General features: G+C 46.2%; 1 long non-coding RNA gene across 3 annotated transcripts; it reads right to left on the reverse strand.

The window, feature by feature from the left end:
* Window positions 1–51,904: 51,904 nt before the first annotated feature.
* Window positions 51,905–115,397, reverse strand: LOC124109651 (uncharacterized). 3 transcript variants are annotated; one of them, XR_006857053.2, is made up of 8 exons: window positions 115,304–115,397; window positions 110,708–110,834; window positions 103,692–103,770; window positions 63,693–63,838; window positions 62,920–62,997; window positions 61,245–61,411; window positions 57,204–57,390; window positions 51,905–56,556 (listed from the first exon to the last, which is right to left on the reverse strand). It is a non-coding gene; the product is annotated as an uncharacterized LOC124109651 (long non-coding RNA). The 3 variants fall into 3 exon arrangements; XR_006857050.2 differs by having other exon boundaries at window positions 51,905–57,390; XR_006857051.2 differs by lacking the exon at window positions 103,692–103,770 and having other exon boundaries at window positions 51,905–57,390.
* Between the last annotated feature and the right edge of the window lie 9,184 nt (window positions 115,398–124,581).

The following is a 124,581-nucleotide window of genomic DNA, read 5'->3' on the forward strand; positions in this document are numbered from 1 at the left end:
CTGCCTGGTGGCTGGATGCTCAGAAGCATCAGGAGCTCTGTGAGCCCTGGCTGATGGCCCATGCAGGAACCCCACTGGAAGAGCTGGGAGGGTGGCTGATGGGTCCTTGTGTTGGGCCATGTGGGTGACTGAGAGCCCCCAGCTGAGCAGAGACCAGCTGATTTGTATCCACTTGGAATGTCATTATTTCCAATCAGGGACATTTTTAAAGGTTCACTCACAACAGATCCAAAAACAATTTTGTCTCCAGACTTTTAGTCGTGTTTACTCTTGGATGTGACATTCTGTCAAAGAAGCTTTCAGTGTCACTGAAGTGCCCCCTGCTGTTTGCAAAGGCACAGTGAGGGGTGGCCCCTGGATTTTCCCAGTGCTATCTCCAGTCTCTCAGGGATTCCCTGATGGAGGCCCTGAAGGGACATAGTCAAGTATAAGCATTTGACAAAGGTCAAGGCAGACACATCCCAAATCCACAAATAACTCAGAGACAGACAAAGTGCCTGGAGGAGCCGAGATGCCCTCCTCACATCAGGCCCAGGACGGTGGAGTGGCCAACCATGGACTGAACACTGAAACCATGAGCACCAAGTAAGTGTCCCTCCCTGAATCTTTTCTTCTCAGGTCTTTTGGTCACAGTGTGAAAAGTTCACCACCACCCTGGGCCACCAGCTGTCGAACCCATTCATCAGTGTCATTCCTGAAGGGCATCTGCCATTAACACTGCCCAGTCCTTTTTTTCCTTGAAGGTTGCTCAGAAGGGACCAAGGAGAGAGAATCCTGTGAAGCCCCAGAACCTGTGCTAAGACCTGTGCCCACAGGGGGGCAGAGGGGCCACTGGGAGGGGTGAGCACTGAGGGCATCTCCACCCTCACCCTGGGGTCCCAGAGAGTCAAAGGCCTCATGGGTAGAGGTTCCCACCTTCTGTGGCAGATGACACTGATGGCTGGGGAGGACTCCAGCACCTCCATGTCTAGAATCTGTGCCTTCTCTTGCCAAATGTCCAGGGCTTTGAAAGACTCACCAGAAATAAATGGTGAATGCATAAGGTGAGGAGTGTGAGAATTAGAAAATTTTATGACTCTTAGAGCTTCCAGGGGCTCTCAGGCCCAGGCAAGCACTCATCAGTTTGGTGGGGTCACCCAGAACCCCAGGGGAGTGGCAGGAATGGTCCCCCAGAGGTGTTGCATCTCCAAGTGCCACCAGACACTGGGCCTCTCTCCTTAGCCTCTGCAGGTGCTGAGCAAGGGAGGGACTTGAGGACCCTGCTCAGACCCCCACCTTCCCTGTAGGAGTCCTGGACTCCAGGGTGATGTATGACTGGGGTGTCCTCTGCCCCGGTGAGAGCAGCTTTGATTTTCTTTTCTAATCAAGTTTTCTTATATTATTTTTATATCAATAATAGATCCACTTGGAGGTGGGCCAGGAGGATGGTGACCCTGGGGCTCTGCAGGTGAGGATGTGTCAGGAGCTTGGTCCCTGGCTGAGGTCTGGAGTCTGCTGTGCAAGGGAGGTTCAGCACATCACAGCTGTGACACATCCCAGCCACTAACATGGTGACAGAGGACATGGAAACAGGAGGGGAAGTGAAGGTGTTCAAGGTCACCTACACAGTAACCTTCTTAGGACAGCAGACACTGTAGAGATCATGTTGAAAGAGAAAACAGTTTGTTTCTCAGCCCTGGAGACAGATCAGAAAGTCCCATGTGAGGGGGAAGAAGAGGATGGGAAGTAAGAAAATAATGTACAGTTATGTCTTCACAGCACTGTTGAAAGTCGGCTCATCCAGGCTGTAGACTGTGATCAATTTACTAGTGATTTTTATTTGAATTATTTTAAAAAGGTTATCAATCACTGTAGGCCTGGCTGATTTTTCACACTGCAGAAGTTAAAAAAAAATAGAAAAAGAAAAGAAAAGAAAAAAAAAAAAAAAAAAAATATATATATATATATATATATATATATATATATATATATATATATATATATTCTTTTTTTCATGAACCACATTCTTTTGAGATCTTGAGGTTCCTTTTCTTCCCAAGTTCCCCTCCTGGTCTTGTTGTTGCTGTCCCCCATCGGCCATGGGGCTCCTTCCTCCCTTCTCAGATGCATCTACAGATGCCCCTATGCCTTCCCTGATTCACATAGAGGAACAGCCACACACTGCACACACCACACATCACAGCACACTCCACACAGAATTCAACAGGGATTGAAATGATTTTGCTCCCTTTCCCTCCTGCAGTCACTCTTTCCTGCATGCCTTGGTCCCCATGACCATGAGGACATCAGTGCCTGGGTCACACACTGGCTCAGGTGCACCTTCCTGTGTAAGGGTTGTTACTTATTCCAGTAAACTCTGCCATGCAGCTGAAAACCCTCTAGCACAAGAGTATGTCCTGGCTTTTATATTGCACAAAAATATGGTGATCTCAACTAAACTCCAGGTACAACTTTCACAATTGAAAAAGAACAATTGGGCAATGAAAAGGAAAGTTACAAGAGCAACAAAGTTCTTTTGAAATGATACAAAGACTGCTTGCATGTAAAATGTCAGATAAGGTTTATTATTCCCCACAAAGGAGGACAGAGAGACCCTAGGAGGGTGGTTCTTGATGGGAGGGTCCATCCTGGGAAGGAGGTTGGGGGCTGAGGACTGACTCATGCAGCCATCTGACATCAGGACAAGATGGCTAGTTACAAATGTCTCTTCAGCTTTGACCCTAGGAGGAGAGGGGAAGGTCTGGGAATGTTCCTAGAGTAAGTGGAGCAGAAGTTGAAAACAACATCTTCACATCCAGTGCATAGAGATAGGTATGCCTAGAGTAGCCCAGAGTGCCCTACAGAAGGTCCCCTCTCACTCAGGCTATTATAACATTTGGTCTCAACAATCATGGCACACAATTCCAGAGTATAACATATGATGATCTTCAGTATGAAATTTTTCTGTAGACATAATTTGCGAGTGTGTCTGGCAGGAGGCACACTGCAGAAATATCATGGTCAATGATATGTTTTTACTATGTTTGGGATCAAATCTGTGCTATACTGAAAAGTGATTGTTCAAAAAGTGATTTTCACATAAAGTAACTAGTGAAAATCATTAATGAAATGTCATTAACTGAGACCTGTATCTGAATTTTTGATGCTGATATTTTTATGCCAAAAATCATTGTTAGAAGAGTGAACAAGTAGAAAGATTACTTTATGTTAAGATGCAGATAATACTGTCAGTAATCAGCAGATGCATGTCCAAGTTATAATTCATGGACATTATCCTGATGTCCACTACCAAGTTTCTGTCTTACCCTGGCACCTCTGCATGATCTTGCTCCAGGAATCACAGGGATTTTCTCAATTAGATAATGTCAAGGGGGAAAAAACAACTAGATTTTTGCCTTGAATGAATGGATTAGCATCATAAAATGGCACAGATAAGGTGTAAGGAGAATGCTCCCAGAGTGTAGCCAGAATAATGGGTTCACAGGGGTCACACCCAGCATCTCACTAGGGGGGGGGGTTCTTCTTGCTGCCAAGGAGGGTGTAAGCCACCTGAAAACTTAAAGTCTAAAATAATTGGGGAAAAACAAAAGACAAACAGAAAGATATTACAAAAACTAAGCCCCTGATACATCCGATCTGCACAAAAGCTGGAATTAGACAAAGGAAAGATGGCACAGGTGGTTTATTTAAGGGGGTACATCAATGGAAGGGATAAGGTCTCAAGGGGGAGCCTTGCTTCCTGTTGTCTTGCAGTCAGCAGGTTGATTGGCACCTTGGCAGGTCACATCCATCTCAGGTGCTCTGTGGGCCATGGCAGATTGGGATAGAAATTCACAATGTCTCTGGGCAATTGACCTGAGAAAATGTCCACTGGTCATTCCCAGACACCAGATGTTCCTATTCACCAGACTTCCATGCACAGTGACCCCCACACCACCCATGGACAGCTGGTGACAATGGGCGAATCTCGTATAGCACATTAACCTAGTAGATATTTAGGAAAAGCATATGGCATGTGGACAGGGGGTGCCCTGGCCAAAGATCTGTGCCTGGACTCCTGGATGGTTGCTTGGCTGAGGGCCTGGAGAAGACAGGAAATCAGACACAAGTGATCCTGAGAAGGTGCAGCAGATGGGCTCGTGGAGTGGGTTCTGCATGTGCAGACTTTATGGATTCTGTGGAACAGCAGAGAAAGCACCACAGAGGAGAGCTAAGTGGCATGTGAGCTAGAAGTCTCTCTCCTCTGGGAAGACTGCCTGGTCTCTGTGTCCCCCTCACTACCACCATATTTGCACAATAGATCTTTGATCAACTGGAAGCAGGGATGGGGGTCATGACAAGTGCCACATCTCTCCACCACCTCTACTGGTGATGTTGGTACTACAGCCACCTTAGTGCATCTGATTGCTCTACAGCAGAACCAAATGTCACCTGTCACCATGGAGTGCTGGAGTTTCAGATCCCTGTCCCCTGTAGGGCTGTGGTGCCTTCCTCCTGGAATACACCTGTGCTGTGGGTTGTTAGCCTTCCTGCCCACAGCACTCTGATGAGCATCTGCTTCCAGACACTGGAGACTGTGTGGTTAACTGAGATAGGAATCTTCTCATCAGGACCTACTGTGTGCTGCAGGACCAGAAACAATACGTTCCTGATCCTGGCTCCCACTGGTCCTCCAATCACAGCGTCACCCACGCCCACATGGATTTGACCTCCTGCAGACTGTAGGAGTCTCCCTCAAGATGCACTTCATCTTTAATATCATGACCCTGATGGCAGGAATGAATGTCTTAGAAAGTAAGGGGCATGTGACTTCCTAATCTTGCAACTCTAGACCCTGCAGGGTAGCAGGTCCTGATCCCAGCTGTATAATGTCTCCCTAAGTCTACTACAGAATACTTTCTAGTATATACTAAAGCTTTATTAACTCGGGCCCATCAGACAGTACACAATTAGAAGTCACAATTCTTGATGGTTTGTTCCAAGTTGTGTAATTGAACTATATTAAATACTTTTCTTATTTTCATTTGGTTGTTGAGAAGAGGGTGCCCTGGAGGACATAAGGCCTGAGGAACAGTAATGCACACTTGTCAAAAGAAGGTGAGAGCTGTCTTCACATGAGCATGACATAAAATCAGGAACAGTCAGAAGAAAGCACAAGACACACTATTTTAAGCCCTGACCCTGGGAACACAGGCTCAGCAGAGGCTGCATCTTTCCTCTGCTGGTTCAAGATAGAGAAGAGTAAGGGAGCAGGAAAGGGGAGGGCTTCTTAGATTTCTGCTCCAGGACAAGCTTCCTTCAGGATCATGTGTCATGTGGTGTATTTGATTTCAGACCTGTCAGCCAAAACTCACTGTTTTAAGACAAATGAACTGCAAGTGAAAAAGAAGACAGTTATTTTACAGTGATTGTTTGTGTTCTTCTTTAGGCTTTGTTATGGTGTGGACATGAGAATGTCCCTGTAAAGCTCCTGTATTAATGCAGGAATATTCAGAGGTGAAATGACAAGATTTTGAGAGCTGAGCCTGATCATTCCTTCCTGCCTTAGTGGACTAACTGGGTGGTGACTGAGGGCAGGTGTGAATGGCTGGAGGAGGTGGTCACTAGGGGTGAGCCCTGAAAGGTGCATCCCCCCTGAGTCCCCTTCCCCTCTCTCTTTGCACTTCCTGGCCACCAAGGGTGAAGCATGTCTCCTCCCCCAAACCCTTCTGAACTGATGTTCTGCCCACATGGGCCCAGAGCAATGGGATCAGCTGACCATGGACAGAAATTCTGAACCCACAAACCCAAATAAACTTTTCCTGCACTATATTAGATTTGTGCTGAGTTTTTACAACAACAAAGTAAAACTGACCAACACAGACTGGTGATTAGAAGGATTTGCCTTGAATTCAGGCATCTGTGGCTCCTAAGTGCTTCCAAGGAGATTTCTAGGCCTAGAGGAAAAAAATAAATAAATAAAAATAAACCTTTTACCTGGGTGGGTCCTGCCCTTCTGTAGGCCATAAATCACAGCCCTGGCCTGTACTAGGGTCTGGTCAGTCATTCAGAATTTCCAGCCCTGTGATGTCATCCAATTCCCAAAATGTCCAGGTAGTACAGAAAATACTCATCTTCCTAAAACATGAATAACCTCCAGTGAATAAGAAAGTTCAGTCAGTTCACATTAACCTTAGTTAAAATGTCCCTAAGGACCAACTGAACAGAATTTTAAATAAGCCACATCAACCAACAATTGCAAATGTGTTTGAAACAAATGAAGAACAAACAGAAATCATCAGCCAGGAAACAGAAACTGTTCAAGGACAGAAAAAGGAAACTTCCAGAACTGAAAACTGAATTCACCATAATAAGAGCCCAGTGGGGGAGCTGAGCAGGTGAGTGGAGCAGACAGAGGACAGAGGCAGCAGTTAGGACAATCCTGGTCACACCCAGCTAGAGAACCCTGGAGACAGCCTAGTGGGCCAGGGAACAGGGACTCAGATGACCAGGATGTGCCTCCCAGCCCACCCCACAGCCACACTGCCAGCTTCTGAAGACAGAGACAGAGAGCTTAAAAACTGGGAGGGAAAAGAGACTCCTTAGCTTTATTGGAGAAGCAACTGGAATGAACAGAGAATTTCTCCCCTGAAACAGGGAGGAAAAAGGAAAGGACACACTTTCAAGTGTTGAAGGAAAAGACTATGGACCCAGAATTCTAGATGCTGGGAACTGTTTCTCAAGAATCACGGTAAACTCAAGAGCCCTCAGTTGTAGAAACATAAAGAGAGTGTGTAGCTGACCCCAAAGTGGCTGCAAGGGCTGTATAGAGAATAGAGACATGACAGGAGCAGGGACCTTGGAAAACAGGATGGGGAAGGACCATAAAGGATGGACAAGTGACAAGCATTTGAGAGCTGGATCTGACCACTGCACATTGTGGACATCTGTCCAAACATCACTGTGACATCTCAGGTCACCAAGGAAATGCAAATTAAAACACATGAGAAAAAAACCCCATGAGGGATGGCCAATACCAGGAGGGAGTACCCCACAGGCAGCAGGAGGGGAGCCCAGGCCCCATCCTGGCTGCAGTCACAAGCCACTCCCAGCAGCTGAGTGTTCTGGGGAGTGTCCACAAGATATCTCCAAGATGAAGACAGGACGTGCAAGACAGTGTGACAGATTCTTATAACACTAGGCGTTCTGATATGAAACTAAAGATTGTGAATGTACACATCTAAAAATAAATAAAATTCTGTGGCCTAAAAACTTACAGGACCTGTGTTCAGTACTGAAAATTTGGAGGACACAGCCTGCCCTTCAGTAGGGGAATGGATCAATACTGTTATAGAGCCAGTAAATAGAATGTTACTCAGCACTGAAGAGAACACAGTGACCAAGCTAGGTGCAATGATGCTCACATGTAACTCCAGCAACAAGGAGGCTAAGAAAGGACAATGACAAGTTTAAGGCCAGGTTAGGCAATTTAGCAAGGACCTAAAAATTCACAGAGATCCTATTTCAAAATTAAAACTAGGACTGTGAATGTAGCTAAGTGATAGCACATGACTGGATTCAGTTCCAAGTTTGAAGAAAAATTTAAAATGATAAAAGAAAGAAAGAAAATACCTACCTATCACCTCATAGAAACCCCTGGAGGAGGTTTGTGTGCACAGCACTCAGGGTGACAGGCCAGGCTGAACATCCTCATGCTGTGAGGGCCAGGCAGGCATCACTCAGCCCAGGTGAAACTACAGGATGGGAAATCATGAAGGTCTGCAGCAGAGAGGGGGGTGAGGAGCAGCTGGAGCTCATACAGTGTGAAGGCGGGACCTGCACTACGCCAGGCCACACTGTTGGACACACGTCACTGTCCACTTGTCTAGTTCTGCAGAATGCACAACGTGACCTGGTGTGACCTGTAGACTTGGGCAGAGGTTGACAAATTATAACAGAGTCTGGGGGTGGTGACAGAGGGGCTGTGGGAGTAGGGGGGATACAGGAGAACTCTGTACTTCACCCCAATTTTGCTGGGGACTTAAACTATACTCAAAAATAAAGTCTAAAATATTCCCATGTTGTGTACATGGAGGGACCTATCTTTTCTGCACAACCACTGATACTGCCTAATTCAGTCTCTTCAGGTCTTAAATTACTTTCTTTATCATACAGTGAGCTCATTGCCTGCTGGGGCTGAGCTGAAGGGTCAGGGTGCAGAGGAGCCCCCCCCACCCTGGATCCTCTGACTGACCCTCCTTGTAGTGCTCAGGGCCTGGCTGCCTCTGAGCAGTGCCCTCAGCAGGTGGAGGCAGCAGGAGGAGCAGCTGTGGCAGCCCAGCCTCACACTTCTGCTCCCTGGGAGGTTTTTGTCATGGCCTGTGTCACTGTGGGAGGGTAACTGTTACTTTGTTGACAGTAATAATTGGCAACATCTTCAGGCTCTAGGCTGCTGATAGTGAGAGTGAAATCTGTCCCAGATCCACTGCCACTGAACCTTGAGGGGACCCCAGATTCCAAAGTGTTTGCATATCTGATGAGGAGTGTAGGAGCTTGGCCTTGTTTCTGCTGATACTAGTGTAAATAATTGCTAATGCCCTGCTTGGCCCTGCAGGTGATGGTGACTCTGTCTCCATGAGACACAGACAAGGAGGATGAAGACTGGGTCATCGTGATGTCACATCGGACACCTGCCATTGGAAACATAAAAAGAAATATTCTTGAAGTAGTGATGTTCCAAGAGGACTTTCCTGAGTAGCCAGGCAGCACTGACCACACTGTGATTAGTACATCCTAAGTGCTGTCCCTCCTTACCTGGGAGGCAGAGCAGCAGCAGCCCCAGGAGCTGAGCAGGGGCCCTCATGGCCATGCTGTGTCCTGACTGGGACTGACTCCTGCACAGGGTGTAAGCAGCCTCTTAAGAAGTCCTCAGGGTAGTGGGCTGTGCTGTGGGGACATGCAAATCAGCAGGGCTTAGCAGGCTGGGCACAGCTGCAGGGCTGACTTCTCTCAGTCCCTCAACACTTACCAAGTGTCCCCATGTGTTCCAGGTCAGACCAGGGCAGCTCAGATTTGCATTTTAGAGAGTCTGTTTCTCTCTGGTGACATTTTATTACTAAGGATATTTTCAAGACAATTGTCCAATTTTGAAGAAGACTTAAGGTCTGGATTAAGCAAAGTATTTCATACCTAAAATGAGGATTATGTAGAAGAAGGTTCTTGTAGAGAATATGTAGTGAAGTGTTACAGAGGAGAACATCAGGCCATTAATATGCTCTCACATGTTCCTGGTGGGATGATACCTTGGGTTTCATTTGAAATTCTGTAATCATGAAATAAAGTTTTAAAAGAAAAAAATGAATTAGAAGAACTTGGATTTATTCAAAAGCATTTGGAAGGGCTCTAGAGAAGAACTACATTTGTATCAGGCAAGGTCCTGCAGAAGCACAAAGATAATACCAAGTTTACTTGGTGAATGTGCCTCTTGGAGATCCCCCTGGATGTCTTCATACCAGGGACTCAGTGGTCCTGACTTGGTTTGGGGACCCCCATATCAGCCCCCTTTTGTTGCCACTTCATCACATTCTCATGGCCCATCAGCATGGGGGCTGACTAGTGGCGTCAACCTGATGTCTTTGCAATCCTCTGATTCTTCCTCCAGCTCCAGCATCTGCCTTAGCATAGCCTGAGCCCTGGAGGAGTCCAGCTCACAAGGAAGCAGACAGAGCACATGGCCTGGGCCTGCTGGGAGCTGTGCCCCTGACACTGGCTCCTGCAGGGGCTCTAAGCTTCATTTGTCCCCAGCCACTCCAGGGAGGAATGCAGAGTGAATCCCTCCACATTCCCTCATCCCAAGGGTCAAGATTGAGCCCAGAGCTGCCAATTCCTTTACCCTCTTGTGTCTCATCTGTGAGCTGGTGGCAGGTGCCCTCTAACCCCTGCTCCTGTCCTGGACTGGAAGAGGCTCTCCTGTTCTTACCACACATAGCAGGACAGAGCAGGTGCTCAATAAATCAGACCTGAGGATAACAGTGACTGCAGACCCTGGTTTCAGGGAGAATCTTGGGTTACCATGGTGGGAATTGGGCCCTGCATTTACACGCAGAGCAGACTCAGGCCCTGGACTAACTGGAAGCGGCTAGAACAGGGGCTCCCACAGGTCTAGCTCAGTCTGGCACTGCCTGAAGCCTGGGCTGTGGCCCTGGGCTGGATAAGCAGCTCTCCTGGGCAGTGGGGCTGAGGGCCTAAGCTGCCAGGCAGGGGAGCCACAAGGGACATCCCTCCACAGCTCTAGAAGCTAATAGGAGCTCTTAGCCCACAGCCAAGGTGAGAGTCCAAGACCAGGAGCTCAGCCCTGGGCTTGGTTCTGTGGGGCAGCTGAGCTCAGCACATGCTCCATGTTTCTGGGGACTGACACCAAGAGGAAGGTGAACAAACCTTCTATCTCAGTCTTGTCAGAGCCAGATCCATGATGGTAAGAAAGATAAGGCGCATGTGTCATACACACGGATAAATTGTCTGTTTGCATGTAAGATACAATTACTAAATCAACATATTATTAACTTATTCTTTTATTTGGAATCCATATAATGAAGTAAAATGTATATTACGTTAACTGTAGATAATAACAACATAACCAGTTTAGAAAATACAGATCATACATGCTGGTGTTGTGGCTAAGTGGCAGAGCACTTTCCTAGCATCCATGAGCACTGGGTTTGATTCTCAGCATCATATAAAAATAAAATAAAGGTATTGTGTCCACCTACAACTAAAGATATCAATGAAAAAATACAGATAATAAGCCAAGTGCAGTGGTGTACACCTGTCATCCTAGCAACATGTAAGCCTGAGGCAGGAGGATCAGAAGTTTAAGATCGGCCTCCACAATTTAGCAAAGCCCTGTCTCAAAATAAAAAAATAAAAATAAAAAGGTCTGCAGATGTTGCTCTGTAGTTAAGCATAAGGTTCAATACTCAGTACCAAAAACAAAAAAAAATACAGATAACAGAGTATATTAAAAGATTAAATTTTAGCATTTTAAGATTCACTAAAAAAAGTTAAACACAAGTAGTGCCGTAACAGGACATAGTTCATTATATACAAAAAGAACTGTATCAATAGTTCACAAAGAGCACCTCAAATCAATAATAAAAATAAACAAGTCAAAGATAAGGGGTCATGACCAGGAATGCATAAATCACAGATGGAAAATGAAAATATATGACAAATAAATGAAAATCCATTGTAAATTATAAAAATAAAAAAAATAAGATAAAATGTTATTTTTGACATGAAATGGAGGGAAGATTTTTAAGAAGAATTTGGTGTAGATCAGGGTTGGTGAGAGTGACCCTCTACTGGTGGTGACAGTTGTTCCTGGTGGAATGGCCTTTGTCTTGCATGATCTGCTGATGGGATTCAAATGGGAGTTTTTCTGGATCCAGGGGTTATTTGCACACAAACTCACCCTCCAGAGGTGTCCAGGGCTGACATCTGTATGCTCAACACTGACCACTGTGGCATGTTTGAGTGGTTGCATACTTGGGAACACTCCAAATGTCCCCTAGAAGACAGACACTGGGGTGGGTTATCAGCTCCAAGGTGGAGGCCCTGCCCAGCAGAAACAGCCCTGGGTTCAGCCCACACAGAGGGTGAAGAGAGTGGGGTCCCCATCTCCTTCACGTTTGCCTTTCCTGGAACTCCAACCTTACTGGTGAGGATCTCTGTTCCTGCCCATCTTCCAGGACCTGGAACAACTCTGCAGGGCTGTGGGCCTGGAGCGCTGGAGTGAAGGCCTGTTCACCAGAGTCCAGGCTCAGAGCCGGTGTTCCCATTTCTGGAGCAGCTGGTCCTCCTCAGATGGGCTCCCTCTCTAGCAGTGTTGCCTCCCGTGGGGGCTCCTGGTGTACTCAGGTCACCTGAGCCCCTGTGGAGTGAGCAGTGACCACACATAGCTTAGCACCCTGGGGACAGCCTGAGGGCAGCCCTGACATTGCAGCTTCTCCTCCCCTCCCCTCCCTTCCCCTCCTCCATGTGATGTCCCCAGTGTCTGCTCCATACTACAGTGGAGCCTGTAGTGGGCTTTGTCCCCTCAAGGTGATTCATGAGGACAACTCACCCACTGCACACATGGCTGCATCGTCTTCAGAGCTGTGGCCCTGTCCTCTCTCTCATCCAGGCCCAGTGCTGACCCTTAGTTCTGACCCCACTCCATGAGTCCTCAGAGGAGGGACATTCTTCTCAGGTTGTGATGATCACAGGGTATAAAGCAAAATAGAAAACATTCAGGAACTTGCCTGTGAGGAGACTTAGTCCACTGTGCACAGAGCCCCAGCAGCCATGAGCCTGGGCACTGGGCACAGTTTCCAAGCCTTAGGGCTCCTCATGGGAAGGATCTCTGCTGCTTTCCCAGGGCCTCTGAGGTCAGGACCCTAGGCTGGGTTCTTAGTGGGGTTTGTTTGCCATCTAGTGGCAGAGTTGAGGCATAGCAACTTGGTAGTTTTTGGGTGTGGATTCCAGATTCATAAAACTGATCCTCCTCCATCCATCACTAGGGCAGATTCTGTAGGAAACTCAAATGGTCCCTCTCCTCAGTAAATTGTTCAAATCCATAAGTACAGAAGATCAACACTGCACCAGGGATTCAGAAAACATACTCGTCTCGAGGGAGCAGGCCTCTAGGTGAGTAACTCTCAGGATATGCAAAATCTGGGGTTTTGCCAGACAAGAGAAGGGGCCTGAGTGACCCTGACGGGGGTCAGTTTTAAAGGTGAAGGAGGCTGAGGGCTCCTGGTCTAGAGAGGCCAACCCAGCCTCATGCTTCCCATGCAAAACCCTTCCAAAGCTGCTGAGGGTCTCCCAGGGCTCCCAGGAAGAGTTTCCATGCTCAGAAGTTGGGCCAGGGCAGCTGAGGCAGCTGAAGAACAGTGCAGAGTGTCCCAGAGGTGCCCAGGCTCCAGCCCCCACTGCCACACATGGTCCTTCCTTTCAGCCTCTGCAGGGTGCTGAGGAAGGGAAGGGACCTGCCCCAGCATGTCCAGCTTCCCACACTGCATCTGCCCTTAAAGGAGTCCCAGATCACCACATGCACACAGGATATCTGACACCCTCTCAGAGAGCAAGTGGGGTGACTTTTGATCTAAAATCATGAACTTGGACAAGTGCAGGAGGATGGTGCTGGTGGAACTTGGTTCCTGGCTCAGGTCTTGGCTCTGCACAGCAGGGTTCTCAGCACAGGAGATGACAAGTGCTGTGCCCATGAACAATGGAAAAACTGGCTTGGGGACATCTCAGGAATTGACAGGACTGCACCAATGTCACCATTAAAGATGCAAAAGTAAAATTTCCTTTGAGAAGAGTACATGGGGCACCCTGCTTTCATGGGGGCTCCTAGGAAGTAGTTTCCTGTGCTCCTCCACACAGACACTCAGAGGAAGGTATATCTGTGGTAGCAGGAGGCTTGATGGCAACTAAAGATGGTGGCAGACATGGGCCTCACCCACGTGGAGATGGTTCTGCAGGAATGCAGGATGCAGGAGTTGGGGTTCAGAGGTTCCACTGGGATTTCAAAAGAGGCCCTGAAGGCCAGGTGGGGTGCATCAGGGCTGAATCCCTGCAGCAGCCCCTGAGAAGACAAGGTGTGGAGATGTGAGAATGGATGTGGCATTGCAGTGGAAGCCCTGAGACTGAGAGATGCCCACAGCATGGGACATCTGCTGAGGGAAACTCTGAATCCACAGAGGCAAGTGGGAAGGGAGGCCATGTGGGCTGTAGCCAGCATGTCCATAGGGGTGGAGCCCTGTGTCAACCCTTTGGATATAACTTCATGGTGCCACAAGCCCAGGTGCTGGATAGGAGCTGCAGGGTGGGTTTGCCCAACTGGATTTTACAGTCCAGCCTTGGCACCATCCCTTCTTGCTGTGCTCATATTCCTCCCCTTTGAAATGGGAATGATGACATTCAGCCACTGGACGATGGACATATGTAACTTGCTTTAGACTTTTACAGGGGTTCACCACCCTGAGTTTTCCTTGGGTCTCAGAGACATTGAACTTGGACTTTAAGGTAATGCTGAATTGTGAAGACTGTGGGATTCTCGAAAATGGACTAAATGCACTTCGCATTGTGATTTGGACATGAGGTTTTTTGAGGTCAGGAGTGGATTTTTAGGATTTGAATGTAAAATGTGTCCCCAAAGCCTCTCTTAACCTGGTCGTCTTCAGGTGTTAACCATTCAGATTAGGAAAGTGTGACATCATCATTCCATCTTAGTCTGAATGGACAGTGTCAGGGATAACTGTGAGCAGGTGGAGCATGGCTAGAGGGGGTAGGCCACTGGGGGCATGCCCTGGATGAGTTGACCTTCCTGTGTCCCTTCCTCTTTCTCCCCATCCCTCTCCTGTTGACATGACCTGAGCTGCTTCTCTCTTCCACTTACCCTCCTGTGATGTTCTGCCTCACCTTGGCCCCAGGACTATAGAGCCAGTTGACCATGGACTGAATCTCCAAAACCATGAGCCAAAATAAACGTGTCCTTCTCTCAGTGTTCATGTCTGGTCTTTGGGTCCCAGAAATGAAGAGCTCACTAAAACATTTCATTTGAGCCAGTTCTTATATGAGTGCATTATCTTTCCTCATATTTGTGAATTTTCCTGTTCACTTTCTGTTGTTAACTTGTAACTTCATACCATCATCATCAGAGGATATAATATGCATATTCTATGTTCTATGTCTTTATAATGTCATTGAGATTTGTTTTGTGGCTTAACACATGCAGGATCTTGGAGAACATTCCATGTGCACTTGAGCAATCATGCAGCAAGCCATTGTGGGTAGAATCCGCCTACATGTCTGTTAGGTGGGTGGCATTGATGCAGGTCTTTGTTTCCTGACTTATCCTCTGTCTAGTTGTTGCAGGGACTATTGAAAGTACAATAATTCTGTCCCCTCTGTTACTATATTGTTGTCTATTTGTCCCTGAAATCTGTCCTTGCTTTTAGATGTGTTTTGGAGCCTTGATTTTTGGTGCATGTATGTTTGTAACATTTATCACCTTGGAGAATAGACCCCATTATCACTGTATAATTTTTTTTTTTATCTCTCCAATCAAATTTGAAAAAAAATCTATATTTCTGATAATAGCATGACTACTTTTTATGATGTTTTTTCATGTTTTTACCAGCAACCTCTGCTTTTTCTAAGACCTAACATGAGATTACCAAATGAACATGTACATACACAATTTCAACCCATTTTGCCAATCTACACATTTTGATTGGATGTTCACCTATTTACATTCAGCAAAGTTACAGACAGGGAGGAGCTTCTCTTTGCCATTCTTCTGTGCTTTCTCTCTTCCCCCTGCCTTTTTAATCCCCGAATCTCCTCCACTACAACCACCTTTCTCTTTAGTTTATTTTGGGAGTATAATGTTTCAATTCTCTTCCCATATTTTTCTGTTTATATGATAGCTTTTTCCCCCTATTTTTGTTAATTTGGGGTAAATTATAACATACTCAATTTCTAACACCTTAACAAAAGCTGGTGACAATTTGACTTCAATCTCATTAAAATAGAACCCTCCCTTTCCCCTCAGCACCCCTGGGTGTTACTAATGTCATCATTTGCATCTTTTTTGTTGTACAGGCATTAACACAACAGGATGAGTTCTTTCAAGACCTATTTCTTAAAAATACTGTGGAAAATAAAGATTAGATTTATAATGAAAATATTCCCCATCTTTGTTTTGACAGAAAAACTCTGTGTTTTTCCATGGCTCTTAGGGCCTCTTCAGCACACTTAATTTCAACATGGAGCATTCCAACTCTATTCCTCAGGGTCTCCCTTCTGCTGGTGCCACACCAGGGCTTCTGCAGTTGGTAGGATCTTAACAGGAGGTGACTGAGCTGTGGCCATGGCACTCAAGGTCCAGAGCCCTCAGCTGCAGCTTCTTCCTCTCACACAATCTGCTGAGCTGCTGCCCAGACTAGCACCACAGTTGGCAGCTGGGCCACCCAGGCAGGGAGGTTTTTGTTTGGGGTTGTACCACTGTGGAAGGGTACCATGTACTCTGCATGTAGTAATACACCCCAGCATCCTCAGCCTCCACACTACTGATTCTCAGTTTGAAATCTGTCCCTGACCCACTGCCACTGAACCTGTCTGGGACCCCAGTGTTTCAGTTGGAAACAAGATATATTAGACTCTGTGGAGCCTGGCCTGGCTTGTGCACAACCCAACGCAAATAGTTGTTTCCATCACTGTGTAGGAGGCTCTGACTGGACCTGCAAGAGATGGAGGCTGACTCTCCAGAAGTGACAGAGAGAGAGGACTCTGGGTCATCACAGTGTCCCCACTGGATCCTGAAATAATGTCAAAAATGAAAGTTTATTCATAATATTATGAAACATTTTATTTTTTTGTTCCTTTCTCAACTAAATGATTTGTACATTCTTGAGTATATAGTTGGGTTTCTATCCAGAAATACCCAATGTCATATAAGATAGAGTTTTACATGTACAATGCCTGTCTAGATGTTGACCACACGACTCTCATCTTTCTATGTCCCTGTCTTCATCAGGAGATGACTTGTTTTTCCTCTAGAAACTTCCTCCTTTCAGGGATCTGAACATCAAATGCCACATCCTATGTGTGAAACCCACACAACTGACATGTACAGAGATCACATGTAGGAAGCACTGAGCTTACCCCCTCCCTCTTCTCCCTCTTCATCCCCTATGTCCTCACCAGGGATCCAGAGCAACAGCAGCCCCAGGAGCTGAGCAGGGAGCCTCATTTTGAGAAGCTGAGATGAGGAGTCCTGGGGAGTCAAGGCTCAGGTTAGAGCTGAGCTTTTATGTCAGTCTTGCAGGAAGGCCCTCCACAGGGAGCAGCATGCAAATGCCCTGGTGGGTGCAGCTGGGTGGAAAGAACCAATGGGGGAGGTGGGTATGGACTTACTTTGAATAAATAAAATGTCCTCTGTGACTATAGGGAAACCAAGAAGATGAAGTCCATGCTGCCTGCAGTTGTGAGCAGAGGATCTGATGGTGAAAGTGAAAATCTTTTCCAAAGTCTCATTGAGTTCAGTAGGAAGCACCAATACAGCACCCAACATGAGAAAGTGAACAGTATGTCCAGGGAAATGTCGGGAGTGAATGGCCAGGTTGTTTGACTCCCTCCCCCAAAACCTGAAGAAGAAAAACCCCCCACACCCACTAGAACTGACAGAGGAAGGTTCCTCCCTGCAAACCCACCTGCTTTAGCTCTTTTAAGACTTCTGTGGTGGCTCATGTTACCATGTTAACAAGTGCTGGAAATGGTGTCTCCCTGGGTCCTTGCAAAAGTCAAAAGAACCTGACAGGAAGAAAGAAATCTTTCTCTCACCTTCAAAATCAATCATTAACTCTTAATTTCCAACGGTTCTTTGGAAAAAGATCTCCCCACAGGAGTCTTCTCACTGTGTAGAATCATGTCCTCTCAGGGGTCCTGTTCCTTGCCTTGGGTGAGAAACTGTCTCTTTCTCCTGGCCTGTGTGTGGGGTGGCCAGAGCCATGAGTCCCCAGCTCAGAAGGACACACAGTACATGAGTGACACGATGCCACTGTCTGGCTGGGCACAATTCACAAGCCACTTGTTAAGCAGAAACGAAGTTTATTTTTAGAACACACACACCGCACCACATGAGCTCTTCAGGAATTCCCTCAGAGCCTAACTGCCACCACCGGCTTCCTGTGAGCCTCTCAACCCCCACTCCTCCTGCTCTTGAGGCTGATTGGCTGGGTAGAGGAGCCAATCAGCTGGAAGTTTGCTGGGTCCACGGTGAGCCAATCAGCTGGAAGTTTGCTGGGGTGCTTCGTCTGTGGCTCTCAACATCTCCCCCTCTCTGTTTAATTAAACAACAATCATGTGGTTTAGGGACCGTGCCTGCCTTAGGTTGTCCAATACTACATATGGTCCTTACCTGTCATCTGATGGCCTGACCTCAAGGCGTCAGCCTCCTTTCTTAGGTTGGTAGCATTGCAATTGTATCTTATCCATCATTGACTACCAGTCCAGCATATAGCCACACCTGTGGATAGGCCTTTGTACTAGTGGGGGGGTGAGGTTCTTTGCCTCACCTTTGTTGGCCCCCAAATTTTAGCTGAACGACCATCACAAGCAGAAGGGAGGAGGATACACTGGCTCCTTTTGGAAAAATTGTACGACCAATGACACCATCAGGAAAAATACCCTGGCACTACCACAAGTCGCTGCACCAACAGATAGTTCACAATGCAAACAATTGATACATAGTCGACGCAAGTTCTGCAAGCAGTTCAGTGATAGCTATTGCAGAAGCTGTAGTTAGGTTTTATCTTTGTATTCACTGGCACTGGGATGAAGATAGGAATTCTGGCAATAATGGCTAAAGAAAAAATTATGTAACATTCCAGCAGGCACTAAAAGAAAATAATTTTCTGAACAATTTACATTATCCTGAACAGAATTATTAAATATAATGAAAAGGAAAGGTGAAAGTAAACAAACAGATCTGTTAATCTCCCTTTCTGTTAACATATTAAAACAATCCTGGACAGCTGTTTACCCAATTTAAATTAAACCATTTAAATCACTTGAATAAGAAAAAAAAATTGGATCCATTTTTTTTTTAATTTTTTATTGTTGGTTGTTCAAAACATTACATAGTTCTTGATATATCATATTTCACACTTTGATTCAAGTGGGTTATGAACTCCCATTTTTACCTCATATACAGATTGCAGAATCACATCAGTTACACATCCATTGATTTACATATTGCCATACTAGTGTCTGTTGTGTTCTGCTGCCTTTCCTATCCTCTACTATCCCCCTCCCCTCCCCTCCCCTCCCCTCTTCTCTCTCTACCCCCTCTACTGTCATTCATTTCTCCCCCTTGTATTATTTTTCCCTTTCCCCTCACTTCCTCTTGTATGTACTTTTGTATAACCCTGAGGGTCTCCTTCCATTTACATGCAATTTCCCTTCTCTCTCCCTTTCCCTCCCACCTCTCATCCCTGTTTCATGTTAATCTTCTTCTCATGCTCTTCGTCCCTACTCTGTTCTTAGTTACTCTCCTTATATCAAAGAAGACATTTGGCCTTTGTTTTTTAGGGATTGGCTAGCTTCACTTAGCATAATCTGCTCTAATGCCATCCATTTCCCTGAAAATTCTATGATTTTGTCATTTTTTAATGCAGGAAATCCATATGCAACAAAATGAAACGGAATCCCTTTCTCTTGCCATGCACAAAAGTTAATTCAAAATGGATCAAGGAGCTTGATATCAAATCAGAGACACGCCGTCTGATAGAAGAAAAAGTTGGCTACGATCTACATACTGTGGGGTCGGGCTCCAAATTCCTCAATAGGACACCCATAGCACAAAAGTTAATAACTAGAATCAACAAATGGGACTTACTCAAACTAAAAATTTTTTCTCAGCAAAAGAAACAATAAGAGAGGTAAATAGGGAGCCTACATCCTGGGAAAAAAATCTTTACTCCTCACACTTCAAATAGAGCCCTAATATCCAGAGTATACAAAGAACTCAAAAAATTAGACAATAAGATAACAAACAACCCAATCAACAAATGGGCCAAGGACCTGGATCCATTTTTTCATGAGTGCTCATCATATATGATATATGGACATTCGCACATAGAAACATACAACACAAAACACAAGTGTGCACACATAATATAATACATACAACACATAACATAATAGTAAAGGCCTTGTAATATTTACAGGTGAAATCTCCATTGCAATGTTTAAAAACTCCATAGTCAAAAAACAGAACTGATCAGCAAAACATTAACCTAGGTCTGTATGAGCTCAAAAAACAAAATAGAAGTTCATGATGTGGGAAAGGGCAATAATAAAATAGATATTTAAAAAAGCATCCTGGTTTCATTAGCCTCCAGGTGTGGGAGGACCACTGTCGCAGATGTAAGGATAGCCAAACTGGAGTTCTGGATATCAGCTGTTATGGATTTGAGCCAAATAATCGTCTTTTTGGTCTGTAGAAATCGCTTTAGTTAATCTCTCTGGAATCCAAATCGGCTGCTGTTCTCCCTGTGGAAACACACAAACAAACCCCCGACTCCAGACAATCCCTGGGTCAGGACCTTAGTTAGTCTCTCTGGAATCCAAATCGGCTGCTGTTCTCCCTGTGGAAACACATAAACAGACCCCCGACTCCAGACAATCACTGGGTCAGGACCTTTCCATTTTCCTGTTAGAATATCCTTCCAAAGTACCTTGGATTTAAGTATATTTTTTGGACACATATGCCTTTCCGCAGCACTAAGCCCTGATGAATCCAAATTTTAAAAAGTTTAGAGTAAAAAGGGTTATTTTAAGTTTATCTTTGGGGGATATATACCCCTTCCCAATTCCCTCTTTTTGCTTTAATAAGTACATTTTAATAGTTTGATGAGCTCTTTCAACTATGCCTTGTCCCTGTGGATTGTATGGGATTCCTGTAATATGAGTACTGCCACATGATGAGCAAAATTGTTTAAAAGAGGTAAAAGTATAGCCAGGACCATTACATTATCTGTTTTTTTTTGTTTGTTTGTTTGTTTGTTTGTTTGTTTTTTTCTGTTTTGGAATGCCTACAGTGGCAAAATTTTGTAAGCAATGAGCTATAATATCTTTAATTTTTTCTCTAGTATGAAGGGAGCCCATCAAAAATCTGGAAGAAGTATCAACTGTAACATGCAAATATTTTAATTTTCCAAATTCTGGCAAGTGTGTGATGTCCATCTGCCAAATATGGTTAGGTATCAGTCCTCTAGGATGGACTCCAAGATTAACTTGTGGTAAAAAGGTCACACAATTTTGACATTGTCTTTTTATTTGTCTAGCTTGTTCCTTAGTTATTTTTAAATGCTTTTGTAAAGTATTAGCATTGACAGGAACTTTTTATGAAAATTTGTAGCTTCTTCTAGTGTAGAGAAAATATGTATGCTTCACTGTTTTGAAATCTAAAACATGGTGAATTTGCTGCCCTCCTGCCTGTTCAAATACAGGGCATGCTAATCTTTGAGGTCCTGTCTCAGGATCCCATCTATCAACTACGGGGATTGGGGGCCTCCCAGCATATGGAGGTGGAGCTGTTTGTTGGACACTTACGCCCTCTGGTGATAGAAAGGTGTTAGTAACAGCCTCCTGTTGTAACTTCTCCCTTGATGGCTTTTCCTCCTTCAAATTTTCTTCCTCTGTCTGACTAGCTCGAGAGACCTTCTCTTTTACTTGATCTAACATGTCTTCTACCATAGTCTGAACTGAAGGCTTTGGACTAGGCAAACAAAATCATATCATCATCCACAATGACAAGATGCCAACTGGCAGAGTTCCTGGGTTTTTCTTTTCCCTCTCCCTTAAATCTTCACCATGATGGTCCCATTGTGATATATTCAACAACTCCTCCTTAAAAAGCCATGGGCTACATTTATGTATTGCATCGAACTATGCCCTAACTGTTCTTGGTTTTAGTGGGCTCCTCCTTCCTCTAACAATTAACACTCCTTTGGTTTGTTTTTTTACTAATTTCTGATCCCATATTTCTACTATAAAGATAACACAACCCAACAAGATAACACCAAACAAGACTGAAACAGAATGAAACAAAAATGGAACAAATATTCATTATATCAGCCTTTCTATCCTCCTGAAATGTCCATCCATCCTTTCTCCCTATCTGTTCCTCAGACGCAAATAGTTTTTCCTCAGATGTGAGCAGTTTTTCTTCCATCTCACCCATCTCTAGGTACAGGCAAGTTAAAACAAAAGAGAAACAAAATGAAAGAAGAATCTTAAAATGGCTACCCATCCTCTCTCCCTGCCCTCAGGGGTGAGCAGTTTACCTTATAACTTACCCTCAGTCATTCCCCGTGCGGGCCACCAAATGCCGCAGTCTGGCTGGGCACAATTCATGAGCCACTTGTCAAGCAAAAACAAACTTTATTTTTAAAACACACATGCTGCACTACACGAGCTCTTCAGGAATTCCCTCAGAGCCCAACTGCCACCTCCGGCTTCCAATGAGCCTCTCAACCCCCACTCCTCCCGCTCTTGAGGTTGATTGGCTGGGTCGAGGAGCCAATCAGCTGGAAGTTTGCTGGGGCAGCTTCGGCTGTGGCTCTCAACACATGAGTGACAAAAACAGCACCCTTGGCTGTCAGGTCACCTGGAGTTTCACACCTCCTGCAGATTGGTGCCAGTGTCAAATTGCTTTTGTCCTGAACTCAGAATCCTGCAGCTATTGAAAAAATAAGTCACACTGTTCCACAAAATTTGGCATTATATGCACTCAATTTCAAGTAATCTAATAGTATATAGATTATAGAGAAAGTTTAACCTGGAGCTTGATCTGTATAAGCTCTGGGAAACCCCAATAGGACCTGTTAGACAGGTTGGAGGAGAAAGTGAAGTGACCTTGACCTTCAGCCTGATTTCCACTGCAGCAATAAGATTGGCTGACAAACATCTGGGGGAGATTGTGAATCTAACATGTTACCTTTACCTGGCTGACATTTCATTCACCCTCATGGTTTGCCCCATTCTTTAAATTTGTTGTTGTTCCATCTGTTATGTGATCTGAGACCATGTCATTCTGGGTCCTCCTCCCAACTATGGGCCTCCTAATCAGCCACGCTGGTGACATATGGAAAATAAAGGAGAAGAGAACCAACAACAAGGAGAGTGTGCACAATTATCAATGTCATGGCTCTTTTTATGGAACTGTCCTAATGGGTGTCAAATGAGAAATTGACTCCACTTCATGGTTTCATTGTGTTGTCCCCAAAACATGGTGACATCTATCACTCAGTAGCTCACAATGTGACATGACATGGTGTAGGGCTGCTGGAGTAGGTGGTTAAGGAAAGGTCCCCCTAGAGCACAGGGGACAACTGAAGGCCACTGCTGACATGAAAGGAGGACACAGGGCACAAGCAACAGCCCACAGGCAGAAGGAGAGCACAGGGACCCTGGGCAGACCCTGGGGTCCAGCTGCTACCAGGCAAGCAGGCCCTGGACCAGCAGAGCCTGGAAGGGACAGGGAAGAGGCCCATCTTCAACTACAGAGAGAGCTTGGCCTGCTGCCACTGGACTCCAGACTTGAGCGTCCAGACCTGGGAGTGAACTCCTCTGAGTCAGGCCAGGTGTGTGGTGCCTATTGAACAGCCATGGGAAACTCATGTGCCCATTCCCACTGTGGAAATCTGGATTGTGGGAAAACCAGGAGCAGAAAGAAATCTGTAGCATCTGATTAGTAATAAATCAGGTTTAGAAAAAGTTGTCTTCACAAAATATTCTTTAAAAGAACAAAGTTTCAGGAAATGCTGCCATTTCTTAAATGAACATAAAATATTTAAAAGCCTCCATTCTGATCATTTTTTTATTTCAGAAATTGATGACAATATTTTAGAAGTTCCTTGTTGATCAGAAAAGTTTTCCTAAATTGGCCATAGAAATAAAAGAACAGGAAGCATTTCTAAGTCCAAGGCAGACTCTCAAGGTCCTGTGGTCAGCTCTGTGTGGACATGAAACCTGAGCAGTGGACACAGCTTATCCCTCTCCCCTGGACACACATTACCAGGGCTTATCAGAGTGGGTGAGACTAATTTTCCTGGATCCCAGTGGGGAGGGGCCTGTGGGTCTCTAGGGTGACCAGGCTCAACTGAAAGACAAGGGACTTAGGCATGTGGGTTCCTTGTGGTTTTGACTCTGATGCCAGAGTCTGTCAGTTGTGTCCATGAAGCTGCAAGTCCATGTGTGACCCCTGGAGCTGGGAGGCTGTTGGGCACTGGACCTATATGAGTGTGATGAGGTCAGAGTACTGAGTGCAGAGTTGGCACTGTCACTCCAGCCCCAGGCTGTGTTCTGAGGACCCAGCAGCCCAGTGGCACACACACCCCTGTGTGACCAGGAGGAGAGACACAACCCTCTGCTCCTGCCTGTGCCCAAAGGGATGTCTCTTCAGTGTGAGCTGAGAGTGGGTCCCTGTTGAGACTAGAGACCCATCCTCCCAGAGGGGCTTCTCCAAACCCAGGTGTCAGGGTGGATCCTGAGCCCAGAGGCCCCTGAGGGCAGCAAGCCACCATCTCTACATCACAGCCTGTCACCACTCAATGGAGGATCAATTCATGGACATGCCAGGTACAGGGATTCAGGGAAAGCTGTGCCCCAAACACTCTGAGACACTTGCCTGTTTATACTCTTAGTTCTCAGGATTCTCAAGATTGATTGCACCAAATTGATATTATGAGCATACAGGGAAATTTCCAGAACTTTTAAGTTTTGTACAATTTTATTCAGTTATTTCTTACTTTAAATTTTTCTTAACTCCTTAATGACTTGATCACTGTTTATATAAAACTGAATATTTAAATAAATATTTTTCGTTCTATGGGGAAAGAATACTTTTATTTTATTTATTTATTTTTATGTGGTGATAAGGATAGAACTCAGTGCCTCATGTAGGCAAGGCAAGCCCTCTACCACTGAGCCACAACCCCAGTCCCTAAAACTGAATTTAATACTATTTTAATTAAATAGGTAGGTTAAAATATTATATAATCTAGCATTCCCACTATAAGGGACTTGAACTTTTCTGGTGCCTAGTGCGTTCTGAGCACACACAGCAGTGAAGTGTTGGATGTCACAAGCACAGCACATGCTGTGCCCAGTCTCCAGCCCAGTTCTTTCCCACCCTCTCCCTCCCTCCCCTGACCCAGGTGCTCTGCCTCCCTGCTCTCCCCCTGTGGTTATTTCAATGTGTGCTTTACCATGATGTGTAATGTGACATTCATTATGGCACAAGAATGATGCAGGACATCCACAGCATTCTCATGAAGGAGTGTAGGAGCACACCAAGGGCCCAAACCAGCAGGACAGGTGAGTAGAGGATGGAGGTGATGAGAAACACCTGTCCCCTTGATGCTCTGCTAAAGGGCAATAATGCTAACATGTTTCAAGTTCATTACATCATAATGGAAAGGTAAAATGGGGATTGCTCAGGTTCCTATTTGGTTTCCCGTAAGTGCTCAGGTGTTGAAGGTTTTGTTCCAGTGGGGCCAAATGAGGGATGATTGATCCTTGAAGAGGATGGGCCTGGTAGGAAGGGGTGAGGTCTGGAGCTGTGGCCCCTGGAAGGACAGCGCTGCTCTCACACACTGAGGGCATCCTCAGCAGAGTAGGTTGTCATGAGGCCACACCAGAGGCCTGGCCACTGCAATGTGCAACTGGTTCCTTGTCCACTTTCACACCACTGTGACACAGGCTAGGGGCCTCACCAGAGGACAGTGGGACTGCCCAGCCTTGGACCCTCAGCCTTGAACACTGTCAGTTAAACTCACCTCTTTACACAGTGTTTGCTTAACTCAGATGTTTTGCTGTAGCAACACATAAAGGACCAATATGTGCTTCTGGTTATTATGGTTTTAAGTGAGAATTTCCATAGAGCTGCATTGGAAATTAAGAAAATCTATCTGAAATAATTGTGTCCCAAAGTTAGACTCTCAGATCTCATGGATGTGAACTACTCAACAGTGTAAGATGCCGATTCTCATCCAGCAGGTGGTTCTGGAATTCTGCACTGGGAACAGCTCTTAATGAAGCTGATGATGCTGTTCAGCCTGAATCTTTTGAATAGGATGTGGTTCTCACTGATTTGCTTAGTGCCTCACTTTTGCTGAGGCTGGCTTTGAACTCGTGATCCTCCTGTCTCAGCCTCACTAGCTGCTGTAATTACAGGCCACTGTGCCAGACCAAGGAGCCTCATTTTATGAATTTGAGTAGAAGACTCCTCATCAGTCAAGGCCAGGTTTAAATGAGCTCTTATCTCAGAAGCCACAGTGAGCAGGGCACCAAGAGGACATGGGTTCTGTCCTTTGAACAAAGTCACTTAAAATATCTTGTATGTTTGGAGAAAAACCAGTGAGAAAAAGTCCATGCCGCTGCCTGCAGTAGAGGGCGAGATCTGACTTTGGAAGTTTAAATCCATGTGGAAGACATGTTGAGATGAGGGGACCCCCTAAAAAGATTCAGGGAACTGACACTGTGTTGCAGGAACTCCCTGTTTTTCCATTTCCCTTACCTGACATGTGGGGGACCAGGAGGGTTTCATATTTCAGTGGTTTTCATATTTTAGAAACTTGTAGTCACTTTACCAGCTGAGCATCCCCATCTCCAATTCCAACCCCCCTGGAACCATCCAATGTCTCATATTGTGGAGCACTTTGGATTCTGGATGTTAGGAGAGGGGGTGCTCAGCTTGCCCTAGAGTAGAGTGACACAGACTGAAAAGCACAGGGAGTATCCTGTAAAGGAAGGTGTCATTAACTGTGTTGTGTGTGAATGTGAGTGTGTGTGAGTGTGTGTGTGTGTGGTGTGTGTGTATGTGTGTGAATGTGTGTGTGTGTGTGTGTGGTGTGTGTGTATGTGTGCGTATATCTGTGTGTCTGTGTGAGTATGTGTGTGTGTGTGCGTATGTGTAAGTATGTGTGAGTGTGTGTGTGTGTCTGTGACTGTATGTGTGAGTGTGTGTGTCTCTGTGAATGTGTGAGTGTTTGTGAGTGTGTGTCTGTTTCTGTCTCTGTGTGTCTGTGGGTGTGTGTGTGTGTGTATGTCTGTGTCTGTGTGTGTCTGTGTGTGAATGTGTGTGTGTCTGCGTGTGTGTGTTAGTGTGTGTGACTGTGTGAATGTGAGTGTGTGTGTGCCCAACAGTGGTGATCAACAATTAAGGGTCCCACCCCCAGCACGTCTGCTCTCCCTGGAGCCCACCTGCTCTCACCTGATGGGCAGGGGATGCTCTTTCACTGCTGGGCTCCCCTAACCCCACCTGACTGAGATCCATGCAGGAGGATCCTGAGGTGAAGGCCTCAGAGCCCACCCCTGACTGGGCTGTGCTGCTGGGAGGAGAGCAGGTGGGCAGAGCAGCTTGGAGCTTCACAGACACACCTGCCACACACATGGCTGTGTCTCCTGACCTCAGCACACACAGGCCCAGGGTGAGGGGGTTAGGGCTGTGAGTAGCCTGAACCTGCTCCTCCTGCCTCCGGATCCTAGTCAACAGCCATGATCAGACCTTGGCTAAGCAGCCAGGATGGCTTCTGTCATATCCAGGTGACACTATGACATCACAGTGAGGAAGGAAGAGACTGGATCCCACCCATGATTCTCAGCCTCAGACTGACCAGGAGGCTGTGGCTGGAGGTCACATTTCCCTGTCTCTCTGTGCAGGTCACATTCCCTGAGTCTCAGGAGACTGCCTGGACCTGTGCTGGTCACCTCCTGCATCACTGAAGCTTCATGCTGACACCTGCTCAACTGTTCTACCAGCTGTCACCAGTGGCAATGTCATCAGGAGGACCATTCCTGAAGCTCTTCCAGAATTGACTCATTTTCCAGTCACTTTCTTAAATTGCGTAGATGGATTCCTATTAGCCATTGATTACCAGGATCTATAGTCCTAGCCTCAAAAATGGAACCCTTTCTTCACAATTAGTCCCTTGTCCTGTGGGATCTGATGACAATGTATTCATCCTACCACTCAGTTTATTGGAAGAGTGCCCATGACAAATCTTTAGGTCAAGAACTTTGACCAGAAAACCAAAGTGAGCAGACAGAAATTTCCAAGCTGCTCCGTGGGCACAATAGAGAGGGTGAAGATGACCCCGTGATTCTGAAGTGTGAATATTCTATGTCACACAAGACAGTGTGACAAAGGACACTGTGACAGATTCTGATAACACTAGACATTCTGCTATGAAACTAAAGATGATGAAAATACACATCTAACAAAATCTACAGGAATTCAAGCTCCCGTTCGCCTGCTTCTCACAGAAAAACTGCTGTGACTCAGCACTAAACGATCCCACTGAAACAACTGGTCAGCCCTTCTGAACCTGCGGAGGTAAATGCCAACCGAACCTTCATAGGCAGTGGCCACAGGATTGAAACGGGGGGCTTGGGAGAGCCAGTCAGGACACACCCGTTGCATTGGTCACCCGGCAAAGGGAAACGAACTGTCGCCATTTGCATGGGATACCACCATGGCAGAGAACTGATGTCACCAGAATGCAGCAGAGGAGATAACTTTATTGAAACCAGCAGCGACAGGTATGTAACCCCCTAGCCTTCCCTGTCCACACAGCAGGGAAACCTTAAGGGCCCGTCCCAGCTCTCCCGTGAGTGCAATAGCCAGACCGAGGGAATCAGGAGTGGTGGGGACCCGCGACGCGGAACTCCCGGCTACCGCTCCCACCAGTGCTGACAACTGAGGTCTCTTGCACCAGCTACCGGGGTCGTGGCTACCAGAGGGCAAGTAAAATTCGCTGAGGGTTCTCAGCCCCAAGCTCTACAAACTTAGGGTCTGAGGTAATGGCAAACAGGGAGAGTGTGCCCAGTCATTCATGAAAACAGGGCTCCCGGGAGCAACAGAACTGGCATGTAGCCAGTATTGTAGTGAGCATCACCAGTGAGCGGGGCCTGGCTTGAGGAAAAGTGGGGAAGTGACTAGACACAAGAGAAGGCCCTAGGCACTCAGGATTGGAGACCCGCCCAGTCTGGGAGGAGGACCTGCTGCACAGTGATTGGTTCCCGCGTATTGAGAGGAGAAGCTTGGCCTGGTGGGCACAGCTCAACCTACTGGAAGAGAAGTTAATCAAACTCTAAGACTGCATTTATTATTTTTTTTAATTTGCTTTTTTTTTCATTTTCATTTTTTGTTGTTTTTTAAATTTTTTAAAAATTTTTTTAAATTTTTTTAAATTTAAATTTTTATTTTTTTTATTATTTTTTTAATTTTTTTCTTTTTTTATTTTCTATTTTTTTCTTTTGTCTTTTCATTTCTTTTCAATTTTCTTATTCCCCCTTCCTTGAATTCTACCTGCTTACTCTCATTCTCTTTAGTGACTTCTTCCCTTCCCTTCTAATACCTTTCCTCCCAAGCATCAAATAAATTTATAGGAGTAAACAGTAACTCAGCAGTCAAACAGAACAAGAAGTAACATGAGCAGCATGAAAAAGCAAGGAAGAAAAGGAGTACAAACAATGCAGGACAGCCTAAATATTCAGGAGGACCTAGAGTCATCAGAAAAATGGTCAAATAAAGAACTCAAGGAATACCTTAGACAGATGAATTGGAAATTTAAAGAGGATATGAGACAGCAAATTCAAACAGTGAAAGAACACATTGAAAATGAATTACATAAACAGATAAAAGAAGAAGTTAAGCATCTTTATCAGGAGATAGAGATTATTAAAAAAATCAAACAATAATTCTAGAAATGAAGGAAACTATAAACCAAATTAAAAACTCAAATGAGAGTATCACTAACAGAGTGGAGCAAGTAGAAGCCAGAACGTCAGATAATGAAGACAAAATATATCATCTTGAAAAGAGTCTAGCCAACTCAGAAAGGCTGGTAAAATATCACGAGGAAAACATCCAACAGATATGGGATAACATAAAAAAAAAAAAAACTTAAGAGTCATTGGGATAGAGGAAGGTAAAGAGATTCAAACCAAGGGAATGAGTAACCTGCTGAATGAAATAATTACAGAAAACTTTCCAGAAATAAAAAAGGAAACAGATATACAAATTGTAGATGCATACAGGACACAGAGCATACAAAATCACAGTAGACCAAGGCCAAGACACATTGTTATGAAGATATCCAATATACAGAACAAAGAGAAAATATTAGCTACAAGAGAAAGGAGGCAGATTACATTCAGGGGTAAACCAATAAGGTTAACAACGGATTTTTCATCACAGACGCTGAAAGCGAGAAGATCCTGGAACAACGTATTTCAAACACTGAAAGACAATGGATGCCAACCAAGAATTCTGTATCCAGCAAAATTAAGCTTCAGGTACGACAACGAAATAAAAATCTTTCATGATAAACAAAAGTTAAAAGAATTTGCAGCCAGAAAACCAGCATTGCAAAGCATCTTGAGCAAAACACTACATGAGGAAGAAATGAAAAACAATAACAAAAACCATCAGTGGGAAGTGCCTCAGTAAAGATAGAGGGTGGGGGGAAAGCTAATCATGGAGAAACAAACTAAATTTAAAAAAAAGATAAATAATCAAACATGGTTGGAAGTACAAACCATATATCAATAGTAACTCTAAACGTTAATGGCTTAAACTCTCCAATAAAGCGACATAGGCTGGTAACATGGATTAAAACAAACAAACAACAAAAAAAACAAATCCAACAATATGCTGCCTCCAGGAGACACATCTGATTGGAAAAGACATACACAGGCTGAAGGTGAAAGGTTGGGAAAAAATATACCATGCACACGGTCCTCATAAGGAAGCAGGGGTGGCCATCCTCTTCTCGAATAAAATTGACTTCAAGACTAAGTTAATCAAAAGGGATAAGGAAGGACATTATATACTGTTAAAAGGAACCATTCAACAACAAGACATAACAATTATCAATATGTATGCACCAAATAATGGTGCTGCGACGTTCATAAAACAAATTCTCCTCAAGTTCAAGAATCAAATATACCACAACACAATAATTATGGGTGACTTCAACACACCTCCCTCACCATTGGACAGATCCTCCAAACAAAAGTTGAATAAAGAAACCATAGAACTCAATATCACAATCAATAACCTAGACTTAACTGACATATATAGAATATATCAACCATCATCAAGTGGATATACTTTTTTCTCAGCAGCACATGGATCCTTCTCAAAAATAGACCATATATTATGCCATAGGGCAACCCTCAGTAAATATAAATGGGTGGAGATAATACCATGCATTTTATCTGATTGTAATAGAATGAAACTGGAAATCAATGATAAAAGAAGGAAGGAAAAATCCTACATCACATGGAAAATGAACAATATGTTACTGAATGATCAATGGGTTACAGAAGACATAAAGGAGGAAATCAAAAAATTCTTAGAGATAAATGAAAATACAGACACAACATATCGGAATCTATGGGACACAATGAAAGCATTTTTAAGAGGAAAATTCATGGCATGGAGGTCATTCCTCAAAAAAAGAAAAAACAACAAATAAATGAGCTCACACTTCATCTCAAAGCCCTAGAAAAGGAAGAGCAAAACAACAGCAAATGTAGCAGAAGGCAAGAAATAACTAAAATCAGAGCGGAAAGCAATGAAATTGAAACAAAAGAAACTATTGAAAAATTTGACAAAACTAAAAGTTGGTTCTTCGAAAAAATAAATATGATTGACAGAAACTTAGCCATGCTAATGAAGAGAAGAAGAGAGAGAACTCAAATTACTAACATATGGGATGAAAAAGGCAATATTACAACAGATGCTACAGAAATACAGAAGACAATTAGAAATTATATTGAAAACCTATATTCCAATAAAATAGAAGATAGTGAAGACATTGATAAATTTCTTAAGTCATATGATTTGCCCAGACTGAGTCAGGAGGATACACACAATTTGAACAGACCAATATAAATGGATGAAATAGAAGAAGCAATCAAAAGACTACCCACCAAGAAAAGCCCTGACCGGATGGGTATACAGCGGAGTTTTACAAAACCTTTAAAGAAGAATTAATCCCAATACTTTTCAAGTTATTTCAGGAAAGAGAAAAAGAGGGAGCTCTTCCAGATTCATTCTATGATGCCAACACCACCCTGATTCCGAAACCAGACAAAGACACCTCAAAGAAAGAAAACTGTAGACCAATATCTCTAATGAACCTAGATGCAAAAATCCTCAATAAAATTCTGGCGAATCAGATACAAAAACACATCAAAAAAATTGTGCACCATGATCAAGTAGGATTAATCCCTGGGATGCAAGGATGGTTCAATATACGGAAATCAATAAATGTTATTCACCACATCAATAGACTTAAAGATCATCTCGATAGACGCAGAAAAAGCATTCGACAAAGTACAGCATCCCTTTATGTTCAAAACATTAGAAAAACTAGGGATAAGAGGAACTTACCTCAGCATTGTAAAAACTATCTATGCTAAGCCTCAGGCTAGCATCATTCTGAATGGAGAAAAATTGAAGGCATTCCCTCTAAAATCTGGAACAAGACAGGGATGCCCTCTATCACCACTTCTATTCAATATAGTTCTCGAAACACTGGCCAGAGCAATTAGACAGACGAAAGAAATTAAAGGCATAAAAATAGGAAAAGAAGAACTTAAATTATCGCTATTTGAGGATGACATGATAATATATTTAACAGACCCAAAAGGGTCTACAAAGAAACTGCTAGAGTTAATAAATGAATTCAGCAAAGTGGCAGCATATAAAATCAACACGCATAAATCAAAGGCATTCCTGTATATCAGCAACAAAACTTCTGAAATGGAAATGAGGAAAACCACTTCATTCACAATATCCTCAAAGAAAATAAGATACTTGGGAATCAACCTAACAAAAGAGGTGAAAGATTTATATAATGAAAACTACAGAACCCTAAAGAGAGAGATAGAAGAAGATCTTAGAAGATGGAAAAATGTAGCCTGTTCATGGATAGGCAGAACTAACATCATCAAAATGGCAATATTACCCAAAGTTCTCTACAGGTTTAATGTGATGCCAATCAAAATCCCAACGGCATTTCTTGTAGAAATAGATAAAGCAATCATGAAATTCATATGGCAAAACAAAAGACCCAGAATACAAAAGCAATTCTAAGCAGGAAGTGTGAATCAGGCGGCATAGTGATGCCAGATTTCAAACTATATTACAGAGCAATAGTAACAAAAACAGCATGGTACTGGTACCAAAACAGGCAGCAGGTGGACCAATGGTACAGAATAGAGGACACAGAGACTAATCCACAAAGGTACAACTATCTTATATTTGATAAAGGGGCTAAAAAGCATGCAATGAAGGAAGGATAGCATCTTCAACAAATGGTGCTGGGAAAACTGGAAATCCATATGCAACAAAATGAAACTGAATCCCCTCCTCTCACCATTCACAAAAGTTAACTCAAAATGGATCAAGGAGCTTGATATCAAATCAGAGACTTTGCATCTGATAGAAGAAAAAGTTGGTTCCAATCTACATATTGTCGTGTCGGGCTCCAAATTCCTTAATAGGACACCCATAGCACAAGAGTTAACAAGAATCAACAAATGGGACTTACTCAAACTAAAAAGTTTTTTCTCAGCAAGAAAAACAATAAGAGAGGTAAATAGGGAGCCTACATCATGGGAACAAATTTTTACTCCTCACACTTCAGATAGAGCCCTAATATCCAGAGTATACAAAGAACTCAAAAAATTAGACAATAAGTTAACAAATATCCCAATCAACAAATGGGCCAAGGACCTGAACAGACACTTCTCAGAGGAGGACATACAATCAATCAACAAGTACATGAAAAAATGCTCACCATCTCTAGCAGTCAGAGAACACAAATCAAAACCACCCTAAGATACCATCTCACTCCAGTAAGATTGGCAGCCATTCTGAAGTCAAACAACAACAAGTGCTGGCGAGGATGTGGGGAAAAAGGTACTCTTGTACATTGCTGGTGGGACTGCAAATTGTTGCGGCCAATATGGAAAGCAATATGGAGATTCCTGGGAAATCTGGGAAAGGAACCACCATTTGACCCAGCTATTGCCCTTCTCGGACTATTCCCTTAAGACCTTAAAAGAGCGTACTACAGGGATACTGCCACATTGATGTTCATAGAAGCACAATTCACAATAGCTATACTGTGGAACCAACCCAGATGCCCTTCAATAGATTAATGCATAAAAAAAGTGGCATTTATACACAATGGAGTATTACACAGCACTAAAAAATGACAAAATCATGGAATTTCCAGGGAAATGGATGGCATTAGAGCAGATTATGCTAAGTGAAGCTAGCCAATCCCTAAAAAACAAATGCCAAATGTTTTCTTTGGTATAATGAGAGCAATTAAGAACAGAACAGGGAGGAAGAGCAGGAGGAAAAGATTAACATTAAACAGGGACATGAGGTGGGAGGGAAAGGGAGAGAAAAGGGAAATTGCATGTAAATGGAAGGAGTCCCTCATTGTTATACAAAATTACATATAAGAGGTTGTGAGGGGAATGGGAAAATAAACAAGGAGAGAAATGAATTACAGTAGATGGGGTAGAGAGAGAAGATGGGAGGGGAGGGGAGGGGGATAGTTGAGGATAGGAAAGGTAGAAGAATACAACAGTCACTAATATGGCATTATGTAAAAATGTGGATGTGTAACCAATGTGATTCTGCAATCTGTATTTGAGGTAAAAATAGGAGTTCATAACCCACTTGAATCTAATGTATGAAATATGATATATCAAGAGCTTTGTAATGTTTTGTACAACCAATAAAAAAAAGAATATACTGGGGCTGGTGCTGTGGCTCAGTGGTACAGAGCTCACCTTGCAAGTGAGAGACCCTGGGTTCGATCCTCAGCACCACATAAAAATAAATAAACAAAATAAAGATAAAAAAATAAAAAAATGTACAAATGGAAACTTATAGGATCTGTGTTCAGTATTGAAACCTTAGATGAAACAAGCCTGCCCTTATCTAGAGGAAAGGATCAATACTGTCCAAGAGCCAGAAAGTAGAATATTACTCAGCACTGAATCTTTTCTATCAAGCTGGGTGCTGTGTTGCTCACCTGTAGTCTCAGCAACTGGGAGGCTGAGGCAGGAGGATCACAAGTTTAATGCCAGGCTCAGCAACTTAGCAAGAAAAAAAATAAAAATGCACCTGTGAAAATTTTGAGAAAGCAAAAAGGAAACAACTCTCTATGCTGTAGTGAAAACCCCTGGAGGTGTTTTGTGTGCACAGCACTCAGGGTGACAGGCCAGTCTGAACATCGTCATGCTGTGAGGGCCAGGCAGGTGTCACTCAGCCCAAATGAAACTACATGATGCAAAATCATGAAGGTCTGCAGCAGAGAGGGGGGGTGAGGAGCAGCTGGAGCTCAAAGAGTGTGAGGTTGGGACCTGCACTGTGCCTGGCCACACTGTTGGACACACGTCGCTGTCCATTTGTCTAGTTCCACAGAATGCGCAAAGTGACCCTGATGTGACCTGTAGAAGTGGGCAGAGTCTGGAAGTGGTGACAGAGGGGCTATGGGAGCAAGGGGGACACAGGGGAACCCTGTACTTCACCCAGTTTTCCTGGGAACTTAAAGTACACTGAAAATCAAAATCCTAAAATATTCCCATGTGGAATATGTGGAGAGGCCTGTCTTTGCTGCATGACACCAACTATTGCCATTAGAGTCCTTCGAAGTCTAAATTCTGCCCCATAACATATCATTGAAGCTGTTATCATGGTCACCTGCTGGGGCTGAGCTGAAGGAAAGAGTCAGGGTGCAGAGGAGCCCCCTAGATGCTTCCACAAACCCTCCCTGTGGCCCTGGGATCCTAGTGCATCTGAGCAGTGCCCTCAGCAGGTGGAGGCAGCAGAAGAAGTAGCTGGGGCAGCCCAGCCTCACACTTCTGCTCCCTGGGAGGTTTTAGTCATGGGCTGTATCACTGTGGGAAGGGAAATGTAGCCTTTAGACAGAAATAAATGGCAGCATCTTCAGGCTCCAGGATGCTGATGGTGAGAGTGAAATCTGTCCCAGATCCACTGCCACTGAACCTCGAGGAGACCCCAGATTCCAAACTGGTTGCATAATAGATGAGGAGTTTAGGAACTTGGCCTGGTTTCTGCTGATACCAGTGGAAATTACTGCCAATACCCTGACTGGCCCTGCAGGTGATGGTGACTCTATCTCCAAGAGACACAGGCAAGGAGGAGAGAGTCTGGGTCATCATGATGTCGCATCTGACACCTGCCATTGGAAACATAAAAAGAAATATCCTTGTAAGTAGTGATGTTACAAGAGGACTTTCCTGAGTAGCCAGGCAGCACTGACCCACACTGTGATTAGTAAATCCCCAGTGTTGTCCCCCCTTACATGGGAGTCAGAGCAGCAGAAGCCCCAGGAGCTGAGCAGGGGCCCTCATGGCCATGCTGTGTCCTGACAGGAACTGACTCCTGCACAGGGTGTGAGTAGCCTACTAAGAAGTCCTCAGGGCAGTGGGCTGTGCTATGGGCACATGCAAATCAGCAGGGCTGGGCAGGCTGGGCACAGCTGCAGGGTGGGCTCCTCCTGGTCAATCATCACAGGCTCAGTGTGTCCAGGTGTTCCAGATCAGACCAGGGCAACTCAGATTTGTTTGGGGGAACATGGTTCCCTGGGGCCACAGAACACAGTCAGCCCCCTGAGCTGTGAGGGGTGATCTGTAGTCACTTTCTGGTTCATGATGGGATGTCCTTGTGTCTTAGGCACAATTCTGTGTTGTTGACCCTTGGAGGAGTAGGAGGCATTACAGAAGCAAGGGGATAGTTTATGCTTTGGAAGTAAAAACAGAAATAAAGACAGAAAGAGAGGAAGATGTATAAACTCACTGAGGTGTTAGGGTTTCTCAACATTGGCACAGCATGGGTAAGAGGCAGGGAAGGAGGGATCCACCCATGGACCCAGCCCTCCCTGCCTCAGAGTCCCACAGAGCACACTCACACCCATCATGGTGCCCATCTTCACCAGACCAGCATATCTAAGCCAGCCAGGCTCTTCAACTTAACTATCTCCTAGGAGAAGTAAGAATAATTTTACAAACTAGTGAAAGTACTTTAGAGATTGAAGTTTGGAGAATATAGGGCATGGTTAGCATCTTAGTAAACACAGTAAAGATCCAGATTCTGTATATAATTCTGCTTTACCAGTATGACCACATGTGTTTTTAAGTCCTAGCAATGCTTCATGACCTCAGGAGGGCAGCATTGTCTCTAAACATCATGTCCTCCTTCAGGTCCTCTTGTAACTTTTCCAGAAATAAAGCAGGACAAAGTTCTTCACCCCTGCTCTTCTAAGAGTTATTTAAAAACCTCCTAAATAACTGTTCACAATTTTTTTTCTTTTTCTTTTCTTTCTTTCTATTTTTACTTTTCTCTCTTTCTTTCTTTTTTTTCCTTTAATTTTCCCCTTTGGTGCTGATGACCGAAACCAAGGCCATGTGCATGCTGCACAGTTCTCTACCTCTGAGTGTTTCACCATGCTCAGCTGCCCACACACTCAGAGGCTGCTGCAAACAGGGACATGGTTCCTGGAGTCTTGGCTGCTTATCAAGTTTGTGACAGTCCTTGGGGTCAGCATGTCATGCTGCTTTTAAAGGAATGCAGGATGCTGAGGTTCAGGGTTTGTATAGGCTTCCACTGATATTTCAATGGATGTCTGCCCTCCTTGGGGGCTGGTGCTGTGGTGCTGCACCTGCAGGACCTGGTGAGCATCCTGCTCAGGAGAGTGGGCTGCAGCTCCAGGACACACACAGGGCATGTGCAGGTGACATCCATACAATCAACACAAAGTGAAAACACCCAGATTCTGCCTGTGGACTGGGAGGTGAGAGGGGAGTCTGAGGCCCTTCATGCAGGTGGAGGAGGTGATGGTGCCTCTTCACAGGAACATGGTTCTCTGGGGGTAGTTATTGTGTTATCCATGTGAGACACTGAGCTTCTGACTTCTAAAATTCCTTGGCCAGGACAGCTGGCATTTTCTTGCATTTTCACTGATGAAAAAAACATAGCAAAGTGTCCTTGAATGGATTCTGGAGGTTTTTCCAGACAACTCCCTCAATGGTTGACTATTAAAGAAAGTCATGTCCAGGTGTGTTGAGCTAGAGTTGTATTAACACTCTTTCCCATTCAGGGTCAGACACCAGGAGGCAGGAATGTGACAGGATTTATTTTCCTTTGAAAGGTAGGACAGGTCCCTCAGATGTCAGCTCCATGGGATGGTCCCGGGAAAGCCACCCTTCCACAAAATCCCACCTCCTGGGAACCCTGGGCCCTCCATCTGTGGAGAAGCAGGAATAGCAGAGAGAGCCTCCTTGTGCTGCACACAAAGCAAAAAAGCTGTGGTTGCATCCACATCCCAGGGTCAGAATGTGGGAGATCCTCCCTCTTACCCTGGATTAAATGTGAGCAGGACCTGGGAGCAATTTCTGAAACTATTTTGGCAGTGTCTGTGCTTGGACAGATTTAACCACATACTGTTGAGGTCAAAATGAGGAGGATATAAATATCTGGGAATCAAACTACACTTAGGGATTCTCCTTTAACTGCCTGTGCTTGGGATATTATGGCTCTTCTGGAGACTCCATCCTCATCTGGTAAATAGGGAAATAACACCAATTGTCTCCATCCTCTGTAATCACTCACATTTCTTCCAGGGAAGCAAAGAGGGCCAGGAGACCATGAATCTTTCAGACCTGAATGAACCTTGGTTTCCACTCACATGACCTTTCCAGGTGCAGTGGGAAGAGAAAAGTGCAAAGGATCTGACTGGGTGCCTCAGGGGAAGCCACTGTACCCCAGGGGACAGAGGGTGGTAAAGGGGGCTGTGAGGTTTCTGTGGGGGACTGAACCACTGTGGTAACCTGTGTGGCCTTGCAGACAGTCACAAACTGCAGCCTCCCCAGGCTCCTGGCTGTGATGGGAGGGTGAAGGCTGTCCCCGACCCACTGCCACTGAATCGGGCTGGGATGCCACTGGCCCTGCTGGATGTACCCAAGATGAGGCATCTGGGAGCCTTCCCAGGCTTCTGCTGGTACAAGGAGAAGGAGCTGCCAACACTCTGACTGGCCCTGCAGGTGAGGGTGGCTCTTTCCCCTGGAGACAAAACCATGAGCCTGGAGTCTGTGTCAGCACAATTTCTCCCATGGTCCCTGAGATAGAAAGAGAACAGAAAGGTCACCTGTGCAGTCTAGGATATACCCTAGTCTCCACATTAGAGCCAGGACCCTGCAGCACCCTGAGCTTGAATCACTGGGCTTGCTAAACAGAGGTGCCAAGATACAGTACCCAACCACAATGAAAGAGGTTTCACAGACATGCAGAACCATCCCATGATCCCTCACCTGGGAGATGGAGTAACAGGACGCAGAGGAGCTGACTGGGGGCTGCCATGGCTACCTCTGGGTCCCACCTGAGGCAGAGCTTCCCAGAGCCATGCTCACCATGTCCCAGCAACATGAGGTCATCCACATTTCTGAGCTTTACTAAATGATCAACTTTAGCCACCAGGGAAAACTTGTAATGGACACTACATGTACATCCATTGAAAGGAAAGGGGAATGTATCTGTGATAACATTTTTCTAATTTGAAAAGTGACAGATGGTACAGATGACAATGTCATGCATTGACCTGGTTCAACTCTGCTGGGGTGGGAGAGGCTTCAAGTACCAGCTGTGCCTTCAAAGCTCAGAAACAGAGTATGGTGTAACCAAGTGTCTCTGTTCAGACAGATACAGAGACCAGCTACAGGGCCCAGTCACAGAGCTGACACTACCTGCCACAGACCTCTGGCTGAACTTGTAGTCTTCTGGAATCCACAGCAGCTTAGGCCTCAGACCTGAGCTCAGGCAAAAATAGCTCTCTTGCTCTAGGTCACAGCCTGAAGTAACTGTGGTCATGCAGACACCAGGCAGCACTGCCCCATGTGACTGTGCATGGATTGCCTCATGTTACTTGGACATGATGAGCAGGAAATGGCAAGAACTCTGGTGTCCAGAGAAAACCAAGCTCTCCAGAGGGTGGGCTGCAGACCCACAGCAACTGACGGGCCTGTCACATTGAAAAGATGTTGGGGCTCAGATATCTTATGGCTGCTGGCTCCTCCCCTTCAGGGAATTGACAAGGCATTGCTCCTTGCTCCTTTAATCATGAGAAGGAAGCTCAGTGCTGGCTGGGCTCTGTGCAGAGCTGAGACGGCACCCTCTACGCTGGGTGAGCTGACCAACCACTCATCAGCTACCTGGGAAGCCTGTCTGTGGTGAGGGGTCCAGAGCAGGACACTCTGCAGCAGGCTTGTGCTGTGACCCAGGAGCCCTGCTGTGTGGCCATGGGGCCCAGCACATTGCTAAGGGAAGAAGGGTTTGTACTAGATGAGGACACTGTGTATATCTTTCTGACAAGTCCCCAATAAGAGTCACAGCAGAGACCTGCAGAGCACTAGAGAAGAGCAGGCATCCCCAGAAAATAAAACAGAAGGAAAGGAAGGAAGGAAGGAAGGAAGGAAGGAAGGAAGGAAGGAAGGAAGGAAGGAAGGAAGGAAGGAAAGAGGAAGAAAGACAACTGACTGTTCTAAAAGCAGCTCTGAGGCATCCCTGAACCCTGGCACCATGCCCTGGGCACTGAGTCACTGAGTGACTGAGCTGCTCACCACACATGGAGTGTGGGACTCAGCACAGGGCAGCACCAGCTGGGCCCAGCTCTGCTTACATTAAGATGGAAGTGGTACATTGAGATTGGACTTGAGATGCAGAGGCTCCACTTAACACACACACAGTGTCCCAGGGTCCCAAGAGCCTTCCCTTTCCTTATGTCATCACTTGACCCCTGTGACCTCATTGATTTTACACATATGTTATTGCTAGAGGGAAAGAAGCTAGACTGTCCTCAAATGGCACAAAGAAGGTGCACTGCCTTCCCAGTGCAGCCATGGTAATGGGGACAACTGAATTATTACTTGAGGTTAGCAGATGTCTGTGCAGAGCATTTGGTCATAACCTTAATGTGGACAGAGAAGTGATCGGAGTCTAGGATATAAGCATAGTTTTCTGGGTCTGTGCAAGGCTGGCAAGCATGGCCCCTGTTAAGAGCAGCCACACTCCTGAGTTCCAGAGGCTGCAACTTGTGCTGACCCCACCTATCCGCAGACGCCAGGAAACTCCAGTTTCAAACCTATGGCAGTGACAGTCTCCTGCTCCTTACTAGCCGGCTCAGAGAAGTTCACCTGGGAGTGTATCAGGACCCAGGAAACTTGATGGATATGTGTCAAAAGCAGATGATAACTTGCCACCAGAGAAGGTAAGGTAAAATTGGGAGCCCTCAGAGGATGAGTAGGTAGAACTGTTGTGGGTTCTGCCCAGGCAAAGGCACCACAGGGAAGAGGCACTGGCACTTGCTATGGGATGCATGAGGAGGAGGAGGGTTCAAGGATAAACCAGCACAGTGAGCTGATAATGCTATTGCTGTTAGCACCAGAGATTGGTCCCAGGGGCACTTAACCGATCCACACCACAGCACCTTTTTGTTTTCTTTGCTGCATGTGGGAATCACAACAGTGTGTGCACATTATTGTCTGTGCTATAGTTTGTGTGTGAGTGTCCCCAAGGAGCCCCTGGGCTAGCGCAGGAATCTGCAGGCTCCATCTTGCCTCAGAGGAGCTGTAGTTTTTGAAAGTTGTGACTTAGACTGTAATTCCATGTATTTCAAATCTGAGGTAGGAACCCAAACTGATACAGAGAGCTGGACTCCTCCCATAAAGTGATAGTCACTCACTAAACCTGGAGGAAATGGTCATGCCTCACCTGTTGGGGCTGAGAAGGAAAGAGGGTGGGGTGCAGAGAAGCCTCCCTGGCCCTTCCTACCAAAGTCTACTAGAGACCTCCGGAGCCTGGTGCCCCTGAGCTGTGCCCTCAGCAGGTGGAGGCAGCAGAAGGAGCAGCTGGGGCAGCCCAGCCTCACACTTCTGCTCCCTTGGAGGTTTTTGTCATGTCCTGTATCACTGTGGGAGGTAGATTACTACCTTTTTGACAATAATAAGTGGCAGCATCTTCAGGCTCCATGCTGCTGATGGTGAGAGTGTAATCTGTCCCAGATCCACTGCCACTGAACCTGGAGGGGACCCCAGATTCCAAACTAGACGCCTTATATATCAGGTGGTTAGGAGCTTGCCCTGGCTTCTGTTGATACCAAGCTAACCAACTGTTAATACTCTGACTGGCCCTGCAGGTGATGGTGACTCTGTCTCCTGGAGATCCAGACAGGGAGGATGGAGACTGGGTCATTGTGATGTCACATCTGGCCCCTGACATTGGAAATATAAACATAAGTATCCTTATAATTAATCATGTTTCAAGAAGACTTCCCTGAAGAGCCAGGCAGCACTGACCACTGGGCTAAGCACATCCCCAGAGTAGTCCCTCCTTACCTGGGAGGCAGAGCAACAGGAGCCCCAGGAGGTGAACAGGGGCCCTCATGTCCATGCTGTGTCCTGACAGGGACTGACTCCTACACAGGGTGTGAGCAGCCTCTTAAGAAGTCCTCAGGGCAGTGGGCTGTGCTGTGGGCACATGCAAATCAGCAGGGCTGGGTAGGGCTGGGCAGGGCTGGGCACAGCTGCAGGGCTGGCTTTTCTCAGTCACTCATCACTGGCCGAGTGTCCCCCTGAGTACCAGGAAGAACAACTGCCAGCTGGAACCTTGGGAGGGGAGGGTTTACAGTCCCAGGGGTTTAAAAAAGCCAAGCTGCTAAGCTGTGATGTGCCCAGCATTGTGCTAAACACGACATTATCATAAATCCCTGTCCTTCAGATGCTGAGATTGAAGCACAGAGAGGTTAAGTAACTTGCCCACAGCCTCACAGCTAGTGGCAAGAAGAGACAGGATTTGAACCCTCTGGAACCCAAGTGCAGGTTGAACTGTGGTTGAGGTCTTGCTGGTCTGCTTTGAGGGGAGAAAAGGGGTCTGAGTGATGAGCAGCACCAGCCTGTCTTCACTGGCTTGCTGTGAGGCCGGCATTAAAATTAATTATGGGACAAGACAGGGTGGTCCCTGACAGTGGCCAGGAAAGGGCAGGTGGGACAGACACAGCACCCTTAGGGGCTTCATTTAATCCCCAAACCTTTGGGAAGTGGCGACCCACTTTCATCCTGCTGCAGGGCCTCCCTGAAAGGTCACTGCCCCCTGCCCCACTTTTCATTTTTGGTGAGAGACTGGGACTGGCCGAGAGCAACAGAACCACTTGCCAGCAGAACCAGGATCTGCCTGAGAACACAACACAGGCATGAGGCCTTTTTACCAAACGCCACTGATTCCTACTGTTGCTGGGAATCAGACAAGAAGCAGGAGAATCAGAGCCTCGGGAACTTTTTTAGAAACTGAAACAGGACACAAGGGACTTGGCTTCCCAGCAGAGAGAGGCCTCTCTTTTCAGCCACTTGGAGGTTCTCCAGGTGGTTCCACCTGCTGCAGGACCAAGGTAGGAATCCCAGGAATCCATGGGGCCAGCAAGGTCACTGTGTGCTCTGCCAGGAACCCAGGCCTGGAGGTCCCATGGATGAAGGCATGGGGGAGAGGCTGTGCAGCCTCTCTGCACAGACAGGTCATTGGGTGAGGGCTTTGAGAGCTGTGGACCACCCATCTCTGCCCTAGGTCCCCCAGGGACCCAGGCGGGCCTCCTGCCAGGAATGCTGGGAGGTTCCTGGAGGAGGCACCAAGGTCCAGGCAGTGTGCTTCCCTTTTCTTCTATGTTTTCCTGGAGGATGTGTGTTTCTACAATGGAGGAAATAAGTTCAGAGTCTCCAGAGCATCAGGGCTCCTGGGAGGCTGGGAGTGTGCAGCTTGGAGCCTGGATGGTGGGCGTTCCTTGCAGGAGGAGCAGCCTTGCCTCTTGGGCCCAGGGTCGGTGGGTTTCAGCCAAGCCCCTGGCATGGGTCTGGTCTGTCCCCATAGGAGTCTACAGGCTCCAGGTCCCTGGTCTCCACCTTCCTTTCCCTGCCCTAGACCCAATATGCATGTGTCTCAGGAGCTGTGGCCGGGCCAGGTGTGGGTCCCACTCTCCTCGGGGTCTCTGTGTTGATGTGCGGGGCTGGGTGCTCCTCCACTATGCTGCAAGACCCATGTATGGGCGCTTGTTGGCTGGCAGGTGCTTTCAGGTGCTCTTCCTTGGAAGCGAGGACCCATCAGCCTCTGGGAGGCATTAGACATAGAGGAATTATTCTTTGATCAGGGACTCCCACTGGAGCCCAGAGAGAGCTGTGGGAGGGAGCTCCTTGCCAGTGTTCAGGAGCACAGGGCAATGGGGGGAGAGGGGACTCCCTGTCTCAGTCCCAGCTCACAGACACCCAGAGTGTGGTGCCTGCTCCCAGGCTTCCTCCTGGGCAATGCAAGACCTCCTTGACATACATTAGGATGGCTGCAATAAAAACCATCAAATCACAGGTGTCACTGAGGAGTAGTCTGTGTGCCTGGCTGCAGAGCCTCCCTCTAGCCCTGGATCAGCTGGTTGCCCTCATGCTTCTGCTGAAGGGACTGAGCTGGGCCATTTGTGAGGTGGCAGCACCCACTCAGGTTTTGGGCCTTGTGGCAGGTCATTTGGGGGAGCACTGTCTTTCTGTTCTGTGCTGCACATCCTGCCTGTCCACCCTGACTCCCAGCTTTTATTTCTTGTGAAAGTCTCTCTATTGACATCCACAGGCCACCCAGGGTTCTTCTCACCAGGCAAGTGGAATCCAAGTTGGGTCTGTGCCCATCAGCAGGCTGTTCTTGAGACACTAGTGGTGTGGTGGGCAGCTTAGTGTCTGCTTTTTGAGGTTCACTTTCCAGAGCATTGGTTGGGTGTGTTCCAGGTTCACTATAACACGAGTAGAGAAGCTCGCTCGTGTAATGAAGGTGCTGTGAACATGAGGAAAGCAGGGCCGCTTCATCCCTGTAGAGGGATGCTGTCACTCACAAAGGGCTATGGCTGTTCCTGAGTACCATGGTCACACACTATTTCACATATGGGTTGGGCCGGGCCCTGGTGAGTTTGGAGACAAGGTGCCTGGTGTGGACCTTCCTCCAGGGGCATGGGTGTGCCAACAGCTCCCTGCTGTGGTGTTGGTGGGCATAGCCATGTCAAATCAGGTTGGACTTGCCCAGGCCAAAGTGAGCCCTTCATGTCAGCAGCACAGGTGCAGTGGAAGGAACTAGTGTGCCCAGGAGTAAGGGAGGGAGGAGGGGCCAGGCAAGGTTGGGGAAGGGTCCTCAGAGGCCATGGGAGTGGACTGGAAGGACTGGACAGCCCACCTGGGCTGCTGTAAGATGCTTGGCTTAGGGGTAGCCTTTCAGGCTGGGGCTTGGTTGCTCATTTCAGGAGGGTGAGGCCAAGGACGGGTTGGCTGCTCCTGGAGAAAAACCAGGTGAAAACAACTCAGAGCCCAAAGACCTGAGGAAGCCAGAAGGGAGTGACAAAAATTACACAGCTGCTATGACAAAGGAGAAGGAGCAGAAGAACCAGAAGGCCAGCACACAGGCTGTCCCCACAAGGTACCAAGTCGCCAGTCCAGGCTCAAGGCACAGGGAGGCCATCTGTGCCTGTTGAGGGCCCCTGGGATGAGTTCAGTCCAGGGGTTGCAGGGGAGGTGGGCTGCCTAGGCCAGGGACTCACACCCTCCTCTCCACTTCTTGGCCGCTTGTGATGGGCAGCAGCCAGGGGTGAAAAATACCAGTAGAGAAAGAGGAGGTAGGCCAGGCCAAGAGCAGTTGGTGACCACAGTGCTTCCTTCTCTCTTCCTGCTGGCTGAAGCCCGAGGAGGGGATCACTGTGCACTTCCATGCCATCATCCCCAAGCATGTCACCTTCGACCCCGAGCTCCACACGGTGTTCATCAGGGGAGGAGAAGAGCTCGGACGGCCTGAGTGGAGTGACGCTTGCAAGATGTACTATGTTGAGTGAGTCCCATGGCCCCCAGCCCTCCGAGTGTGTGTTAGAGTTGATCAGTGAGTCCCCGGGGTGGCCCTGCTCCCTGGATGAGCGTGTGTTTGATATTCCCAGCATGCATGTCTTCGTTTTGCTTCACTATGGCTCTTTTTTTCTGTCCTAACTGGAAACAAAGCCCTGCCCTGTTCTGGACATGCTGTCTTGGTCAGTGTCCATTATAATTTTGGGTCTATGTTCCCGGTGTTTGAGACCTAAATCTTCTGATTTAAGACTTCCGGATAACTAGCCGGTGTCTGTTGATTTGCAGGGACTTACATGAGCATGGGTCCCTCATCGAAGGCAGCATTATCATTCCCAGGCAGAGCCTGGATAGAGCCATCCCTTACAAGTATGTCCTTCAGCACTGCCAAGACTCCAACTGCACCATGGAGTATGAGTACATCTACGAGCAGCCGCAGAAGGCAGGCGAGCACGTGAACCGCTGCCTGTATGTCAAGTCCTCCCTCCTGTGCTCCGGAGGTAAAGGGCCTTTCCTATGGCACCTGTGTCCTGGCTTGGATGCTGCTGTGTGGAGCAGACTGCCTGGTCTGCATGGGTCCTCTGCTGTGCGCTGCCCCTGCTGTGGTTTAACTATTGCGAGAGAGGAAATGGGAAGGAGAGAGGACAAGCCAGAGGAAGGGCTTGGGCAGTGGGCAGAGTGGGCCCCAGGTCCCAGGCAGACTCTGGGACAAAGCAGGGAACAGGGAGCTGCTGGTTGGCCCTTCCTGGAGGCAGCTAGGTGGTGACTGGAAGCAGGACAGGGTGTCGAGAGCTTCCTTGTGGGTCTCTGCTATTTGTCACGTTTTGTTGGTGGCATTTGGGTGGCTTCCACATTTGACTTGCTGAATCCTTGGAAAGAACCTTCTGCACCACTTCAGGCCCTCTGGCAGCTCTTTGTATGTGACCCTTTCTACAGCTACTGGCTGTCCTGGCCTGCCTGGGCACCCAGCCCTGTCCTCAGCTCCCCCCAGGGCCTAGGATTTAAAAAAAATATATGTTTTTTGGACTGACCTCTAGCACCTGGGCTCCAGAGGTCCTCCTGCCTCATCCTCTTGAGAGGCTATATGTGTACCATGCCTCCAGCTATGTACTTAATATTTAATAACAATAGTGTATTCCGAGGACTTCAGCTTTTAGGTGAGACTGGACTTCATCAGATAATTCCACAAGCAAAGATGGAGTTTCTGCTCTGACAAGTCCCACAAAGCGAGGAGCTGGAGTAGGGTCAGGAGAAGCTCCAGAGGAGGCCATGCCTGAATTAGCATATGAACCCTGGCCAACTGTCACCTGGCAGGGACAGGGTAGAGCTGGGGTGGCAGGGCCAACCAATGGGACAGTAGTGTGCACAGTGCTTGCTTTGGGCCTCAGGAGTCCTGCTCAGCATCTGTCTTAATATTTCACTGCTATTTGTGTGTGTCTTTCTACACATAGGGCTTTTTTTTTTTTTTTTTTTTTTTTTTTTGGTAGTAGGGATTAAACCCAGGGGCACTTTACCACTGAGCCATGTCCCCAGCTCTTTTTATTTTTTGTTTACAGACAAGATCTCCCTAATTAGCTTAGGGCCTCTGAAGTTGCTGAGGTTGGCCTTGACCTTGCAATCCTTTTGCCTCAGCCTCTAGAGTCGCCGGGATTACAGGAATGTACCATGGTGCTCAGCTACCTCTGACCACCTTATAAGTTTTCTGTCTTTTTTCTTCTCTTTCTTTTTTTTTATTTCTTGTTTTTTTTTTTTTTTTTTGACAATGCTGGGGCCTCATGCATGCTGGATAAATCCTCTACCCCTGAGCTAGATCCCTAGCTCTTTTAAATTTTGAGTCAGGTTTTGCTAAATTACCCAGCTGCCCTCAAAATTTTGATCCTCCCGCTTCAGCCTCCTAAATTGCCTGGAGTACAGCCATGCATCATGGTGCTTGGCTAACCACTTTTGTTTTCTAATTTTTTACAGTTGACATCACTGGATTTTCTAGGTCTATAATTGTGTCTCTTGCAAGCTGGATTTCAGATCAGACTTGAATTCAGTCCTTGCCTTGTAGTGGGCACCTGCTAGTATCTCTGTGTCTGCTGGGTAATCTGCACTGTCCTCTTTGGAGTGGGTGTTTCTGTTCCCAATAGGTACTCTGAAGTCATTTACCAGAACAGGACTCAGTTGCTAATGAGAGATGTAGTTTTGGAATAAATGTTTAACCTGCGTGTGGTCATGTTTAAAGCTTTTACCAGGCTTTCTGAACTGCATGACTAAGCAGAGACTTGGTTTTAAGCTCATCATTGTGGGTTGTCTGGGATTTCTGTCTCTAGGGGCATGGCCATAGTAGCTGATGGAGTGAGTTCTGATTGCCTCAATTTACCAGAATCCTCTTGTTTTCCTTCCGTTCTTTCATCCTCTGGCTGTGCTCCCCAGTTTCCTGTCTGTTTATTTTTTAGTCAGGGCCTCCCTAAGTTGCTGAGGTTGACCTCCAACCTGTGATCCTCCTGCCTTAGCCTCCTTAGATACTAGCATTACAGACATGTACCACTGTGCCCAGCTATGCCCCTGTGTTTGTCTTCTGGGATGGTGCCTTGGGCTGGTGGGTTTTGAGATCTTAAGTGTGACATTTTTCTTGCTATCACCCATAGACTGGCATCAATATGATGACATAATTTGCACAAAGCCTCCTGGGACATTCCAGAAATTTCAGAACTTCTTCACTAATAATATGAAGAAGGAGCTGGTGAAGGGGAAGAAGATAGCAGCCGAGATCATGCTGGGCCGCATCTTCAGCAACCTCCAGACCTGGAACCTCGTCAACCTGCAGAAATTCTTCACCTACTCCCAGCAGTTTTATTCTGTTTTCCAAGTGCCTATGATTTACGAAGGGAAAGCACAGCCCTGGCACAGCCTGGGCCTCAAAGAGGAAGAGGTATCAGGCTTCCCCAGTCACCAGCAGCTCTGGTATGGGTGGGCAGGGTCCCCTGACTACTACCAGTAAGGAGACCCTGGGACTGACTGGGGAAGGTGCCAAGGTGGGTGGGCAGGAGGACCTTTCCTTTCCTTCTTTTCCTGCTCTACCTCTTGGGAATCCCCTGCCCCCATGTCCCTTCTTCTGATTGCACCTCTGAGCCTCACTCCCAGCACTGATCTTGAGTTCTTTCAAGGCCTAGGCAGAGTTGAAAGAAAGGGTGGAGCCCACCATTGCCCCTTCAGCCACACTGTGGCTTGGAGACAGAGATGGTGCTCTCTCTGTGTTTGACATTGAGCTCTCAAGAGCATCCAGGGGTCTCCCAGACCCACCTCACTGCAGGGTTTGGGACTGAGCATCCCTGAGCTTCTGCTGTCCCAGAACCTCAGTGTGCCTGGGAGTTGGGGAGGCGAGGGAGGTGGGACCCTCCCCAGAGCTCCCGTGCCTCAGGGCCTTGATCCCCTGCCCAAGAATCCTTCAGCCTCCAGGGCATGCACTCCAGGGACAGTGGTGCCTCTTTTTCCCCTGCATCAGGTGAGAAAACACCTATGGGAGTGTTTGAAAAAGCAGATTAAACCGGGTCTGGAAGGAAGAAGTGGGGACGCCCTGCCTGAAGGCTGGCCTGTGAGGAGCAGAATGAGGATGGGCCTTGTCCTCCTTTTCCTGGTGGAAGATACCAAACTCTGCTTATCAGAGGGTGACCTGACCTCACTGTGCTCCATCCTCTGCCCCAGCACCTGTTCTCCAGATGTCCTACACAGTGAACTCCACCACATCCTGGGCACATCTGAGAGGTATCCCATGTTTTTGTTTTGTTTTGTTTTGTTTTGTTTTCAGAGGTTTCATAGGCATTTATCATGATTTTTATCTGATTACAGAGCTAAGTGCTTGTTAGAGAAAGGCTGTGCACACACTGGGAAAAATAAAACCACAGTCATGTCACCATTTGCTCCTGTCATTTTCCTGGCAGTCTTTCATTGCTAGTGTTGTTAAATTCTGTGTTCTCCTGAATACCCTGACTTCAAAAAACTTCACAGAGCCAGGCACCACCGCAACACTGTCATCCCAGTTACGTGGGAGGTTGAGGCAGGAGGGTTGCTTGAACCCAAGAGCTTACAGCCAGCCCGGGCAACTGGAAAAAATAAATGAATATAAAATACATGACAGAAGTGCTCCTGGGAGGACCTTCCTCTTCATGCTCAGCATGCCTTAGTACTGGGGCCCAGGCCTGCCTGCAGGTGTCACCTAGGAATGCTGCAGAACCCGCAGGGATGCTGTTCCTGCTGTCCCACCTGTGTCGGTAGCTCTGGAAGCACACTGCCCCTGCTGGGTCAGCCATGGCCTTTTATGTGGTTGGGGAGACCTCTTCTGAGCTGCTGTGCTCGGACAATCAGGGTCTCTTCTGCTTCTGTTTGGTTTGAGCTTGGGTAAAATCAGGCAGCCTTTCCTGAGCTCTTAGTACCTGTGGGTTTCCTAAGTTTTAAAGACCCAGGCAGTTGCTGTGCCCTTTGTGAAAGAGAAACATTGGTTAGGAAATCTACAAACAGCTGTGTGGGGGTGAGAGAAGGAAAAAGCATCTATTTCTGTGCCTGTGAGACACACACCATGAGTTGTTCCTTTTAAAAAGTGGCTTTGTAGCTGGGCACAGTGGCACATGCCTGTAATCCCAGTGACTCAGGAGGCTGAGGCAGGAGGATTGCAAGTTTGAGACCAGTCTCAGAAACTGAAGAAGACCATGTCTCAAAATAAAAAAAGGCTGAGAATATAGCTTAGTAGTAGTGTGTCCCTGGGTTCAATTCCCAGTTCAAAACAAAGAAAAAAGTTTGCTTTGTGTTTAGGTTCACCTTTGCCAGACTGCCTGGTTTAAACCCTAGGCTCTGTGTGAATTCTTGGCTAGAAACCAAGGGCCTCAATACCTCAGCTGTTGTGTAGGTGGAAATGACACCCGTGGGAGTTTGTTGGGATTCATGACATTCTGGTGCACTGGGATGGGGTCCAGGGAACTTGTCCCCCTTGCCACCCTATGTCTCCTGATCTGGAACTCAGTTCAGGTGCGCCACTTGCTACTTCTGCTGGTTGCCCTCCTGAGACATTGGACCACAGGGCATGTTGGACACAGCCAACTACAGGTCACATTAGGTCTTGATTCCCTTCCAGATGGCAAGAGTACTTGGTCAACCTGTGCCAAAGGTGCATAGATGTAAGAGTCGTCGACTGGCTGGGCATCCTCCCTGTCCTGCACTACTGTATGCAGCTGGTTCCTCCAAGAAAGGACTTTGTGAGCCAGCCTGAGAACATCTGGGCTGCCCTTAAGGGAATCTCCTTCTCTCAGTTTCAGGAAAAATGGCTAAATGAGTAAGTTGTAAAGCTGCATTTATATAAGCGCATCTTGGAATAATGATTCTTTAGCACTTTGACACTGAGCTACATCCCCAGTCCTTTCTTAAATTTTCAATTTTTGAGACAGGTCTTGCTAAGTTGCCTGGCCTGGCCTGAACTCATGATCTTCCTGTCTCTGGAGCAACTGGGATCACAGGTGTGGCTACTGTGCTGGGCAGTCTTTCTCTTATGACTGTATTAATGTGTGTTTACTCATTTGTGTGACAGACATTAAGCACCTCTGTGTGTCCCAGGACACAGCCCCACATATGGCAAACCTTAGTTCATGATCTTGCCTCTGACCTTGCCTTTTACCTGAGGTGAGGGGTGGTGATTGCATTTTTGCAGGGCTGGAGCAATATCCACTTTTTGCTGGCCATAAGGCTTAGGCCAGAGAACTGGCCAGGAGAAGCAGAGGACTTCCACACTCTCTGCTCTCTAATTGTGAGAATGGTGTGCTGTCCTGTAGGTGGGAGGCTCAGGCCTCCTGGAGTGTGGAAGTCTTGGTGGGCAAGAGTACAGAGACAATGACCATGGGCTCACTGGGCCCTGCAGTGTGTACAAGACAGTGGCCATCCAGTGGGGAGAGGGACTGAAAATTGGAAAAGTCACCGTTCCTGAGATGTAGATGCACGGAGCTTGCTGAAGGCTGAAGCAGGAGATAGGAGCCAGTTTCTGTGGACACTCAGATTCTGGCTTCTGCTAGGGGTACTGTGACCTTTCTGTCAACGGATTGAAAACTTCCATGGTCTGAGTCTCATTAAGCTACAGCAAAGCCCTGGCTCCTCTCCCTCATGCTGCATGGCCAGGGAGGAAATGGGGGGGTGAAACCCACAGATAGCTCCTGTGGGGGGATTCAGGGAGGGTGTTAAAAACAAACATGAGGAATATGGTAAAGGACCTTCAGAAAAAGTGGACGATGTTTTGAACAGTTGGGGAATTTCAGAAGAGCATTGTGTAAGGGTCCAGCGAACGTCGGAGGAAGAGACCACCAAGAGACCGACTCATGCAACAGCAAAAGGGGGTTTATTGAGGATCCAGCGCACTGGGGCTCCGTGCTCACTCAAGAAGGGAGAGCGGCCCAGAGCCCTGAGCAGGGGTTGAGCAGTGCTTAAGTACACATTTTTAGGGAGGGCAGGGACTTTACATACATCACAGTCCGCTTTAACAAATCACCATACACCGCGGGAAAATCAAACAACAATTCTCAAACATGATTAGTACATTCATTGGCGGCAACAGGTCGGGCTGGAGTGATAGGTCAGTCCTAAGGAGGGGGATACATTCAAACTGATTGGTTTAGGCCCTGAGGTGCCTACATGCTGAACTGCACTGGGTCTTAGTTGTTAAACAACTAAGTGGTCAGGGGGGATTATCTAATGGGCAGTCCTGGGAATTGTCCTAACAGCTACAGGAATTTCAGGCTTTTAGTGTAGCTTAGAAACTTAACAATACCTGGTCCTTTACATTTTAACTCAGGCTTTGCAGCTTAGAGACTTTACCCTTTCAATTGGAAACCATGGGTATTAAGAAAATTGCCAAGTCGGAAGGCCACAGATGACACCTGGAGTGCAGAAGGAGACTCTTCTTGATGGCTCAGCAGCCATCTGGAGACAGCAGCGGGGAAGGGGCCAAGAACCAGAGGACTGGGGACTGGGCAGTAGAAATGTCATGCTCACACAGAGAAGGAGCAGAGGGGAGAAAAGCAGAACAGAACTTCTGAGGTCTGTGGGTGAAAACCAGGTGAGCAAAGAGGAGAAAGAGGCCAGAGGAAAGATGGAAAGATTGTGCTGAGTTTCCCAGAACAGAGAGTGCTGCCTAAGAAGCCTAAAGACTCCAGGGAGGACAGGGGCAGGCCATTCAAATCTGGCACAGTCATAGCTGCTGGGCACCAAAGAAAGACTTTCTCCAAGGCAGCTGGAGAAAAGACTCAGTGAATCCAAGGGACTGTGGAAGGTTGAATGGAGGAGGGAGAGGTGGCACTCATACAGAGTGCTAAGCCTTCACATGGAGACAGGTTCAGTCACATGCTGCAGCGCAGACCTGTGCTGAGGATATTGAGCTAATGAACCAAAGCAGACCACAAAAGGACAATTACCATGTGATTCCACCCATGAGGTCCCTAGCGTCCTCACACTCAGAGTAGTGTTGCTTGCCAGGGGCCAGGGAAGGGGAGTTAGTCTTTAATGAGGATAGAGTTTCAGTTTTGCAAGATGAAAAAAGTTCTAGTTTGGTTGTGTGACAATGTGATGTCATTGACACATTGCAAATACTGGAAAATGGTTGAAATGCTAAAATTTAGGTTATGTTTACTACCATTAAAAAAAAACAAAAAACAAAAAACTAACTTTTAAGCCAGGTGTGGTGGTACATGCCTGAAATCCCAGAGACTTGGGAGGCCAAGTCAGGAGTATCATAAGTTCAAGGCCAGCCTGAGCAACTTTAAAATCTCAAAATAAGATTTAAAAAAAGGGCCATGGATGTGGCTCAGTGGTCAAGTGCACCTGGGTTCACTCCCCATTACCAAAAAAAATAATCCGCTTCTGCTTTGCTGGCTCTGCAGAGGGGAAAAGTTGCACTGGATTCACTCAGACCACCTGCCTGGGAACTGGTACCTCTTTATGGAGTAGGGTCAATTATAACTCATGAAAGTGGCCACTACTTCAACCTGATGTTCCAGAAGAGGATGGTGGTGGGGAGTGCATTGTCAGGGCCATCCAGCACCTCAGATGCCCCCAGGACATATCTCTGGTGCCTTTGCTCTATGCAATCCCTGCCATTCTAACAAGGGAAGAACCAGCCCCCATTGGAAGCAACCCAATGTTCTCAGCTTAGCTTTCACTTCCACATGACCCTGCCTGTAACTTGGTCTCCCAGGTGATCCTTTCAGGGCCCATGGTCCCAGCCTCAGTACCCCTGAATTGGGTCAGGACCTCTGGTGTTCTTTTAAGTAAATCATATCCCTGACCAGTTTCTAGAAATAAACTGATCATTTGGTTCCTGGAAGAAACAGGAGAGAGCCAGAACAAGGGTCAGCTAGGGCCCCTATTGGGGTCCCTCAGATCTGATTTCCCTTCAGGTGCTAGTTGATGTAGTGTTTCCTGAGAACTGCTGTTCTTCCTGTGTAGCAGCTCCCTCCTTGTGCTGGCCTGACCCACTCCAGGACACAGCTCGGCATCCCTGCCACTAGCTCCTGACTGGTATCTTAGAATACTCCATAGCCTAGAATCCCACACCAGCACCTGTCTGGTATGGCTACCCTGATTCTCAGTTCCAGCCTTTGCCTGCCTTACCCAAATTTCACCGACGTTCATGGAGTTTGAGGCTGCTGAGGAGATGGAGGATCCAAGGGGGTCTTCCAGTGCCAACCACCTCCTGCAACTCCGAGGATGGAAATTCCAAGGCCTCCAGTTCCCGAGGCTGTCCAAAAGCCAGGTAGGGTTCACACATTCCCACAGTAGCTTATGATAGTGTCCAAACAGTGACAAAGGCTAAGGCAAGTTATTGTCCCAAATAAGAATTTTTCCTTCAGTATGGGAGATTCAGTCTTACAAGCAAACAGCCCCTAGCATCTGAGGTCCCGGCCATCCAGCTTTCAATTGTGTATTGACTGGGCCAAGTACAGATCTCCTTTCTCTCCTTATCTATACAAAGAAACAATACACAATCTGCCTGGGACTTGGGTCCTGGTAGGGTAGAGTGCATGCAATACCATTCGCTACAAATGTCCTCTCACTTGACTATCCTAGATGTTGTATCTGGTGCACTGTTATATCCCTCAGGTCCTGGGTCAGGTTGTCCTCATGCAGAGCATACCAGGTTAGGTCCCCTGAACCCTGCCTACTACCCAGTGTTTGGGATGAACATGGATCCCTCATTCACGCACTATTTGTTCTTCCCTGTCCTAGTGTGCACCTCCAAAAAGACCAACCCTAAGGCACGGCCTGCCCATTCATTAGCAGCCAAACACAAGGCACCAGAGACCAAGGTGCCTGAGATAAAGGCACACAAGACCAAGGCATGCAAGAACAAGGTGGCCAAGAACAAAGGGCCTGAGACCAAGGCACCCAAGGAGATCCCACCTGAAGCCATCCAAGAGCACATGGACATCATGGATGAGTTATTTGGGCCTACTAACTTTGCCACGTGGGAGCCCTCCTACTTGTCCACAGAAGAGCTTGCTGAAAACTTGGGAGAGGAAGGACTAGAGCAACATCCAATACAGGATGATTTATACCCAGATCCATGTCTCCTGAGCTATGTTGATGAGGGCTTTGTCAACAAGGTAAGCTGGACCTACAATCTTGGTGTACTCAAGGTTTCAGGACTCATGGAATTGAGCTTCCTGACTTAGAATCTCAGCATTTTGTGTGTGTTTGTGTGTGTGTGTGTGTGTGTGTGTGTGTGTGAGAGAGAGAGAGAGAGAGAGAGAGAGAGAGAGAGAGAGAGAGAGAGAATGTGCATGCACACATGTGCACTCATACATGGGTGTAGCTGATAGTTGGGATATAACAACCCCATGGTTCAGATGAAAATGGGATCATTATTGCTTCCTCTTTCTCCTAGACTTGCTTTTGCCTCCTGACTTGGGGCCATTTCCTCCCAAGGTCACTCACACTCTCTTCCTTCTCATCCCAGGCAGAGAATGTGATTCATACCTGCTTCCTGGAAGAAATACTTTCCTCCAAACCATATATAAATATCTTGGCCCTAACAAAAGAGTTGGATCAGCAGGAAGGACTCACCACTGACCAGGTAGAAAGCAGAAGGAAGGTCTCCCAGTAGACCAGGGGTAGGAGGTACAGAAGAGAGGCAGGGACACCTGATAAAGAAGTGCAGGGACACCAGGAAAAAACAGGGGTAGGGGAGAAACAAAAGGTAGACAAGGAGAAAGGGGCACCAGGTAGAACTAAGGAGGTAGATATACCAGGTTTACCAGGGTTTGGGAACAGACACCAAGGCACAGAGAAATACATGGCAGACTAGGAGACAAAGGGTCACAAATAAACAGAAAAGGGAGTGACCACAGTTGGAGAGGGAAGCAAGGGATAGCAGGTAGATGAGGAAGGCACAGGACCTTACTCATGTGGCTCATGGGACTTTGTTTATCCTTATCCTGTTTGTGACGGCTCCCTGAGTGAGTCTGTTCCAGGACACAGGATGTAGGATGGAAAAAAAAGGAAGGAGACATGAGAGTCATGGAAGGGTTCAGGATATCAAGCAGAAAGGAGGGTGGCCAGGTTTCTCTGAGACCAAGATGAGTGACAGCCCCACTTCCCACCTCCCACTGAAATATGATTGTCCTGATCCCTGTGGCCCATTTCATGCATAAAGAAAAGTTGGCCAGTACCCATATCCTCCTTCAGCTTGTGAAGAAGCACCTTTGCAGGTGCCTCAAGGTCATGGTATGTCCCAACTGGACACAAGGTGCTTCCGAGGAAGCTGCCAAACAAGGTGCAGAGAAGTGGAAACATTGCACTGATCAAGGGGCCAGCATGGAGGACTGGTCCACAGAAGTGGCTTCCCAGGTCATGAAGAGGTGCAGGCCCACCAAGCCAGAGTTGCTGGGTTCAAAGGACACTGCTATCCTCCAAGGATGTCACTGATCTTCATCATTGGGGACCATCCACTCCAACCATCCTCTCCAGAACTGCATATCCTCCTCCTTAAACCTGGGAAACAAAGGCACAGTGGATCACAGAAAAGCCACTTCTTCTAGGCCAATGGCTGCAGTGTGGATGATGACCCCCAAAGCCCGAATTTCCTCCTTAGCTCCCAGCACCGCCTGCTGCCCTGGGGACTGTCCCAGAGCCAAGCCCCTCCAATAGAAACCCTGTGCTCAGGAGATCAAGCACTCCAGGCCCCAACTCCCCAGAGAGGACGCCTCAGCTCCCACCCTCCTCCAGGTGCCATGTCCATGAAGAGCACTCTCACTGGACACTCATGCTTCATAGAAAAAATGCCCTGTACTGGGTCTCCCCTAAAGGTCTTTGGAGGGCAAGATATGGATCTGGAGCTGGCTCAAACCTCACAGCCTCAGAAGAGGAAGTGCACATCTTGAGACAACCAAAAGAAGAAGAGGCCCTGAGGACAGTCATGTTGGCCAGTGGCCTCTGGGTTGGCTGCTCCTCAGGCAAGATTTCACCTTTGCTTCATTCTGCACTGGAAGGGCCAAAGGTTCTTCCTCACATAGGACAGTTCCTGTGGGATCTCAGAAAAATGAAGGGAGTGGGAGGGTATAGGGAATGTAGAAAGAGAGCAGCAGGAAGTTACTGAGAGGGGAGGGTCACAATGTTCAAGCCTGGGTGGGAAGCTGTACCTTGTTTGACTGTCAATGGGAATAAAGGCAGTTTGGTAGAAAAAAAATCTTCTCTGGCTGCTGCCTTCTGCCATGTTTTCTGTGCACATCCATGCAGTGAGATTTCTGGGGTTGTCAGGACCCAGGGTGCACAAGTGTCCATCTATTGGGTCTTGTTTCCAGATTTAGACTGGTCCTCCCCCTAAACCTGGGAGAAAACAAACAAGATTCCAAAACCCAACTCATCACCCCATGGAAAAGGCCTCTCTTGGTTTAGGGGATCTTCTCTGTGTATCCCTCCATGATCTGTGCCCCTTAAACATCTCCCTTACCAACAATCTATGATTCTCTGCTATGAAGAGAAATCACAAAGGGGCAAAGCACATCTCCCTTGGTATTCACAGCTCTGAAGTCTCAGGACTAACTGGTGGCTCTCAGGTTTTATTGTTACTAGTTCTGAACTGGAATGTCAAGGACCCTCAGCTCCTAGTGATAGAAACTCCCATTGCCTTCTTGGGATCAGTAGCCAGCCACTTCCATCAGTTCCCTGGAGACCATCTGACAGCTGCACCTAGCAGCTCCTGCAGTTCTCCACTGCTCCAGGTCACTCTCTGTGCTTGCCACCTTCAGGCTGACCTGCCTGGTGTGCCATTTTTCAGTGTAACCAACTTGATCTGCTCTAGTTGAGATGACAGTCATGAATATACAAACTCTACCATCTACTTCATTAGGAGTTATGCTGCTGCAGAAGGCAAAGTGGTATAGGAACTGTTTGTATAAGGAGATGGGGAATTAATCTTATTGGAATTTAAAAGGTGAACTCAGGCATGTACAGTGTCCTTCCAAGATACCCACAATATTTCTGCTTAGGCATGATTAGGGCAGGGGCTCCTTGCACTCCACACTAAGGACCACCGAAGGGTCCCAAAGTGTTGAGTCATGTTGAGCCACTGCAGGTTGGAGTTATCTGGAGAGGACCTGCTACAGAAGCAAAAGTCTCTGAGTGACTGTGAGGCATTTGTGGTAGCCATGGCCATCACAGACAGGGGCACAATTTTTTATCAAGTACCTCTTGAGAACTTTGGGCCCTCAGTCTCATTTAGATGGAGAGCTGCTTTTGAGCCTTGAAGCCCCTGTGCAATTAAATAAATTATAGAAATAAGCCTGGAAACAATTTTTTTTTTTCTTAGACAGCTTCTTTCTGCTCTCCTGAATGATGATGAACAATGTTATTTGACTGATACCCAGCATGGCTGTGGTCTTCTTGTGTAGGTTTCCTGATGAGAGGACAAGACCTGTCTTCACACCTCTCCCACTCCTCTATAGTTCTGACCGGGAACTCACCGGGGTCCCAACAGGCTGAAAGTCCTGACTGCATCCCAAAACAGACCCACCCCCCACTGACACAGTGCTCTGACCCTCCCATAGGTAGTATTGGCCCCACCCTGACACCAGCCTGACCTATACTGAGTGTGGCCGGCCCAAATGTAATCAAGTTCTCCTACAAATCAATGAGGAATAAAGAAGGCTACACACCACATGGTTTTCCAATCAACAAAATGTGGAAGTTTACAAAGAAGAATAATTAAATTGCAAGGATGCCAAAGTTTAGTGCCATTTGTGGGATAAAGAACTATGGCGACTTCAGACATGCACAAAAATGATTGGAAGTAAAGTTATTTGTGGTCTGTCGTGTGTAATCAAACTCCATGGTTTTTCATAGGACTCAAGTTCCATGGCCATCAGAGTCAGGGCACAATTTTTCATCAAGTACCTATTGACAACTTTGAGCCCTCCTGTCTCAGTTGGATAGAGACCAGCTTTTGAGCCTTCAGGCCCCTCTGCCATTAATCAGGTTTCTAGAAGTAAACCTGGAAACAGTGTTTTTGAAGACACCTTCTTCTCCTCTCCTGAGTGATGCTGGACAGTGAGGATGGATGGAACCCCAGCATGGCCAAGGTCTTCCTGAGTAGGTGGCCTGATGAGAGGACCAGCCCTGATTTCTAGGGGAAGAAGTCACAGCACACTAGGGAGTCATCAACTGACATCACCAAGACCCATTCCCTCCATTAATGAAAAGCTGTGTTTTCTGACAGTGACCACAGGGGCTGGGCCCTTGTGGGGGCCCCCTTTGGTAACTGCATCCTTGTTGAAACTCAGTTTAAGGACCTCCTCCTGATCTCTGTGAACTGGCCAGCACTGTCTCCTGTTTCCTAGAATCTTGGCCAGGCTGTGGCATGCTGGCCAAACATCTGAGGCATTGTCTGCTAACATCTTAATATTTTTGCTACAGGTCACTGCAAAATAACTTAAGGAAGACATTCACATAACTCACATCACCCATCAAATATTAGAATTCTAAAGTTTTCATAGACGTTGCCACCATATCGGCAACAGACATTTCTTTAACAACTACAATAAAATATAGAATACTTCCATCAGCTCAAAAAGAAATCTCTTACCTTTTAGCTATCAACCCCATTCCCCCATATATTTTCCCACCACTTTTCAAATATCTCTGTGCCTATCAACTCTTCCCACCATTTATTTGATATGTGCAAGTGTGGCCCTTGGGTGTTCAGTTTTAGCACTGCATCTCCCATGGTTCAAGAGTTAAGAATGATTGACATTCTTTCTACTTTATTAGGACATTTTTAACTAAAATTGTCATTTCTCATGCAGCTTGGTGGGTGGGACAAATACAATCTCTACTGGTACAGTTTAGGTCCACCGCCTTGATTCATTTCAAGTTGAGAACAGTTCTGCGACCATGGCTTGTGCACCTCCAGCCAAAATATTCAAGTGCTAGTTTACTTGTTGCCGTGTCAAGAATTTTCTTGGGAAAACTCTGTTTACAGATACACTGAGGTGCCAGAATCTGTGTCCCCACTGGTGTTTGTGGTTAGAAGTGCTGGGAGAGGTACCCACACTCTGGGCATGATGTGCTCCTGGTGACCTTCAGGGTTCCTCAGGCTCTAGCTAGGGAGACATTTCACTCAGTTGCTTTTGTTTAGTTGTGCAAGACTAAGAAAAAACACTGAGGGTTTTCCAAGGAGAATCAGCAAAAGGAAGGCTAAGGAGGTGAGGGAGCCATAAATTATGAACTTGTCACATTTACATCGGACTTTGGAGTGCCTGGAACTTTTTTGGAGAAGGGAGGTCTCCTTCCTGTTGGTGAGAATGCTGAGAGGAATGGTGCCACTCAGCAGAGTCAGTTTCCAGAAAGATGCCTTGTACACTAATCCATTGTCAGCAAAGGATGCCAAGGGCCTCTAAGTCAGGAAAAGCTGAGATGTCACTATAGACCATGTTCAGGGAATCTTTGAGTATTGGGATCAAGATTTCTCTGAGTGTAACTTTTGATTGGAGGAAGGAAGCCTAAATTTCACTTAAAAAAAGTTGCAAACCACAAGATTTTCCTGCCTATAAGACCCTGAGCTGTTGCCATTCCTTCTCAGATGCCCAGTGACAAAGGCTGGGGAGTCTCACTCTTACTGCCACTTCCCCTTTACTTTGCTTCCATAGCATCTTGAATGCTGAGACCAGGCAGAACCTGGTTCTCCTGTCTCCCTTCAGAGCACTGCTCTGTCTTCCCTATGCTCCTGTGCCTACACACCAGGTATTCTGGGTGCTGATCATGTTGCCTGCTGTAATTGCACCAATCTCCCAGGGGAACCTGCTGGTGCAGTGTGCTTATCCTGAAATATCAATGGCAGCAGAAGCTGGTGTCCCTGCTGTGTGTGTGTGTCTGGGCTATTCAACTTTGGTCAACATGGGCCAGATGGAGACCAGGAGAGCCACATTCAGAAGGTTGCCCTCACTCAGGCACTCCTCAACTGGAGGGCCCCAGGGGCCTTCTGAGGTGGTGTGGATCATCCTGCTCCATTCCTCACAGCAGCTTCTGCCTGGAGGACCCCTGTGCCTGCCTCAGCCAGTGGGGGAACGGGCACCAGGGTCTTCAACCTCCAGCACCACCTCCATTTTCCCAACAGCCCCCATCATCTTCCCCATGAATAGCCACCAGTGGCCAGAGGTAGTGTTTGGGGAGTGTGCAATGCCCACCTTCCGATAACTGCAGTGGATGACAGAACATCTATGAAAACTTCTAGCACTGACAGCACTTCAAGATCCTGATCCACCTGCACCTTCTCAGACTCCCGATGTGGAAGCACTTTCCTGCTTCCTCATGTGAGTGTTCTCCCCAGGGACCGAGAACTTCTCCTTGAGCTCTGAAAGGAGGAAAAGTGTGGCATGAAGAAAGGAGGCTGGGATGTAGGGGAACTGGAAGAAACATCTTGAGGGTGGAGGAATAAGCTGAGAGACCTACATTCCCAGCCATGTTCATCTCACACCAGGGGAGGAAATGGACCTTATCTCAGGTGGCCATCACAGCCCTGTGAGTACAGCAATCTTTGTTCCCAATGAGCATCACCATCACTCAGGGGATGTAAGGTCACAGGAGGTTCCTGGAAGTAATGTGAGCCAGGATTTTGAATTGGTTCTCTGACTCCATATGATTGTCCCTCACTTAGTATTTTCACCTTCTAGCATAGACCTGATTGTTCATGGAAGGCAACATCACAACTAGTGTTGGAGATAGAGGGGAGGCACCAGTACAGATCTCTCTGGAAATCCAACCACATTGTTCTGGGGAATTTCTGTTTAGGATATTGAGATGGTGCAGAATTCATGAGTGAGTACTCTTTCCATTGGGATCCTCTGTGGAGATGTACATCATCGTCTCAGGCTTTAATTCTCCTCCAAGGGCACTATGTACTCTGTCTCACTCAACTCAGGCTGCCATATGCACTGCTACAGAATGGGCAGTTGAAACCACAGGCATTCATTTCTCATAGTTCTGAAGTTGGGAAGTTCCAGAAAGATGGTGCCAGATTTAATGTACAGTGAGTGCTTGCCTCCAGGCTTGAGAAAATGGCTGCCTTGCCTGTGACCTCCTATGGCTAAGAGAGCTTTAGCGTCACTTCCTTTTTCTAGAAGGGCACTACTACTATCATGGGAACTCCACCCTCATGACCCCATTAAAATCCTAACAACCACTGAAGCCACCATCTCCAAATACCATCACATGAGAGATTAGGACATTCATGCATGAATTCTGGAGGACAAAAACATTCATGTCACAATACACAACAACATCAAGAACTCAAGGGAGAGTCAGATTCCAGTACAGTACTTGATGTTCTCTCTAGTATGAGAGCATGTTCTGGATGCAGGGAGCCCACATGGGGTGGTCAAAGTGACTGGACAGAAGAGGCAAAGGCAAGGCATGTGTTGGGTCAGGTCAACTTGCAATGAAATATGGGTTGTGGATTGTGACTGATCCTGATGAATCCCAGGCCAGTGCTTTGGCCTCTATCTGGACTTGAGCCTACCATGAATCTGGAGGTGGGACTGTGGAGGGGTCTGCAGAAGTGTCAATGCATACCTTTGACCAGATGATCTATGAGATGGCAGAAAAGTGTGTCAGACATCTGTGACTAGACCTAAGTGCTAGGGAACATGGGTAGCACAGCTGGCTCTGTTGGAGCTTCTCACCCAGCCAGGAAGGGCATCTGCTACCACAGGGAAAACCACTGAACACTTTCCTCTCCAAGCATTTGTTCCCTCTACCTAGAGGGCTGGATACTCTCTAATAGTTCTGGAAGCTCTGGCCTCAACATTCTTAGTTCCACCACTGCTTAGAGGTTCAGGGTTAGGGTATGGATGAGTAACCAACCTTGTTCAGGGGATGTCCATCATCAGTGAGGTCTGTCCACAGGGTACAAGTTTCACTAGCTTGGTGTTGGTAAACCACCTGAAATATAAACTGTCTTACATCATATGGATCACCCCTGCTCATGAAAGATGCCACAATAACACCCTGATGTTCCAGAAGAAATTTAGAATTTAAAAAAAACATGATCAGGGAAAGCCAGTGTCTCAGATGCCCTAAGCAAACACCTCTGGCCTCATAATCCATTTAATTCTCGCCATTCAAACAAAGAAATAAAATACAGCCCTCTTTGGAAGGTGGGCTGGGCTGGGAACCCAGGTATTCCAATACTTTCAGCATAGCTTCGACTTTATCATGACCTCTCCTGAGTCTTATGCCCTTGGTCTTTCTTCTATGGTATACAGTCCTAAGCACACCATTCATAGAGAGGGAGAGTTGTCTTACATAAATCATATCTTTGACCAGATGCTGATGCTTGGCTTTTCTGTGTGGTTCAGGGCAGGGATATAAGAAGCCTGGAATAAGGGTGGGAGGATACATAAAGGAATGTTCCTGGTTCACTAAGGCATACGTGGTTCTCTTCAGATACTAAGTGATGTCAGGAGCACCCAGAACTGTTTCTGCATTGGGAATTGATCTCTCCTGGGACCAGCCCAGCCCCTGGTCTGAGAACTGCTCCCCATCCCTGCTACCAGATCCTCATTGCTATGAAGCTACAGCTTGGGTTTTCCAATGAGAAATCCCCTTTTTTTAAAATAATTCTATATCTTGTTTACCTGTCAGGTTTGTGGAGTTTGAGGATTCAGAGATGGAGGACCGAAGGCTTCAGTTGATGATAGATTCCAATGTCAGACACTTCTAATCCCACAGAGGCTCAATCTTCCATATTCTCCAGTCTTTGCGATTGTGCAGCAAGAGAGAGCTAAACACATTCCCATAGAAATTCATGATTTAAAAAAAAAAGTGATAATGGAGTCTGCTGTCACACATGTGAATATTTTTTTTCAGTTGCCAGTAGAACAGCCCCTGAGCATTTGGGATTCCAGCTACCCTTGGATCTGAAGTGGATATTGCCTAGTCCAAGGTGCTAACTTCTCTCCCCCTGCCTATGCGAAGAGTCAACACACCATCTGCCTAGGACATGAGTCTGTGTGTGTGGCCCAAGTATATCGAATATGGGTATCTCAAAATGTCCTCCCACATAACATACATTGCCCCACTGATGCAGAGTCTCCACTCATGGGTTCTGATGTCAGAATGTGCAGGGCCAACCTGAACCAGATTAGGTCCCTTGAAAACTTTTTTCCACCAAATGGTTGGAGCACAGCTGGAACCACTGTGTATACACCACACTCTTATCCTCTATCCTAGTGTGCACTGCCAGAAAGACTGGCCCCGAGGCTCACCCACCAGAAGTCTAATGCTGCTGGTATCCAGAGACCAAGATTTCTGACTACATCACACCTGAAGCCACTAAGGTATATGTGGACATTATGAACATCTGGTGGGGTCTGCCAACTTCACCATGTGGATAGCCCCACACTTGGCCATAGAGGAGTCCATGGGAAACTTGGAAATGAATGAAATAGAATGACATCTAAAGGGGGACAACTTGTACCAAGATACAAACCTCCTGCCCTACACTGATGAGCTGTGCTCCAAGAGGACTTTTTCACCAAGGTGGGCTGGGCTGGGAATCCAGGTGTCTACAAGACTTTGGGAAAGCCAGCCCAGACTCATGAAATTATGTTTCATTCTTTAGATACTCAGCACTGTTTGTCTGTTGGGTGAGGTAGCTCATGGTCTTGATTTAACAACCCCATGGTGTGAACAAGGAAGACATCATCAATGCTTCCTATAAGTCCCAGAGGTGTCTTGGGCTTGGGGACACTTCCTACCAAGGCCACACACAATTTCTTCTTCTCCTCAATGTGCAGGCTTCATTTTTCCACACCCTCATTTCTTGGAAGTATTGCTTTTGTAAGAGTACACATGGATATCTTGACCCTAACCAAAGAGCTGGACCAGGAGGACTCACCCAGCAGAATGGCCATCAGAACCTCAGTCTGACACCAAGGCAGGTGACACCTCCCTTTCATATCTACACATCCCCTCAGTCCCTCTGTCTACCCTCATGCCCAATGCAGACTGAGCAAGTGCTCTTTTCCCTTCTGCAGCTGGTGAAAAAGCACCTACTGCCTGCCCTCAAAGAAGAAATGATCGGTGTAGGTGCCCTAAAGTTATGTTGTACCCTGACTAAAGTGCTTCTAAATCAGCTGTCAGCCAAGGTATAGAGGGACATAGTGATAGCACTGGACATGAGGCCTAAATGGAGATCTGGCCCCCGAGGGGTCACCTCATAGGAAATTAAGAGATGCAGGGTCACACAACCTAGGTCCTATAATGAAAGCACACTGATATCTTCCTGCACTCTGGTGAGTCTTCATCAATGGGTGCCATCTGGTTCTCAACTCTCCCCTGGACCACAGAATCTCTTCCCTAAGCCTGGACCAGAAAAGGGCAGTGGGTCCCAGCAGAACTTCTCCTACTGGAGCCACATGAGAAAGCAGAGGTGTTTAGTGAGGACAATCATGACCCTCCATATCCTGGACATCCTCCTGGCTTCCCAGCACCTTCTGCTGTGCTGCAAACTGTCCCAGACCATGGCCTTTACACAGACCCCTTCATCCCTGGAGGCTGAGCACCGCAGGATACTCAGCCTCAAAGAAGAGTCCTCATCCCCTATCCCCCTCCTGATGCCAATCTAGGAAGTAAGCTAAAGTTTGACACTCAATGCATGCAAGAAAGACACCCCATTCTGGGTCTCATCTTTAGGTCAATGGAGAGAAACATGTAGCTCTGAGTCTGATTCCTCTTGCCCAGCATCTGAGAGGAAGTGTCAGTCATCAGACCCTAGAGAAAGAAGAAGAGGCATTGAAGACAGTAGGATAGGTATCTGGTGAGCCAACTCCTCAGGTAGGGTCTTGGTGAGATCTCACCCTCATTACATCCTGCAACACAATGGCAGAGATACTTGTCACTGAGAACTGATCCTGATAGTCCTCAGAAAAGGGAGGGCAAGGAGAGGGCACTGGGAATGTAAGAGGAAGGCAAAAGTTGGGAACTGAGATGGGAAAGGGAGAGAGGTATACCTGGAACAAAGCTATACATCGTGGGAGTTGACTGTCAATAGTGAAGAAAAATAGTTTAGTAAAGAAATGTTCTCATGGCTACTGCCTTCTACTGTGGTGTCTGTGCTACTCTGTGGGTTGAGGACTGAAAGGAGGAGGTATCTGCAGATTCCATTCCTCAGGGTGCAAAGGTGCGGGGCCAAGCCCTTGCCTCCATATTTAGCCTGCATCTTCCATTGATCCTGGAAGAAAAAGCTTAACAGAAACCCAGTTATCACATTGTTCCCATGGCCTCAGTTAATTTAAGGGGCTATCTCTGTACATCCCTTCATGAACTGTGTCCCATAACCATCTCTGTTACCAACTGGCTGAGGGTTCAAATATTCATCTAGAGAGCAACCACAAATAGGCAAAATGCACCTCCCATAATATTATCTGCTCTGAGTTTCCAGGGCCAACATCTCTCAGATATTAGCATTCACAGCCCCAAGAGTGAATGCCAGTGACCCTCAGTGTTCAGTGGGAGCAGCTTTGCCACTGAGCTCCTGACAGGAGGAGCCAGCAGCTACTGACAGTTCCCTGGAACTTTTTCAACAGCCAAACATAGCAGTTCTTTGCAGCTCTCCATTGCTCTCTGTTATTCTCTTTCATAACTGTCCTCAGGGTGACCTGCCAGGTCTGCTTCCAGTGCCAGCAGCTTTTACTGTTACCAGTTCTTAGTACAATCAGCTGCACCTGCTCTACTTGAGATAAAAGACATGGATAGGTTAAATATAACCATGTACTTGAGGCCTCACTAGAAGTTATGCTTCACCACAAGGGGAAGTGGTACAGGCATTTTTGCATAAGGAGATGGGAAGGAAGCTCATTTACTTAAAAAAAAGGTGGGCTCAAGTACACACAGTATTCTTCCAGATATCTGTGGGACTTCTCTGAGGTGTGGGTAGGAAAGAGGCTCCTAATACAGCAGACAAAGGACAGCTAAGGAGATTCAAAATGGTAGAATCATTGAAAGAGACTGAAGGATGGAGTCTTCTCAAATACACTGTGACCAAATATAATGCTAGGTCACAGTGACATAATTAGGGCAGCCATGGATTTCAAAGACAGGGAAACCAATTTTTTCTTTCCTTTTTTCTTGTTTCTTTTTTGATGGTGCAGGGGATTGAACTCAGGACCTCAAACATGCTAGGCAAGCATTTTATCACTGAGCCACAACCTAAGCCCCCAAAGTTTTCTTAAATGCCTCTTGGAGAGTGTTGGCCCTTTCTCTTCTGTCCCATTTAGGAGAGATGCTTTGGAGCCTTCAGTCTTCTGAACCATCAGAGCATTTTCTAGAATTAGCCATGGGGATGGCATTTTACTTAGATGGCTATTTTCTGATCCTGTAGAAGAGGCTAGATAGCCAGGCCAAACAAATTTTCAGCATGAAAAAGGACTTCCTGCATAGGTGGACAAGGCTTGGTTTCTAGGGAAAGAAATAATGGCACCTTTTGAAACTTCAACTAACAACACAATCAAGATACATTCTGTCTATTGTCATTACTCCTCAGATGCCAAGCCAGACAGTCATCCTACTGGTCACAGCCAACAAGTTCCAGCAAACAGGGGAGTGATGGACCACATAAGTTGGAGCATCTGTCAGCACTGAGGTGAGCTGGGGCAAGCTGATCCATCACCCTGTAAGATCCCTCCTGCACACATGGGTGATGCCCACTGCAGAAGCACAATCCACACAGGCCCTGCAGTTCCTGACACACCACTAAGAATGCACAATTCAATGACTCAAATTCTGGCTTCCCAAAGCATACAGAAAATAAAAGTGAGGAAAACCAGAGTGGGATTGGGGCTAACTAATAGTGTTAGTGCTTTTACAAACCCTAATTAGCATAAATTGGGACCAATAGCATTTGTATGTTTCCAGAGCCTAACCAGCATAATCTTGGACACGACACAGTGACCCAAGGGCAATATAAACCCCTAGACTAGCACACTTGGTCAGAGAAAGCCAGCTATCAGGTCCCCTCTTGCACTGCAAGAGTTATATACCTGTTCTTCAATAAATCCTACCACTCTTCCTGGTCTACAGAGTTCATTCTTTTAATTTGAAAGAAAGATCCCAGGAAGAAGGAATTGATGGTGAGCAACTGGGGTCTGCATCAACATAGAAGGGTATAACCCACATTTGAGAGGGGCACCACTTCTTAGCTGCAGAGATCTGCACCTTACACAGACTTTGCTGGCCAGAAGAAGCAGAAAACCCCCAGTGTCCCCTGCTAACAAAAGTAGAGAATCAAGTTTCATGTTTCCATGCCCAATCTGGGGTTTTTTGGAGAGTGAATGAAATGGAACAACAAAATATCCTCTTATTTTCTGGATTCTATACTCCTTTTAGAAATCTCTCTCTCTCTCTTTCAAAAATAATTAACACCTGTCACCCACCTAAAATCTGATTGTGCAGCTGCTGGTCAAAAGCAACAGGTGACAGGTGACAGACTTACTGGAAGAGGCTTGTTCAGTTCCTTTTGTCACTAAAAGAGGAATGTTGGTCAAGCTCAACTTCAGCTTCTCTCTGAGGAATACAGCAGGTCAATAGGTCCATTAACTGTTTGCTTGCTTCTTCCTTCCACTTTCAGACTGACTGGACTCAATGGTGAGAAGGGGTCCTTTGCCCTGTGTATCTTGGATCATAACACAATGTCTTAGTCTGATCCAAGGTCTTTTAAAAAGAGCAACCCACTAATCCTCAGAGAGTGAGCCACATGGTCTATTACTCCTGTTTTATTCCCTTCTTTTCCTCTCTCTCTCTCTCTCTCTCTCTCTCTCTCTCTCTCTCTCTCTCTCTCTCCCTCTCTCTCTCTCTCTCTCTCTCTCTCTCTCTCTCTCTCACACACACACACACACACACACACACACACACACACACACGTGCTCCAAACACCAAGTAGATTCTGATTTCTTATACCCCTTGGAACACAAATAACTTCCTCACCTCCCAGTTACAAATAACTTTCTACTTCATACATAAATGGCCCCAGAAAGCAGACATCAACTGCCATGTCCCTTAAGCACACATACTAATTGACACCTAAATATTTTCCTTCTCACAACTATTACTGATACATGCAACACAAATACACCCACACACACCTGAGCTGTAGTAGTTAATACAAACTGAAGACACAAGTGACTCTCCATAGGCATCTAATTTCTACAGTTACCCATTACATAAAAATATGCAAATATACCAAATTATACACAAAACATTATACTATCTTCATATACAAGTTCACACACTCCCAAATATGAATAACTTCTTGTCTATAAAAATGCAGAACCCTACCAACTCCACACCACACTTGAACATATTCATCCTACAACTCCACAAAATTAGTAACTGACCAGCCTTCAAGCATGCAAGTACATATACATGAATAAAGAAAAGAAATTTTTTATAAAACCCCACATAACCAAGTATATCCCATATCCCAAGTATACAAATACCACTCCTCCATTTCTCAACAATATCAATCTCATGGCAAACCCATAAATGTAGACCCAAACACATTCATTAACATAGCCCATACACAAACACACATATTACACCCAAACATCCCAAGGTGCATTCATGAGCCTAAACAAATAAACAACAGCCCTCTAAATACACCAAACCCTGCAAAGTCTCACAAAAAACATCATGAATTTCCCTTGGTCTCAAATAGCCACACAGACAGCATCACACACACCAGTGAATACATATCAGATTCTCATGGGTAAGTTTAAAACAAAACAAACCCTAAATTTTGAATGCATATCAACATTTTAGGGAAACCAGCACTCCACAAAAAAAAAAGAGTATTAAAAACACTGAAGCCCTCTGAATTCTTACTATCCCTCCAGGAAAAGCACAGCATCTCATTTTCTCATACAAATAATCACCCCATGATTTTCATGCACATGAAAATGAAAGGAAAACTTTCTGGCATCCAGAAATGCATACAAGGGCTGCCCAACAGCCCACCAATACTAAGAGCATATCACCAATTTCACTGCACAATACTTGAGAAACACAAAAATTGATAAGAAAATATGAATCTTTTTATTGCAAAATGCCTTTTGGTCAAATGACTCTCTTATAATAATTATAATCAAAGAAACATCATGAAAGAACATATAAGCCCTTCACCCAATGAAAATCCAATTCTCTTAGCTTATACCTGCCCTGTCTCTCACAGATTATCTGCACACTACAAACCCAGCTAGAAATGCACAAGATGTTCCCCCTTCTTGGAAGCTCCTAGTCCAAAGTTATGGGATAAGGTCAGACCTGAAAAGATGCTTGCCAGAAATGTTGACCATGACAGGCATGGTGATGTACACCTGAATCTCAACACCTTCGGAGGCTGAGGCAGGAGGATCGAGAGTTCAAAGCCAGCCTCAGCAACAGCAAGGAACTAAGAAACTCAGTATGACTCTGTCTCTAAATAAAAGACAAACTAGAGCTGGGGATGTGGCTCAGTGGCCAAGTGCCCCTGAGTTCAATCCCCAGTAACCATGACCCCAAAAATAACAGAAAAAGAAATGTTGACCACAACAAAACCCACAAACCACTCTAATCAAGAATTTTAATGGAGAAACTTTGATCACTTAAGTCTTGTTTAGACCTACTGGACTGGAACTCTTGGTGACATACATGAATAAGATAAGACATACACAGCCCACACTCCATAAGAGGCTACTTTTCTGAAACACTAGACAACTGATGCACCCACCTAGGACCATCATATGTTCCTTTGAGCCTACCATCTTCCATTCCATCAGGCCAGCTTGTTGCTAATAAAGCTCATTCTCACTACTTCTCAACTCATTGACTCTATTGGGATACAGTGAGAAACACACACACATGACGTAAAATGCTCAACAAAAACTAGCAAATTTTCTCCTGAAATTCTTTCATTTCAAAAATGTATATGCTAGGGGCTGGGCCTGGGGCTGGGGTTCAGTGGTAGAGAACTTGCCTAGCTTATGTAAGGCACTGGATTCTATTCTTAGCACCACACAAAAATAAATAAATAAAGGAATTGTTTGCATCTACAACTGAAAATTTATATATATTAGCTTTTAACCCTCTGGTACACAGTTCTCAAAGCCCCTAAATTTATACATATAAACCTAAACATATAAACCTAAATACTCTGAACATACAAAAAAACTCCCCCAATCCTGAACACAAACACACATTTGTTTTTCCTTCCTCAGAATGGAAATGAAAGTAATGAATTTGAGCTGAACAGAAGTAGACTATGTTGGATACTGACATCTGCAACTTGGCTCTATTATCAATGAAGGGACTCTTTTACCAATTTCTGGAAATGCTGCTGGACACAACCTTGACTGTCAGCTCCCTTGACATCTGCAGCAGCTATAGAGAGCACCCTCAAGAGCTCTTACAACTTTCTAGGGAGGTTTCATGGATAAATGGGTAATAAAAAGCTGAGCACACCCCTAATGACAATATTAATCCTCCACTGACACAAGAGGCTAGCTGACACTGTTTGGGGGCCTGGGTCATATTTCAACTTCTCCTCAGCCTTATTATGCTCTCTTTGAATATTTAAACAAACAAAAATGAACAAACAAACAAAAAACATGCTAACAAAACTGTCTCAGGGACTGAACTGCAAGGAACTCAACATAAGACAGCATTCTTTGATTCCTTCAATGATTACTCATTAAGCACCAAGAGACACTGAAAGACCATCTCTCTTATGGATATTTCACCTCACAGAAGAAAATAGACAATAAACAAATGTATGTATTATGGATTCACACATGGAGTTTTTGATGAGAATCAGTAAGCAATTAAATTAAAGGACAGGGTCTCTACAGAAAGAAGGGAAGGGCTACAAATATAGACTTGAGGAAAAGTGCAAATGGAAGAATACATTGCCTGGTACAAAATGGTTTCAACTTCTGTGGTTTTCTCTTCACTGGATACCTGCAATCTGATCTTATGGTGTGCATTCATTTTGGGGAGTACTAGTTACCTAGTGAACCAATATTGTAGGCTAGCACTGTAAAATTCAGCAATTCTAAATGATAGGCATTTATCCTCTCAGGCATGGCATCTGAGGGTCAGGATTAGGGATGGCTCTGCCAGACAGCTCTCCTTCCCCAATCTGGCCTCACTCAAGTGATAGGGACATGCAGCTCTCCCAAGGCCATATCCTCCAGCAATAAGACTCATGATGTCCTCTTGTCAATGATAGAAAAGAAAAAGGAGGACTCCAAGCAAGGTAGGGTCACACAGCAAGCCCAGAGCCAGGATGGAAGGGAGGCTGTATTGAGACACATGGTGCAGGGTAGAGATGCACTGAGGTCAGTAACTAAGTCATTTCTGCCACTCCCTCAACTAGGTGTCTACTCTGAGGAACAAATTTTACCCAAGAGCAAGTTATCATACTTGAACTTTTGGAAAGTCAAAAATACACCCTCCTTTATCTCTTTTCATTCTTCATTGCTTACTTAATGCAGACACTGAAGGATACTCTGGAGGATCTGAAGTCAATGGGTCTGCTCCCTGTCCCTGAGGTATCAATCCTACATGAGACAGATGCTAAACTCAATGTTCTTAGGAGGGAGAGGTAGAAGTTGGGGCTTTAGGAGCAAGAGCAGGGATCCCATGTTCCCCATGGGCCATAAAATACATGCTGATGCACTGATATGGATGGAAAGTGGGGGGTGTATTAAGGAGATGGACAGTTATATTCTGGATGGACCAATAAACAGGATACCAAACATTTTTGGCAATTACTAAAAACACACCATTCACTGCTCCAAGCACTTTACACCTTAACTCTAATCTTCACAATCTTGTAGAGTTAGCTTTATTATTCTAATTTTATAGAAAAGTAAGCTGAGGCTCAGAGAGGTTAAGACACTTGAGCAAAGCTACTTGCCCAAGGTTCAGTGCATCACTGAACACTGTGATACAATGTGTTTAGTGGCACCAGTTTGGTAGTGAAATTTAAGAATGGTGGGAGAGTTACACTCCTGTAAACTAGAACTCAAGGCTCTTCTGCCTACTCCTAAAGGACATCTTACTAGCATACCTATAGTGTGTGTGTGTGTGTGTGTGTGTATGAGGGTTGGGGAGGCACATGGTAGCTGAGGCACAGATTTTGCAGGCTTTTGACAGCTCAACCCATGAAACAAGGTGTCTCTGCCCACCAGCTGTGTCCCAGAGAAGCCAACAGCCCCTGTAGCTGTCCAGCTGCTTATCAGAGCATTCTTCTTGGAGAGAACATCTCCCATCTCACTTCATGTCCAAGAAATCACACAACTTTATGACTTCTGCCATCATGTAGCCAATGCTATGAACATTCTGCTCTCCATAGCTATCTGCCCACCATACTAAGCCATTTCGTGACCTAGATGCCAGGACCACACAAATGGTGAAGAATTATGTTCCTGCTTCAGGAACAGACCTCACTGAATCTGTCCCCACAAAGAGGAACCGAAATCAGCATTTATGAGGATTCTGTGGCCCTGAAAAGGAAGTCAACTAACCCAGCTTAGATCAATGCAGTATCTCGGCATAGACACATGGGTCCATAACCCCTGATGCCCAACTCACAGTACATGTAGAGAATTCAAATAGACTGTTGCCTGAATGTGTTTACTTCACACAAACATGTATGCATACATTCTGAACACACACACACACACACACACATTTACTCACTCACACACTAGAGGTGTGCCAGTAAATATTTAGTAAGATATCCTCCAGGAGAGGAAAGCAATACTTCACTTTTCTTTAAAACAAAATATTTATTTTTGCTGTAGTTGGAAAAAATACCCCTACTCCATTCATTTATTTCTGCAGTGCTGAGGATCAAACCCAGGGCCTCACACATGCTAGGCAAGTGCTCTAATGCTGAGCCACAACTCTAGCCCCCATGCCTTCACATTCAATTTATGTGTTCTAACCACCCTGCCATGACTAATTTCAGCCTACCAACCTGATGCCACTGAACACAGAACTAGACAGACTTGAGCACCATCAGCCCTCACAAGCTAGTGCCAGCCAGCTCCAGCCCATATATGAATATGTGCAAACAGTCCACCTGTACCCAAAGTAGGAACTTCAACTCCAACCCCAAATGTACAAATGAAACTACATCACATATCTCTAAGATACACTCCTCATAAGACCTGCACAGCACAGATCTATGAAATAGGGAACAGGATAAGTAGGTGTCAGTGGGTCCTGAGTTAGCAGGCTACTTGTGAGCTGCTCTTAGTTAAAAAAAGATATTGTCAATTTCAGGCCTCCTACTCAACCATAAATATCCTACTAGCATCTGACTGGACAAAACAGTATTCTACCTAACTACAAAGCAACTGCAATCTTGAGCAAGCTCAGGCTGGTTCCTCATGTAGATGCTCCAGAGACATTCCTAACCCTAATTTTCACCTTTTTACTTATTGAGGCTTATTACCACATGTACATATACACCCATTGGTTGCATAAGTAGATGCTAATGAAATTGAGCAGGGTTCCACAAAAGACCTCCCAAATCAAGAGAATTCCCTTCATATTCAACCCCTGCTTATAAATATTACTTCCCCTGAACATTATAAGCCACCAACCATCTGACTGGGAGGCTACTTGGCCTCTAAGTATGGCCACACTTAGCCTTTTGAGTGTGTACTTTTGCTTTGTAATCAAGTTCTTTCACTTTCTCTAAAATCTGGGCCTTAAATTCTTCTCTGCCAAGAAACCTGAAGGTTTGAGTAGAGGATCCTACATTTCTGAAGACATTCTCACACCCTTCACTGGTGATACATGCACCATCAACACATAGACAAATTACTAGTTTCTACCTAAAATAGAAAACCCTAGTACCCTGAATGTTCACGTCATTCCTATTACTATGCACACACACGCACATGCGCTAGATACAAACATACAACAGACACACTGTCCATATGCACACTGTGAAAATACTATGGGCACAGACTCCAGAAAACCACCTAGCATACACAAGTTGTCTCATACAACACCCCCAGCCAAGACTGAAGCAAAAGCTTAAAGCTCTAAAATTCCTGTAATCTGCTATTCCTAAATGCACAGCCAGTCTACATGGCTTCTCTATTTCTAGACACACACAACTAACCTCCCACAACCCCAGAATACTTACCAAAAAACCATGAGTTAATACTCACATGACCTCCAATATCCTACAGGTTTCAAATACATAAGACCAAACACAAACATCAGGACCACTCTTTCAAGCAACATCACCAATCTCTCTAAACATTACATTCCAGAATAAACAGAAACAGGACCCTTGAGCCCAAACATACCCAAACACTCTTATGCCTATATACAAAAACACTAATTACACAAGTGTGAGGCCCTGGGCTCAAATCACAGTACCAAAACAATACAGACAGAAGAGCAAACACATGTACAAAGGTACAATGACTAATACACACATAACTCCCACACACTAACACATATACACAAACATTCCCAATACCTGAATATACAGACCTCTCTCAAACACTGCCACATTCCACATCTTCAGAACACAACATAAACCTTATTCCCAAACATTTCCACACATATATAGACACCCCAGCATTCTCCAAACAAATACAGTTTGATATAACAACCACATTTCTGAAAATAATCTTACATGATTCATCCACCCCACAGCTCAATATACATAAAGTAGTACACATGCCAAAGACATACAATATTCTCTTGCACACCACTTAAAAATACACATAAAACCACTTATGAATTTTAAAAATTTTTAATTTTTAAAAATGGAAACCAGCTCCTACATCCCCAAAATACTAAGAAATACTTGTAGCATATTACATACCTGTAATACGTACAAACATAATTCCCACTTTTTGGCATAAATGCACAAGCCCAGCATTCCATCAGAATCAGACAGCCTTACTTCCCAGTTACATACTAGTAAGTCCCCACTTAAAATACATTCCCCCAGAAGATACTCATCAAAACTGCCAGATTCCTCGAATACTTGTTACCCATGTCCCCTGAACAATCTTATTTCACACAACTCAGATCCTAAAACACCCCACAGACACCCGAGGAATGCTAGTAACTACAAATTCAATACACATGTAAATCTCCACAAGCATCAAATAGCTATATATAAATATGCAAATATCCTATTATCTCACACTACCTGCATATACAAAGTCACACCTTTGCAGATATTCACAAAGATATAAATTATCCAACTCCCAAAATGGAGAATAACATACACTTCACAATCACACATATTCATTCTGCCACTCAAGATTAGTCATAGACCTGACCTCACACAAAGAAATACAAAAATCCATAAAACAACAACAAGCAAACCCATGACCATACATGATATCCTGAATAGGCAAACATTCCCACTGCATTTCCCAAAATAGACTATATATACCCACCAAAAATACACCAAATGATGTAACTTAACATTGCCCATATGCACATGCACATACACATATCTTTTCCAAATAACCCATGATACAAACAAAAATTGCAGCATTGCGGGGAGGGGGGACTGCAGAGAACCACAGGTGAAATATTCCAAAGCCAAAATACAAACACCTACACCAAACTCCCTGAGTTTATATGTATTATTTTCCATACCCTCCAAATGTAACCAGTCCTACTCTCTCATTAGAGATACAACTTTCTCTCAATAATCCATCCAGACACATACAAGTCTCATATTCTCACCAGCCAACTTGAAACATAACAAACCCAAAACCCTACTGCAGTGCTTGGATTCTCTAGACCTTGAAACAGAGGCTTATCCTGGGCCCGGCGATTTTACCCCTTTTGCACTAAGTCCTTTTGATTCGTGTTCACTCATCCAAACATCAGTGTGTGCTTTCTTCCCAGTCCATCTGCAGGTTCCAGTAAGAAACAGTTCTGCAGAGAATTATAGGTCTGGGCAACCTCTGAAAATCCCATTCCTTGAATTTGCCTACAGTAAATTTCTTGATTTTACGGTCCTCTGCATATTACTGCATAAGGAGAGCTCTCCCAGTAGATACGGATGCTCAAATGTTCTCTCTAAAAGTTTTTCTACTTCTGCGTTTAATGAAGACTTGGCAATGTCGACCAATTTCTGCAGAGAGCAAATTGATCCTCTTTTTCTCCTACATGGCATACTTTTAGCTGGAAATTTTTCGAATGTTTACCATGGATTCACATGACCTTGGAATACATTGAAAAAGAAAATCCACTCCCTTGATGCTCTCTCTGGGGATTTGGGTAAACAGTATCACTCTAAATGTAATGGCAAAGACATGTCACAGGTGACATTGCCAAAGGCCCAGAACCAAGGGCTCTACAGGAGGCAGACAGGGCCTTTAGCCATTGGGCCAATGTTCCTAATTAAGTGGACATCCCTGTTCAGAAATCTTTTTGTTTCATGGTAGGGCAGAAGGAAAATTCATGGCTTCATCTCATGGCCTCATTGCATGAATTGGATTTGAGCTAATTGGATTATATGCATCTGGGGTCTAGCATTTTGAAACAGTGCAAAACTGATTGCATGGGGTATGGGGTGAAGCTCATTAGCAAAGCACTGATTAGAGAGTTTTCAAGGGCCATGAAATTTATCTCAGTCTACCAAATCAGCCTTGCTTCAAAAATATACTCTCCATCATTAGTTACAGTATACCATTATTTAAAAAAAGAAGAAAAAACTATGGAATGAGGAGAAGACATGTTTTTCCATATTGCACTACTATTTCACTGATTCAGAAAAAAAACCTGCCAGCTATAATATCAATGACATGAATGTGGGCAATAATTAGAAGACTTGACAAGCGAAATAAGAATGAAAGAAGTTTGTTTTCAGTTCCTGAGTATCAAGGATTGCTCCTCCTTTCCTTTGAAAAGGCTTATAACAAGATGTTGAATATTTCATGAACACCAAAGTGTGCACTTTACAGACATGATGGGATGAAAAACCATTATATCCATAGAATGCAAGCCACACCTTACAGTTGAAAGTATTGGCTGTTTATACCCATGATCTTGTGGCTGATGAGAGCCCTGCTCACTGGCCCTGCCTAGCAGGGGGAGAAAACAAAGATGATAGGAAAGGCTTTGGAATAGAGGGGCACCTGTCACACCAGTCTCCTGTGCATTTGAGAAACTATTTCAAAATGGCCCAGAGGCACACACCTCTTGTGACACTACTGAACTACTTGACGTGAACTTGAGGTTCTTCCATACCTGCCAGAGGTCTTCATGGAATGTCTGCCCAGCCCCCCACCCAGGCTTGCTGCCCTCATCCCCTCCCCCACTGCAGAATGTCTGGATCCAACATTCCACTGGGGTTTACATTCAAACTTTGACCACCTTTGCTCAGTTGGACCCTGAGCATCTGCTATAGCCAGGTCACTCTATGGGTCCTGTGTTGATCCTTCCCACTCTGGAGACTGCAAGACTCTGGATCCAGTGTCCTAGCCTTTAGAAGGAGGTGAGCCTGGAGGGACAAGGGTTTGTTTTTTGACTGCTGGTTACTCCTTAAATCCTTGGGAATTTGAATGGAGCGCTTCCTCCATGTGAGTAGAAGTAGAGGAAGGAAAGACCAAAAGAGGACACACTTGACATGGCTGGGGAAGCCCAAGGAAGACTGATACTGCCCATGGGGGGGGGGGGCTCCTAAGACATAGATCCAGACAACTCACGGGAAGTACATGGGGACAGCGGAAATGAGAGAGGCCAAGGGATTGTGTCCTTGTAGAATGGATACAGGTCACTGCATGGATTTTAGGCAGTCAGAGATGATATCACAGTGCTGGGCAGTTTGGGCTCCTTGAGCAGGGGAGAGGCTGAGACCTGTGTCCATTCTTCAGACACATGGAAGCTGCTTGGGATATCATTGTGAGGGGTTCAACTGAAGGGTCTCAGATCATAAGTGGGCAGTGGTGAGAAATGTTCTTAGCTAGAAAACTGGTCCAGTTGAGTTCTCGATGACCACAAATGCAGTGTGATATATTCTCTGTGGGTGAGTCTGCAGGGCATTCCAACTGCCGCAGCCCAGGGCATCTTGCCAATTCCTGCCCAGGAAAACTTCTCCTTCCATTCAAACAGCTAGTGTCCTTTATTCCTGAAGGTTAGGAAACCCAGAAAACCTCAACCAACATAGATTTGGGGCCCTGTGAGTTCTTCTGAATTGTTATCGCTTTCATGGAAAGAGGAGTTCTTTCAGAGATTCTTGGTGTTGGCCACTCTCTGTGGTGTAGACTCAGCCCTTTATTTCATATTGGCAGGAAGATTTCTCTCATCTTCCTTTTTTGGTACTCCATGAAAAGGGAGCACATGGGGGGTGTCCTTCTTCTTCCAGGATCAGGTTTGATGAATTCTGGGTTCTTTCCAAGACAGGAAGGAGAATAGCACCCAGTTAGGAAGGGGCCCTACTCATTTGTCACTTGAAGTTAGGCAGGGGTCCTGATCAATACGCGCAAGCGTGGAAGTGTGGTGGACCTTGCATTCCTTGACTACACTCTGCATGATGACCTGGTGAACAGGGATGTGCTCCAGACAACCTGGCCACACTTGGCAGCTGGTGCAGGCCTGGTTCTCTGTGACATTTTCCTTCCTGTGTTTGGGAAAGCTCAGAGGAAAAGGACCACAGAATGGCTCCAATTCCCAGGCCCAGTATCCACATAACCAGTGGCTGTGAAAATCTCTGAAATGCCCCAATCCTCACCATCCCATCACCTTCCATGATCCTAAGCAGCTGTTACTGGTCAGGGCAGGAGAGGGTTTTAGGGAACTGAGTGTCTATCACACAGATCTATTCCCTGGGACCAGAGCTTATGTGTCATGGCAGGGACCAATGAACATTGGGGACATGGCAGGCCAGAATCTGTCCCCCATTTAGTGTTTACTGTGGGAAATTCTGGGGGAAGCACCCACATTCTGAGCAGGATGTGCTTCTGGGTGACCTTCAGGATTCCTCAGCCTCTAGCTATAAAGATATTTTATTCAGGGTTTTTTTTTTGTTTGTTTGTTTGTGCAAGTCTAGGAAAGAAGGGGAAGGGTATATAAGGAGTATAAGCAATAGGAAGAATGAGGAAGTGATGGAGCAATAATCTTTAGGACTGGTCACCTTCACAAATGACCTTGGAATGCCTAGAACTGCCCAGGAGAAGGTCCCTTACCCTGCTGGCGAGCATAGGGAGGGGCATGGTGCCATTGAGCAGAGTCAAACTTATCCATTGATAGGGAGTCACCTAGGAGGCCAATGGAGTGTCTGCAAAGGATGCACAAGGGGCCTCTCAGAGGCAGGGAAACTGAGGTTTCACAGTCCACAGACAGCATTCAGGGAATCCTGATGTACTGGGAATGAGTTTTTTCTAGGTAGAACTATGACAAAGGGAACACAGCATGAAATTTACTCAGGGACATTTGCAAACTGCAGTTTCCCTCCCCACAGAGCCCTGAGCTGTGAGTTATGTGTAGGATGGACCTTATTCTGAGGCTATCACATCTGGTCATGGCCTCAGTACTGGAGAAGCAAACAAAACCCTGCAGAGGGTCCAAAGTCAGTTCCATCACAGTTCCTAGGAGGACTTGAAGGTTAGGGATTCCTGGAGTCTGTCGAGTGGATATAGAAATGGGGGGATGAATGTGGGGAATGGAAGGAAAGAGGAAGGGAAAGGCAGATAGCTGGGAGGGTTAGATGCCCAGGGCCCCAGGATCATGGTGGCAGGCCCAGGCAGACCAGGCACCATGGACTTTCTGGGTCCATGTTGCTGAGTGAGGAAAGGGCATCACCCTGAAAGAAGTTTGGGAATCATCAGAGGAGCCTCCCAAGGGCCAGGAGGAGAAGGGTCCCAAGCGCATGAAGCCAAAAACTAGGGCCTGGGCGGGCCTGGAGGGCCTGGGACCTGCAGGGGACCCAGAGCCAGCACCTGGGGACAGCTGGGAGGAGATGGGCTGTAGACTCTCAGGTATCCTGGAGGTTGAGGCCTGTGGGAAGCTGAAGCCCTGCCCTTCCTTCTCTCCCAGGCAGCCATCACTCGCTCCTCACCCACCTCCCTCCAGGCACCACAGGGAAGGGTGCCGCTCCCTCTCAGGGCCTTGGGAGCCCTGCTGCGGCTTCATCCCATCTTTCCATACTCCCTCAGGCTGGGCAGCTGCCTTCCTAGCCCTGCTCCCATGGGCCCGGCTCCCCCTTCACAGATGTGGGGCAGAGACCCATGGGTGCCTCCTCACCTGTGTCCCTCAATCCTTCCACCCCAGGGCATGAAGCCCAGGCACCGAGCCAGGCTGAGGTGCCTTCTAGGTCCCAGCACAGGAGTGAGGCGCATGGGATGGCGGGACCCAGAGGAAGGTCCTATCAGCTCAGTGCCAGCTCCATCCCTGGGGGACCAGGGCCAAGGGCTGGCTGACTGTAGACTCCCTGGCCTGGCTCTGGTGGCACTTGGCACCAGGGTGTCTCTGGAGAGACTGAAGGATGAACAGATAGCTCTCTATGTGGAGACAAGCCCCGGAGCCAGAAGTACCCTATAGCCCTGTGCAAGGAAAACTGTGAGACTCTCACAGGCCCTGTTTCTCCAGGGCTGCCTGAGCCAGGGCTGCATCCTGGCATTTCTGGGGGCTCCACCGATGTGTCCGAGGAGTGCGTGGAAGGAAAAGGTTAAGGACCACAGAACACGTTAATTTACATGCAGAGTCTCCAGACTTTCATCCTGACAACCCAGGTTCTGTGCAAGCCAATCAATATTATATGAAGACATCTCCTGCCAGCATGGAGGGACAGCAGGCAGGGGCTCCAGGCTTCCTTTGCCAAGGAGAGAGTGGGTGGCACAGGCCTGGATGGCCCTGGGCATCTCTGCGCCAATGCCACCTATCCTGAGGGGTGCCCTGGCCCCTCTGACTCCAGGCTAATCTCCCCTCCTCCCTCCAGATGTGAGCTGACAATGGAAGGGAGTTTTCCTACCATCCAGCTCCTCCAGGTCATTGGTACCCACACAGGGAGTCCTGCGCACAAAGTGTGCACGGGTGGATTCCCAAGTGCGTCTTGGTTCCAGCAGGCATGCAGCTCCAGCAGCCCTGAGAGCTCTCCTGGGCAGATGTGCCCTGGACAGGGCACAGTGAACTGTGCTGGTGTCTCATGTCCCCAGAGGCCCAGACCCTGCGGTGAAGGCCACATGCCTCTCCTCTGCCTGTCTGTGGGCCCCACCTGTCCCCTCCAGAGATGCCTTGGCCCTGCACTTCCCTGGCTCTTCACCAGACCTTCAGGGGCAGGGGGAGACCTGCTCAGCCCCTGTACCTTCCACCACCACCAGCCTGGCCTGCATCCCCCTGTCAAAAGGAAGTCACTGGAACCCAGTGCACAGTCCCCCACTCCGTGAGAAGCACAGGAGGCACACAGCCAGCACAGGGCACAGGAGCAGGGGAGCCCGGGCACCCTGGAGTGGAGCTGTTCAGCTGGGGCTTCAAGGTGGGTTGGGGTCTTGGAGTGAGAGGGGCAGCCATAGGAAGACCCACCATCTGGGCAAGAAACATGAGACTCTGGGCACATCAGGAAGGGTGGGAACCCTGGGCGTGGGGGACAGACTGGAGTGTGGTGAGGGTCCCAAGAGGGCCAGCTAGTGGGATGAGGAGCTCCTTGTTGGAGTAAGGACCTGTAAGTGTAGTCACCTGAGAGGTAAGTTGATTTAAGGAGACCAGGTACCTGAAGCAGGTGAGCTACAAGGGCCCTTGGCCTGAGCTCAAGTCACTGTTTACCAGCTGCTGCAGGTGGGCCCTGGGGGGCAGGGAGAGGGCAGGCCTCCCTGGAAAGACCCTGGGCAGAGACTTGAGAGGGTGCTCCTCGGAATTGGGATCAAGCGGTGTCAGGCTACCCACCCCTGAGGATATGTGGGGGCAATGGTTGGGGCTTGCCTAGAATTGGGGTCGGGCCACCAGGTCCCCTGTAGAGCTCGCCCTGTACTATGCTGAGACAGGTCAGGAGCTGGGCCTCCATTTCCCTGGTGGGAGCACATTCACAGACCCTCTGGGCTCTGGCTCTGGGGTGGGGAGGGTGAGAGAGCAGCCTCGGGCCCCAGGTCCCTGGAGCACCCCCTCCCTTCAATGGCCAACAGAAACTCAGTGCTGGAGGGGTCTTAGTAGGAGCAGGTGGGCACTCCCTCCATCAGGCCCCCGAATGGGCTCCCCAGCCATTGCCTGGTACTGGAGGCCCCACACCTCAGCATCAGGACCTTCCCAGGGCATGCCTCACGACCTCTGACCATCCTGACCATGTGGTCCCCAAATAGCAGCAACCCAAGTTCATTTGCCTAGGCACTTGGTGCAGGAGGCCCTCCAGGACCCTGTGTCTAGTTCTTCCCAGCCCCTTGACCCAGCCCCCTCATCCTGTCCTGTCCTCCTGAAGAGCAGCAGGGGGAAGACAGGGCAGGTCCTCATCCCTGGCCTGTCACCCCTCACTCACTCATTCATCCCTTCATCCAACAGCCCTTCTCAGCCCTTCTGGAACATGCAGCTGCCCCATGTGGCCCACAGGGAAAGGTAGACAGAACCCAAGCTTGTTTTATGGAGGAAAAAAACAGAGGTGGAGGCCTATATTCCTCCCTGATCCCAGGAGTCACCTGATTCCAGAATATTCCATAGCCCTGACCTGATCTTCTCTTCATGTGATGCCCAGGGAAAGAGAGCTCCCAGAAGGGCTCTGGGGCTTGGTTGGCTGCACTCTGGGCCCTGCATTGTCTTGGGTTCTTCTCCAGATGCTGGGGATACCTGGAGAGGCCAGTCAGTATCTGGAGGAAGGTGTTGGCTGCAGAGCCCTGCAGGGCTGTTGCCAGTTTCCTGCCTGAAGGAAGGGCACCACTCAGCCAAGCCTCATCCAGGTACTGGCTAAAGCCTTGTATTAGTCTGTTTTATGTTCCTGTAACAAAATACCTGAGGCTGGGGACTTCATGGAAAAAGGGGTTTGTTTAACTTATAGTTCTATTTGTTCTGGATATGGCACAGGTATCAGTTGACTCTGATGAGGACCCTATGGTGGAAGGCTTCACAAAGCAGGAGCTGGTGCAGGAGGGGACATGACAGGGTGAGCCAGGAGCCAGGGAGAGAGGAGGGGCCAGGCCTGCTCTATGGCACCCCCTCCCCTGAACTAACAGGTCCCTGGAGAACTCCAGCAGTGCTTCCAGGAAACCCAGTGGCCACATGACCAGTCCCACTCCTGAGCAGTCCCACCACATCCAGACGGCACAATGGGGACCACACTGCCACACACGAAACTTTATGGAGACAGACTGGGGGAAACCAGTGGGCCTGCTCCGCATGGACCCTGCTCCCCCAGGGACCTACTCCCCCTGGCCCCTGATTCCCCTGATCCTGCTATCCCTGGGTCCTGCTCCCCCTAGCCCTGCTATCCTTCGGCACTGTTCCCCCTGGCCCTGCCCCCCAAGGCCATGGTCTCCCTGGGGCTTGCACCCCCTGAGCCCTGCTCCCCCGGGTCTTGCTCCCCTCTGGGCACTGCTCTTCCTGGGCCCTGCTCCCCCCGGTCCTGCTCCCTGGACCCTGCTCCCCCTGGCCCTCCTCCCACTGGCCCTGCTTCTCCTGGGCCTTGTTCCCCTGGGCACTGCTCCTCCTAGCCCTGCTCCCATGGGCCCGGCTCCCCCTGGGCCCTGCTCCCTAGGGCCCTGTTCCCCATGGCGCTGCTACCCTGGACCCTGCTCCCCCGGGGCCCTGCTCCCTGTGGGCCCTGCTCCCCCTGGCCTTGATCCCCTGGGCCCTGCCACTTCTGGACCCTGCTCCCCTGGCCCTGCTTCCTCTAGCTTTGCTCCCCCTGGGCCCTCCCTCAGGGCCCTGCTTCCCCTGGTCTTTCTCCCCTGGGCCCTGCACCCCCTGGCCTAGCTCACATGGACCCAGCTCCCCCTTGGCCCTGTTCCCCCTAGCCCTGCTCCTCCTGACCCTGCTCCCCTGGGTCCTATTCCCCCTGGTCCTGCTCCTTCTGGTCTTGCTCCCCCTGGGCCCTGCTCCCCCTGGTCTTGCTTTCCTGGGCCCTGCTCCCCTGGGCCTTGCTCCCACTGGCCCTTCTCCCCATGGGCCCTGCTCAACCCTGTCCCTGTTCCACCTTGCCCTGGTACCCCTGGGCCCTGCTCCCCATGGCCTTGTTCCCCCTAATTCTGCCTTGCTCCACCTGGGCCCTGCTCCTCTTGGGCCCTGCTCCACCTGGTCCTGCTCCCTCCTGGGCCCTGCTCCCCTGAGCCTGCTCTCCCTGGCCCTGCTCCCCATGGGACCTGCTACCTCTGGCCTTGCTTCCCTTGGCCCTGCGCCCAGTGGGCTCTGTTCCCTTGACTCTGCTCCCTCTGGTCCTGCTCCCCATGGGCCCTGCTCCTCCTGGCCCTGCTCCCCTGGACGCTGCGCCACTCTGGGCTCTGGTCCCCCTGGGCTCTGCTCCCCCTAGCCCTGCTCTTCTGGGCCCTGCTCCCCCTAGCCCTGCTCCCCCAGCCCTGCTCCCCCTGGGACCTTCTCCCCCTGGCCCTACTCCCTGTGGGTTCTGCACCCCCTAGCCCTGATCTCCTGGGCCCTGCTCCTCATGGGCCTCCTCTCCCTGGGCCCTGCGCTCCCTGGTCCTGCTACCCCTGGGCCCTGATCCCCCTGGCTCTGCTCCCCCCAGTCCTGCTCCCCTGGGCCCTGCTTCCCCTGGTTCTGCTCCTTCTGGGCCCTGGTCCCCCTGGGCCCTGCTCCCTGTGGGCCCTGCTCCACCTGGTCCTGCTTTCCTGGGCCCTGTTTCTCCTGGTCCTCTTCCCCCTGGCACTCCTCTCCCAGCCCTGCCCCCCCCCCGAGTCCTGCTCCCTCTCATCCTGTTCCCCACTGGCCCTGCTCCTCCAGATTATGTCCCCCCTGGGCTCCGCTCCCCCTGGGCTCAGCTCTCCCTGGGCCCTGCTCCACCTGGTCCGGTTTCCCTGCACCTCGCTCCACCTGGACCTGCTCCCCTGGCCCTGTTCCCCCTGGCACTGATTTCCTGGGCCTTTCTACTCCTAGGCCCTGCTCCACCTGGTCTTGATCCCCATGGGCCCTGCTCCCTGGGGCCCTTCTGTCCCTGTTACCTCTTTCTCCTGGGCCCTGTGCCCCCTGGCCCTGCTTCCCCTTGGCCTGCTCCACCAGGCCCTGCTCCCCCTGGCCCTTTTGGCACTGCTCCCCTGGGCCCTGCTCTCTTGGGCCTTGCATTACCTGGCCCTGCTCCCCTGGGCCCTGCTGCTCCTGGGCCTTGCTTTTCTGCACCCTGCTCCCCCTGGGCCCTGCTCTCCCTGGTCTTGCTCCCCAAAAGCCCTGCTCCCACGGGCGCTTTCCCCCGGATCCATGCTTGTCCGGAGCCCTGCTCCCCCTGGCCCTGTTCCCCCTTGCCCTGCTTCCCCTGGGCCCTGATCATCCTGGTACTGCTCTCCCTGGGCCCTTCTCCACCTGGCCCTCTTCTGCTCCCCCTGTCTCTGCTCCCCTGGGCCCTGCTCCTCTGGGAACTGCTCTCCCTGGCTCAGCAGCCCTGGGCCCTGCTCGCCCTGTAACTTGCTCTCCCTGGCCCTGATCCCCTAGGCCCGGCACCCACTGTGTCCTGCTTCCCCTTACCCTGCTGCCCCTGGGCCTGCTCCCCTGGGCCCTGCTTGCCCTAGTACTGCTCTCCCTGGGCCCTTCTCCACCTGGCCCTGCTCCACCTCGCCCTTTTCTCCCTAGCTCAGCTCCCCCTGGCTCTGCTCCCCTAGGCCCTGCTACCCTGGGCCCTGCTCCCTCTGGTCCTGCTTTCCTGGACCTAGCTCCCCCTTTGCCTTGCTCCCCCGGTCCTGTTTCCTGGGCTCTACTCCCTATGGAACTGGTCCCCCTGGCCCTTCTCTCCTAGACCCTGCTTCCCTGTGCCCTGCTACTCCAACTCTGCTCCCCTGAGCCATGCACCTCCAACGGCTGCTCCCCATGGGACCTGCTCCCCTGGGCCTGCACTCCGGGGCCCTGCACCCCCTGGTACTTCTCTCCCTGGGCCCTTCTCCCCTTGGCCCTTTTCCCCCTGGCCCCACTCCCCATGGCCCTGCTCCCCCTGGCCATACTCCCTGTGGGCTCTGCACTCCCTAGCCCTGCTCTCCTGGGCCCTGCTCCACCTAGTCCTCTTCTCCCTGGGGCCTGCTCCACCTCATCTTGCTCCCCCTGGACCCTGCTCTGCCTGTCCGTGCTCCCCTGGGCCCTACTCCCTCCAGTCCTGTTCCATTGTGTCCTGATCCCCTGGGTTCTGCTCCTCCTGGGCCTTGGTTCCTCAGGACCCAGCTCCTCCTGGGCCCTGCTCCCCTGGCCCTTTTCTCCCTGGCTCTGCTCCCCTGGGCCCTGACCCTCTGGGACATGCTCTCCCTGGCCCTTCTCCCCTGGGCCCTGCTCCCCCTTGTCCTGCTTCCCAGGGCCCCACTCCCTGTCGCCCTGCTCCCACTGACCCTGCTTCTCCTGGGCCCTGCACTTCTGTGCCCTGCTCCCACTGGGTCCTTCTCCCCATGGGCCTTGCTCCCCCGATCTGGCTCCCCATGGGCCCTGCTCCTCCTGGCCCTGCTCCCTTGGGCCCTGCTCCCCCTGGGCCTGCACCTCCAGGCTCTGTTCCCCCTGATACTGCTCTCCCTTGACCCTTCTCCCCCTGGCCCTTTTCTCCCTGGCTCTGCTTCCCCTGGCTCTGCTCCCCTGGGCCCTGCTACTCTGGGATCTGTTCTCCCTGGCCCTGCTCCTCTGTACCCTGCTCCACCTGTGTCTTGCTCCCCCTGCCCCTGCTCCCATGGGCCCTGCACCCACTGTGTCCTGCTTCCCCTGACCCAGCTCCCCATGGGCCCTATCGCTCTGGCCCTGATTACCTGGGTCCTGCACTCCTGGGCCCTGGTTCCCCATGGCTTGCTCCCCTGGGCCATGCTCCTCCTTGGCCCTGCTCCCTTGCGCCCTACTCCCCCTGGGAACTTCCCACTTGGGTTTGCTCCCCCTGGTCTTGCTCCCCATGGGCACTGCCCTCCCGGGGCCCTTCTTCCCCTGTTCTCTGCTTCTCCTGGGCCCCGATCCCCCTAGCCCTGCTCCTCCTTGCCCTGTTCCCCCTGGCTCTGCACCTCTGGGCCCTACTCCCCTGAACTATGCTCCTACGTTGCCCTACTCCCCTGGGCCATGCACCCTCTGGTCCTGCTCCCTCTGCCTGTATTCCCCCTGACCCTGCTCCCCTGGGCCCAGCTCTATTTGGCCTTGCTCCCTCTGGTCCTGATTTCCTGAGTACTGATCCCCCTTGCATTGCTCCCCATGGGCCCTGCTCCCCCTGTCCCTAATCCCCTGGTTCTGCTTTCCTTGTGGCCTGCTCCACCTGGTCCTGAGAACCATGGCCCTGCTCCCCATGGGCCTTGCTCCTCCTGGACCTAATCCCCTGGCCCTGATCCTCCTGAGCCCTGCTTCCCCTGGCCCTGCTCCCCTTAACCCTGTTCCTTCTGGGCCCTGCTCCTCCTGGCCCTGCTCCCCACTGGGCTCCGCTCCCCCTGAGTCCTGCTCCCCCTGTTCCTGCTTCCCCGGGCCCCATTCCCTCTGGCCCTGCTTTCCTGGACCTGCTCCCCTGGGCCATGCTCCTCTGGGCCCTACTCCCCCTGGACCCTTTCCCCCGGGCCCTGCTCCACCTGGTCTTGCTCTGCATGGGCCCTGCTCCCCTAGGCCCTTCTCCCCCTGTTCCCTGCTTCTCCTGGGCCTTGCTCCCCCTATCCCTTCTCCCCCTTGCCCTGCTCCTCCGGGACCTGCTCCCGGTGGTACTGCTCTCCCTGGGCCCTTTTCTGCCTGGGCCCTGCTCCCCTGGCCCTTCTCCTACTGCCTCTACTCCCTGTGGGCTCTGCACCCCTAGCCTTGCTCTCCTCGGCCCTGGTCCTCTAAGACTCCTCTCCCCGGGCCCTGCCCACCTGGCCCTGTCCCCTGGGCCCTACTCCCCCCAGTCCTGCTCCCCTTACCCTGTTCCGCAGGGCCCTGCTCTCCTGGCCCTGCTCCCCCTGGGCCCTGCTCCCCCCCTGGGTCCTGCTTCTCGTGGCACTGCTCAATGGGTCCTGCTCCCCAATGGTCCTGCTCTTGGGCCCTGCTCCCCCTGGTTCTGCTCCCCCTGGGCCCTGGTTTCCCTGTGCCCTGCTCCCCCTGTATCCTGCTCCCCCTGGTCCTGTTCCCCATGGGCCCTGCTCACCTGGTACTGCTCTCCCTGCTCCTACTCCCTGTGGGCTCTGCTATCCCTAGCACTGATCTCCAGGGCTCTGCTCCCCCTGGTCCTCCTCTCCCTGGGCCCTGCTCCCCCCTGTCCTGCTTACCCCAGGACTCTGCTCTCCCTGGCCCTGCTGTCCCTTGCTCTGCTTCCCCTGGGTCTGCTCCCCTGGGACCTGCTCCTCCTGATACTACTCCCCCTGGTCTTACTCCCCTTGGGCCCTGCTCCCCTGGGCCCTGCTCCCACTGGGCTCTGTTCCCCCTGAGCCCTGCAACTTCTTGGCCCTGCTCTCCCTGGTCCTGCTTCCCACTGGCCCTGGTCCCCCTGGACCTGTTCTTCCTGATCCTGCTCCCCTGGGCCCTGCTTCCTCTGGTCCTGGTCCCCCGGACCCTGCTCCTCCTGGCCCTTCTCCACTGGGCCCTGCTCACCCCTGGACCTGCTCTCTGGGCCCTGCTCCCCCTGATTTTGCTTCCCCTGGGCCCTGGTTTCCTTGTGCCCCGCTCCCCCTGGGCCATGCTCCCTCTGGTCCCTCCTCCCCCTGGTCCTGCTTTCCATTGTCCCTGCTCCCCTGGCTTAGCTTCCCCTGCCCCAACTCCCTGTGGGATCTGCTCCCCCTAGCCATGCTCTCCTGGGCATTTCTACCGGTAGGCCTCCTTTCTCGGCGGCCTGCTCCACCTGGTCCTGCTCCTCCTGGGCCCTGCTCCCCCGTGGCCCTTCTCCCCTGGGCCCTACGCCCCTGGACCTTCTCTCACTGGTCCTGCTCCCCTGAGCCCTGCTCCCCTGAGCCCGGATCCTCCCTGTCCCTGCTCCTCTGGGCTGTGCTCCTCTGGTACTGCTACCCCTGGGCTGGGCCCTGGTCCTCCTGGCCCTGCTTCCCTAGGCCCTTCTACCCCCTGGGCTCCGCTCCCCTTGAGCCCTGCTTCCCTTTCCCTGCTTCCTCAGGCCCTACTCCCTCTGGGCTCTGCTCCTACTAGCCCTGCTCTCCTGGGCCCTACTCCCCAGATCCTTCTGTCCTTTGGCCCGGTTCCCCCTGGCCCTGCTCCCCTGGGCCCTATTCCCTCCAGTCCTGTTCCCCTGGGCCCTTCTTCCCCTGGGCCCTGCTCCTCATGGGCCCAGCTCCCCCAGGCCCTTATCCCCCTGTTCCCTGATTCTCCTGGGTTCTGCTTCCCCTGGCCCTGCTCCCTCTTGCCCTGCTTCCCTGGGCCTCCTCCCCTGGGACCTGCTCCCCCTGGTACTGCTCTCACTGGGCCCTTGTCCCCCTGGCCCTGCTCCCCCTACCCTTTTCTCCCTGGCTCTGCTCCCCCTGGCTCTGCTCCCCTGGGCCCTGCACCCCCTGGTCCTCCTCTGTCTGGGCCCTGCTCTACCCGGTCCTGCTCCTCTTGGGTGCTGCTCCTCATGGCCCTGCTCCCTTGGGCCCTACTTCCCCCAGTCCTGCTCCCCTGGGCCCTGCACACCAGGCCCTGCTCCCCTGGGCCCTGGTCTCCTGGGCCTTGCTTCCCTTGGCCTTCTCCCCTGGGCTTTGCTCCCCCTGGCCCTTTTCTCCTGGCACTGCTCCCCCTGGCTCTGCTCCCCTGGGGCCTGCTACCCTGGGACCTGATCTCCCTGGCGCTGCTCCCTCTGTGTCCTGCTCTCCCTGGCCCTGCTCCTTTGGGCCCTGCTCCCCCTGTGTCCTGCTCCCCTGGGACCAGCTCCCCCTATCTCCTGCTTCCACTGGGCCCTGCTCCTCCTGGCACTGCTCTCCTGGGCCCTGTTCTTCCCTTGGCTCTGCTCCCCCTGAGTCCTGCTCCCCCTACGCCCTGCTACCCTGGTCGTCGCTCCCTCTGGCCCTACTCAACCTGGCCTTGTTTCCCCTGACCCTGCTCCCCTTGGCCTTGCTCCCTCTGGTCTGCTCCCCCAGGCGCTGCTTCTCCTGGTTTTGCTCCCCTGGGCCCTGCTGCCCCTAGGACCCTGCTCCCTTCTGGCCCTGTTCCCTGGGCTCTGCTCCCCCTGGTTCTGCTCCCCCTTGGCCCTTGTTTCCCTGTGCCCTGCTACTCCTGGGCCCTGTTCCCCCTGGGCCCTGCTCCCCCTGGTCCTGCTCCCCATTGGCCCTGCTACCCTGGGCCCTACATCCTCCAGTTCTGCTCCCTTGGGCCCTGATCCCCCTGGCCCTGCTCCCCTGGGCCCTACTTTCCTGGGACCTGCTTCACCTGGCCCTGCTTCCCTGGTCTCTTCTCCCCCTGGCCCTTTTATCCTGGCTCTGCTCAATGGGCCCTGCTCCACTGGTACCTTCTCTTCCTGGCCCTGTTCCCTTGGGCCCTGCTCCCCCAGGCCATGCTCCCCTGGGCCCTGCTCCCCCTTGGACCTGCTCTCCCTAGTCCTGCTTCTACAGGCCCCGCTCCCTCTGGCCCTGACCCCCCTGGTTCTGCTCCCCCTGGCCCTACTCCCCGTGGGCTCTGCTCCTTCTAGCCCTGATCTCCTGGGCCCTGCTCCCCCAGATCCTGCACCCCCGTACCCTGCTCTCCCAGGCCCTGCTCCCTGGGGCCCTACTCCCCCCAGTCCTACTCCCCTGGGCCCTGCTTCTCCTGGTTCTGCTCCTCCTAGGCCCTGTTCCCCTGGGCCCTGCTCCCCCTGGGCCATGGTCTCCCTGGTCCTGCTTCCCCTAGCCCTCTTCCCCTGACACTGCTCCCCAGGCCCTGCTTCCCCAGGCCCTCTCCCCCAGTCCCTGCTCCCCTCTGGCCCTGCTTCCCCAGGCCCTGCTCCCCCTAGTCCTGCTCACCTTGGGCTCCGCTCCCTCTGGGCCTAGCTCCTCCTAGGAACTGCTCCCCCTGGTCCTGTTTCCCTGCTCCTATCTCCCCCTGGACCTGCTCCCCCTGGAACTGCTTTCCTGCACCTCATTCCCTTGGCCCTGCTCCCCCTGGCCCTGTTCCCCCTGACCCTGCTCCCCCGGGCCTGCTCCCCTGGACCCTGCTCCCTCTGGTCCTGTTTTCCTGGCCCTGCTCCCCCTGGCCCTGCTCCCCATGGGCTGTGCTCTTACTGCCCTAATCCCTGGCCATGCTCCCCCTGGCCTTATTCACCTGGGCCCTGCTTACCCTGGCCCTGCTTCCCTGGCTGTGTTCCCCTTGGCCCTGCTCCCCTGGGATCTACTCCCCTAGGCCCATCTCCTCCTGGACCCTGCTCCCCCTTGTTTGCTCCCCATGGGCCCTGGTCCCCCGGGCGCTTCTCCCCCTGTTCCCTGTTTCTCCAGGGCCCTACTCCCCATGGCCCTGCTTCCCCTGGGCCGCTTCCCGGGGCCCTGCTCCCCCTGGTACTGCTCTCCCTTGGCCCTTCTCCCCCTGGCTCTGCTCCCCTGGGCCCTGCTCCTCTGGCACCTGCTCTCCCTGGCCCTTTTACCCCTAGCCCTGCTCCCACTGTGTCCTGCTCCCCTTGGCCCTGCTGCCCTTGGCCCTGCTCCTCCTGGACCTGCTCCCTTGGGCCCTGCTCCTCTGGCACCTTCTCTCCCTGGCCGAGCTCCCCTGGGCCCTGCTCTCCATGGTCTTGCTCCACATGGGCCATGCTACTCCGGGCCTAGCTCACCCTGTTCCTGCTTCTCCTAGGCCCTGCTCCCCCTGGCTCTGCTCCCCTTTCCCTGCTTCCCTTGTGCTTGCTTCCTCGGGCTCTGCTCCCCCTGGTACTGCTCGCCCTGGGCCCTTCTCCCCCCGGCACTACTCCCCTTGGCCCTTTTCTCCCTGGATCTACTCCCCTGGGCCCCGCTCCTCTGGCACCTGCTCTCCCTGGCCCTTCTCCCCTTGGCTTTGCTCCCAGTGTCCTGCTCCTCCTGGACCTGCTCCCCTGGGCCCTGCTCCCACCTGGCCATGGTCCCTGGGCTTTGATCCCCCTGGTTATGCTTCCCATGGGCCCTGGTTTCCCTGTGCCCCACTTCCCCTGGGCCCTGCTGGCCCTGGTCCTGCTCACCATCAGCCCTGCTCCCCTGGCTCTGCTCTCTCTGGCCCTACTGCCTGTGGGTGCTGTTCCCCTAGCCTTGCTCTCCTGGGCCCTGCTCTCTGTAGGCCTACTCTCCCTGGGCCCTGCTGCACCTGGTCCTACTCCTCCTGGACCCTGCTCCCCCAGTCCTGCTCCCTGGCCCTTGCTCTCCCTGTGCTCCACTCCCCCTGGGCCCTGCTGCCCCTTGGCCCTTCTCCCCCTGGCCCTGCTAAAACTGGCCTTTTTCTCCTGGCTCTGCTCCCCCTGGTTCTGCTCCCCTGTGCCTTGCTCCACTGGGAACTGCCCTCCCTGGCCCTGCTCCGCTGGGCCCTACTCCTTCTGGGTCCTTCTACCCCTGGTCCCGCATCTCTGGGCCCTGCTCCCCGTGTTCTGCTCCCCTGGCCCTGCTCCCCCTGGCCCAACTCCCTGTGCGCTCTGCTCCCCCTAGCCCTGCACTCCTGGGCCCTACTTCCCCTGGTCCTCCACTCTCTGGGCCCTGCTCCATCGGGTCCTACTCCCCCCAGGCCCTGCTCCCCCTGGGCCTGCTCCCCTGAGCCCTACTTCCCCCAGTCCTGCTCCCCTAGGCCCTGCTTCCCCTGGTTCTGCTCCTCCTGGGTCCTGGTCCCCCTGGGCCCCTCTCCCCCCTGGCCCTGGTCCCTCTGGTCCTGCTTCCCCGGGCCCCAATCCCTCTAGCCCTGCTCCCTCTGGCATTGTTCCCACTGGCCCTGTTCCCCTGGGCCCTGCTCCCCTGAGCCCTGCTCCCTCTGGTCCTGCTTTCCTGGGTGCTTCAACCCCTGGCACTTCTCCCCATGGGCCCTGCTCCCCCTGGCCCTAATCCCCTGGTACTGCTATCCTTGGGCCCTGTTCCTCCTGGTCCTGATAATCATGGCCCTGCTCCCCATGGGCCCTGTTCCTCCTGGCCCTAATCCCCTGGCCCTGCTCCCCTGGCCCCTTCTCCCCCTGGCCCTGTTCCCCATGGCCCTATTTCCTGGCTTTGCTCCCCCTGGCTCTGATCACCTAGGTCCTGCTCTCCCTGGCCCTACTCCACTGGGCCCTACTCCTACTTTGTCCTTCTCCCCCTGTCCCTGCTCCTCTGGGCCCTGATCTTTCTGTGTCCTGCTTCCCTGGGACCCATCCCTCTGGCCTGCTCCCCCTGGCCGTTCCCCCTAGCCCTGTTACCCTGGGCTTGCTCCTCCTGCCCTGCTCCCCTGGGCCCTGCTCCCTGGGCCTTGCTCCCCCTGGGCCCTGCTCCCCCTGGTCCTGTTCCCCAGGCCCTATTCCCTGTGGGCTCTGCTCCCCCTAGGTCTGCTCTCCTGGGCCTTGCTCCCTCTGGTCTCCACTCACTGGGCCTTGTTCCACCTGGTACTGCTCCCCTTGGGCCCTGATCCCTCTTGCCCTGCTCCCCTGGGCCCTGCTTCCCCTGGTTCTGCTCCTCCTGAGTCCTGTTCCCCCTGGGCTCTGCTTTCCCTGGCCCTTCTCTCCTGCCCTGCTTCCCCGGGTCCTGCTCCCGGGGGTCCTGCTCCCCCAAGTCCTGCTCCTCCCGGTCCTGCTCCCCCTGCTCTGCTCCCCAGGCCTGCTCCTCCTGTTTCTGCTCCCCATGGGCCCAATTCCCCCTGGGTCCTGTCCCCCGCTGTTCCTGCTCCCCTGTGCCTCATTCCCCCTGGCCTTGTTCCTCCTGGCCTTGTTCCCCCTGGGCCTGCTTTTCTGGGCCTTGCTCCCCTTGGCCCTGATCCCCTGGTCTTGCTCTCCTTGGGCCCTGCTCCACCTGGTCCTATTCCCCACCCCATGCCCTACTCCCCTGTCACTGCTCCCCATGGGTTCTGCTCCTCCTGGCCCTAATCCCCTGGCCCTGCTTCCCCTGCCCTGCTCCCCTGGGTTCTGCTCCACCTGGGCCCTGCTTCCTGGCACCCTGCTCCTCCTGGCCTTGCTCACCATGGGCCCTGCTTCTCCTGGCCTTGCTCTTTAGGGCCCTGTTCTCTTGGTACCTGATCCCCCTTACCCTGTTCCCCTGAGCCCTGCTCCCCCTGGCCCTGCTCCCGTGGCCATGCTCCACCTGGTCCTGATAACCATGGCCCTGCTTCCCATGGGTCCTGCTCCTCCTGGCCCTAATCCCCTGGCCCTTCTCCTCCTGGCCCTGCTCCTCCTGGGGTCTGCTCCCCTTGGCCCTGCTCCTCCTGGGGCCTGCTCCCCTTGCCCCTGCTCCCTCTGGGCCCTGCTCCCCATGGTCTTGCTCCACATGGGCTGTGCTACTCCGGGCCATGTTCTCCCTGTTCCCTGCTTCTCCTGGGCCCTGCTCCCGCTGGTCCTGCTCCTCCTGGCCTTGGTCTCCTGGGCCCTGCTCCCCACTGAGCTCCTCTCCCCCTGAGCCCTGCTCCCCCTTATCCCTGCTCCCCGTGGTCCTGATTCCACAGGCCCCACTCCCTCTGGCCCTGCTCCCCCTGGCCATGTTCTCCCTGGCCCAGCTCTTCTGGGTCCTGCTCCCTCTGGTCCTGCTTTCCTGGGCCTTGTTCCCCCTGGCCCTGCTCCTCCTGGCCCTGCTCTCCTGGTCCCTGATCCCCACTGGGCTACGCTCCCCCCCGAGCCCATTCTCCCTTGAGCCTGCTCCCCCTGCTCCTGCTTCCCCAGACCCCCCTCCCTCTAGCCATGTTCCCACTTGACCCTGCTCCCCTAGGCCCTGCTCCCCCTGTGTCCCACTCTCCCTGGTCCTGCTCCTGCTGGCCCTGCTCCCCTGGGCCCTGCTCCCCCTGTGTCCTGCTCCCTTGGGCCCTGCTCCTCCTGCCCCTGCTCCCCTGGGTCGTGCTCTCTCCTGGTCTCCACTCCCCATTGGGCCTGCTTCCCCTTGGCCCTGATCTCCTGGTCCTCTTTCCCAGGGCCCTGCTCCCCCTGGCCCTGTTCCTCCTGGCCCTGATCCCTGGGCACTGATCCCCCTGGTTTTGCTTCCCTTGGGCCCTGATCCCCCCTGGGCTCTGCTCACCGTGGCCCTGCTCCCCCTTGGCCCTGCTCCCATGGTCCTTCTTCCTCGGGCTCTGTTCCCCCTGGCCCTGCTCCCCTGGGACCTGTTCTCCCTGAAACCTGCTCCACCTGAATCTGCTCCCCCGGGCCCTGCTCCCTTGAGCCCTGTTCCCTGCTCCTACCTGTGCTTCACTACCCCTGGGCACTGTTCCCCCTTGAACCTTCTCCCCCTGACCCCTTCTCCCCCTGGCCCTTTTCTCCTGGCTCTGCTCCCCTGGGCCCTGCTCCCTGGGACCAGCTCTCCCTGGCCCTGCTCCCTTGGGCCCTACTACTGCTGGGTCCTTGTTCCCCTGGCCCTGCTCCCCTGGCTCCTGCTCCCCTGGGTTGATCTCCCTCTGGACCTGCTCGCCCTGGGCCCTGCTCCCCCCTGGGCTCCACTCCCCCTGAGCCCTGGTTTCCCTTGTCCCTGCTCCCCTAGTCCTCACTCCCTCTGGCCCTGCTCCCCTGGGGCCTGCACCCTGCACCCCCTGGTTCTTCTGCTCCTGGGCCCTGATTTCCCTGTGCCCCCTTCCCCTGGGCCCTGCTCCCTATGGGCCTTGCTCCTACTGGCCATAATACCCTGGCCCTTCTCCCCCTAGCCCTGCTCCCCCGGGCCCTACTCCCCCAGGGCTGCTCCCCTGGGCCCTGTTCCTCCTGGGCCCTCCTCCACCTACCCTGCTCCTCTGGGCCCTGCTCCTCCTGGCCATTGTCCCATTGGGCCCTGCTCCCCCTGGTGCTGCACTCCCTTGGCCCTTCTCCCTCTGGCCCTTTCCCCCCTGCCACCCTCCCCCTGGCTTTTCTCCCCTGGGCCCTGCTTTCCCTGGCCTTGCTCCCCATTGGCCCCGCTCCCCTAGCACTGCTCCCTCTGGCCCTACTCCCTGTGGGCTCTTCCTCCCCTAGCCCTTGTCTCCTGGGCCCTGCTCCCTCTGGTCCTCCACTCCCTTGGCCTTGCTCCACCATATTTTGCTCCCCCCGGGGTCCTGATCCTCCTGGTCCTGCTCCCCTGGGCCCTACTCCCCCCAGTCCTGCTCCCATGGGCCCTTCTTCCCCTGGTTCTGCTCCTCCTGGCCCTGGTCCCCCTGGGTCCTCCTCCCTCTGGACCAGTTCCATTGGCCCTGCTCACACTGGTTCTGCTCCCCCTGGGCTCCAATCACCCTGGGCCCTGCTGCCCCTTGGCCCTTCTCCCCCTGGCTCCTTCTCGCCCTGGCCCTGCTCCCCCTGGCCTTTTTATCCTGGCTCTGCTCTCCTGTGCCTTGCTCCCCTGGGACCTGCTTTCCCTGGCCCTGCTCCCCTGGGACCTACTCCTGCTGGGGCCTTCTCCCCTGACCCTGCTCCCCTGGGACCTGCTCCCCCTGTGTCCTGCTTCCCTAGGCCCTGATCCCCTTGTGTGGGCTCTGCTTGCCCTAGCCCTGCTCTCCTGGGCCCTGCTTCCCTTGGTCCTCCACTCCCTGGGCCCTGCTTCATCTGGTCCTATGCCCCCTGGGTCCTGCTTCCCCCAGTCCTGCTCCCCTGGGCCCTGCTTCCCCTGGTTCTGCTCCTCCTGGGCCTTGGTTCCCCTGGGCCCCGCTCCCCATGTACCCTGCTCCACCTGGTCCTGCTTCCCTCGGCCCTGCTCCCCCAGGCCTGCTCCTCCTATTTCTGCTCCCCCGGGGCTCTGCTCCCCCTGGGCCCAATTCTACCTGGGTCCTCCTCCCCATGGTCCTGCTTCCCTGTGCCTCATTCCTCCTGGGCCCTGCTCCCCTTGGCCCTGGTCCCCATTGGTCCTGCTACCCCTGGCCATTATCCCCTGGTCTTGCTCCCCATGAGCCCTGCTCCCCCTGGCCCTGCTCTCCATGGGTCTGCTCCTCCTTGACCTGCTCCCCTGGGCCCTACTCCTGCTGGGTCCTTCTCCCGTGGGACCTGCTCCCCTGGGACCTGCTCTCCCTGGCCCTGCTCCCCCGGACCCTGCTCCCCCTGTGTTCTGCTCTCCCTGGCCATGCTCCCCTGGGCTCTGTTCCCTCTGGTCCTCTTCCCTTTGGGCCCTGATCCCCCCTGGGCTCTACTCCCCCTCAGCCTTTCTCCCCCTTGGCCCTGCTTCCTTGGTCCTCCTTCCCCAGGGGCGGCTCCCCCTGGCCCTGCTCCCTCTGGCCCTATTTCCCCTGGATCTTCTCCCCTGAGCACTGCTCCCTCTGGTCCTGCTTCCCTTGGGCCCTACTATTCCTGGCTCCTGCTCCCCGCTGGGCTCCGCTCCCCTTGGACCTGCTCCCCTTTGACCCTGCTCTCCTGGTCCTGCTTCCCTGGGCCCCGCTCCCCCTGGCCCTGCTCCCCTGGGTTCTGCTCCCACCTGTGCTTTGGTCATCCTGGGTGCTGCTCCCCCTTTGCGCTTCTCCCACTGGCCCTGCTCCCCCTGGGTCTGCTCCTCCTTGACCTGCTCCCCTGGGTCCTGCTCCACCTGTGTCCTGTTCCCTCTGGCCCTGCTCCCCTGGGCCGTTTTCCATCTGGTCCTGCTTGCCCTGGGCCCTGTTCCTCCTGGCCCTGCTCCCCCCCTGTGCCCCAATCCCTCTGAGCCCTGATTTCCCTTGTCCCTGCTCCCCCTGGCCCAACTCCCTGTGGGCTCTGCTCTCCCTAGCCCTGCTTACCTGGACCATGTTCCCCCTGGTCCTCCACTCCCTGGGCCCTGCTCCACCTAGTCCTGCTGCCCTCGTGCCCTGATCCCTCTGGCCCTGCTCCCCTGGGCCCTAGTCCCCCCAGTCTTGCTCCCCTTCTCCCTGCTCCTCCTGGGCCCTGGTCCCCAAGGGCCCCGCTCGGCCTGGGACCTGCTGCCCCTGTACCCTACTTCACCTGGTCCTGCTTCCCTGGGTCCTGCTTCCTCTGGCCCTCCTCTCCTGGCCTTGCTCCCCGGATCCTGCTCCCTCTCATCCTGCTCCACCGGGTCTGCTCCCTGAGACCTGCTCCTCCTGTTTCTGCTCCCCCTGGGCCCAATTCCCCCTGGGTCCTGTCCCCCTCCCAGGTCCCGCTTCCCTGTGCCTCATTCCCCCTGGCCCTGTTCCTCCTGGCTTTGTTCCCCTGGCCCTGCTTTCCTGGGCCCTGCTGTCCTTGGGCCCTGCTCCACCTGGTCCTGTTCCCCACCCCCATGCCCTACTCCCCTAGCACTGCTCCCCATGGGCCCTGTTCTCCTGGGCCCTGGTTCCCCTGCCCTGCTCCCCTGGGTTCTGCTCCACCTGGGCCCTGCTCCTCCTGGCCCTGCTCGCCATGGGCCCTGCTTCTCCTGGCCCTAATCCCCTGGTCCTTCTACCCCTGGCCTTGCTCCCCTGGGCCCTGTTCTCCTGGTCCCTGCTTCCCCTTGCCCTATTCCCCTGGGCCCTGCTCCCATGGCCCAGCTCCACCTGGTCCTGATAACCATGGCCCTGCTCCCCATGGACCCTACTCTCCTGGGCCCTGCTTCCTCTGGCCCTGCTCCCCCACACCCTGCTCTCCCTGGTCTTGTTCCCCATGGGACCTGCTCCCCACCTCAAAATTAACCATCCACCTACTCCCAGCCAGTGCCCATGACCTGGTCCAACATTGTCCGTGAAGCAGCCTTTCTCATGCCTCCTAACAATGTTGGAAAAAAATATGAAGTTCTCATAATAGTCTTGGTTGCTGAGGCTTTCACTATGCACTGTGAGATTCTGGGTAAGTCACAGATTCTACAACTGACTAAGCAGGCTAGATTCTATTTGGTTAACCAACATAACAATTTCCATCTTTTACTTAAATTCTCTTGAGACACTAATTTGCCTCAGAATAACATTAGCTCAGTCAACAAAAAATTGTGACTTACCCTCCTAGATAGAGTCACAAGAGAATCAACCAAAAGGACTTTCTGGGCCTTGGAAACCAGCACTTAAAAAAACACCAGGGGCATTTTACAGGGGTTGAGTTTTATAAAATAAAACTTCATTCTGTACCTGCAAATAATAAGTTTTTAAAACACTCTTCAGAAATCTTCAAAATACACTATATTCTTAATTTATTAAAATATCAGTCCACTTATGAAATGTAAAAAATAGAAAAATTGAACAAAAAATCCTATAAGTTTTGTTTACCATATTGAAAAGGCTAAAGTAAAATAAATAAGCAAGAATAATAACAACAAAACTGACAATAAACAAGAACTGTGATGCTTTTGTACCTGAAATTTGAAGATTCAATGAGAAATCAGAGATAGAAAAAAAAAAAAGTTAACTTTCTCTTAAATTGATAGTCACTTGTGAAGAATTGGAACAGACTGAAACAAGGTTCTTCACTCTAAAGGTAGAACTGACATTTCTTCTCAATTTTTTTATGCCCCAAATGAAGCAATTAGCTCAATGTATAAAACAATTTTTTATTCTCAGTAAAGGAGCATCTATTGCATGCCAAAATTAAAACCCAATTACAAAACTTTTTGACTAATGAAGCCTACACAGTTTTCACCTAAACAAATTTGCTCAATAAGTTGACTAAATTCTAAGATGCTTATTAAAAAAAAAACATAAATTTGAAATGACAGAATTGTCCAAAAGGAAAATAAGACAGTGTACTTATAAAATTTGTTACTCACTGTAATACATTTTTAAACTATTGCTTTTCTTTTTAAATTTCCTTTAACTAATTATACCCAACATTGGAATGCTTTTATGCACTTTGAAATATTAAACATACATGAGATATACTCTCTAATTCTTCTCATTGTTCATGTTGTAGAATCTCATTGGTCTTGAAATCATATATGTATAAAGTAATGATATCTGCTTCAATCTACTATTCTTTCTATCCCCATATCCTTTCTCCTTTCTTCACTCCCCTCTATCTCATCTAAAGTAACTATATTCTTCCAAGGATGCCTTCCTCCCTTAATGTGAATTAGCCTCCATATATTAGTGAAAACATCTGGCCTTTGTTTTTTTGAGATGGGCTTATTTGATTGAGGAATATGTTATTCATGCCCACCCATATATTGGCAAATATCATAACTTTGTTGCTTTTAAGCAGAGTAAAATTCCATTGAATATATATATATAACACATTATCCAGGACAGCTATGTTGGTTGCACCGTTTAGCTACGGTAAATTGAGCTCCTAAAAACATTGACATGGCTGCATCACTGCAGTATGCTGATTTTAATTTTTTGGCTTTAAAACCAGAAGTAAAATACCTGGAAAAAATGGTGATTTCATTCAAATTTTCTGGAGAATCTCCATATTCCTATCCATAGTGTTTGCACCAATTTGCAGTCCCACCAGCATTGCATGATTGTACGTTTTCCCCCACATCCTTGCCAACATTTATTGTTGCCTGTATTCTTGATGATTGCCCTTTTGACTAGGAGTGAGAAAAAATCTTAGTGTTGTTTTGATTTGCATTCCTTTAATTCCTAAAGATGTTGAACCTTTCTTCATGAACTTATTGATCAATTGTATTTCTTCTGTGAAATCAAACTAATTTCTGAATACATTGTCATTAAAACCATTCTTATATTCCCTGAACAATTCATGAAAAGTTAGGTGGAAAAATTCAGAGCATGAATTAAGAACTTCCTCAATGTTATCTTTATAAAGCTTTTCAAAATGATCACAAGGATGTTTCCTAGAATTTAAAAGAGGGTGAAATGTTTATGAGTTTCCGAATTTATATTAATTTACACACACACACACTATATATATATATATATATATATATATATATATATATATATAGATAGATAGATAGATAGATAGATATAGATATATAGATATATATATAGATATATAGCCAGCCAATTACTTAAGGTAAAGACCTGTCTACAAATCTTGAAATATTTATCATACATGTAGAACTCTCTGCAAGTATCTATATGCATATTTAGATAAAGCAATAGTTGGTAAGTACAAATCTCTCCACATTTATTACAATTCTATGCATTAGCAAAAAGAGTAACTGTTCATTCCAACTTCTTTTGTAAAGTAACAATCAAATTAATCAGTCAGAACTTTTTTTTAAATCTTTTTTCTACAGAAATATTTGTGGATGTTTACTCAATGGTACATTTCAAAGTATTCCAGTAACTCACTGAAGCATATAATAGATGCCAGAGCAAATTTCCCATTCTTTAGAGGAAGGATATGATTCCAAAAATGCTTTGCAGATAATTTAAAAGCCCACAGATTGTCAAAAGTGACTGGCATATGTGCAGTTGTTTCTCCCCAGTTCAGCTGATGCCCTGCATCACCACAATGCCACCAAACATCTGATCTGGTAAAAATCTCTGTATGTAACTAGCTCACTGAAATGAGTCATAAGACACTTTGAATTTGTTGGGTGAATATTCCTTAGGATTCACAGATGACTAGGACTAGGACCTCAGAAAAACCTAAGAACAACAGTATTAAGTTTACTGGGAACATGTGTAGGATCCAGGAACTCTCTGGGTCTGACACTGGAAAAAATTATCCTGATATGTATAAGAACAAATCTCATCCTACCACAAACCACAAATGCACAAGTATCCTTGGATTTCATCTCGGAGTCCTGTTGCTACGGAAGATGAGACAGTGCATGTCAAGTAGAGATGCTGGAAGACATCTCTGAAATATGTGTGAAACAAGAATATCAACAATATGGAAGCCATTATGCAGCAAAGCCTGGTATATTGGAACTCTTAGTGGCAATTCTGCTTGTTTGAGACTTCCCAATACATATGATATCCCACTTACCTATGTTCAGCCCTGCATTGGAGATGGAATAACTCATTGGAGACACATAGTCACCTAGCATCTCAAGATGGGTGTGTCTTGCTAGGAAGTCAATCAATCTGTCTGTAGCAAGACTCTTCTCATTAAAGTCTTATTCCTAACTTTGATATACTTTCCCTCAATTAATAAAAAAAAACTAGCCATTTTCTAGTCATTGTGTTCCAGCTCCTATGTGGACTTGAGAATCTATGAGATGCTCCACCTCTTTCAAAAGTAATTTCTGGCTTGGTATCTTTTTTTTTATATGCACTCATGTACATGCCATTAAAAGCTTTAAAAAATGATTAATCAGGATTTAACCAGTGTTTTCATTTCTTATATTAAAATGTAAATTTCTATTCAAATCATATTTTTAAAGCTGAGAAAACTGATTAACTATTTAATTTCCCAAAGGCATTTTTAAGATACAGCTTCATAATAGCCTGTAAGCTTTTCACAATTATGTACTTCGATACATCTTCTTGCCTCTAAAAATCTTGTTTATTGTGACTGGTTTTACACAAAGTACTGGATAGTGAAAATTGTATAATTACCATTATGTAACTGAAAGTAGTATTATTTTCAAAAAAGTGACTGTCATAAGTAGTCATTCTTCTGATATATTATATGATAACATAACCTGATAACAGTTTAATTTTCATTATAAATATTGTCATGCATCTGCATTTTTGTTCATTAAAAAAAATTACTGAACTTCTCTCTCTCCAACTATGTATAGTTTCCATACCTTCTCTGAATCAAATTTTGCAAAAAACATTTTATTTCCTGCTCTTCTGAAAATTCTGAATTTTGATGAGAAGACATACCTGAAAGAAATTAAAATAATGCATTATCCACTTACTACACTATGGTGAATATACTCTGCAAATATATAAAACTCCATCAAATTGAGGGAAATAGCTAGAGAACAGTAAGTACAACGTAAGGTCATTATTAATCAAGAAACATGTAAAATTTACAACAGTATGCTGACAAAAGTTTGAAAATCATCTTGCAATTTCAAAGTGCCACATATGAAGATAAAACTGAAACAGCTAATGTTACCACAAAGATGTCAAATTACAGCATCTTGTTCAAGTTTTTCAGATTTCACATTTGACTCAAAATTTGCAGGAATGGGCTGGGAATATAGCTCAGTTGGTAGAGTCCTTGCTAATTAGTTCATTAAAGTGAGTTTGATCCCCATCAACACACACACCCACAAATCAATGTTGCAGAAAAGTACTTTATCCATTAAATAATTTATTATGTCTTAGTGGGGAGTGTTACTTAGGATTGAACATAGGAGTGTTTTATCATTAAACTACCTCCACAGACCCTTATATATATACTTTTTTAAAAGATGTTTTGAGACAGGATGTCACAAAGATGCCAAAGGTCATTTTAAACTTACAATCTTACTGTCACAGCTTCCCAAATGATACAGGCATTTATCACCCCACCTGACCTATTTTTGTTTATTTAGTAACTTCCATACATTATCCAAAATGACTATAATAATCTATTTAAGGATGATCTTAAATGGAATAAAAGTAATAGCACATGCAAAAAAAAAAAAAAGGAAAATTAGCTCAAACAAAGATACAACATAACACTAGCAATTGAGAATTAGAAAACTGACATTTGTTAATTATCTAAGCAATGCCAAAAAAAAAAAACTTGAAAGATGTTTATTAAACTAATTTGAAAGAGAAGATTGAATGCAATTCAGAAAAAAAAATGCAACAGAAAAAGTAGAACTATACTAGAAATATTCTTTAGGAAACAATAACTGATGAATTAGAAATGTGAAGAGAAAATATATCAAATATTAGAAAATCAATTAAAATATTTAAAGTAAGAAATTCATAAAGAAAATTTTAAAACTCTTAAAAATATATGATGAGACTAAGAAATAGAGAGGTTTCATTTATAAAGATACTTCTATATGGTTAACATTTGATTTCTTAGCAGAAGAATTCCAGAAAGAAATTAGAGTATATAGTCATGTGTACTTAAGGGAAAAATCAATGTAGAATATTATACCCAGCAAGACTATTTTTGAATCTTAAGAAAAATACAGGCTTTCAAGATATATAAATGCTATATTTTTTCACTTCTAGACCTGGTCTTAAAAAAAATCAATAAATACTAAATTTAGTCATTCCAATATAATAAATCTGTACAGAAACACAAATCATATAGTATTTGAAAGCTTTTGTGAAAAACCAAAATATTTATAAAAATAAATTCCATTTTACTATCATTATGGTAAATAAAACATTTAGTTTTGCTATGGAATTTGAAAGAATAAAGCATAAAAACTATCATAAATCCATATTAACAGGTAAAACATATAAAAGCAGCTTGACATCAGCTTGACAAGACATGTAAAGACACTGATTATTTTAGAGAATCAAAGTTAGTTCAGTTTAAAAATACAGTGTAAACTAAGTACTTTAATTTTTTTGTTGTTATTTTTAGTTATGTATGACAGTAGAATGATCTTGACACAGCATACATACATGAAGTATAACTACCCATTCTTGTGGTTGTATATGATATGAAGTTACATGTAGAGAGTCACCCTGAATGAACACACGTTTAAGTCTTGATGAACAAGGCTTTGACCAACCTCTATTATCTAGTGGCTTCAGCATTGCCCAGCTCAGATATCAAGAGATGGCTTCAGAAGTAGGTATATACACTTAAGTTAAGTTACACTCACTTATTCCTTTATAATTCTACCCCTTTGCCCCTTTTTGGGATAGAATGGTGAAGGTGATCCTTCTCTCACTCTCTTGACAGGGTCACAGTGAAGATAAGTGCTAGCAAAGTGTTCTCCCACTCTCTTGACAGGGTCACAATGAGGATGAATTCTGGCAAAGCCACACTGGTTGGTGGGTAACTGAAACCATGAGACCCTTTTTTATGTAATTGGGACTTTTCATTTTCATGCTCCTGTTCCTGACAGGAGGCATGAGTATGTTAAATGCTAAACCAAATTAAACTTCAGATAGCTAGAACATAACAGGTAGTTCATACCTAGAAGGCTGTTCTACTACCCCACAGCATACTGAGGACAAAACTGATAATGGACAACAATCATTCTCCAAAAGGTCACGAGAATTTCAGGCACCACATTGATTATATCAACTAAGAACCCAGGCCCATATTTCTGGCCTCTTAGAAAGCCTAATCATTAGGCTTATTACACAAAGCCCACCATATGTAGTTTCATCCTCAATTAAGGAAAGTTGTGTTATACACTTAGGAAAGTTAAGATATATAAAGATACATTCTTCTCTTTTCTATAAACTTTCTTTTACTTCACATAGGGATTTATGATGAGAATAGTTAATATTGGTATTAAGTGGGCTGATGTATAGAACTTACTTTTTACTCAGAGAGATTACAAAGATATAAGAACTAGTGCACCTTGGCTAAGAAACAAACTCTGAGAAAGCAGCTCAACCAGTTTCATGAGAATAAATGTAGGAATTAATTAAAGTAGCACTATAAGAAATATTTTTAGAAAAATGTTAGAAATATTATTCTATTTAGACTCTTGGGCTTAGAATTCTTAAGTTTTTAGTTGTATGGGTTTCATTAATGCTTTAAGAATGGTTTATAAACTTTAGGATATTTTAAGTATAATACAAGTGGATTCTTTATATGGAAATTTTAGATTAAAAATAAAGTACAGGTATACTTTAAACTTAAAGTTTAATTAAAGGCTAGGAGACTTAGAGTCTGGTTATGTAGTTTGGCATTATTTAATAAGAAAATAATATATCTTGGGGAAAATACTACATCCTGGAAAAATCTGAAAAATGTAAATTAGTGACACATTTTATTGATGATTCTTTACCCTTAACAATTGATAACTAAAGGATACACCCTGGATAAATGTAAATTGATGTTACACTTTTCTATGCCCCTAATGATGGTTAAGGAAATGTCACATCTTGGCAAAGTTTTGAAATTGTATAATCAGTGATGTATTCTGAATCCATAATGATGATAAAAATTGCAATAAAAGATGACCCAGAGAAAGCTGCATTAGAGCTCTCTCCCTGGAGATTGCTTTAATGGAACGACTCCTATCTCATCTTTTTCGTGGATGCCACTCATCCTTCAGGACTCCCTGGACCCTGCTAGGGCAGGACCCCAGCAATAGAATGTTCCATGGAAATTTCCTTTGTGTATCCCAGTCTCTTGCTCTGCTTTTGATACCCACTCAATACATGAGATGAGTGTGGCCTTCCTAGATGTCAATCAACCTGCTTACAGAAAGACATTACAAAGCTAGACTCAACCCCCTGAAACCTGACCTCTTGCCTCATTTGAATGGCTTCTCTCCAATGAAAGTGTTTAGCATGGCTCCTCACTCCTTTTTTCCCATAGAACCCTAAAGTCAGAGGAGCCATCACAGGACCCAAAGACTAAGGTATTTTTCTCAATCTCTCTTTGATTATTTCATGCCAGTCCAGTTTTCCTGGGGTGACCTTAAGTGTTTAGTCATGGGATGTGATAATTACACTGGTTGTGATTCATCTATGGACATCAGAAAGTTACTTTGAATTAATTTTCCATTTTTTAAATACTTTTAGTATAATCCCAATATAATGACAAAGTAGATATAGAAGATAAAAACAGAAAAAGAGAGGAATATAAATATCACCATAAAAGTCTTTGAATCCCAAATTAAAACACGTTATTAAATAGTAGACAAAAGTATAATGATCAACAAAAACTTCCAAAGTTACAATAGTAGTTTTTTTCTCATCGGGAATTTAAATACAAATGAACTATTATGAAACACTAATTAGAACACAAACATGATGAGAAAGATTAAATGTAAAAATATGTTAATTATTTCAGATCTAAATCTACAGAAGATTCTCTTTAGAACTAATGTCACAAATAGACTAAAACACTAATAGATGATTGGAATATTATATTCAAAATCACAAAGATGGTAATAATTATATAAAAATAATCAGAGAAAATAGAATTTTATATAAAGATAAATGTTGCCATTCTCTGGAATACAATAGTAGTAAATATATGGTTAACTCAAATCGTATTTTTCAAATACAAAAAGCAAACATTGAAATAACTCAACATCATTGAAAGCAAAAAAGTAATAGCAGGAGACATTCATTCCCAATTAATGCAAAGGAACAAAATAGCATTGGAATAGTACTCCGGAATTAGAACACTTAAACAACTATTATCAACCAATTAGGCTAAAAGAAGCAATCTTCTCAATAGTATAAGTAATATTATCTTAAGGAGACCAAGTTAAAAGCACAAAACAGATGATAATAGTTATTAAAAATTTTAAAATTGCTTTCTAACATAATGTAATTAGTTGGAAATCAAAAGTGGATGTGATAACCAAAAATTCATAAATATGAGGTCAAAGCCAATTATAGTAATTTAACAAGGCCCTAAGCAAATTAGAAAGAGGCAATCTCAAAATATACAAGTGTTGTAGACCAGGGACAGTAGTAAACACCTGTAATCTCAGCTCTGTGACAGTTTGAGAGAGGAAGATTGGGAGTTCAATGGCAGTCTACGCAAAACTGAGGTGCTAAACAACTCAATTAGATAATGTCTCTAAGGAAAATACAAAATAGGGTTTTATCATGTTGTTTTGAGGGCAAGTGACCCTGAGGTCAATCTCCAGTACCCCAAAAATAAGGGCTGTGGGTGTGGCTCAGAGGTTAAGCAAATGATACAAAACACACACACACACACACACACACACACAAATACCCAAAGCAGTCTAAGAATTCTACATAATGCCAACCAAATGCTCAATACTATTTTTGCATAAATAATGAAATAAGTTATTTTAAAAATTCTGTGTAGTATCCACAGTACATAAATAAGTAACATATTAAAAAAATTAAAAAGTGTTTCCTCATATAAAAATAATAGATACTTGTATGTTAACACAAATTTAGATGACGAAGCTATACATAACAAAATTGAGAGTACATAAATCAGTCCTCACATTGATGGTCAATTCAAAATATTTACAGATCTATGCTTATTACAAAAATATTCAATAAAGATAAATGTGGAAAGCCAATCAAATGTTCTTTCACATGAGTATATGAAGGCAATTTTGAATAGGATATAAAGTTTTGAAACTTGGCCGAGTGTGGTGGCACACACCTGTAATCCAGCAGCTTGGGTAGCTAAGACAGGAAGACCATGAGTTCAAAACCAGCCTCAACAATGGTGAGGCATTAAGCAACTCAGTGGGACCCTGTCTTTAAATAAAATACAAAACAGGGCTGGAGATGTGGTTCAGTTAGAATGTCCCTGAGTTCAATCCTTGGTGCAAAAAAATTTTTTTTTCAAACTTTATAAAGATAAGAAATTATATAGGACCTACAATTATCAGTCTTTAGGATAGTATGCTAAGTGAAATGAGTCATTCACAAAAAGACAAATACCATGTGATTCTACTTATGAGATATCTAATAGAGAAAAACATACAGGCCAAAAAGAATAAAATTACAAATGAAAAGGTGAGAGCAAAATGAGCACTTGTGTGGGGGGAGAGATAAATTTTGCTTTTATGTGATTCAAATTTTCTAGGAATATGGTATAAAACAATGTAAATCAACACTACCTAACAGTACATTTAAAATATATAAGACAGTAAGTTATTCTATTTATTTGTTTTTAAGTGTTACCATATATAAAACCCACTGCCTTACATGTGTAACACAAGCCCTGAGCCATTAAGCCATAGCCCCAGCCCTAGAAATCTTTCTTTAAACCACATTTATGAGTTATACTTTTATACTCACTAGGAACAGGCATTTTGAATCACTGCTATTCATTGCATGGCAAAAAAATAATTCACAGAAAATCTAGTTTAAGCATTCATAAAAAGCTCTGATAATAAAATCTGAATGAATAAATACTTGAATTATATTACAGAATTTATTCTTTGACTAAAATATTACATTAGTTTAAACTAGAGATATTCAGAAATATGCACAGATTTTTTAGGGAGCCCCCATGATCAACAGATGTCTGAGATTATGTAAATCCTCAGAGGTGTTAGGGAGTATTTTGTTGATTTGAATATAGGGAGATCATTGGAGAACAACAAGTAGCTTAAGAATTGGGAAGCATGTCAAACATAGGGCAGGATATGCTCTTTAATGAATGCAAAAGAAAGAAACCTAAGTTTAGAAACACAATTTCTGTTGGATTTTAGCTTCTTAATATTTTAAAATGAGACTTCCTTGTTGACATTTGGATGTCTTATCTGTATTCTTTGCTTCATGGACTTCTAATGGCATGGATATATGGCTACTGTCACTTTTCTCTTCAAATTCCAAGGTTATTGCTATGGGGAAAATAAATGACTAAAGATGACTTAAAGACAGGATGACTTAAAGACAGGATGTGCTTGCTGGAAAATGGAGTGCGGTTCATTTTGTTATGTTTTTGGTAACTACTTATGTTTCTTAATGCTTACCTCATTAGGAAACAACAAAGAGGAGGTATCATAGAGGATTCTTGACAATTATTTTTCCAATTTTTATTTTTTATCTATGTATGTATGTATGTATGTATCTATCTATCTATCTATTGAGAGAACCACTAAAATACTTTGGAACCATTTTCAATCTCCAGATTGTCAACACTACTTTGAAAAGATAGGTTAAACAAATCAAGAAGTTAAATATTGGCCATGAATTAATAATTCTGAAGGACATTTATGCTCACCCACAAAGACCAGGTTTCTATAGATCTCTAGCATCACATCTCCATATAAAGTCTGCTGAACCGGGTCCAGACATTTCCATTCCTCTTCAGAGAAATCAATGGCCACATCCCTGCATGTCAATGGTTCCTGAAATAAAAATTAAATCAATAAATATCATGTCAACTATAAGATCATTGACAAAGTTTTTCATTTGACAGAAGTTGTGATGAGAGTTAGAAGAGCAGACTCTCAGTGAAGAAGTGGCCTCTGTCATTCAAAAAGCTTCTTTTTTGTGGTGCTGGAGATTGAAGCCAGGGCCTTGTACATGCAAGGTAAGCACATTACAAGCTGAGCCATATTCCCAGCCCTAATAATTAGTTATAAGCAATGAAATTGGTGAATAAATTTGGTATAATAAAACCCAGAGAGCAACACATGTGAAACAAAACACTGAAGCAAAAAGTAATAAAAAATTTCAACATACTCCTAATGGATAAGTAACAGTTGCAATAAGTTACTGAATATTCAGAAGAAGCACCATGAAACAATTCAATGATATTTGAGATATACATTCCAAAATTATAAGTAATAACAAGACTCATACGACAGTGGTCATTTCTGTGTGTAGAAGACATGAGATCAGTGAAACACAAATTTCCAATGGCCCACATATTTATTTGAATGGTAATCTTTAAAGTTGTCTATATTCTCATTATTTATTTAATCATACCATATAACAAGTATTTTATTTAAAAAAATATTTTAACTTCTTCAGACCACAACACCACAACTCACTTTCCAAACAATAAAATAAATATTTTAACTAGCAGACTCTTACAAAACACTTAGGTACTTGGGCAAACTTGAATTATATGGCACAGAGTTATAAAAAAGAAAAAAAATGAAAAAAGCAAATTAAGTGAATAGATTGTTAACCCCACAGTTCCTGACACATCAGATTAAACATTCCCAGATTTGTAGAACTACTCTTACTCTGAAACTGTATCTGCACATGGCTATTTTTGAAGATGCAAATGAAAAAATACTAAGCCAGAAAAGAAAAATAAATTCTAAAACGTACTTACACCATAAAGAACTCCCTGACAGTGGGAAAGTACTCCCTTTTTCAAGGTCTCAATTTTCACTAGTGAATAAACACATACCTAGAGTTAATTTAAGGTTCTGATCTTTGAGGTCTTCTTTCTGGAACAACCATTTATCTATCTATCTATTTATTTGTTTGTTTGTTTATTTATTTTAAATTAGGAATTTAACCAGGGTAACTCTACTACTGAGTTATATCAGAATATTTGTTTGTTTTAAATTTTAAGACAGAGACTTATCAAGTTGCTTAGGACCTTTCTAAATCACTGAGACTAGCCTCAAATTTGCCATCCTCCTGTCTCATTTTCCCACATCACTGGGATTACAAGTGTATGTCACCACACTTGACTATGCAACTACTTTTGATATTAAATGTGCATATTTGCAAAACAATCAATGTTCCAAAAATAGTTGACCTATAATTCAATTCTGATGCCCTTTAATACAGATAACACAACTTTGGGGTTCACTCCTATAAAATTCACTTTCATAAAGTGCCAGTTGCAAGCCCCAGAATAACATCTATATTTATGATCAGTTTCCTATAAATTGGGGGGGTCTCTATAACTACACACTGAAGTTACATCATCTGATAGAACTACTTCTGAAACAAAAAAAAGCACATTTTATTTATGTATACCAGATTTTTATGAAATACATAAATCAGGAAGGTGACAATAGAAAACTTGCATAGAACATAAAAACATCAGAAGGTGAGGCACTACATAGGCCATTTTAGAAAATAGCTGGCTGAAGATTTTATCTCTAATTTTTGTGTCCCACTATAGTTGTAAAAAGCCCCCTTTCTCATTATGAGTTAGAAAATCTTCTCTATGTTAAATATGGTGATTCAGATACTCACTCTGCATATTCCCATTTATTCCATCAAAAATATTCAGTTGAATGCTTTTACATTCAGTGTTCAGAACAAAATATTTGTGACAAAATGGAGCTTAAGTCTTGCCCCTATGAACCATTGAGCCATCTTATTTGAGACAAAACTAACACACACTTTTTTTGGTTAAAACTCCTAAGTATTGGTTGCCTTCATGGTAAAAGATTCTTTCATTTGAAATTTTGATTTATTTTTGTGATACTGGGGCATTCTACAACTGAGATGCATCCCTAATACTTGTAATTTATTTTTTTCTTTTGATACAGGTTCTCGCTATGTTGCTCCAGTAAGCTAGAGCTACTGAACTTTCTGCCTCAACCTCCATGTAGTTGTGATTACAGACATGTCCTAATATGCCCAGAAAGATATGAATGTTCTACATTTCTTTGATCCATTCCCCTTTCACCTTCTTTATTTGTTTTTCTTTCTAAAAACAAGCCCTTGACAGTCTAACATTTGAGATGCATCCATATCTTATATTTGATTATTTCCCAGTACTGCAATATATATTTAGGGAAAAAAGCCACTTATTACCCATATCTGAATTTTTCTAATCTGACAGTCTAGAAATAGCTCCACAATGATGAAAATTATAGCCACCAATAGAATTAAGAACTTAACAATTAATGATGTTCTTTTACAGAATGAATAATTGATCTTAGTTTGAATGTAATTTTATTCTTAAATCTGCTTGTATCTTTTCTCTTTGGAAACATTCTTTATCTTTCAAATATTAGTATAAATTACATTTCATAGATAATGAGAATATTAGACTAAAATGAGGCATTCTTCTTCCACCATCTTTTTTGCTTAAATATTCAGTGACCACCGCAATGTCTTCCAATCTGTATGTAGCGAGTTTTCCCTTGGATACTTCTAAACACACTAGGATTTTTTTCCCTGATTATTTGATATAGATTACTCTCCTTTTAAATTGTGACACTTGATCATCTATCTTTCCTAGATGGGTAAGAGGAAAGAAGATATAGATCATCTTTGCCTTTCTCTTCAGTTGCAGAATCAATGTGGCTGACAAGCAATGTGTTTCTGGGCATCTGAACCTAATATTTGAGAAAAATGATATTAATGTTCCAATATATGATCTATTTAGATGAAACATATACAGGATATTTCTGTAGTTCTAGAATAGCCAGCTAGTCCAACTAGGTGCTCCATTCCCCAAACTCAAGCTGTTCTTTAGGAATTGATGATTATACATAGGATGGTATTTTCTAGGTAATTCAGAAACCATGGCAGCTGTGAGCATGTTGGGTCAGTAATGACCAGTCAAAGACATGGCAGATACTTAAGAGAGATCACAGTCTAAAGTTTCTTAATGGTCCCTAAACTTGCTGTCTATGCTTAAAACAGACAAATAAAGAAGAGATTCAAAGACATTTTTTATTATTATTACCAAGGATTGAACTCAGGAGTGCTCAACCCCTGAGTAATATCCCCCCATTTTATTTTTTTATTCTCAAACTTGTGATCCTACTGCACCAGCCTACTAAAATGCTGAGATTATGGACATACATCTTTACAAGTAGCATTAGGTACAAGTACTTTTTACAGAGCTTCACATTATAATTCTCATTTCCTCTCATGGGAAAGAATACACACACACACACACACACACACATGCACACACAGGCCCAAATACAAATTTTTAAATTCCATCAAAACTCAGATTAAAAAAAAATAAATAAATTAAAATGCTGTTATTTGAAATGTACCACAGGGAAACATCTTTCATATAATGAATTAGCTGAGAAAATATGGCATTTAGGAAAATCATGCTTACCATACATTTGGAAAAATGCACTAAAAATATGGAAAATGCCTGAGAAGGATAGAGAAACTAAAAACTCCATGGGCCACAGCTACTTCCAAACATGAATTATTTACATCAATCAGAATTCTCATGTCATGACACTATCTTTAACATTCACTCTAAAAGGGTTTGGAAAAAAAGGTACAGAGTTAGTTTTAGGCCAGGCTGGGGTCACCAATCTGGCACAGGACAAAAAAGTAGTATCCAGACTATCAATCCCATTATGTGGACTAGAGGTTGCAGAATATTGAGCTCTCTCAAATTTGGACTACAGTAAGAGATTAGAAAGCTGACATCAGCAGAGCCCAGGTCTCCACTCTCAGTTCTGACTACTATCATCAAGCCCCTGTCTTCTGTTTCACAGTGCCCAGTTCTACAGACTTATCATTTCTACAAATTCTCTAGCTCCTAAATGTCAGAGTGAAAGGGCCTGTGACAGAGCCATCTGACATCACAAAACCTGAAAATAAACCCAAAGATTTTCCAGAGAGAAAGATAAATGTCTCCCAGATTTTGGAACCTATCCTCTGTTCTTTGTTTATCCTAATCACTTCTGATTGCAAATACACACACACACACACACACACACACACACACACACACACACATATATATATATATATATATATATATATATATATAATATATATTATAAATATATATTATATATATATATAATATATATTATAAATATATATTATATATATATATATATATATATATATATATATATATATATATATATATATATAATTTTTTTAACCTGAATAGGGGGAAAAAACCCACCAACATAATTTGAGCTCAACCTGCAGGACCCAAGATTTGACAGGATCTTCATTATATTCCTTTTCAGACACAGCTTTCTATGTGCAAGAAGACCTAGATATAAAAGAGGAAATAAGTATTTAATGTTGAATATAATATTATGCCAATTATCATTGACAATAATATCAATGACAGATTAACAATTGCAAATGACATAGTGAGAATTACTAAACTTTTTTGGTTCCATAGTCTCCATACTTTGGTTTCATGATGTTTGTTTTTTTTTATTTGATTGGTTCTAGAGATACATTCCAGTAATGCATCACTGAGATATATCCCCAGTTGTTTTCGAAATTTATATCTTCTCAGGTTCTTACTAACTCACTGAGGTAGGCCCAAAGCTGGTGATCTACTTGCTTTAGTCTCCTGTGTCACCAGAATTACAGGTATGCAACAACACACATAGTTCATTTTTAGGAATTTTTTAAAGTGCAGGTAGATTTTGGAAAAAGTAAAAAATCTTCTACAGCACCAAAGTTCAATAGACATAAAATGAAAAATATGTAACTAAACTTTTAGAAGTCATAAATAAAATGAATGAAATAAATCATAATAATTTATAAATAAATTACTATAATGGTTATAATTTGTTATCACAAATAATTTTTAACTGATAATAATTTAAATGTTATTAAAATGTTACTATATAATAAAATTATGATTGTATTTTGTAAGAATATTATATTTTTAATCAAATGTATCCAAAATGTTATTATTCTAATATAGGAACATCAAATATTGTTAGTTAGCTACATTTATTTTTTATTAAACTTTCAAATCTCCGAATACTTCTCAATACATATTGGCCACATTCCAAAAATTCATCACTCACATGTGGCAAATTGTTGCCACATTGCAACTATATATCTGAGGATTCTGATTCCCTGGACTGCATGATATTGAATGACTGAAACCCTCCTTTTCAACCAGAGGTTGAGAAAACATGTCTTTCTTACCAATATTCCTCCTTTGAAACAAATGAGAAAGAAGTGATTTTTATTATACACAAGAGAGTGCTATGATACTAGAGTGCCCAAAGGCAGACCATACTTCCCAACTGCTACCTGGCAAGATCAGTTGATCTTTCAGATATTAAACAATGAACAAAGGATAATGCAAACCCAGAGGAAATGGTCCTCATATAATCAAATCTGTCTATACCTTGACACCATAATTTTTTTGTGAAGGAAAATATTTCTTTCTTTCTATCTATCTATTTATCTATCTATCTATCTATCTATCTTGTTTGCCTCGGGGCCTTCACCCTAGTGATCTGGCTATGGTTGTCTGGTTCATTCTTTGTAGTAGAGTATGCTGTGAGTTAATGACTAATAACATTTATATGTCTACATGCATTTCTGCATAGCTCAAAATAATTTAATAGTATTTTCAACATTAAATCAACAAAATAAAATCACTTTTACTTGCATACCTTCTTCTATTCAGTTAACTTGAAATCACCATGTATTAAATTTTGGCATCCTGTATGCATTGGATGTATTTGTTGATTAGCTATCAAGTATTACAAACTGCCCCCAAACTGAATCATTAATTCTTAAAATGATCAGTTTAAGAGTAAGCCCTATTTAGACTGGGTTTAGCTGCATTATTCTAATTTCAGCAGAGATCCTTCAAGCATATGCTCTGCTATTTGACATGGTAACATTGTTTCTGGAAGAGAGATGGCTGTCCAATATGGTCTTTTAATTCTCATCCACGCCATCTCTTATCCTTCAAAAGCCTAATTTGAGCTTCTTCAACTTGATATGGTAGGGTGTACAAAGACAAAAACAGAAAGGATTCAAAACATTTCAGGCCAAGGCATAAAACCCATACATTTTCATAATAACTAGTTTCTACTGGCTGTAGTATATAAACCACTTTTATTTATATCATGCCAAACACATTCTGCCTGTCATTAAGAACAGCTATAAAAGAACATTGCCAATGGCCTGGATACAGAAAAATAAATAAATAGATAGATAGATAAATGATTAAAAATAATTTCACAATTTATACCTTTTTTTTTCTTTCAGATGACATTTGTCTGAGTACTACAATTCATAAAATTTTACCAAACCACAGAGGCAAATCAGGTTTAAACTCAGAATCTCTACTGCCTGCCTCAAATTATCGAAAAATTTGATAGGCCACAACAATCATGCAATTTTTCTAGGAATTTAAGAAACTGAAGAATGACATCTCTGCAAAAGAAACACAATTGTTTTTAGCTATATATCCCTTCACTACTTTTTACTATTAAAATATTTTTAAGAAAACACTCAAGTGTTTTGTTTTTGTTTTTGTTTTGTTTTATTGCTTGTTTGTTTAAATAGGGAATTATGAGTAAATAGACTCAGGATATATTTAAAAAATGAAGGCTAAATGATTTTTTAAAAATTTCTCATCATGGCGTAATAGTAAAAATATGCATAACACACAGTATATCTGCATATTCTTTCATTTATTCATTAATTTATTTTTGGTATTTGTAGTCTACTTATGATTTTTAATCTAGACTAAACTTAGACCTTTTTATGAAACAGTTTCTTAATATGAAATGAGAATAAGATAGGTATAATGAGAAGACATTTTCTCCATCAGCAGTTTGTCTAAACACCTGAGTAAATAAGAAAATAATCCTTTTATTTTCTTCTCAACATGGCAAATCTGTTTTCCATAAACTCCCAAACAGAAAGGCTGAAGTGGACAGATCCACATAGCACAAACAGAAACCACACAGAGTTAATGCATTTTCACCTGTGAACCAATAGTTCCAAGTTTTGGCTAAAATGGACAGTCACCTGAAGGGCTCTTCAATTTCCAAATTTAAAATTGCATTAAAATGATGAAATCTATATCCCTGGAAAGAAACCCAGGCATCAATGTTTTTTTAAAGATTTGAAAGTAGCTAGGGTTGTGGCTCAGTGGTAACATGCTTCCCTAGCATACACGAGGCACTGTGTTCATTCCTCAGCACCATATAAATGTAAAATAAAGGTATTGTGTTCACCTAAAACTAAAAAATAAATATTAAAAAAATATTTGAAAATAAATTATCATGTGTTGCAAAACCAAAAACCACTGCTTTACATAAACATCTTATGATAAATGAGTTGCAAAGACACATAAGATATGTGCTCTGACTTTGGCCCCTCAGGCTAACCAAATTTGTCATTTAGGATTTTTTTTTAACAACTATGAAAAGTACCTGTGATAACTACCTAACAAAAAGAAAAATCTTATTTTGAATTAAAGTTCTGGAGATTCTTGTTGACAAGTGATTAGTATTACAGCTTTATGCTTGAGGTGTATGAGCACATTATGGCAGGAGCACATGGCAACAGAAAAGTAAAATAAGCTCCAGGTGTCAAAAATTCATTTCAAGTACATATTGTACAATGAAATAAACAATTCTCACTATTACAAGCTTACCTTGTAAAGCTTTCACTAAATACAACACCTTGAGGACCAAGCATTTAATACATGGACCATTACAGGATATTTATCCAAGCCAGAGCACGTGCATTGTATCATTGATATGCTTTGGATAAAATAATCTTTGATAGTCATTTACGGCCATTCAACTCAGTTAAAAAATTTGAGAATACACCAGGCACTGGGCAGAGCTCTAAGTTCCTTGTTCATGAACAACAGACTTGTAAAAAGAATATAATTGGAGAAAGTTAAGCAATGTGTTGTGGTGCATGCCATTAATCCTGGCAATGAAGGAGTCTGACACAGCTTGATTGCAAGTTCAATGACAGGCCTGGTAATATAGTAAAATTATATATATATATGGTGTAGGTTCACCCTACACTAAACCCACTTTGTAGCCAAAGATTGGGACTCGCAGGTTAAACAGTTTGCACACAGGAGCAATTTAAAATTTCAGGGTTCACTTAGTATAGTACTATAGATACGGACGAAAATAGAGCTACAAATCAAACATGGTTGGTGCTAGAAGCTTGAATTTTATATATATATATATATATATATATATATATATATATATATATATATATAAATTTTCATGGTAAATTGATGCTTGTTTCCATCCCCAGCACTGAGAAAAAGAAATAAATGAATAAAAATTAATGTTTACCAAGTTGTGGCTGAAATGAAAAAAAAAAAAAAACTTATGTTCAAGTGTTAGAACATAGATGAATGCCTAAGAATATTAAAATCCAAAGTGAACTAATTTGAGATTTCAACCAAATCACTAATTGTTGCTAGTATTCTGATATACATATTTCACAAACATAATTTTAAAAATTTACATTGAAGTACAATGCACATATAAAAACACACAAAGCACATATGTAAAGGTTCAGAAATTATCCAAAAGTGAACATAGTTTGAATCAGCCTTGCTCAGGACAGACTAAATCATTTTCTCTATCTATGATCCCCAAAAGCATAGAGGTTCTTAACAGCTAGCATGGAAAAGCTTCAATATATAAATATAAAATGTATATAAATAAAGTAAACATTAAACCAGTTACCCAGATTCAATATCTGCTTATTACATGCCATTTTAATTTTTTCTACACTTCTAACCATACTGCAATGTAGGCCAACCACCCCCCCTCCTGTATATTTCTTTTCTGGTGAGGTCATATGTACATGTGTTGAATGTCACAGATATTAATTTACAGTTTTGACAAACAGAATGATAAAAACTTTCACTGCTTTTAAGCACTGAATATTTATATCATTCCAAGAAAACTATTTTCTTTTACATGAAAATTTTGTTCCCAGAGGGATGGATATTTAGCCATATTTTTATTTTGCCTGACTTTATGCAATATAATTTTAAATACTGTACAGTATCTGTGAGAGTCAATAAGCATATGTGTGTCAGTAATGTGTTTCTTTTTATTGATGACTGCTTTGTATTTTAAGGATGTACTACAAATTGTTCATTTCAATATTCAGGAACATTAGAGTTATTTCCTTTTTTGGACCATTAAGACTACTGGGACCATCAATATTCTTAAACAAATAACTATTCCACTCATCTTATTCTTTCCCAGTATTTCAATGACACAGTATTACACTTTTATTGGTTGCTTTGAAGATTATAATTTTTATCTTGTCATATCTATTCAATTAGGGTCAATATTATATGAGTTTACTAAATATAAAATAAAAACCATAACAGACTATTTATTTTCTTGTATCCTTTTCGCAACTACTATAAATATTTATCTACACATTGTAGATTCCCAAATAACTGTATAATTTTTGTAAAATAATCATAGATTATCATAAAACAAAGAGGAAAAAGTAATAATCATAAGATTGCTAATATATGCCAGCCATAGTTGTATACCCCTATATTTCCAGTAACTTTGGACGATAAAGCAGGTGGATCAACAAGTACAACTACTTCCTCTGCTACTTAGCAAGGCTCTAAGCCAATCAGCAAAATCTTGTCTCTAATAAAAAAAAAAAAAAATTAAAATGGCTGAGGAAATCGGGATGTGGCTAAGTGCTTAAGTGTCCCTAGATTCAAACAATGGTATACTATAAAACTTAGGCAGTGTGGTAAAACTTGATAATGATATAGCATGTAATAAATTTAATAGGTAGTACTGAGAAATTATAATGTTATTAGTGACATTTTTCCTACAATATTAGTAAATATGTTGTTTTTGGTAAATTCTCATTCCTATGTGCCACATAATCATAAGTTAAAATTTTCAATGTCATTATTTATAAGCTTAGAAACCATTTAAAGAACAGGATATATTACTTGTTTTACTGATTGTTGTACATTATACAGGATATTTTACTCTCAGTTTTTTAGAGTTTCAGAAAGTGAATTAAAGAATGATTTTAATGTCATTGAACACTACAAAATAAGGAGTATAGAGATCCCTTAATACCCCAGTGAGAATTCCAAGACCCATTCAAAATGAAAAACAGTTCTATGTGGACATACTGAATTTAAGTCTTGACTCAAGACTTAAATTTATTATCTAAAAATGAAAATACACTTTAGAGAATATTCAAGCAGAAATTCATAACATTAAACACATTCATCAGAAGCCCATGTTGGCTTTTCCATTTCATCAAATTTTTCCTTTTTTTACACATTTCATTTTTGGTGACCTTAAAAATATCTACTTTTCAAGCTCTGTTATTTCTCATTTGGGGAAAGAACAAAATTAAAAAGCAAGAGACAAAAGGAAGCTACATTGTAAATATGTTACTTTGACCATATTAAACACATTGGTGGGAATCTCACAAAACTACAATTTAGAAACAAAAAAAAAAAAGACCACCAAACAGACACAAATACATCCACTCAGCACAAGAAGTGAAAGAAACGTGAACCAGCAAATTCCTTGTTCTCAATTAAGTAGAATTTAGAAGCAATAAAGAAATCTGACAATCTTCAAAAATAAAAACATGTCTGATCAGGAAATTTTTCAGAATCAGCCCTATAGTTTTGAAAACTGCGAGTAATAAATATATTCAAATATATTTTAGAACAAAATATTTTATAAAGAATAAGTAATGAGAAGTCAATTAAAGAATAGAGAGAATACTTCCTGAAGTCAAACCACATAGGTCACATTCTCAATAAGCAGTAGTTAATAAAATAAAATAAAATACTTAAGAATTTGCCTGACCAAGCTGTTGCTGTTTGTGACTATACAGTAGGCAGGTTATAATCATATATAATTATAATTATATAATTATAATTTGAAAATATAAACATAACTTAGAAAACCACTATTTATATTTGATACCTACCACATTAGCAGGATTCACTTTGGTCACATATCAATTTAACTTGCAAAAAATCCCTAGAGATTCATATTTCTACTAAAGGCAATAATCACAAATATAGCAGCTTAAAATAATTGAAACTCATTTTTTATAATTATGGATGTTTTCATTATCATAACACAGGATTAAAATCAAAGTGTTAGCAAAGCCACACTCCTTCCAGATGCTCTAGAATACAATCATTCTAGCTTTTAGTGGCTACTGGTATATTTTTCTGTGGTTGCAAATGTTTCCCTTCTCCTTGTGGTGATGCAGCCTTCAAAAGCATAAAGAGAAACAAACTATCTTTTTATATATAGAACGTAGTGCTGTCACAAAAGGTTATGACATTCAAATTGTTTAGAATCTGAAAACCACAGCAAGATAGATGGCAGATCCTTCACTGAGCTTATTCTTATTCTTGCACAGTGTATTTGACAGAATTACACAAAAGAAAATTTCATGCACAGCGGATGAAGAAAGAGAGGGGATACTGAGCCAGCAGAATAAAGCTAGATAGGTTCACATTCCACAAAAGTGAGAGAGATAGATAAAAAAGAGTGGCATTATACACTGTCTCAAAATGAAGAGCAGAGGACAGAACTATGTGCACAGTGCAGGTCTTATTTTTCTTTTTTCTTTGAAGGCTAGAAACGCTCCCAATCCCATGGATTTTTGGATTATTCCAAGGAATAATCTATTCACACTTTCTGTCTGTTCTTGATCAGCCTCTTGCAATAAATGTGCATGGTACTTATTTGAAAACTGGGAAGGGCAAAACTACATACATTAGTTATCTCTGTTACTCAAATTTTAAGACATTTCCTTTATATTTCTATGGATTTATATATCTGAAGATCATTTTAAATTTTTTTTTAGGTCAAAGAATACCCAGTCATCAAAACTAAAACATAAAGTGGGAGTAAATACTTGCAGAGTACGTATGTAGCAAAAAGTTGATATGACAGAATGAATGACATGGTTATATTTGTGAGGGAAAAAAGACATACCAAAAAAATTAAAGCAGTGTCAAAAATATTTCTAAATGCACTTAACAAAGAAGGAAATATTCAACTGTTACATGAATATACAAAAAGGAGTGTAAATAACTACTAATAAAACAAGTTAATAATAAAGCCAATTCACTATTTGTTACTCACCAAGAAGGAAAATATGAACAAAAAGGCAAAAGATCAAATAAGACTAAAATTATAAACATGTTAATTGATTAGAATTGTCATCTTCTGTTTGCCATGCCAAATTTTAGAGCCAGGTTGAAAATTTATTTAGTACTATCTACATAAATGTGGTACTATCTACATAGGCATAATTTATAAGTCATCAATTCTACTTTTTCACACCAAATATTCTTAGAATGTTCCAACAGAGAGCTGCACCACTGCTTTCACCACCAAAATAGACTGCATCTTTCACCATCTTCCACTGTCCATGTCCCTTAAATCAGGGCCCTACTTACCAAGTCTCCCATACACCTATGCCCATCCACATAACAATGTCAGAGAATAGCATAGAGAATGTGGCATAGTTGAAAATCAAGGATCTGAAGGAGGAGACAGTGGAAGAAAAGGCAAAGTGTACAGAGCAGGAAAAAATGGTTGTGAAAGACTAGGTGAATGGATCTTAGGAGGAAGAAGAAACTGCTGAGGATGAATTAGGTGAGAAAAAAGTGTATCCCAAGAGGGGGAAAACAGGTAATATTGTGACAGAATAATTTTATGCCAGTGGCTTCTTATACAAAAATTCCTAAAAACCAAGATGTAGTTGTATAATGGTTTAATAAAACAAGTATGCCACACACCTGGCTCCCTGCTCATAGAGCTCTATCAGAGATGTAACACTCTTTCTTTTCTCTCAAGCCTTGAAATTTCTTTCTCTCAGATACTGCTCATCAAACATAAATTTGCTGTTGCTATACTTCCTGACCTGTTCTATCTGAGCTCCCTCAGAGTTTCTCTAGTAACACATACCTACTTTTTTTTTTCTTCAATCTATCCCACCAATCTTTATACCCAGGTACCTGTCATAACTGAACTCTTAATGCTGCAACCCTGACATTTTGAGCTATACCTCTTTATTCTGACTCCTGGATCACCCTCCAATTTGCTCCACCAACAAAATATCAAGCATGATTGGTGTCCGATTTGGTTTCCTATATAATGAGTTACATATTCTACCCATTTTTGTATGTATGTATGTATAAATAAATAAATAAATGGTCCCACTTCTGTTTTTTGTTTTGTTGTAACGAAGAAGAATACTTTAAAATAACTAGCTAAAACAAAACCTCCAGGGAGACCAGAGGGTATGGTGAAAGCAAGAAGACATGAAACTATTCTCTGTAGCACCGTTAATATTCTATTTCTTAATAAAAATAATAGTTATATAGTATGTTCCCTTTGTAAAACTTAATTGACCTGTATAAGTTTGATAGTGGTCCAG

Source organism: Marmota monax, unplaced genomic scaffold (assembly GCF_021218885.2).
Source record: "Marmota monax isolate L192 unplaced genomic scaffold, Marmota_monax_Labrador192_F-V1.1 WCK01_AAM20220418_F8-fsc00262, whole genome shotgun sequence".
Classification (NCBI taxonomy): domain Eukaryota; kingdom Metazoa; phylum Chordata; class Mammalia; order Rodentia; family Sciuridae; genus Marmota; species Marmota monax.